The sequence below is a fragment of the Vanessa atalanta genome, chromosome 8 (assembly GCF_905147765.1).
Source record: "Vanessa atalanta chromosome 8, ilVanAtal1.2, whole genome shotgun sequence".
NCBI lineage: Eukaryota > Metazoa > Arthropoda > Insecta > Lepidoptera > Nymphalidae > Vanessa > Vanessa atalanta.
In genome coordinates, this window is record NC_061878.1 from 4,851,781 (window position 1) to 4,961,819 (window position 110,039).

Genomic DNA, 110,039 nt, shown 5'->3' on the forward strand with positions numbered 1-110,039 from the left:
TTTAATTTAATTAACAAAACTCATAATTATCATCAATTAATAAATATCATCTTAGGTCATAATATTCATGTTTACGTATATCCAATCCAAGATATCTACAGATTTATGCATTTACGTACCAACTACATTGCATTTGATAGGTAGATTCATTTCGCTTGCACTGAATACGTTACGAGAAGTTAAAAAGCTCTGAATAAGATTTTAAAATCTGATTTATAATATTATGAATATGACTGATAAATATTAATAATAGATAAGTTTATGTTAGCTAGTAACCGATCAAGATGATTGTTTAGTTACTAGTCATTACCTTAAAAATACTTTTCGTCTCAGGCTGGCTGAATTACTATTCATAGATTCATTATTATTTTCCATCACAGTGAGTTTCATGTTTCTCTGAGCAATAGATAAATTGGATTTAAGAACATACATTCTTAATTCCAGGCTGGCAAACACAATTGAATATCGCCAAGTTCAGTGGACGCGAGACCTCCTTTGTCATGTTGCTAAACAACTAACCGCCAACTTCTTGTTTATTCTTGTTATTAATGTTCTAGAAACGTCTCCTAGCGCCATTATCAACCTTCAGAAAGTGATATTTCACGACATCGTTTATAATAAGTACAGATAGATTGCTAACAACTTTATTGCACTCATTTACTAAAATAGACAAGTTTTACTATATAATAATGGTTTACCGGTTGTTGTAGTTTACTATCCGCTCAGTTTGTCAGCAAATTTTAGAATGAAAATGATAATTACTGCTAAGGAAAGAAAAACCTTCTTTGAGATATTTCAGAAAAGATTAGTGTAAAAGAGAAAGAGAGAGTGACTGACGCTAGTGCTTACAGGATGTCCTAGTGTGCGTGAGACGACTAATGTAAAGACAGCAAAAATCGATTATATTTGAAAGGTGATTTTATACAAAAATAATTAATTTAACATGGAGGGTGTGCTTTCGTTTGTAAATAGATCTCGACTCATCTGAACCACTCCAATCAATCAACATCACTAGGTATGGATTTGAAGGGTGTGTTAGCGAGTTTTTCATATATAACTCAATACAATACCACATCATATATTGTTACCGGCGCATTACTTCTATTAAATTTGATTTTTATAGTAGAAAATTCATATTTCATGAATATATCAAGTTTTAATATGAAAGTCTATACCAAGAATTTCTACAGTAATCTCAACTGGAAATGATGCCATTTGAAGAGCTCTTATTCACTTCACTAAGAGTCTACCATTTTAACGTTAATATCTCGATGACCCTGTTGGCACAGTTTGCAGAAGTTGTTTCGTTAATCTCAGCTCGATTTAAATGGACACATTGAGATAGATGCTTACTGTAGTCATTTGTATACATTAAATTAGGGAAATCTTTCATATGTCATAGATAATAAACATTTCAAACTTCCTTTCGAGATAATAGATAGAGATTTAAGTTTACTTCGCAAAATAACAAGAAAATATTATTTTAAACGCCTTCATGATTTTTCTTGAGCCGAATGGTCAACTGATAGAGAATGCCTTCATTATGTTCGCTTTTTGTTCCAACTGTCGGTCAATAAAGAACCTACGTTAAATAAGCAAATAAATGAATTGGGGCCATCGTTGAAAAAGGACAAGAAATAAAGGTAAAGTAATTATATAAATAAAATATCCCAACCGAAAAATATTAAAGTTAGAACCCTGAAATTTGGTGAGTAGGATCGTTTTATTGAATAGACACCAATTAAGGAAGGGATTTTGGAAATTGTAATCCTAAAGAGGTGAAATAGGGGTTGAAAGTTTGTATGGAAGTTCATCATTTTTTAAGTTAGAAACATGAATCTTTATTTTTGGGATATTGATTAAAAACGAGTAGATACGTATCTAACCGTTACTGGATAATGGATCGATTTTCTACCCTAAGGGGTGAAATACACACCAATGTGGCATTCAAAGAAGTCCAAAATTAACGTAATTTTTTAAGTTAATCTGTAAATTAATTCAACTTCCACGCCTAGCAAAGCCGCGGGCAACTGCTACTATTATTATAAAAGATTATTATAAAATGAGTATGAATCAAAATGAGTGTATTTATATATTATTAGATTTTATTACGCTGAATATATAAACATTATTAATGAAAAATAAATGTACCCACAAGTGTGAAATAATCACTGCTTTTTATAATAACATTAGATTATTTATGATATTTCCACAGTAGGAGCTTCACATTTGATTACCATGAAATATTTATAAAATTATAATTCAAAGTTCTTGTAACTTGCTGTGCTGCTGTTGTTATTGTGTTCAACTAATAGGTTATAATTTAGCTCGAATTTGATTTTTAAACGTTTGAAACGTGTGCCGGTATGACCCATTGGATATAAAAGGTGGTGAAAGAAAACCTTGAAACACAAGCATATCAAATGAATCCGGCTAAATTGGTGTCCTCAAGCCCAGAGCAGTGACGTGAAACTTGAATAATGCTTTACTGAGCAATCGAATACCAGCTGTTGATTTATTTTATGAAATATTAGGTCGAACTAGTTAAATTAGAACATTCCAATATATATTTCCCTTTCCTTATTTTATTTATACATTAAATCACATGTAGACATGGCACGTGCCCGGCTTATAAGCAAGCTTCACTACTGAGATAATACAACTAAGCTGAGTAATTGTCCTACCATTCGCTCTGTTTCACGGAGACATCGTGGGATGTCGGGCATCTCTTTCCATATTGTAGCTATCTCTAAGCGACGTGAGGCGTATAATAACTTCGCAATAAGGGAAAATGGTTAGTTGTCCTTCTCTAACCCTGCACTGAATATGAACTATATAATTAAATTATTTATGATATAAAATAAAAAAAAACCTTACGATTAAGTCTTTATCGATAGACAGATAATATATTTGAAGTTTTTCGTAAACTTTACAATTATTACATTAACTTATTATTATATTTGCCGTAAGAAATTGTTACACTAATATTATTTTTAAATAAATTATACGGTAAACAAACAGATTGTGATATTATAAATGTAAACAATTGCTGGTGAGTCAATGAAAAAGAAGTTCTTGAACTTCATTTGGAAGTTTGTTACTACTTCACGTAAAGACATTCTCTAAAGTACAATTTTGTGTCAACGACTTCAACTTCACTTTTAACTGTTAAAGTAATGCTATTTATAACATACGTCAATTGTTACCAAATTATAAATGTATGTGATATGTTATTTATTAAATTAAATAATAAATGTCTCATTGTTGAACTTAGGTATTTTTTCACAGTTTCTTAACGGTATGAAGTGGTAGCTAACACATCGTAGAATAAAGGTGTGAATTTTTAAATGCAAAACCCGCTAATTTTTATAATTATCGATAGTTTCATCCCATATTACAGGCCTTTATTAATTAATCAAATTTATTAAATAATTGCGTACAGGGATAGCGCCGTATCGTTTTCCCGTCGTTTTAGTCGACAAACTTCCATAGTGATTCATAAAGCTCTAACGACCATGCCTACACACGGAAAATCAGTCGTAGTTTTTCACGGCAACATACACTCATTTTTTATCATTTTTCGATAGGAGAAGGCTTTAGACCGCTTGTACACGTACTCGTATACGTACAAACATTTGAGGAAAGTGTTTGCAGATTCAGCGCACAGAATAGTTTATTAAAAATAAATGTATTTAATAAAAAATGGCAATTTATTTATTCATAATTATTTTTCCTTTGTAATGATAGTTACTAACTAAAAGCGTTCATGGTCTGTGGTGATAAAACGTATATGTGACGGGTATAAAGGTAAATTTATTTTTTCACAATAATTTATTATAATGGCAAAAGTTAATGTGACGTTAATTAAGAAAATGTGTGAGGAAATAGAAACAATAATAGTCATATTTCATAAGTAAGTCATAATATTGGATATCAGGAATAAAATTGAAAGTGATTACGACTCATAGTTGAGTTGATTCATTTTCTAGAGATTAATTTGTTCGAGATTTAAATAGCATTACAATATACACTATCATAACACAAGAATAGCTTAATTTATGTCCCTTGAGTTAACTATTAAGTAAAGTAACTATTATAATTATGGTGTCATTTTCCTTGCTACATACGTCTATTTATGTACAGGAGATACAAGGCATTACATAAATACATTTTATTTAAATTATATAACGTTCCAAGGACGTATAGAGTCCAGACTTACGTCCAAATGTTAAGCTAAAATTTTTTATACATGAGCGATAACTTGTGTAAAAGCGTAATTACACTTTAATCTGAATAAACACTAAGAACAAATTTTACTTATATGTATTTTGATTATTTTTCTAAATAGTATTAAAAACAAAGTAATTTATTGCTCTTCGCTTGTATCGTAGACTCTGTAAAAGGTAATAATAAATATTTTCAATGCCAACAGATACATCTTTCGTTGATAAATTATTTTGTTAAGTGCCGTTTGCGGTCAAAAGCCAATGTTTTTTATTGTTGTGTTCCGGTTATGTCACAAAGCTGGCATCGTATTTTCTTCGAACAAGGATATAAAAATGGCGTTAAGTGCTGAGTAGTCAATAAAAGTTTATACTCAAATACCACGTTGATCCAGTGGCGCGCTATAGAAATCTAAGTCTTCCGTTGAAATTTTTTTTTGATCAAAGAATTTTCTAGTAGAGCATCGGAGTTAGAAATAGGCATTGTTACTTGTGTCTCTGAAAAAAATTGAAGCTGTTGGTACTGCACTCGATTTTTTTCCATTTTGGTCGGATTGATGTTCCATTGGAGACTAAATTAATAGATAATGCACCTGCGATTGCAACACATCTTCAATGTTATCGTCATGGCTGCCCTCTGCCATATTCCCTGTATAAATTATATTTAAAAAGGAATAAAAGTTCGAAATAATAATATAAAAATAATGCTTTTCAAAAAAAGTATTATATTTATATTCGCGAAATAAAAGCGACTTTTTTTAGCTAATATAGATCAGAATTAGATTTCGATAGATTCCACACCTTATAATGTATAATATATTATTTATCATTATAGAAGCATTCCTTTGACAGCCTGTTACCTTTGATGTTGAAGATAGGAAATATCTCGCTATAACCTTACCTTATTAATTATAATTACACCAGTCAGACGTATTCATATTTATTAGAAGCTTCTGACGTGTATGATAATTTATTGCTCTTATATGGCCATGAACTGTAAAGTACAATTTGATAATTAATCAATTTATTAATGCAGTCAATTAAAAAATATCTTTGGTCAACTTATAGTTAAATTTGGCTTAATTTATCTGTATTTCAGAATATCAAAATAGCTAACATATTCATTTAGATAACTTTCTGAATTTTTATATATAAGCTTTAATTTCAACATATTTATTAAATTCAAACATGTTTTATAAAATAAAAATAATTTAGATAGGCATTACTGATTCCACATTACATAGATATTATTAAGATGACACCCCCAAGCTTTTTTTTTAATTAAGTTCTGTAATCAGAATCAAGGCCAAGTGATCTCTTCAGTCGGTTCAAGTCAACCTTGGGTAAGTGTTTGGGTAAGAGGATAAAGCTTATCGTACGCTCTACGCCCTTTTCCTTATGCGTTATTTAGTACCTCCGAATGTAATCCGTCAATTTCGTCGTGTCGTATAGACGATGGAATTTACGTATCATCATCCTCCTGCCCTTATCCCAATTTTACTTGGGGTCGGCGCAGCATGTCTTCTTCTTCCATACTTCTCTGTCAGACGTCATCTCACAAGTAACATTCTTTCTAACCATATCGTCTTTCACACAATCCATCCATCGTTTCTTGGGTCGTCCCCTACCTCTATATCCATCCACAGCCATACTCAAAACCTTTCTCACAACATGGTCCTCATTCCTCCGCATAACATGCCCATACCAAGACAGCCGGTTTCCAGATAGCTTCTCGGTTACCGGTGCCACTTTCAAACTTCCTCTTACGTACTCATTCCTTACTCTATCCATTCGCGTAACACCACACATTGCTCTCAGCATTCTCATCTCCGCCACATGCAATTGTCTTTCAGTCATCCCTTTTATAGCCCAACACTCTGATCCATATAGAATAGCAGGTCTGATCATGGTCTTGTAGATCTTCCCCTTAAGTCTAAGGGGAATACGGGGGTCACAAATTGTTCCCGTAACCTGCCGCCATTTCATCCACCCTGTGTTAATCCTGTGCTTTACCGTTCGATCTATTTCGCCATCGCCTTGAATGAGTGAACCGAGATACCGGAAGTCGGAACAGACTGGAAGGGCTACGCCATCAAGCGCTATGGCTTCAGGACCGGAGAGACCGCCGAAATCGCAGAACATGTATTCAGTCTTCGTTCTACTGATTTTCAAGCCAACATTCTCCAGTTTCTGTTGCCAATCTTCCAATCTATTCTGGATCTCAGGTCCATCTTCACCAACCAGTACAATGTCGTCGGCAAAAAGCATGCACCAGGGTGCCTCCTCCTGTATGTTCGCCGTTAGAGCGTCCATAATCAGAAGGAAGAGGTAAGGACTTAGAGCCGACCCTTGGTGCAACCCTACAGCCACACTGAACTGGTCAGTGTTGCCGGCAGACGATCGGACGTAGGTACAGGATCCCCTGTACATAGCACGGACTAACTCCACATACTTCCCAGGCAAACCTTTCTCTTTCAATGCCCACCATAACACTTCACGAGGCACCCTATCATAGGCTTTCTCGAGATCAATGAATACCATGTGCAGGTTCTTGTGAGCACGTCTGTACTTCTCGCACAATTGGCGGAGTGCAAAAATAGCGTCCATTGTCCCTCGACCTGACATAAACCCAAACTGATTTTGGGCAATTTCACTCTCTTCTCGCAATCTTCTCTCTATTACCTTCTCCCATATTTTCATAGTATGTGACATGAGCTTTATCCCTCTATAGTTGTTGCAATCCTGTATATCCCCTTTATTTTTGAAGATGGGCACTAGCGAACTACTGCACCATTCTTGAGGGATGGTTTCTTCATGCAACAACTTATTGAAGAATAAAGTCAACCACATACATCCGTCAGTCTTTAACACCTTCCATACTTCAACTGGTATGTCATCTGGACCCAAAGCCTTCCCATTTTTCATACTTTTGACTGCTGTCATTATCTCATCCATGCTTATTTCTCTTACTAATCCCTTATTTACTTGTGCCTCTTGGAGAATACCATTCCAGTCATTCTCTTCATTCATAAGCTTTTCAAAATAAATCTTCCATCGCTCTTTTATTTCCTCATCTCTACATAACACCTTACCAGCCTCATCTTTCATGCATTTGATATGTGTTATATCTCTCGATCGTCTTTCTCTCTCTTTCGTAATTCGGTAGAGTTCCGAGAGGCGATGGAATTTACGTACTGTACTATTTTTATATGTACAAAAACCTCTTTTGGTATTATTATTTTTGCACATTTAGACGAAGAAAATTTTCACATATCACTGACTTTGGATCACCGTATTATGAATAGAGCAAATATCGTAGATTCTTTTGAAATAAAATAAACGCCTTTTTTTGTCCTCTGGAATTATTCGTAACGATGGCAAGTAATAGACTGAAATGAAAAAGCGGCGACTATATTAATTATACTTTGAAAATTAACCTTTTCACCGTAAGCAGAAGAAAACGACCTTCTAGTAATAGTAACAGTGCAAACAAAATTGTAACTGATATCATCAATATCGGTTTGTCTTACCTCTATTGAACAGCAGGTTCATTATGCGCCCAGATAATTGGAATTGCGATTCAACGTGGAAATGCTGTTAATCTACGCGATCTTGATTTGTATAGCACCTATTTCTAATCTGTATAGACATCACTCAAGGTGTAAATGTAAACTTTAATTACGTTTAATACAGTGTTGCCACATCAAAGTATTAAATACTAAGAAGTTTGGTTCGTCTTGAATCTATAAAATAAATTACTATGGATAATGGATATGTGAATTCTGGTTGTTGGGTATTTTTATCAAGTGTTCAAAGAAGGAGTAGAATAATAGATTGTTTTTAAATTATTTCTTTTATTTTTATATACCTTACATCACTTTAAGATTAAGGCAAGATACGGATTTTATGTACAAATGTTAATGATGGAAATATTTTACATAAAATATATTCATTTTCGTCGATCTAATAATATTATGAGTGAGTGAGACAAAATTATTTATTTCGAAAATAAAATAAAATTTAATATCATTTGGCAGTTAATAACTACATTACTATCGTGGTCACAAACTTCCCTAGAATACTAAAGACATATATTTTATTTAGCTTATCAAATAACTTAGAAAATAATTCTTTTCAAAGGTAAATCCACATGTACGATCGTGCACGAATAGCATCGGATCGCATAACTTTGACACGACGCCAGAATTTTCAGGAACTGTTTGCATGTATGCTATTCCTACTTAGTCCATTTTTCACTAAATTGATATTTTCCATTCATTATAGGAAAATTATTTTCAAATTAGTTGATTTAAAATTTCGTGATTGAACTACAGTGTGACACGTATGAAGCATATACGCCAAGTGTCTGCACAATGAGTCTATTATAATATTCATGCAAATAAGCAAATAACTGCTATTAGATTACGTACGTACGCATGTGTGGAAATTCCTTAACATAGTTTTTCAGTATTCATAAATTTATTAAATTATAACAGGTTGATACGCATAGCTGAGCGATTTTACTTTAAAATACATCGTATCCCAAAACTACGCTGACAAAATAAAAAGGTAGTTTTAAATTTTGGTACTCGTCAGTAATTTTGAATTCTCACATGTTTTTGCTTAGATATATTTTAATATTTTTAGTTTTAATTTACTAAAGTTTATTAGAAAAAAGCTGTATGAGATTAGAAGTCTCGCCGGAAGTCGTCAATTAGTCTCAAAGGCTTAATAAGCTCAGTCACAATAGGATACTGTTTGACTGTAATTTTAGGGTTTTAACACAAGAGTTAGATGCACGAGGCTATTTTAAAGATTAGTTATTTATATATGTGTTAATGTTTAATTTTAATTTTATTTGCCATTATTAAGAGTAAAAATATAAGTAGTGAAATTAATTCCGTTATACTTTATCAGTGTATTTTTGGGTCACCTGTAATATAAGTATAATTTTTTGAAAGCTTAAGCTTTATTTGAATACTTTCATGGGCTATCATTTGATCCTCTCTGAGGATGTCTACATCCTTTAGTCCAAAAATTCTATCACAGTAAGAATCCTATTTGTATTTAAAAAATGAACAAACCGTTGAACATTCATTCATTGTTTGTAAATATTAAAATTTTGTCATTCATTTCACATATACATTTTTTTCTACAATTATTCACTAATATTCAAACACAATTTTAAATATATGCTATATCTACACATTGATTCCATCCTTTAAATAAATTCAAGTTACGTTTGGCATTGAATACACATTTTTTTATTAATCAAGACAATTTCTTTTGAGTTACAACTGACTCATATAATATCAAAATCACGCGTTTATGTATATTTCTTCTTTACCGTATGACGGGTAATCCTTAGGTGGTAATTTAAAACTGTCTCTCAAATATGAGAATCGGTGGAAATTATAGAAATATTCCGTTCCATCCGGTGAGTACTGCGGGTAGAGAGTATAGGCTGGAAACTCGACGTCGGCGAGGGAGTCTGCAAGCGCGTGCTTTGCAAACTCCTCCTTGTATCGTCATGATTGTTCTCTGTACGCCTGCCTTTTGCTGCATTTCTCTTTCAGAATATAGCAGAGTGCGATCGCTATTAAAACAGCGATGGCGATCGCCATGCTTATACTTATCCATATGATCTCCTCATTGATACCGCTCGTTGATTTACCTAATAAAAAAATATGTTGTTATTTATTTACTTCCTGTCATTGAATTTTATATCATTAGTCGTTTTTATGTATACGAATTTTCCTCAATACGTATAACATAAGATAGCGCATTTAATCTTGTCATACGACCTTTATAAATACAAGACTCGCGCGGCACATAATAGTTATATTAGGGTCGGCGGAGTTGACTTGAGGGAAAAGTAAATGTTCATCCTAACATTTTCTGAAAACGATTTTTTAAAGCAAATTTGTTCTTACTTCAAAATTAATGTGAACGTTTTCGAGATATATCTTTATAATTTGAATACATTTTAAGTTGTGTTAGAAAACCACTTCATTTATTTAATAATAATGGAAATTATATTTTGTTAACAAGATGTGAGATTCTGTCTTAATCAATAATCAATGATATATAAAAAGTTAAATAATATATATTTTTAATTTTATAAAATGTTGAAATAATTTATGTAAAAATCTAACCTCCCATTTTATTTGAGTATCCGCCCATCTTGCCAGCGACTCTTGCAGATGCGCCGCTGACCGCAACCAGCACCACGACTCCCGTTCGCACGCATCTTTGACCTTAAATATAGAAACTATGAGTATAAGAATTTAATATGCAACAATTTATAACACTTTTATTCTAATGGTTATCGCTAATTTTGTATATCCGTAATGATTTTAAAAATTATTCGTTACATTTAACTAAACAATGAAACCGTTTTATAATTCACAAAATTGACAAGATTGTATGCCAGCTGGTCGTTTAGCGTTTTAATAAAGAAAACAGTCCCGTCTCTAGTTAAAATGACTCTCTCAAGATCTTCCTCGTTATTTTTAATTGAAAAAAGTACAAAGACTGCCGCAACAGAGGCTCACCGACTACCATAATTAAGGTGTAAAATTTATCTCACCAGCTGAAGTGATGGAATTTAATGAAGAAATATTTTCCTCAGATGTAAGGTGCACTTTTCTTCATTAATAATTATCATATTAGGTCCTGGCTTTAAATAAGATTGTATTGATTGTATTGGTTTTGTTGTTTTGAGTTTGAAACTAAAATAATACTCTACTAATATTATATACTTAGGTATAGCATAATTAAATCTACGCAGTCGGAAATAATCCATCAGTAATGATTTTTTCAAGCTAGTTTGATGAAATATGTTTCAAAGAATAACTTAATCATATTTATAGAAATAATATTCTTTCTTAGAATAGTAGTAAGCAATTTTATAATACTATTTAAAAAGATATTTTATTACATGATTAATAAAAACATTACAATAAGATCGATCTTTAATTATATGAAAAATGTTATATTTGAAAATTATTTGTATGTATGTAATATTATTTTCAGGTCTTAAAAATTAGTAAATTTTAGTACTTTGGTCTTATAATCTTATCTTTAAATGTTTGCATTTTACTTACCGCTTATAATCGCCATCTTGATGATAGTTCAAATATACGGATCTTACTTTCCACTTAGAACTAAAATGTTCTTCTTATAAATCACGTGGAGTCCAGCATTCTCCTACTAGTTCTCTGCAATAAAGTATTTCAAGATATTAAGCGTAATATATGCGTTTATAAAATGAAATGAAATCAAATGTATAAGTTTCATAGTCTTATTTAAATGAAATAGTTTTATCTTCGTAATAAGTTTTAAAAATAGAATGGAACTTTGAGTGCAATTTATGTTGGCCAATATTTTTATTATTTATTTAAATAGTGTTTACCGACGAAGCTAAAAGGCGGGTTCTGACCTTAGCAGTTTATTTGTATCTCGTGTAGCTGAACTATTTATAATATTTTGACAACTGGGCAATGTGATGTCAAATTAAATTTGCTATGGTATGAATTGCATAACGTACGCAATAAACTAAGTAACAATTTTAACGTTTTGTAACAAATGAATCCACATATTCTAACATATATAATAAAAAAAAACGTGCTTCTTGGCCGGCAGATTTTCTTTTCTTATCTAATGCCGTTAAATTATAAATAAAAAAGGTCCATTATAAAAATGTATGGAAAAACTTTTATAATGTTCTGTAATTTTTTTTTATGTTTCAATGTTATCTCGACGTAAGATTGAAGACATTAATCAAACGAATAGCGCTCGTAGCGAACGCTATTTCATTTTAGAATGGAAGGAATTTACAGCAGATAGTTTCTGGTGTATTGCAGGATTTTAATTTAGTTACGGATGTTATTGATACCGAGGAAAAGAAAACATTATTAAATATATATGATTTAAAAGGCATAAAAAATGTAAAATAACGTACATGTCTTTTTTGCAATGTTAATAATTATAGTTATAAATAAATTAAGTATTCAATATGAGGAATAATATTTTGATCTTTACATTTTAAAAAGAATTTCATACCCCTCTAGTTCTGTGGCTAGTATTCCTGAATCTGTACCGAAAATTCATATGAATTGAATTTATCTCGTCGGTAAACAATGCCAGGAAATGGATATGTCGAATTTTATTAAAATTCTGCCGCATATGTATCCACCAACTAACTTTGCATCGTGTTGGAATAGGATGGAAGAAAAGATACTTTTACCCAGCAGTGGCTGCTGTGTAAGACGATTTACTAGTCCTGTTATCATATCATGTTAACGAAAAAAAATGATTGAAAATCATTTTTTTTTATTGTCGATTTTTATATATGTAATAAATAATAGATCACCGTTAGATAAAGATAGATAAAGAGTTCAATAAGGCAATGGGTATATTTAGATTATGTGGTGAACGGTAAAGTACTATCGTAACCTGGAAAATTTCATTTCCGCTACGGGAACTAAATTCATTAAACAGGTTCCGGTTTTTAATTCGATTTTAATTATTCAATTTAGTTAACGATTTTAGTCGTTGTATCCAAATATACATTTAGCACATAATCCTATTTACAGTACATTGATAAAGTATATACTAAAGTATGCTGCTAATTTAATGAATCAATATCGAGGAGTTTAGATATTTTGAGTCTTAACCGACGATTGCGGGTTCAAGCCTTAAGGGGTTAATTTGTATTTACAATTCGGGCTCTTCGGTAAAGAAAAAAGTCAAGAAACTTTTGCCCTTTACTGGAGGCCTTTGCCCAGCAGCGTGACATTCACGGTTTACGTTTATTCATACAATTCATCAGACTGAGATGAATAAGATGAATGATAGTTTTCGATAGTTGTTAAACCGCAACAATGTGTATATCCAAATAGATCATTGTTCATAAATCAAGATTCGCAGTGTAGGTAACCGGGGTGTTACAGAGTAGGCAATCAATACTCGATTGCCAATATAAATTATTGCGCAAGAAGGATTGTTACGTAATTGTTGATATTTGATTCATAATTTATATTCGTTATTTGTATAATTCAAAGTTTTCTTTAACTAATTATGTCTTTGTTTTGCCTCGTTATCAAATTGTTATAAAATACAATATATATATATATACATATGTATAATACAAATATATATATGTATAATATTTAGATTGTAAATAAAATGACGCTATAATGGATATTTTATTTCGTAACCTTTTTCCAAAAAAAAAATACGTTTGTAACAAAAGAAACTGTTTTATTAGTGCGTGGGCAAGCCTTTGTCCGTGCAATGTGGCGAGAAATGACTGGCACGTTCAAACGAGTTTACTCGCCGGTGACCTGCCCTCTAGATGGTTTAAGCCCGTTTTAGTGGAATGAGATTTACATTACGATTCGATCGGGTGAAACTGTTGTGGTACGTGAATTAGTGTAGTTGAAATTCTTAAAATATACCGTTAAATTCCAATAAATTTATTTACGTTAATAGTTGTTATTTTTATTTTAAGCAGGCACCACGTCTGACAAATGAGTCACCTGATAGGAAGTGATTACCACTTATTAATGATTTCATTATATTAACAATATCTTTCATGGCCGATACGCCAAAAACTTTTCGGAAGTAAGATGTAATGTTCCTTGTTCCTGTAGTTACACTCTTTCAATAATTCTTCAAACCGGAACACCAGATTACTGAGTGTTGCTGTCTGGCTCAGACTCAGACGAGCACAGAGCCGTACCAACAATTAAATATAAAGCAAGTCAAAGTTTAACGTACAGTGGTCGTAGGTTTTAACATTAATTAATATAAATTCATCGTAAAATTCCTTCTGAAAACCTTTCATATCTCCTGCATTCACGCACCGAGAGTTTCGCAACACATTACGAATTAATGGTTGGGAACGGCTGTGGTATTTTTATGGACTCTCTGGTTTAATGTTAAAACAAAACCAAGCACGCTCGTACTGTTTTCACGATAAAACACAATATATACAAATATTTTATATTCAAGTTTATACGGAATATTACAATATTGTTAGATAATAATTAGATATAGCCCTATAAAGAGAGACCACTCGTATTTTGTATAAACGGATAATGTACGTATATTATGATAATAGAATCATAAATTGTTGACAGTTTGTATGACTATAAAATTTCTATTTATTTTAAATGCGGTTTTTATAACATCGTTAATAAGTGCAATTTTCGAATAGTATTATTATAACCTAAAAACTACAAAAACAAACAATTAATAAATAATTTTAGTTTTTTTATTCCATGTAACTCAACCAAATTATTATACTTTTAAATATACATCCTTATTTATAATATTTGAAATGTATATTTGCATTAATATATGTAAGCAAATTTACTGCAACAACAACAACTATGACAATATTAAATTAAATCAGCATTAATAACTATAATACTTATATTGTCAAACATTTTTCAAACCTAACTAAATAAATATGTACCGTGTGAAAGTTCATGGATTTTGTACATACTGAATCTCATTACACATTGATGATTATTATCATTTATTTTAATATCAACAAAGAGATTTTAGTACTTACAATGTACCGAATATATTAAATATATACACAACTACAAGAGTTATATGATTTTTTTGATTTATTAAATAACTACATAAACATAACTCCAAACGCATAATCATTAAAAAATATATTTAAACCAACTGAATCCAACTGAATAATATTTACAGTTATAATTATTTTTCGTAATTGGGTATCTGTTGCTTCTCATATCATAATTCATCGACACGTGTGTAAATGTACTCTTGTCCTAGTAATGAATATTAGTGACATCCGAACTGGTACTGGCATTGGACTGCCTATACATTATAGTTAAAATTTAGTCAACATAGTTATTATTTATATACCTAATACCTTTCGTTTCAAAAGCGTCAATAGCGCAATGGTTTACGGGCCGCCTAGCGATGTAAGTCGCAGGATCGATCCTGACCCCTTGGGCTATTAAAAGGAGGGGTAAATAGGAATATTACGAATTCCTTAATTTGGGGCATTGCTACTACTCTTTTTTTAAGTATGTGTATAGAATTTGAGCATAGCTAATATAATAATTAATTAACTAAAAGTAAATAAACTTTGAATATCGCCATTCCCTGGTGATAAATTATTTATTAATTAATTTTCAAAGTAACAAAGTTTACTACTTACTATAAAATGCAATGTGAGATGTTAAAACCCAACTGAGTAGTCATATATTTTGTTAAAAATTAACTTGGAAAAGAACACTTAACAAACGTGTAGTCTATTTATAAGTCAAAAATAATATATACTAAGGCATTTTCGGGTTTGTTATACTTGTATGTATGAACTGTTTTATAGCTACTCATTTTAAGATCATTCTGGATTTGTATCTGGAATAATGCCAATGAAATTTGTTACACCATGCCTCAAAAATAATATATAATAGCAATCAATTCAAGGCTATTAATATATGCTTGTTGCTTTTGTTTTCTCTATTTTCGAATCGGATTGCCTGTGATCCGCATTGTACAATAGCAGTGGGAGTAAAAAAGGTAGGTGTACGTGTTTACGCATACACTCGCACTTTCAGGGGGATTATATTTTATAACAATGACATATATTTTATTTTTAAAAAACAAATCCATACAATTTACTGTTCTGGTGTATCTATCGTAACCGTGCAAAGTCATTTACTATTTTTTTTTAAACATATTTTATAAAGACCAAACGTATTTTTTTTTAACTGTATAATTTTTATGAATTTATGTGTTTCTTTAAGAATTATTTTTTGAATTGGATATCATAAATAACATTTGCAATAGCTATTTTAAATCATAAATATGCAGAAAACTAAACTAAATATAGGTTGCGAATTGAAGAAAAATGAAATAAATAAAACATAAAAAATACATTACAGATACATCGATCAGTTATAACATATAACATATTGTGACAGAAAACAAATTTTTTGGTGAATTAATTGAATATTCATTCAACATCGTTTTTGCTGTCAGACCGTCCAATGTTATTAATTTGATCTGCCTACAGACAATATATTGGCTTGCTATTATGGTCCATACTACACGTATTAAGGTATTACGCTTCAAATATTACATTGTTTCAAACAAATAACGTCTGTTAGTGATATATTGGTTTTTGGTATATTGAACATTTTATAGTGCTGAAAATTGCATTACAGCGATCAGCATAAACTTTTTGTGCCTAGCATAGTGATACGTGCAATAAATGTTTAACACTGTTTTTTATTGAAGACTAGCTACACACCCCGATTTAACAAACGTAAAATTCATACAATATAGCCCCTTACATTAAAAGTTTAGAATATTTTTAAATCGCTAAAGTAGTTTGGAGATCTCATGATATATATTGAAATTAGTATTAATTTATTAATATATATATATATATATATATATATATATATATATATATATGTATGTATATAGATTTTATTTTTTCAGAAAACAAATAAATGTAGTATAAACTCGTATCAATTTGAAATGAAATTTAATATTATTTGCTAATTGTTAAACACTGCTCAAAGAGTCAGTCACTGCTGTTGCTTTTCATAATTGTAGTTATATAAAAGATAAAATTAAATTTATTGTTTGCCTTGATGGTTTTCATTTTGGCTTAAAACAAGTATTATTTCTTGTTATTTTGACAAAGATGTAATTTATCCAGAACATAGAAGATCATATTAAAGCTTAATATAACTGAAACTTTATCATTATTAATATTAAAAACTTCATAAAATGTTATTAAATAAAATACAAAATTGAAAAATTACATTCATTGAGAGAGACCGTATAAGCTTAATATTTAAGCTTTTTTTAGTTATGTATTGAAAATCATTAAAATCGTTGTAATTATTATATATTAGAAACTATTATAATAAATTTCAAAAGATACTTTAGGAAACAAAAGTAATTGCCAAAGCTTATGACCAGCTGTCTTAACTGATAATAATGGGATCGATATCAGTCAATCTAAGAGCAAACCATTGTTGGAGAAGGAAAACCTTGACCGATTCCCGCGTCCTCATTTATCATAAAAATTATTTATGAAGCAAATCTTTAAAAATGCAAATGTATAATTTTATTTTAATAAAAATATTTTATATATTTATATTTTTAGAGAAATTAGGTAGCAAACGACTAATGAATAGACATAATATTTAATTACCATTGCTAAATAATAAACAGCGTGGTCGGATCCCTTAGCGTAAATATTTAATTTAATGTAAACACTGAAAATAACTTATATTTAAAATTCAGGGGCGAAGACCTTATTTCTATTAATCTTCAGCCCGGAACGTAGGCGTAGGCGTAGACAATCTAATAAAGACAAGCTAACGCTTTCGAACGGTTCTAGAAAAACCTACAACACATCGAATAGTTTCCTTTCAAAGCGTGTTGAATTTTGTTTTACGAGGATCTAGTTTAGTTTAGGGATTGGTATTTTCTGTATACACTACATACGTTTAATATTAAAATTTTAATATTGAACTTAAATAACATATACAATGATAGAACACTGTTGCAACATATATCTATACGATGTAACATCTTGATATTGTGTAGATTTCGATCTAATTGCTCACGAAGGCGAACCTTTCAAGCTATTATTTATTTATAGGCGTTTTAATAAAAAAAAACGTATTAAAAGTAATCTTATTTGATTTTTTTAGCTGTGTTTACTATTAGTCGTCTCACGTAGAAACTAAGACATTTAAGCAGAAGCGTCACTTTTACAATTATCACACTTATACGATAATTAATTTAACGTTTAGATAATCTACAGCGTAATATACATACATAATACCGTATAATACATGAATAAAAAAATAATATAATACATACGATATGTAAATTATCAATTATATGTAAAAAATAGTTTAACCGTTTTTCTACTTCTAATATTTTATGAATTATAGGGACGAGCTGTCCATCCAGACAGGTCCATTTTTTAATGAATAGTCTGGCTAAATTAAAAGAAAATGAAACTACATGTTGGCATATATATATGTTAACGTTAGAATACGTTAATGTGCACATTAACTAGTTAACCTACTAGATTCAATTTAGTTACCATCTTATTTCTCATTTTATTTATCTCCTACTTTAATAAATTGTTGTTGTAATTTTATCTTTCATTTGTAACAATAAACTTCGTCTTGTCTTTTTTCACTTCTGTCAGTGTGTCCGGATTGTCGGGATATTATTACAAGTTCAACTTGTAAACCTAATTACTGCTGTGTTCTGGTACGAACAGTTACTGACGTAATAATATGACTGACCGCTTACTTAAACGGTTAAATTACCATGTAAATTAAGATAAAAACAACATCTTTAATGTTTAAAGAAAGTAGCGAAACAATTTGTTCACTCATCAATTTTATTTATAAAATGATATTTACATAAACTTGTACTAATCAAAACAACCCTATAAGAGACCAGCACAAGTAATTTAAAGTTAACATCTAATTAAATAAATGAGCGCTGGTATTTGTTCGCTTCTGAAAGTTTTCTTAATGTAGGTCATACTGCTTTGGACTTATATACATATATTTTTGTTTTTCGGAATAAAGTAAAGTCGGAATTTGTATAATTATAATACCTTGATAACCTACTACTAAAAAGGAATTTTATGATTGTTTAGGAATAGTGAAATGTAGTAATATTTTCCAATTTCAAAATAGTGGTATCCTACGGAGTGGTTTTGCGTAAGCTTGCTGGGTAGCTGTTACCCATTCAAATATATTACAGACAAACATGAATACTTCGTATTACTGGGTGGAAGGTTATGTGAGCCAGTGTAATTACAAACACAAAGGGCATAACAGCTTATTTCTCAAGGTTTTTGGCGTATTAGCGATGTGAGGAATGGTTAATATTTTTTACAGCGCCATTTTCTATGGGCGGTGGTGACCACTTACCATCAGGTCCATTTGCTTGTCTGCCTACCGACATCATAAAAAAAAAAATGTTTAATGAAAAAAAAAATTCGTGTCACCGGTGGAGAGTGCTGAGGACTCTAAGTATTTCTAAGATACAGGCCCCTTAAAGATTTCCAAGCAAGTACCAAAATCTATTCATAGTTATGCTACTCTTATATTTTTCGTACATATACTACATATATTACGATTCATTTGAAGATTATAATTGAACAAAATTATTCTCATCATGATAGATATATTTAGATGTATATCAGTATTTAGTAGGGTACTCGGCTATGTCTGTAATATATTTTACACTTATATAGCATTTCCATATTTTAAAAATACATTCTAAAACAAGGTCTTGGTCAATGTCTTCTATTTTTAATGTTTTGAATTTGGTTAATAATATAGGTTTCAAAATAATATTTATTAGAGTATCTATATGTAATTATAATTTAATTTATGCAGAGGACTCAGTACATCGTTACTAATCAAAATGACTTAGTAAAACGTGAACGCGCGGAATAGTGATAAAAGTGCTAATAGCATTTACTCGTTAAATCGTAATTCCAATTCTCTGTGCAAAAAATGAAAAAGGGAGAATTCTTTTATTTTTCGCACGTATAAAGGAGTATTATCATTTCTGGGGTTACGAAGTGATGTTATATTTTTTACAATGTTTTTGTACCTTACAATAACCTAACGTTACAAATGTGACCGCTCTACGTGATGTAAATATCTATTATGGAATTAGAAATAATTATAATTTACGTAGTCTTTATACCATTTAAGAAAATATTCGAATATACTTAATTCCGTACGAATTTTAAGAAGGTACAAAGGATGAAAATTTCGCATGAAACACGAACAAAGTCGGAACATGTCGGAACTTGTAAGTTTATTCAAAGTTTTTGCACCCAACACTTATAAAACTTGTTGATAACCTATTCACTATTTGCTGTTTATATTTTATATGATAATAATTCTTTTAAAATAAAGTTTGCCTGGAAGTGATCGCTGTCTTAGAGATAAGGCAGTCTCTTGCACAGAATATGTAGTTCTTTGTTTGTATTCTATTGTTAGTTTTATTGGTGTACTATAAAGAGCATTTGTATTGTATTGTTTTGTAAAGTAAGGAAGGCCTCCTCTCCTCTTGAGGAGAAGGTTTAAAGTTTATTTCATAAAGCAGTGCGAATTGGGGTGTGTGAGTTTTCCTACACCGTCAAGTACAAAATGATTTATAAACGAATTATAAATACAAATTAAGTCTGTGTGAATCATTATTTATTTGTTAATGTTATCGGCTATCTCGATTCTTCCTCGATTAAAATTTATGAACAATAAATCTATGTATATTTAAACACGACTTTCACTATAAGAAAGAACGATAAAAAAGGAATGTTTGTATATAATTTTTTATAAATAGTTTGTATACAATTACTCAACAATGACGACTTTATATATTAAAAACTGTTGTCGTACATGGCTAACACTAGCTAAACTTTAAAAAATACATCAAAACAATGTTCTAATATATTGTTTTTTTTTTTTATAGCCCGGGAGGGCAAATGACTCTGCTCCACCTGATGGTAAGTGGTAGTAGAGTCCAAACGCGACGTCGGCTAGTGCAGTTGGGAAAGGTGATCTGCTCTAGCCACCCCCGCCTTGCCGGCCCGCAAGATGCCTCTTCACGCCTCGTTTGAAGGAACCCAGGTCATAAGAGGAGGGGAATACGTGCGCTGGTAAAGAATTCCATGTTTTGGAAGTGCGACAAAGAAAAGAGTTGCCAAATTTCTTTGTACGCGATGGAATTGATGTCACAGTTAGGCGGTGACATCGAGAACCAGCACGCGTGGACTTGTGAAGGAAAGGGGAAGCAGGAATAAGGGAGAATAGTTCCTCTGAGCACTCGCCGTGACACATTCGATAGAAAGCGCTGAGTGCCGCTATCTCTCGACGCAATTGTAAAGGCTCGAGGGTGTTGGTGACCTTTACATCGCCAATAATGCGAACCGCACGTCGCTGCAACCGATCCAAGGCCTCCAGTAGGTACTTAGCGGAGCCATCCCAGAGGTGCGAGCAATATTCAACGCAGGACCGTACCTGTGTTTTATACAGCAGGAGCAGTTGAGCAGGCGTGAAAAAACGCCGCACCTTGTTCAGGACTCCGAGTTTACGTGAGGCTGTTTTTATAACAGCCTCGATGTGATCCCTTGGATTGAGGTCGCACCGAACGTCGATTCCCAGTATGGCGACTTTGCTATGTATCTCCAGCGTAGTGCCACAGAGGGAAGGAGGAGGGGAAAATGGTGACTTTTTCGCTGTGAGAGCGCACACCTGTGTTTTCTTGGCGTCAAACTCAACAAGATTGTCAGAGCCCCATTTGGCGATGAGTCCTAACGTCCTATCGAGTTCAACAACAAGATCCCTCCGTCTCTCCTCAGTTTCCGCCCGTCCAGCCGCTGCGCGTCCGTGGTATCCCCCGTGCACTGTACTGTCATCTGCATAGCAATGTATGTTCCCGAGAGAGAGCATATCATTGATATGCAGAAGAAAGAGCGTGGGGGATATCACAGACCCCTGGGGGACTCCAGCATTCACTACATGGGATTTTGAAGCGCAACCATCAACTAGAACGCGAAGGCTGCGCTTGTGTAGGAAGCTAGCAATCCAGGTGCAGAGCTGAACCGGCAGACCGTATGCCGGCAGCTTGGAGAGAAGACTTCTGTGCCAGACTCTGTCGAAAGCCTTGGAGATATCGAGGCTGACGGCCAACGACTCTCCACGCTTATCGATAGCTTCACCCCAGAGGTGTGTTACGTACGCTAGAAGATCACCTGTGGACCGTTTTGGTCGAAACCCGTACTGACGATCATTAATTAGACAGTGATCTTCTAGGTAATGGATCAGTTGGTTGTTTAAGATCCGTTCCATCACCTTACAAAGAACTGAGGTGATAGCTATTGGCCGATAATTTGCCGGGTCAGATCGATCCCCTTTTTTGGGAACCGCTTGCACATTAGCTTCTCTCCAAGAATCCGGCACACATCCTGTAGAAAGAGACAGCTGGAACAGGCGCGTTAACACAGGAGACAGCTCCGCTGCACACTTCATCAGCACTATGGCTGGTATTCCATCGGGACCGCTAGCTTTCCGCACATCAAGTGATTGTAGCTCTGCACGTACATCACGTTGCCTGATTTTGATGTCAGGCATCGTGTAGCCACATGAAGGAATTGTTGGTGGCAGCGCACTACAATCATTGATTACGGAATTATCCGCAAAGAGTTTTGCCAGAAGATCAGCTTTCTCCTGCGGACTGTGAGCTAGCGATCCGTCCGGATACCTGAGCGGTGGCAGCGAAGGTTGGCAGAAATTGCTTTGCACAGATTTGGTCAGACGCCAGAAGCTACGGGAGCCTCTAGGATGTGAAATAAGGTCATGGCCAAACCGCGCAATGCGCTGTGCATCCGCTCTTGTGTATGCCTTCCTACAAGACTTGGAAGTTTTATTGTAGGTTGCTTTCATTGAGTCAATGTTAGATGCCCCACTAACGCAGCCATTGATCCACGCGCGATATGCCGCCTGCTTAGAAGACACAGCATCGGCACATTCGCGAGTGAACCAACGGTTACGCGTACCCTTACTGGCGAGGTCTGAGTTAGGAATGTAGTATTCCATCCCCAACAGGATCTCACCAGCAATAGCAGCGGCGCTAGCTGTCGGGTCATTCTCACTGAAGCAACGCTCCTTCCAAGGGACTGACGCATAGTAATCGCGCAAACCGTCCCAATCTGCCGACTTATAGTGCCAAATGCGACGTTTGCTTACCGTTGGTGGCGGCAGCTTGGCCTGTGGCACTTTGGTAGATATCAGGCAGTGATCCGAAGAACCAAGTGGAGCCCGAACCTCAACCTGATATTCCACCGGGTGGCTAGTCAGCAGAAGGTCCAGTAGGGAAGGCGCTTGCCCGTCAATGTCTGGGATCCAGGTGGGCTGATCAACCAACTGGGTCAAGTCATGCGTGAGAGCGAAAGCATGGGCAGTCCTTCCCGCATGGTCAGTTTTGGAGACTTCAACCATGATTCATGGTGAGCGTTAAAGTCCCCCAAAAACACCAGTTCCGCGTTAGGAAACTGCTCTTGCGCAGCATCTGCCACCCGACTAAGATGGTCAAATAGTCGGCTTGTCTCCAAGTCACCATTGTGGGATCTGTAGAGGCACACGTAGACCCGACTCTGACGAACCAAGTCCACACGTACCACTAACAGGGAGAAGGAAGGGTCCTCCAAGCAGCGCAGACGGTGACAACAAACATCCGTCCTGACGAACAAGCATACTCCGGCTTTCGCTTTGAAGGATTCTTCAAGCATGTAGCCGGGATAATTAAGGTAGCTGGTATCGACAGGACGGAGTATTTGAGTCTCCGTCAGAAACAACATTGCTGGCCGTGCTGTCTCGAGATGGTGGTGGACAGCATTGAGGTTAGCGTGGAGTCCACGGATGTTAACGAACTCAACCTCAAACAGCGTGGGAATGGTGGGGGTGTGCACCGCTGTACGACCGTCATTTCTTTTATGCACTGTCATGAATAGGGGGAAAAAAGAGGAAGAGACGTGAAGCGAGCGATGCATTGCCACGATAAGGACGGTCAAAGTGTGGAGCTGTGTTTCCCCAATAAGTTGCCAGAAGAGAAAATAAACCGACCCGCCGGGCGGAAGGGCCCCCGAACCCTCCCGGTAGTGGCCGCCGGGACCCCACCGTCCGGTCACCAACCGGCACGACGGTCCACACCGGGATTATGCGTGGCCTGGTGGGGCAGCCTCGCGAGCTGGTTAGGAACGCTTGGGCCCCTGTACTCTGCCACGGGCGGCCAGCGGAACAACCGTTTCTACGGGTCTCCCTGACCGGCGGGTCAATATACTTTCCTCCAGCATTGGTTCCACAGCAACATCCACCGGACCAACACTTATCGCGACAATGCGCGCTCGGGCACTGGCTGTACGCCGGCTGATCTCGAAACGCGGCTGCAAGCAGCCACTTCACGAGTGTTTCACCATGCGTACGGTGGTAACAAGCCAGGCGGATGATTGACATCCTACCACCAGATGAGCAGATGGTCGCTCAGATGTCCCTTAGTCGCCTCTTACGACACCCATGGGAGAGAGAGGGGCAGTGAATTGTATTCTTGCTCCGTCATTGTAGAATTTATAAAGGCCTACAGAAGAGTGTGAAGAAGTCTATCTTCTACGGTACTTATTAAATCTATTTTTATCTATTACAGATTAATATTAAACTAAAGGTTAAAGCCAAACCATTTTAATTAATTATTTCCAATTGATTATTATACATTCATAGCATTAGAAGCGAAAATCGTTCGCGGCGAATCGGGTGGTCTGATAAATGTCTGTATCAATAGAATTTTGACCTTGGCAGTTAAAATTATCCAAATTTTAATTTATAAGCTGTGAACACATTTTGATCTATGTTTCACAATAAATTATTATTTGTGGTTTTATAATTGAGTAATCTCAATTATATATACAGTAAGTTTAATCAAACTTATAGATAAATAAGTTGTAAAATAAATATACCTACATACTATTTTCTCGCTAAGCGCACTTCATACTTGTGCGAAGCTGGTGCGAGTCGATATTAAATTATATGCAATAAATCCATATATGGACATTGTTATAATGCAGACAATATTTGGTTATTTTGTAGTGAAACTCGATGTTGTTTAAAAGCGGTCTATAAACATTTTTTTTTCATTTAATAAAATTTTACAATTACTGACAGACATTATAACACACAGTTTTATCATATTTATTTATAGGGTATAATAGATTTAAGTTATTCAAAGGACTTCCTTATGGACCGCAGATGAGCACTAAGAAAATATTATTTTAAATTCAACATCTACGAGAATTAAATGGAGGGTGTAAGCTTGTATAAAATTTTCAATTCGTAATTTCATTAAGCCTAAATAGCATCTACGAGTATATTTCCAACAATATAGATGCTATTTAGGCTTATGTTTATGAGGAGAGAACTATAATTTATAATGTACCCGAAGGGATAGAGAGAGATAAGGATTGGGCGCCATGGCAGAAATCGGTCAGGGCGATAGCATCAGTTCTTTATTCAATTTTGTTTTATGAATTGGCAACTCAAAAGCCCTTATAAAAATGTCCACGAATAAAGCTCAATTTAAAATTGATATGTATATTTACGTAATACTCAATTTGTTACAACTATACCCATATACAATACTAAACTAATTAAAAAATATTTCTTTAATCTTTACTACATTTATTTAAATTTAGAACGAATTCCAGGCGGATTTTAAATATAGTATAAATTAATTATTAAAGTAAACATGCAGAGATATTTGTTCACATTTGGTAAGGAGGAAATACAGCTACGATTTTTAGTTACATAACGTATGCCTATAACGAGACTAGGATATGAACAATGCTGACGTCACAATCCGGATGGTAGTAACTGCATTCCTCATAGGGGATCCAAAAGACGTGGTTGCCAAAAGGAAATAGCTTTGGCGTCGTTTCCCTATAGAATTACAAGAGTTATGGATATGTCATGTATCGGTTTGTATATTATAAGTAATTTTATTTATTAAAATTATTTTATTCGCTGTTAGCTTGCTTGTCTTTACGCAGAATATGTGAAATGATAAAATCGATTCGAAATTAAAAAAATTTTTGAGAGATACAATTTGAAAATTGAGTTTTAGCGTGAAATTAATTAAATATCGTTAACGACTCAAAACACTTTTCTGACTCAATGCTCGAATCTCACTTAATATTTCACACTGTTTTATTTCAAAAATGATTTGATAACTTCGCTTTAAACTCGAAAAAGATTAATCGCAGATCATCCAACGGCTTACGACTTCTAATACTCGGACAAACTGAACAGTATGCGTACTACAGAGAAGATGGCTTTTGTCTGGGTGTCTTAATGTACTCGTAACTCTCGATGGAAGCTCGAAGGGGAACATTTACTGGCGCTTATCTTTTGTTTGTGTTTGTCAGTAGAATAAAGTATGCTTCCTTATTTTACTTTATGTATAGATTTTTTTTCAGATACAATTATTTTACTTTAGTTCGATGTAAACGCAAAAAAAAAAATACCATCAAATGCGCGCTCTTTATATAATGGAATTCCAATTGTAACGCTATACATTCCTTGAGCGAAATTGAGTGTGGTATCAGTTTTACAGCAATTCGTAATTAACCTTGGGGCTTGGATGGGTGGCAATAAATATAGCCTTTGTGTAGAATTAGCGAGAGTATTACTAAGGGACATTTATAATATCACGACAACAGCTTATTTATTTTGGGGCAAATATTTGTATTATTTATAAATACTTTTGTTTATTTTTTCGAATCACCGTTTTATAGACCTTTAAAGTAAAAACAATGTTTTTTTCAGATCTTTTCTTTATATTATATTTCGTACGCTACATATTAATAATTTTCAAATACATATATTTTGATTCAATCAAGCTATGTCAGCCACTGCGTAAGTTTTGTAAGGTTGCGTAGACATTGTACAGCAGATGTAGCAACTTAGCCGCTACGGTGCTGAATAATAAGTGGCCTCAATAATTTAAACTTATAAAAACAGTTAACTATGAATCAGTTATTAATAAATAAAGCTTTTATTTTATATATTTTATTCTGATTTGAACGACAAAAAATATTTTTGGCCAAAACCTAGATTTTGTATTTATATGTATAATGTATAACGTATATTGTGTAAGCTAAAGTATAGAGCAAGTTGTTAATTGCTAAGTGAAACATATATTTCTTGGACTTGGCAGCGATTTCAGTTTCAGTTTGACTTTAACAATTTATTTAATAATTTTGGCCTTGATTTTCGTCTATCAATGTTATGTATTCAATGGTTACGATACCACCTGGTAGCGTAACCTGCGTTCATTTCTATTATTATTTGACAACAGCATTCTTGTAATGTATTTAGTTGCCCTATTTATTTTTAGTTGAAGCTTTTGTGCGTTTTATCACTTTTGTTAATTTCTGTTTTTATTACCTCTTATTTGTCTGTTTACTGTAACTATTGTCATTATGCAGGCGGTTTATATACTTAAATACTTATTTATTTTGGGCCATATCCATGTAACGTTAGTAAGAATTATCCCTACTAATATTAGAAAGGAGAGAGGTTGTATGATATTGTGTGAATAATAGCTGATGACCCCTTAAGGAAGTCGCGGGTACAACTATTCATGACGTCAATTAATAACACCGTGAATTATATCAAAATATGAACTTGTAAATTTATTAAAATTGGACTTTAGTACCTATTGACTTTAATACCTTTTGAGTTATAATAAACCCGAATGAATAGCAGACTGCTGTTATTGGCATCATTATTATCTGTTCAAATATCCAATGGTCCAAAATAATTAACTTATGGTATTCTTAGTGAAGGTAAGTTTCACTTTAGGATGTCTCATGTTGGAGAGGTGACTCGATAATTTGAGAAAAACTTCTTTCCATTTGAAATCAAAGTCCAGACTAATCTATATAAGGAACTGCTGATCAAACTGGAACGCATTTAGAGTCCATATTCTCGCATAATATTTGCACTACGTAAATTCCTTACTATATTCCATACTCTATCGTTCTAATGTTTCTTAGCTCTGATATTTCGATCTGATCCTATTTTGCGCTCTCGGGGAGATAATAAACTGCTGATGCCTCAGACTCGTACTCAATTATACTATAATTCCTTTAGCGTCACAGGTATTTAATTATGGAAACCGTCAGCCTTGTGAAAATTGTCAAGCTGAATGCCATACATACTTTTAAAAGTTGTTTATTTTAATATTTTTATGAACTTATTTATTGTATATGTATAAGAGTATAAATGTAGCAAATGTATGGTTAAATAATCTTATATTTAATAGCACAGTAAAGTAAAGCTAGCAGTGGGAGCTGGTCGAAGGCCTCCTTAAGAAGATGGTGTGGAGGTAATTCCACCACGGTGTGCCAATGCGAGTTGGAATTTCATTAAAAATAGACACATTAAGTTTTCCTCAGTCTTCTTTCCTACCGCGATATAAATTATAAACACGAATTAAGCACATGGAAATTAAGCGGTGCTTTCCTGGCCTTCAACCCGCAATCATCGGTTAAGATGCCCGCGTTCTAACCACTCGACCATCTCGGTTATTGCTATATGTTATTTGCTGTGTATTATTGTTAGTGCACACCATGCGAGTTTTTATAGAAGTTGCCTTTGTTTATTTGTACTGTATTTTAACATTTAAATAACAAATTATTGTTTTTTTAGGCTTCAAATAGGAAGTGAAAAATCTCGATTTTCTATCGACTTTCTGTCATAACTAATATGACTACACATGCGCGAAAGTCTAAAAGAGCCAATATAATACGATCGCGTACATGTCACACAACGACTAGTGATTCCAATAAACGTTCGTGTTTATTTATTTTCATGATATAATTAAAAGAACGCCGTTGCAACGGTGCTGCTCCTTTTCCATTGAAATTCCAATGGCGGATGAAGTTTACGCTTAAAGCTTTTATTTAGTTTGCAAGCTATGAACATTTAAATTTGCATGATTTTTTTCTTAGTGGGTACTTACGGCTTCATTTTCCGATACACGCATAAAAAAATACACACTAGGTTTAATATTTATATCCATATTTCATTCTTTAATGAAGTCCGGAAACAATTGCTGGTTTAAATAATGGCTAGATTAATTGTTATTATAAATTAAGCAATTTGAGATATAGCAGTGCTTATCGGGATTTTAATTCACTTTCTTTGATCAAGATTTATATATTTAACCACTGGATTATCTAATGTTTGGTCCGAAATAATGTAATATATACAATATGTCGAAAACCTGAATTTCACGAGTCTGAAACCGCGTCCCCAGGCTTTTAAACTTGTTACAAGTAGTTTAAATTTGATTTAAGTTAGGGTTTCGGGCAAGTTATATAGATTGAGATTGAGCTCTTTATTAGTATAAAGATGTAATTATCAGTTTTGTATTGAAATTTTCCCTATAATGAAATATCAATCAATATATAATTTTCTTAATATATTGAAAGAAAGGAATGTTAAATAATAACGTTGCATTTATAGTAAATTTATTGTGCGCTGATAAATAAATGATATTTTGAAAGAATCGTTGGACGTTACTATAGATTTTATTTATATTTTTTAATATCTGCCTCTTTGTTGGTCTAGAGGCAAGCTATAAATCACATAAAAGAGGTAATAAGAGTACACCTCTGTTTACGTCCACACTTATTCTTTGAAAATATGCTATGCAGTAAAGGTTGGCTAGTTTTTGAGACTGGTTGCTAAATCCGAAATTCAGTCAAGATCAGGTCAGGTAAAATCTTGCAAAGTTTTCATTTGCAAGATTTGACCTGACCGTTAAATTAAACCAAAATACTCTCTAAGATCCTAAACAGCCTTATTTGGGGCAGATAATATATGTCTTATATGTCATCAATCGAATTAAAACTATTCTCTATGATATTTTTTAAAGTAAATCATTAGTATTTGTGACGTAAAATTTTCATTATCTCTTGCAGCCACTACTTGTCGTTGTGGATGTTAGTTTAATTGGTCGTAGCACAAGTTTTAAGATAGCTGGATACGGGTATCGTTACGTTACGTTTTATAGAGTCGTAACCATTAATTTTAAATTTTAATAAAAATGCATTAATATATATATCACGTTAACAAAAGCTTTCCAGGTATTTTTATGTTATAAACACAAACAAATATTCAAGTATAAACATTTGCTTTGTAATACGTTATGTTAACTTATTTATACAAGTGTCGCAGGAAATAAAATATGTTGCACTGCGTTGCAAAATTCCGACCTCATTTGTGAGTAAACTACACGTAACAAGTTTTACTTGCAAGCAGAATGTTTCTCTTTTCTGTTAAATCATATTTTTCAAAGTAGCATATATTCAATCCATGGTCAAGTGGCTGAACGTCGAAACTGTTTTTTTTTCAATCTAGCAATCCAATTACTGGATGTTGTCTCTCAACCTGTTGTTTCCTATACTGTTGTTCGCTTGTTGACGTTTGTTTGGATGCTCGTCAGAAGCCAAGGTATAAAAGAGTAATTCCGTTGTTTCGTGCAAAAAGTAATATGTAAACAAACTTTTTTTTTGTACAATACGCACAAACGTTATCACTTTTTCGAGCTTGTGAATTATTAACTTTTCTAAATATTACGTCTAAAATAATTCACCTCTGTGAATTCTTTTACTTATTAGGGAATGCAACATTTGTGGACCTATCGATTTGATCATAAAATGAACAAGTATTAAATTAAGAAAGCTATTTTAAATGTGATTCTTTAGAATAATGATTAAACCTTAATTGTGATACAACTGCGAACAATTTAATTTATAAATGATTGTTTATAGCCTGTACCAAACTAAATTGTTTCTGTTTCCTATTACGGTTCTGCCTTTAGATCAAAACGTGTTTCTATTGGTTAGAAAGCCACCACAAGAGCATGTACGTATACCTATCGTTGTCACAATTGTTTCCGATATTCGCATTGTTGATAGTGCTGCATCCATAAATCATTTCATCACATTCAAGTTCCTTTGATATCGAAAGCTTACTATGTACATATATATTAATAGGTATTTCTGATAGTAAAATGCTTTGACTTTTCTAAGTTTAAAAGATTACTATAAAAAAATTACTGTTTAGAATATATATGTTTTTTCTTAGTAACTCTTGCTATATCAGTTATACAAATAAATACTGATTATTCGGCTTCAGTGTTACGTTGGTTGTGAAAAAATACAATTAAGTCATCTGTTGGGAATATAAAAAATAAACAATCTAACATCTTTTTTATATCGATAGGAAAACGTAAAAGATCCAAGTTACTAAATACAAAACTATATCTGACAAAAGACGATGAAAAAATTTGCTCTTTAAAAACTGAGTTATATTGTTCTCAAAGATCCTTAGACGTTAACTAGTATGACGGATATTGCTGGGTAAATAATAAAGAACTTTATGGTGGTATTGTTATATTAATAAATGTTTATTGTGAGTAGTATATTTGAAGCATTTTGAACATTTTTAATTTAGAACAAAAATAAATACAAAAATTAGTTAACTAAATTATCGTCAAAAAAACTAAAGAAAGATAGATCTTTAGAAGTTAACGAGAATGTGCAATTAACAAACTATCCCGAGTTACATTCCCTTCGTAACGAAAAACAAAGCAATTATACAGGAATAAAATTCGTAAAAGTTAAAGATAATTAATCCTAGAATATGACGAGAGCAAAAAAGGTATATCGAAAAATTTTATATGTTTTATTTAAGATGTTTTTTGTATTTGTCAATTTTTTTTTATTTATAAGCCGTGAACTACTAATACAACCTTCATCTTGAAAAAAGTATCTCTATGAGAAGCTCAGTCATCATAAAAAATCCATAAGATTCACTCTTTAAAAAAATTAAACTTATAATTTTACATAAATCATATTACTTTGAATGGGAAAAAATGTATTTCTAAAAAAAATATAGGATTATAGAGAAAATATATTCCGAAAGAAACTTCCAGAAATACTTGCCAAATAAAATATTCTTGCAAGAAAGCTAGCACCTCAGGGGATTTTAATGTCACGTATAAGAATACCAAGTATATTCTGTGTTTAAGAAGATGTACATGAAAAATGCCCCAGGCAACTGGGACAATTTCTTATGAGTACATTTACAATCTGTGATAAAATCTGAAAGATCTAGCAATGATTGATTGCTAAACAAAGGTTTCTAAAGAAATATGTAAATACATTCTCGAAGCACACTCAAGGATAAGAATATTTTTGTTTTATAACGAATAAAGCAGTCACAACTAGCTTTTTTTGGCACCACTGCAAAAAATTAAAGTGAACTGTGTGCCTTTGCATTGGACGAGTAGTCAGCTTGCCGGACTTAGCTTAGAGGACCACTGAACGTTTCTTAGAACGTTGTTCATCATTAATTTGTTTAAATAGCGTGTTCACACTAGAAACGACTAATATCCAAGGGAACACTCGTTAGTTACATTACAATCTTTTAATTTATTATCACAGTTATGAAACTTCTATTGCATCTTTTTTTTAAATGTAAAAAAACTTTCAGTTACTATGAGCATCCTAAAAGGAAATAAATACAAATGGTCCTATAATATTTTTTTTTATGGATAACTGTTTAGTAAAAGGACATTCGCACATTGACACTGGCTAGAAATATAAACCACTCCGAATACCATAGCTCTTCTGCTAGTTAATTTCACGCGCCTGCTTATCTTTCGAATCGAAACACAGCAAAACAGAGCATTGATGTTAGCCGGTGGAATAATTGATGAGTGGGTGGTTTCCACTCAGACGGAATCGCACAATCAACGACAACAGTAAAACTGCCTCATATAATAAAGTTACTTAAAATCTAAAGATATACAAAATAAAACAATGTATTCTTTATTTAAACAAAAAACGAATTTTACTTGGTGTAGGTATCACCCACTTATCCGATATTCTAACGCCAAACAGCAATACCCAGTGTTGTTATGTTTCGGTTTAAAGGGTGAGTGAGCCAGTGTAACTATAGGTACAAGGAACATAACATCTTAGTACCCAAGGTTGGTGGCTCATTGGCTATGTAAGGAATGCCTAATATTTCTTACAGCGCCATTGTCTATGGGCCGTGGTGACCAATTACCATCAGGTGGCCCATTTGTTCGTCCGCCTAGCTATATAATAAAATAAATCCTAACGATAATTACGAGTCTAAGACGATACATGTGTTTTCTCTGAAATATTCAAAGTTCGTGTAGGCAACTCTAAGTAAATACACCCATGAACGCAACTTTACCAAAGCTGCTGACTTTGTTGAAAAGCTTACATGACTTTACTACTTTGACTAGATACATACTAAGCTTACTTTGAGGACATTAAAAATAAGTAACGCATAATGACTAAATAATAAATATATATATTATTATTAAGTTAGCTATTTATAGATTTATAATTATATAGAGCTTTACACAGTTTTAAATTATTTTCCTAGAAATATAAAACTTGATTTAGTGAATTTAGGATTATTGTAATAATATGAGCAATTCTTTCAATCCGTCCCTTCGATCCTTCATTACTTTGATTATGAGATTTACCTTTTACTTGCTATTTTATATGTATTAATAAGAGCTCTCTGTACCGACTTCGTCCAGATGAAATAAGAATTTTATTTATTCCTCCTCCTTATTAACCACCTAAGGACTCACTTAAATTCATCCAAGTGTTTATATGAGGATTTATATTGAGGATCAGTTATATACACACGTATAGATGATTCATACATATATATACAAGGGTATCACTCACTGTTTGGGAAAAAGGTCAATTTCTCATTTCTAAGCCTTTACATGATTAAGATCTTATTTTCAACAAAAACAATTATCTTTATACATATGATCTTATATTAAAATCCAAATGTTATATTCACCCAAATCTCACATACTACGCTTCTTATCCACTAATAGGTAGACTGTTTCACAAGAAAGTTTAGAGTATACAATTTATGAATATCTCGTGTTTTATAGCAAATGCTGTTTGTAATATTCGTCTTTTTAGATGAAAAACGCGCGCCTTCTTAGAATTTCAATCGTTCATCGTGATTTTATATGTATGTACATATATCCAAATTGCTGGATTAGGTTTATCAAAAGTCTGCCATACTTTTTAATGTCATATTGATTTCAATACATTTTTGTAAAATGTATTCATTCCATTGCTAATACTGGAACACAAGCGTCAACACGATAAAATTAATTCGAGAGAATTACTAGACAAGGTACGAAACGAATATCTAAATGTATACTCTTAAAATGTAATATTTATATTATATACAAATTTTGATTGCGATTCTACCTTATATATATAATTTTCAGGTTACGGCTGGTGTCCGAATATGGGGTACATGTCAGTCACCTCCTCGTGGTGTACCCTGGGCAACGGGGCCGGCTTGAGCTTGCTCGTCGGCCACGTCTAAGACTGGCGTGAGGAATGCCGCGGGGCTGCTCCTGGTACGTCTCTGATCGGCGTCAGGGCGGACCATGTGAGTGGCCTCGTTGGCTAGGAGGGAGTGGAAGGGCTCGCTACTCGAGCCTCCCAGGTGTTTTACACCGGCGGTCAGCAGCGGAGCCTACCATCTTATCCGCCGCAGGACGTCAGCTTCGTTGACGCCCAGCCTCCAGTGGCGGACTCGGGGGAGTTCGCCACATTCCCGCGTGGAGGATGAGGGGGAAGGCGCGCACTAGGCGCGCTTTCCATGAATATTCAGCCGCCTTACGGCGGCTGCCTCTGGTGGGGTCGCGGTTGCATGCCCTTGGCGATGCCGTGGCCTCACCACTCGGCGGCATGGTGGAAACCCGAGGATGGTTTTAGTGGGTAGGACAGGGCATTATCACTAGCGTGCCCTGGCACGGGGCATTAGTTTCCGGTTGAGTCCCACATACCCGTCCCGGTCCCCCGACCGGGCGGCATACGTAAATGCATTTCCTCCTCGTTAAACAAAAAAAAAAAAAATGGTGTCCGAATATAATATATACAATATACAGGGTTATTGGTAATTCGACGTATTCCCGTTAGGAGGTGATAGGGGTGATTATTTGCGATAATTTTAACCTGTATATGACATTCAAAGTGTTCCAACTCCTAATACACGTAACTTGGAAGCCGCGACACCGTTTTACCGACTACCATGAAACATATACAAGTGTTGGCACATATATGTATTTTTTCAAACAGAAAAATAGATGTGAACAATCGTAAAGCTGACATGCGAACTTTTAAGAGGCACAAAATCCGTTAAGCCGTAATTAGTGCTACCTGTACCGGGTAATGGTTATCTATTATACATGTTATTACTTGTAAGTATATACGAAAGTTAATAACGCTGGAATGCCTCGACCTAGACATTATGTTCTAGATCATAGAGTGCATTTAAATAAATAATGTGTGGAATCAATCATGGGTGAAATATCAGGCCATGGTTACAATAAAAATACACTATAATCAAACATGTAAAATTTCAACTCCATAGAATAAGAACAAGTGATACTAATTCAGTTTTCAAGAATTGACTTAAGCAGACAAATATTGCGAGTTAAATAAAAGCGTGTAAAAAAACATTTCTAAAATTTAATGAACGCTGAACCAAGCAGTCGTTTAGTAGCTGGAATTAGGATATATTAAAAACAGTCGTCTTTTTCACCATTCATTTATTTTAATACTGTTTCGTTATTATGAATTACTTTTTTAAACGATAATTAGGATATTCATTTAAAGCAATATATTATGGTCAAATTAATAGTAGAATATGAATTAAATTTCCATTTGCATTTTGCATTAAAATTGATGCGACAAATTGAAACCGTATTAGTGATATTGCATAATGAACGTCGGGTTTTAAGTGTCTATTGAAACGGATTAACGTATAAATTATAACAATATAAAGTTTTATTCTTGAGTATATATAAATTTTATCTCATTATCTTAAAATAATATTATAGCACACGTTTTTTATAGCTGTGTATGTATATATAATGTTTTTTTACCCTTACATTTATTTAGTTCTGGACTGTATACATATTTACTTCTTATAATATTATTATCACTGTATTCTTATTTTATTAAGTAAAAAATATTTAAAAACTAAAATCTAACAACGGAAAAGTCATAGTCAAAGTATGAGACATTCTCTTCTACCATCGATTAAATTAATATTCTTCATCTAAAAGTAGACAATTTATAAATTTCAATTATAGTAATGTTCAAAGATAGGCGCATGGAATCACGCTTTCTAGGTGATGCTTTATAGATTAATACCTCATCTGGCAAATTATAATAGGTAGCTTAGAAAATATATAAGAACAGATGAAAATACATAGAAACATAATTTACTGAAATCATATACCGTCCGTAGTCTATAGACAGTGATAGACGTGTCTCAAAGAGCGGATCGTAATTTACTTTAGGATCTTGTCACATAATTATGTTTAAACGTTATATAATTATATTTACTAAATTTTGTGAAAACGTGACGATACATAGATTTATGAACTTGTATAGATTACTTTACTTCGTAACGAAATCGTGTCTGTACATGAAATGTCTTTAAAAATGAAGTATTCGATGTAGGCATCGCTATTATAATGAGCCCAATATTCCTTTAAAGTTATATTTTCTTATAATATTATTAGGGTTATAATAGCTCTCTACGTAGGTGTGCTTGGGTTTTGTTCGGCTGAGAACGCTTTGATCTCCCGGTTACCTAATGATCTCGACACATGAAAACCGATGAAACTTCGAATAAAATAGAAAACATTAAAAAAGCATAAAATGTATAATATAAATCGCGAACATTAAAAGTTAGATATAACTCCAAAGGGTCCCTATAGGAGTTAATATTGGAAAATCCGAACATTATCAGTTATCTATATAAGTAGTAAAGAATATAATATTTGAAAAATTTTAAGTCACGTGAAAAGTCAAAAAATATGATTGTTTTGTGAATTGACACAAATTTCTCATTTCATTCTCATGGGCATACATATTCTGTGTTTTTGTAATAAAATAAAGATCCATGTCAATTTGAAAGTATAACCTATAAATATATAAGGTATAGGAAAATGTCACCACATTTGATACGCCTTCAACTCTCCCTTGGGATTGGGATTGAATATTATAAAAGCACGTTTCTCGATCTTATATTTTTAGAGTAATTGTCATGAGCGTGAATTAATATAGTATAAAATGTAACTTTATGTAAAACTATCAATTCAGACTTAAATTATTACTTAAACCCATATTAAAGTATATTTGTTTGTTAAGTATATTTGTTAACATTATTAGAATTTATGATGTTAAAGTAAAGAACCTATTTAATTATCATACAGTTATTAAAAGGAATGTTAATAAACAATACCTAATTTTCAAGCAGGCTAATATATCTAGAAGTTAGTCATCGAGCGAATTGCTAACAGTGTCAGTTGATTCGTATATGATATAATACTGAAATGTAAATACAGTAGTACATGTATTGTATATGTACATTTATGATTGTATTGTGTATTTATGATTATCGAATTCATTGTATACTTCAGTGCGGTAGATAATGTCCAATATTATATATAAACTTTACCTTAGTCATTATGGTATATTTTTTATTAATTTTTGACCAACTATAATTTACTTGATAGGGCAAGTCTGGGTAGGTACCACCCACTCATCATATATTCTACCGCTAAGCAGCAATTTGGTACCATGGTAACTTGGTATTTTTGTGTTCCGGTTTGAAGGTGAGTCAGTTTAATTACAGGCACAGAGGACATAATATCTTATTTCCCAAGGTCGGTGGCGCTTTGGAGACGTAAGGAATGATTAAAATTTCTTACGGCGCAAATGTCTATGGGTAGCTCATTTGTCAGTCCGCCTACCTATTTCATAAAAAAAAAAACGGTAGAATTAATTAGCAGCTGCTTTTTGTTTTGTTTGTATATTATCATCATAAATACTTACTAAATTTATGCGAAAGTCATTGTATTATATATGTTAATTTGTTACTCTTTCACATCTTAATTACTGATATCTTTAAATGTTGCAAACACGTTGTCAGGGAAACACAAAAGAAGGCGACCAAGTGTTTATTATTTTAAAGTAACATTAAATTTAACTATTAAATGAAACCATATTTAAGTACACTAAATGAACTTTAAGTTTGCTCTCCTATAAATTAGTATTCAAATAGGTAGTTCGTTTCCAGCTATTTGTAAATGCCATTCGTATTTTAAGATAAATGACGTCCTAACAACGTTCCTAATTGAACAGACATCATTAGCGTCGTTCTTAATTCTCATCTATTTGTCTTTCGGCAAAACTCTAACACTTAACTCAAATTATACGCGTATCTTATCTTCCAGACGCGCTTACAAATGAACTCAAACTAATTTTATAAGCTATGATTTACCGGCCGCCTAGCGATGTAAAAGTCACAGGATCGATCCTGACCCCTTGGGCCATTGTCGTACCCACTCTTAACTCAAGTGATAAGCTTAAAAGGAGGGGTAGGAATATTAGTAATTTCTTAATTAATTTGAGGCATTGCAAATATTCTTTACAAAATAAAAAGAAAACTAACAATTTATTTTTGGCATGAATAGTTTTAATTTGCATTTAGACTATACTAGCTGTCTAGAAGGATGGATTCGACTTAATTATACGCTTAAATGAAATAATTTAATATTAGTATAGTAATTTAAAAAAAAAATCTCGGCCCTGTCAAATATTATAACACTGTAGAGAGATTAAATAGGAGAAAATAGATACATCGATAAAATATTGTTATAACATCGTCGTAATATTGTAAAAAGGAAATTTCTGTATATCACTTTATCTAATTAATAATACGAATATTAAGAGACTTAGAGGATTGATTATATCATGAGGCCGAAAAGGAAATTGTCAATCCAGAATTCATAGTCGATATAATATGGCCAACTCTGGCTTTTGAACTGGCTATACAAAAGTATAAGAGCAGGTTCATATTGGGTCTAAAGAAGATTTCTATCACCCCGAAAAATGTTTATATGTTGGCATATGGAGTTCAGTACTACATACTATTCATATTAGGTGGATCTGATAATACTATCGACGTATTTACCGGACGTTCTGTTGCGACTTAAAGGTGGGGTCGGATATTATTAGTATAAAGTTTCGTATTTCTGATCTTACCTGTCGAGCCGACAACCCGCCCTTTATTCATCTTGCATTACGCTGTAATATGAACCCTACTAACATATACTATTAGCTACGAAATGAGATTGTGCTTAAAAAAATAGATGATATTCCGCGATAGTTCATAGCGAAAGATTATTGCTTGAACTTATTTAGAATTTTATAAAACTGCAAGAAATACGGTTTAATAGGTTTTTAATACCCTACTTCTGTTTTCATTTTACTGGTGCGTTCTGTTTTTGTCATCGTATTGGGTATTATAGAGCTAAGTGCTGACAACATTGATGGATGCGTTCAACACAACAAAATGCCTTAGACAGCTTTTACGAAACCCATAGGAGGTCGATTGTAGTTATTGACAGATAGATATTTATTTAAAAGATTTGTCATAATTATATGATTTTTTGTTTATGAGAAAAGAGTGACCACAAAAGAAATATTTGTTAAAAAAACCACAATCAATGTAACACGCATGTCACGTATCTATTAGCAATATTTGGTAGATAGTCTGGATATGGGCGTAGTGATTAAGACGATCAATATAAGATATATAATAATTATAGATAAGTATATTATAAAAAAATATGTTTGATCATAAAACCTTTATTAAACCCGTCCAACGTCAAAGCGGGTCGTTAGTACGTTATAAAATGTCAACAAAACTTATTCATAATGCAAATACCAGTCGACCGCTGCTCTCAGATTAAGAGCTTGGTATGTCCGTGACTGTAGAAGGCTTTGAATTATCCTCTCTATCTTTTTCAATTTTGTTAACATTTTATACGCTACTCAGACTTAATTAATTATTTTATCAATTCTTCTAAATTCTTATAGAGTTTTATTTTTTTGTTTGGTAGGTATTGGTATAGGCTAGCTATGTTAGTGTATTCAATATAAATATATATATATATATATATATATATATATATATATATATATATAAAATAAAACTAAAAAGCGGGCCAGTGAAATCAGGAATAGGGCTTTAATGGTTCCGTACCACCAGACAGATAGACAAGCAGACTAATGTAACAACAAATTTACTGTTTTCAGATGTTTTTCTTGCACTTGGGTGTCTGTATAATATTGCTTCTTGCTAATTTTTATGATTTTAGGTCAACAGGAACTACCCTAGCAATGAAATAGGTTTATATAGTAAATAGGTTTATATTCCCTTTGCGAATGTATGGGAAATGCGACAAATACGGCCGTATCTTGTGATTACGTAGATCTATTTATTTGGTAATTTCAACTGTACAACTTTACGCGCTCTTGAAAAAAAAGACGAACTGGACGGATGGACATACAGACACACCGACAGACAGACAACAAAGTAATTTTATACAGGTTCCTTTTTCCTTTAGGGGTAGAAGACCCTTAAAAATGGAAATAAGAGTAGGAAACAAATAATTAGAAACATGATATTTCATAATTATCAAATCCTATATTTTTCCCTCAATTTTAATGATTATGGTTGAGTTTATGGCTGATCATTTGTAATTATAGAACGTATAATTAGGTTTAACCCCTTTTTTACTTTGAATATTCTAGTATTATTTTATTATCATAATATATTAGGTATATACGTTTTTAGCGTTTAATCTATATACTTGCTGCTAGATATCTACAAGAACGGTAAATTTTTTATAGCAAAGAAAGGAAGCACTTCACTAATACTAACACTAATTGCAGGAACGTTTTCAGTTCTTTTTCTTTAACAGTTCGACTTTATTGCGTCACTAGTTCTAATATGGGCAATACGACCGCGTTTCGTAACGTGGATTCGCCACATCCAGTTTAATGAACTGAAACACATACATATGTACATATAATATATATGTCTTGATCCAATTTAAAAGTTGAGTTTGGATTTTATTAAAAGTTGGAAATAATATAAAAAAATCTTATAACAGATTTTATAGCTTAGGAAAAAAACTATTGATAACAAATTCAAAGGGAACTTTGAATATATTTCTTTATTACAATTGTTATTACTTTTTTGGAAAAGAAGAGGAAATGCTGTGTAAGATGTACATAAGTTAACAGATATTAGTTTTTAAGTTTTCCGGTACCAATTAACGAGAAAAAGAAATAATTGGAACTTAAAAAATCCCTTTGCTCGCATATCCACGTCTAAAAAACAAAACTATAAATTAACGTAATTGCAAATATAAAGTATTATAACTTGAGCAAATATGATTGAAACTTGAATTGCCATCTTCTTAAAGGCTGTCAGTTATTATGTTTTTTATTTCATATATATTTAGAATATAAATATTATTTCATTATCTACAAAAAAATGTTTTATAATGCGTTAAAGTACGTATCATTTAAATTTAGAATAGTGTAATATTCATAAAGAGGTTCTATGTTTATTTAAAATTGTACTTTATTGTTGTAAGTAAAATGAGGTGCTCATGCGTGCGACGAAATAGATAAAAGTAACAATTGAAGAATACACATTTAAAGTCATTTGTAAGTGCTATTTGATCCATGAATTATTTATTTGTTTTGTACTCCGTTGAAAACATTAATAATGAAGATTTATCGTAACTTGCAGCTATGGAAAATTCTCAAAAATCAGTTGCTGCTATTATTTACTGCGGTATTTTGCTAGAGCTACATAGTCATCTGTTTATGTGGCTCTAGCTATCTAGATTAAAATCATGACAAAAGATTTGTTTTATATTCAATATTATTTTAACTATGTCATGTCTCGTCATTATTTAGCATGAACATGTTCTGTTAAGGATAATATTGTAACTGTTCTAGATGACCTCGAAATATAGTTGCGTAAAAGAGTTCTTTTTGAAAATTGTTATTATATACTTTTCCGCATTAAATACTTATTTTGTATTTATTTTGGAAAAGTCATCTAGGAAATTGTACATACACTTTCAAAACCAACATAATCTAAAATGTTACATTTCCGGTGCCTGTAATTAATTTAACTAACTTAACCTTTAAACAGGGTTGTTTTGGAATTGGAGCATTGGTGAGTGGGTGGTACCTATATAAATCCCAATGGGACCACTCAAAGCCCTAGTACCGGTTAAATTCTGATGATTGATGGTCATATTTTTTTATGAAACATTTGTCTCTTGTGTCTTCAAATTAGTAAGTATATATTGCTATTTAGCGATATAACTGATAAATGAGAGATATTAACAAAGGCTGGTTTCTACTAACGCCTTACCACTAGTTAAATTATTAAAGTTGATTAAGCATTTATTCGTTTAATGAAAAAGAGTAATTTTGCGTAAATACACTTTTATCAAGCATAAAAACGCAAATTATTTGTATTATGAACTAGAAGTCGCTCGCGTGATACGACTGCGTTTTTGGGGTGGTTTTGGGGTTTAGTATTCAGTGTGTTTCGTATAGAAAAAGCTTATGTCGTTCTTTGGGGTTAGATGTCCGTACCAAATTTCATCATATTTGGTTCTGTGGTTTAGCCGTGAACAGAATTACTTTTACATTTATAATATTAGTATCGATTCATAACAGGTGACATAATATATATTAATAATAAGTTGTTTAATTAGTTTAATTTATTACTTTTTGATTAATATATATAAAAGAACACCTGACTGTATTAATATAATTGTTTTCAGCAAGCCGTGTAAACACGCTTAGGAATGTAATCTAGCTCAACATTGTGTAAGTCGTAATTTTTAATGTATTCTGTTTTTGTACCAATTAATGAATAAATAAATTAATAAAATTATTTATTTACTAATAAATGTTATAAGGAAGGATTACCATGGTAACATATACAAATGACATACACATTACAAGAAAAATATCAGAAAAAATAAAATGGAAAATTTAGGAAAGTAGAAAAGAATTACAAGCGTAGACTGAAATCGGTAATTCGTTTTTGTCGACCCAAAACGATGGCTTTATAAAGTGAAGTGACAATGATTCAATGCTATGCTATGAAAAGTACGATAAAACGAAGCACTATTTAAAATGAAAGAAAAATCCTACTTGGAAACTGGCAGTAGAGATTTGAATACTTAATATAATTTGCTTTTTAAATATAAATATATAATTAAAATTTGCCAGTTTCATTTCTCTCTTGTATTTTTGTTAATGTTGATATATAGATTTTATCGAAATAATGGAACGTAGGTATTTATTAGACATTATCAAGCTTAAAACACAACTACATAATTTTTTTAATACTATTTTAAAATATTCGATTTTTTATACTCGATACTTATAATACCATTTACCATTGCTTATAAATTATTATAATTAATTGCACTTACTTTTACTGTTTAATATTGAGATAAGATACTGTATGGTTATATATATCATCTAGATTTATTTTATTAACGTAATTGTAATTACCAATTCCAATTCAACTAAAGTGCGTATAAATCAGCGTTAAATCCTTTAATCCACAGCATAATCCAGGGCACTAATATAATAGTTGCTCTATCGGGTCGCCTCACGATGGAGCACTTCACATTTTCGAATCGGAAATATTTGAAGCTGCTTTCCGGTCGGTACTCATTTATGTTCCGAAGAAGTTCGATCGTGATAAATTGAAAGGTTCACAAAGCGAGCGTCCGGAACGCTGTCCGGGAGAGCACTGGCAATCGCTGCGAGTCTCGTGTCCCGGGTGTGTCGCCGCGCCCAACCCGTCAGCTGGATTTGTTGAGGTATTCTCTGGTTTTCACCCCTGTAACTTTTACGTTTGAAGCATTGCATTTCGAATCGCATTGTTTTTTGAAAGGATTAAAACGTAGCCTTAACGATTCGTTTGCAGTTTTAATCCTTTTTTTAATAGTTCATTATTATTTTTGCAAGTTAATATAGGTAACAGTAATATAATAGAAGATCATCTATTTTTTTGCAAAATGACTGAACATACAATAAATTATTCATACGTTTCTGTATTTAACATATGAAAATATAAATTAGTTAAGTATTTAATATGGGTAAAAGAATGGCCAGTTAACCCAGAAATTAGTTACAAGTGGAACAGATAAAAATAAAAGGCACGTTCTAGAAACGCCAGCCCCTAACAAGCTATGTGTTGAAAAGGCAAACAATCGCTGAAGCGATGGCGAATAAATGTTATCGCTTTGAATCGAAATCAAAACAACTGCTAAATAATGCCTTTGCGTGATATGAAAATATTTTGAATAAAAATGGCACTCGTTAGCACAATACGAATTCTGTATTTCTTTGAAGGCTTTAAAAATTGTTATGCAACAATTTCAATACTTTATTTAAGGGTCTGTATCCTAGAATTTGTTTGCGGTGCTGATAGTTATGGAAAAAAGGTTATGTAAGATTATCACACATAATACTTTTCCGTAATATAAAAATCTAATTTGTCCTCTTATAGAGTTTTAGGATACATGTGGACGAATCTCATCCACTAATTGCGAGGTTTCCACAAGATTGTTTCCTTCACCTCCAAACTCTACATAAAGTGTTCGGTGGTAATAATTATAAATTAAATCAAATACATTAAAATTCAGTGGTGCTTACCCGGGTTTGATCTCAGTATCATCGGTTAAGACTCACAAATATCACAAAAACGGTACATTATGTCTATTAATAATAATATTTATTAAGGATTCAGAGAGCAATTGTCTTTGCACATATTATATTGCAAGGATCTTTTAGGAAATCGACGTTTTGAATAGTAAAACACATTTTATATTAAAGTTTATACTATACATGAAAAGATTTTATTATTTGTCGGTAGTTATCACCACAAATATCTGATGTTAATTTATTGGCTTTTACAGTTAATGTAACATAAAGTACATATTTATTTGGTTAAAAGAGATATCATAATATTAATATAATAATCAACATACTTCTCGTTACAGATATATTTAAAACATATATTTAAAAAGTTTTTAATAATTCGTTATGAATTTAGGGTAATAATTTTTCAAATTATTTTAATCGATTACATTCGATATTTGACATGTAATGTTCATGTATTTTAATAATTTTTTTATACGCATACAGCATTTACAGTACGAGATAAAATAAAATAAATGTATAAGGGGTAATGGATCCAAATAACGTTTTGATTTATAAGTTGAAAGCGAATGGAATGGTCAATAAGTACGAGTATTTGATTTGCTTTTAGCCGTGAGTGAGGTTGCTAGTATCGATCGTAATTTCATATTTATAAATCAGACAGATCGAACAGCTTCGTGCATAATAAGTTTTTTATTTTGCTCTCTCTATTCTGATAACTTAGATAATATATATATAGATAATTACTGAACGTATCGGTCTGAAACTATGACCAGTCGACGCGGAATTGTCCCTCGGTTGTTATACTATAACAATTAATTTTTAGAATTTCGTTGATTCTTCCCTTTTTTATGGTTTATTTAATGCTAGGTGAAGCGGACGGGACATGCCTAGTAATTTTGCAGCCTTCTAGTCCCTTTTGCAGATGTCCATCGGCGGTGGTAGTCAGTTTTCATCAAATGAGCCTAAAAAAAACGCGCTTCGTCTTTTGGTACGAGTTTTTAATTTTATGTACATTAGTTTAGTAGTCTTTTTAGTAACGCATTTTTAAAAATAAGTCGTCTCATTTATAGTAGACACATACATTGATAAGTACATACACGTGTACGTACATAACAATTATACTAATGTGTAATATGTTCGCTGAATCTAAAAGGATTCATTTTTAATAGTGCATTGTAACATGTAATTAAACACATTTTTATCATATTACATTTGCATTTGCTTCTATATATAAACGGCTTTATAACGCTCTATCAACACTTTTTCCATTTTGTTCGCTCAACACGATATTGAGGTTAAAAAATATTTTTAGCCGTGGATGCGCTGTGACGGTTTTTTAATTTTTTAGAATACATTCAACGTCACTCGTCCTAATGTACATAATATATATATTGTACTTCATTGATTTAACAATAAAATACATGTTATATTTTCATTAAAGTCTAGTTACTTTAAACTATTTTATTATTGTAAACTATATCAGTGGAAGTCTTTTAATAAACCAGGGCTACTCTAAATAAGGTTTGGAATTTATTCTACATATTGTTTCACGGTAGATGGATACAAAAGTTTCCTCGCTATGGTTTCCTTGTAGATTTTTTTGTATTTTTTATTTTTTAAAGGCTTAGGAAGGCGGTGGCAACTTCTTAAAGAAATGTAATAGATCTATAAGGGATCTTTTATGTACACGTCCTCTTTCCTTCTTAATACAATATTGTTCTAAAATTCAATTTGATACGATTTTCAATACTGTTGAAGGTTATAAATTAAGATTGTTATGATTTGAGGTCCAAACCAATACTAAATAATCAAGGAATACTATGTCATAAAAATGATTGTAATATTGGAAATGAGTGGACTATTACAACAATTGTAAATGTTTTCTCATATCTACAATAACATATTTTAAAATAATTCGTATATCAATTAAGATTAATAATTCAAATATATTCACTGTGTTTTCAGCAGACCTGAGTATGATTGAATTGTCTTCATGTTTATAAACAATTCTACTCATATTACAAAATAGTAAAATGTATTTATTAATGTAGAATATTCGTTCTGATAAATATATATGGAATCATATGAAAATTTATTTAAAAATAGGTTAGTAGTAAGTCTAGGCTTTTTTCAATTATTGGAGTAATGTTTAAAATCTATCTTAGTTGGATTTATTTTTGCGTAGGTATGTATGCGTAAAAAGTATATGGTTAAGTGTCAGGAGCTCCTCTCATAGTCGTTGTAATTCTCATTCACTTAACTCCGATGTGTCACGTTTTACTCGCTTTCAAAGAGAATATCCAAAATTCGTGCCTTAGTACTACCGACATTAGGAAGTGTATTTGCTATTCGAATTTCAAGTTTCTAGTTCCGATAATTTGGCTTGTTTGTTGATAAATTAAGCAAGCAGATAAATTTAATAGATAGAGGGAAGAAACGTAAATAAAATATTTAAACAAAAATAAAATAATAAACTATTACGTGTGTACCAAATGCTGACGTAATGAAATAACGCTTTTGATCACATGTCACATGTCTTACACATTTGACTGCATGACAACTGATGAGGGTACTCTTTATATATCTAGGTGTTTGTGACGTAGGCCGCGAAAAAGAGAAGATTAAAATAGTTTGCTGTAATTATCAACAAATAAATCGATATATAATGACAGTATTATGTTTGCCATAATTTGAGAATTTATAGTGTAAGTTTTAAATAATATAATTTCGTTGCGTTGGCTAATCACAATTTTTTTTTTGCGTAGCAATTTCCTACAGACTTTTTGTGACTTACTCGTACACTTACAATATCGCAGCAAAAGAGGTCGTTGAATCTAGTATAGCTTTTTTTGTTCGCAATTCTTACAAAAGCGGACATCCGTGCAATTTTCGCTCCGAATACGTTGACGAATTTAACTAAGTTCCAATAAGATGAAACAATGTATCAAATATTATTTAACAACATAAGAATTAATAACATTAGGTGCTTAAATAAATACATATACGAATTAATTAATTGTATTCCAACATATAGACATTGTATATTTATTATTATTATTAATGTCTCCTTATAGCAGTATACTAACAATAAAATTAATTGTTATTAATTTTTGCTTTTAAATCAGTGTACCAAATTAACGCTGTGAACTTCTAAAAGTACCAAATCTTTAAATACTAAAAGGGATCGTCGACTTGAGTAGGTTTGAAGTTTATTTTTCCACGTTGCACGCTTTGCTAACCACCAAGAACGAGATGAATTATTAACAAAAAATAACCGCATGGACACAAAGTGGTTTTTGCCCGGGTTTATACATTAATGTGTTTTATATACTTGCTAATTTCGGATCCACAATTTTCTTGCCTCTTAACCACATAATACTCTGAAATCCATCGAGATTTGTGGAACAAACGCTTTGTGAAAAACACTTGCACGTCTGCATCAAAAGTAAAACGTTCTTAATATCCGGTCCACGTCCACAGATAACTTCAATTCGCGTACCATCTCGTATCTGCTTAAACTTTTTGCGTACGAGTTTTTCCAAATATTGAATCTTGAGACTGCTCGCATAAGTGCTGTATGTGTAACAATATTGTATTTGCTTAAATTATTATAACAATAATGAGCCCTCTGCTTTTTATTGCCTTGGTTTCTAAAATTATATTGAGAACACAAAAAAAACTCGGTTCTTTATATTCATCAAGTACACATACGAGTGTATGTGTACTTGATGAATATATAGAGTAAGAAAAAAAATAATACATAAAATGAATTCATTTGATTGATAATTTGTTTAATTACATAAAAATAATCAATTATTTTATTTAAATTTGATAAATTGAAAGTGAAAGATATCATCACATTTGAGTAGTGCGTTAAAATGTTACCAACCAGTTAAACCAGGTAAATCCGGTTTACGTTATGGATTTTCAAAGCTTATGCTTGAACTGGTACCGCTGGTACTACTGGTTTCAAATAGAAAAAACTTTAATCCCTACGAATAGGAAAAATATCACAATTTAGTGCATAAAAATTTCATATTATTTTCATACATTTTATTCTATTATTAAAAATCTTATCTGATTAAACCTACTTATCAGAAGCTATTTTGTATTTATATTTATGTTAACACAAAAACTTACCTACTAATATTCTAACTGCTAAAATAACTCCAAACGCCTGACGAACAACTTTAAACGCAAGTGAAGCCGCGGGTTATCATTAGTATTCTATAAAAGACGCAACAAACAATCTGTAAAATCATACCGCAAAACCAATGCAGCAAAAGTTCTTCATAGAAATTACGCAGAGCTTCAGTGGAAGGTTTATATTTTCTTAAATATAATATGTTTCACTTTAGCTAAAACCTCTCATCAACCCTGTACTTCAGCGCTCGTTTAATCTATCTAAAAGAAAGGAAATCCCAAGAATCTAAAAATTCTAAATTTAGACTTTTATTAATGTAGTGTTCTTGTCCCAACATCCGGGTTAATGAGGTATCGTCATTAAAATTTTCGGTAGAATCTACTTTCTGAACCGGTGGTAGCTTTTAATTTAAGTCAACAGTGTAACACGACAATTGAAAGGTGCTTTTAAGAGCCTACTTGAATAAAAAATATTTTGATTTTTATTGACCACGGAACTGAACGAGGCGCCAAACATCAACGCCAAGTATTCGTTATACTAGTTGTGGTAGCAATGGGAATGTTCTGAATTTTAGCGGCTAACGCGCAAAATTGGGTCTTTTTGGGGTTGAATTGGACTAGGTTTAGACGGCCCCAGTCTGAAACTTTGTTTAACAAAGATTTGTCTTCGTCGGACTTGCATGAAAAATACAGACGGATAAACATATGTTCTACAGTATGTATTAGTTATTCATCCATAATATTATAACTAGCTGTGCCCGCGACTTCGTGCGCGTTTGAATTACTCCTTATTAAATCTGCTATTTGCCAATGAAAGTCCCATCAAAATCGGTTCATGCGTTTCAGAGACAGGCAAACAAAAATTGAAAAAAATGTTATTTTGGTATATGTATCATGTAAACATACAACTGCATTTAGTCAAAAGCGGTTATTTTAATATTACAAACAGACACTCCAATTTTATTATATTATATGTATAGATTGGAATTAAGAAATTTAATTGAGATATTAAAACTTACTTACGAAGGCACCTACTCTCAAATTCAACATTTCAATTATTAGTTTTTTAATTAACATTCAGTAATTTCACACACGTTTATTTAACCTTCATAAGAATAAATTATTCAAACCCATCAAAGATTCCAATTCGGTATAAAAAGCATTTTCACATGCCGGCTAACGATTTCAATTTGCACATACGGTCAGTGATCTGATTTAATTTCTCGCGTTGTTAACACGCGTGTTCAATTTAGACTGCTGTTATTAGTAAGTGCTTTAATTATTCATTTTCAACATACAAATATTGTTTAAAGATATATTTTTTAGTTTTGCCTTTATAATTAGTATACTAGCGAGTAGATATGACTTTATTTATTGAGGTTTATTTATAATATGTCATAAATGAGAAATAAGAATGCTATAAAAATTTGTTTGGGTCATAATTTGCTTATAAATTCTAATTTGGGTAATTTTAAGGACCAATCACTAAATGTTATTGTTATAGGTAGTTGTCCAACCACTCGTTTCGAAGCAAATTTATTTGTTTGCACGTAATCGGCGATACCTTCTAAAGTATTCACTTAAATAATAGCGTATAAAAGACAATTTTAATCTATATTAAATTTTCAAGGTAACTGACATATTTATCTCCGATAAACTATCGTGTTGACAAAACATCCGATTGATCTGAATTCTGTTGAACTTATGGATTTCGAGGCGCTTATATAATAAGTATAATGAGACAAAATATTTAATTTTCAATGTCAAATCTAGAAAAAAAACATTTATATTTTCAGGTATATTGTAATATATACTAGTTTTTGATGAAAATATATCACGTGGGTAAAAAAAATAGATATTTATTTAAAATAAAATTTTCACGTCTAGCCAAATGAGTTGAAGAAAACAGCCTTGCAAAATAACTTAAATTTTCTTATCATTTTTCTTCACAAGACAGACACAAGCTATCGTGAACTTTTTTGTAACCACTTTAATACCTCACATTTTCTAGTACATTGTTTCGATATATCTCCTAAAATTAATCTCACATTAGCCATGTATAGTAAGAACAGTTTTTGAATAAAAAACCGTCATACTTTTTTTAACAAAATATTTACAAATTTTGTTAATGAAAATCGCATTAGAATTAGTTGAGTGATTTAGAAAAAAAAAAAGCATTATGCCCCCTCCACGCAATCGTTCCATCTCATTCCTTTCTCTCTTTCGCTTTTATATAAAATCATTAAAATATAAACTAATTTTTTACTGTATTATTTCACATGGAATTTTTAATAACAATTTTATATCTTGTCATCTTCATTAGTATTGTCAATTTCATTTATATTTTATTTATTTACAGCAACTTCGTGCCGAATGTCCCACGGCACTGCTCTTTTTTTAATATTTAAGTTAAGAAAACAGAAAATACAATTATAAAATGAAACTATACAATGTTTTGAAGTATCTTACTAACTTTACTGCGTCTTACGAACTTTACCTGACAGTATTTTGTAATGAAAACTAACAATGTTAGACGAGCAATAGGTACCCGGATTATATATAAAAAAAAGTGTACATTTTAAATATTTTATAGATAATATGGGCATAACTATATATCATATAGTCGATAATAATGCCCATAAACATTAAACGTATGTACCTAAATCGATCGCAATCGAGTTTGATATCGCATGCTTTGAAGTTTTTATAGATATTTCACGAGATCTCTCGTAATAATAAAATCACTTCGGCAACAAATACAAAAGAAAATCAAACTTTTTGCCAACAATATTTGTTTACGATTGTATTTTTATTGGAAATTGCCTCTTTTTATTCCCAATGTACGATAGATATAACTATGATATTATATGTTACTATCAATATAATTATTACTTTTATTGAAACCTTTATACAGGGAATAAAATTTATTAAAATTAATTTAGAACAGAAATATTTCTTATTTTTTAATTCAATTTGAATTTAATTATTTATCACTCTTTGGCATGCTACTTCAAAAATACCTTACTAATTTGTATTGGATTGAATTAATACCTAATTAAGTTAACAAGTATATGCTAATTTTTTGTATTAACAGTATGTATATATGGGCGCAAGTCGCCATTTATCGGCAATGGTTTAAAATATTAATAATATAAAATAATAATTATAAGTATATTGTCAATTATCATTTTAATGTTTATATTTTATTATGTAAATTTGTAAAACACTATTATTCAATAAGTAAAACTTAATTTGGATCCGTCTTGTAGCGCCACCTATAATGTGTCATAACGGACTATGTAATAAAAATATTATATTATTTTTTAAGTAATTCAATTGTAATTAATTAAGAGCTATATTTAATAATAAGAACCAAATAGATATTCATATTTAATATTAAACTATATTTTAAGAATGAATTTACAGTAATTGCATTAATTTATAATAAAAAGTTGTAGTTGTGAATATCCGTTTGATTCATTCGAAAAGGACGCGTTAGAAACGGGTATTGATTTAGCAACGCCATATTGCATTGACACATTTTTTAAAAAAAAGACAATAAATTGTTAACAGAACTAATAAAGATTATTTATATTGATTGCGTTTCACTGCGATGGAAGCTGTAAACCCGACTACTTCTCCGACATATACAAGCATGATCTAAGTAAGCACATTAAACTATCGTCAAACATGAATTTTTAGAAATATGTTAAACAATATTTTGTTTTGTACGATTTTACTTCTGTGTAAAACAAATGGTGCCATATGTTAATAAGTAATTTTAAACAAGAGTTTGAACATGGCTTGTAGCGTATTTAGGTGTATGCGTACGTTGAAACGTCTATGTTTTGTCTATGGAATGATTTTGACGTATGACGTACTTTTTTTCTTTTCTTCCCTTCTGGTGTGAGCCGCGGTAACGTGTGTTATGTGAGTGCGCCGCGCTTTTGAAATTAGCTTGTGTAACGGACTTATCCTTCTCCTATAATATCACCCATCCCTTTGGCTGTGTTCTTCGAGTGTATGAAGACCAAGGGAGCGCTCCCAAGAAGAACGTGTCTTCACCGAGCCCAGAGTTTTGAGGTAACACCCTTTTATACCAAAAATACAGTCCACTTTTCTCTCGCGCGTACATTTTGGTCCTTCGTAGCCAAATTTGAGATTTAAAATTTAGTGTAAATCGGCGATTTTGTGTGTTTTAAATCGCGTGTTAATACTTCAAAATCATTCCATGGAGAAACGGATAATACTTTCGTTAGGAGCTAATGTGTAATTTAAAATAGTGTTAATTTTTTATTTCGCTTTACAACATTACGTAATTTATATTAATTGCGTATTATTTGCATTGTAGAAAAGTGTAATTTTACATAAAAATAATTTAGTCGATTATTTTTCGAAGTACCTTCATATTTTGTGATATTGTCGGTCGATGCGCAACCGCACAATATAGACCGGACGCGTCGTGTTATAACGCTGTCGAGTTAAAAAGTTTAGTATTATATTATTTAGTGTCATAATAATTGTGTTTCTTTACTTAGGACAACTTGTTTTTTAGTTTGAATTGAATATAAATCTTATTCCTTAGCTAGTCTCGTGTTTTGTAAAATAATAATTGTATTGTGTTAAATATGGATTTAAATCAATTATTATTTCATAGAAAATTTCTTGTTAAGCAATTAGACCGTATGTTGCATTACGAAAGTTCGGATTTAGTTGATGAGTTCGACGCGAGTTATGGTGATTTAGACTTAATTCGTTCTCAGTTTGAAGAAACACAGACTAAAATCGAATCAACTTTAATATCTCAAAAATTATTTGTAGAATCCGAACAGGAGGAAATCCGTGATAATTTTATGGACAAAGTGATCGATATTCGTGCGAAATATAATAAATTCTTAAAGCGTAAATCAATTATTGAGCGTAGTGATAGTGATAATAATTCTGAGCGTAAATCTGATTGTGGAAAGTGTAGTGCTCCGAATACAAGTGTTAGGTTACCTAAGCTGCCGTTGTTAACGTTTTCCGGTGAGTATTCAGAATGGTGTAGTTATTTTGATTTCTTTAATTCAACCATAATCGGTAATAATAGTTTATCGGACATACAAAAGTTTCAATATTTACGTGGAAGTTTAAAAGGTGAAGCATACAATTTAATTAAATGTTTATCATTAACATCCGATAATTTTTCTGTAGCCTGGAATTCCCTTGTAGAAAGATACTCCGATAAACGTCGTATCGCAAATAAATATATGGATGAATTGTTGAATTTAACTTCGTTGCGTAGTGACATAGACGTCGAAGGTATGAAACGTTTAAGAAATCATTTGGTAGAAAATTTAAGTGCATTGAAGGCTTTAGGTTTTCCTACCGGTGAATGGAGTTTTTTATTGCTTCACTTAGTGTTAAAAAAATTAGATAGTGAGTCGAGACGTCGCTTTGAATTGTCCTTAGAAAATGATCGCGAATATCCGACATATGTTCAACTTCTAGATTTTTTAGATAAGCAAATACGTGCTTGTGAAGCGTCGAGTCAAGGTTCGATGCGTAGGGTGTTGAGTGTTAAGAGTGCTAGCGGGAATAAGTATGTTTCTTCTTTTACAACCGGATTTAAAAATAATAATGAGTGTGTAATGTGTTATTCTAATCATGAGTTGTATAAATGTCCTAAGTTTTTGCATCTGTCTCCGTATAATAGATCGAAAGTGGTAAAGCGAAATAAATTGTGTTTTTTGTGTTTATCAGGTAATCATGTTGCCTATGAGTGTAAATCAAACTTTAAATGTGACAAGTGTGTAATGTCACATAATAAACTCTTGCACTTTAAGCAAGATAGTGTGAATGAGAAAGAGTGTTCTCGTGTTCGTGAAAACGAAAGTGGTGTACGGCGAGTGTCTGGCGAGTGTGTGAATGCCAGCGGAGAACAGGCTGTGGTGTCCCTTAAAGGCTCTGTGTGTGCGAGCTCGGGAACAGTTTTGTTGTCCACTGCCGTGGTTCGAGTGAGGCGACGTGACGGCTCCTGCGAGATGGCTCGCGTGTTGTTGGATCCCGGTTCACAGTCGTCGTTTGTAACCTCTAGTTTCATTCGTCGATTAGGCTTACCGATTCGGCAGGTGTGTGTGCCAGTGTGTGGTCTCAGTATGTCTAATGTGTGTAAGGCGAATGGTGTCGTGTCGTGTGAGATACTACCTGAGAATAGTGATGATAATTCTCAGATTGTGTCATGTTTAGTGTTAAATAAAATTACGAACTTTATACCTAATGTTTATGTTCCTATTGAACAGTGGGATCATTTAAAACCATTAAAGCTTGCCGATTCAAAATTTAATATTCCATCTAAGGTTGATATTTTGTTGGGCGCTGAGGTGTTTCCCTCTATCATAAGAGACGGTCGTGTCGTAGGTGCGTGTGGGGGTCCCTATGCTATCAACAGTGTGTTTGGTTGGTTGGTTATGGGAGAGGTGAGAAATAAAAATCTAAAGAACCTGCAGAAGGTATCTATGTCTAATTTTATATCTGATGAAAACCTCGATTCAATTTTGAAAAGGTTCTGGGAGATTGAATCAGAACCAGTTGTTGGTTCTTTTTTAAGTCTGGAGGAGAGGCGCTGTGAAGATCATTTTGTTTCAACTCATTCTCGTGAAAAGAATGGGAGATATAGAATTAGACTGCCTTTTAAAACTGATCGACCGGACTTAGGTAATTCGCGGGATATCGCTTTGCGGCGTTTATTAGCTTTGGAGGGAAGGTTAAACAAAAATGAATTATTGAAAAAGGCATATAGTGATTTTATGAAGGATTATTTGGATTCGGGTCACATGGAATTGGTTAAAATTAATTTGGATGTTCGTTATAGGCCTAACTACATTCCACATCATTGTGTTATAAAAGAGTCTAGTTCAACGACTAAACTACGTGTTGTCTTCGATGGTTCTGCGAAGTCGGGTAATGGCGTGTCGCTTAATGAATGTTTGTTGGTGGGGCCTAAGCTTCAGAAGGATATTGAAACTATTCTTTTGAGGTTTAGGTTACATGAGATAGTTTTTGTAGCGGACATAAAACAAATGTTTCGAGGAATATTGGTAAGCGAAGATGATAGGGACTATCAGCGAATTTTGTGGCGAGATTCATCATTTGATTCGGTTCGTGAATATAGACTTCGAACGGTCACGTATGGCCTCTCTTCTTCTCCGTATCTCGCAATACGGACCTTGCAACAGCTGGCCTCTGATGAAGGGCACAATTATCCAAATGCTGCTAAGGTTCTTGTTAACGATATCTTTGTCGATGACATCGTGAGCGGAGCAGCAGATTTGAAGTCTGCACTAAAATTAAAGGATGAACTCATAGCTTTATGTTCTCGAGGGTGTTTCGAACTTCGCAAGTGGGCAAGTAACAATCCTTCTGTGTTGATTAATATTCCTGAATGTGATAAGGAACTTAGTGTGAATTTTATTGCAGCAGAAGATGAAAGTGTCATCAAGGTGTTGGGTGTGCAATGGAATCCACAAAATGATGTGTTCCACTATAATGTTAGACTCGATTCGTGTGAGTGTACCAAACGAGCAGTGTTATCTCAAATTGCTAAGTGTTACGATCCCTTAGGGTGGTTAAGCCCAGTCACATTGTTTGCTAAGTGTGTGATGCAACAATTGTGGGTGCGTGGTTTATCGTGGGATGAACCTTTACCAGTTGATCTTAAAAAAGTGTGGTTACAATATACTAAGGAGTTTTCAGTCTTGTCGAGTGTGAGAATTAATCGATTTGTATCGACGACTGCAGCTTCGATTGAGCTTCATGGGTTCTCAGATAGTTCTGAGCGTGGTTACGCTGCTGCTGTCTACTTTCGGGTTACTGCTGCTAATGGACGCAGTGAGACGTATTTACTTATGTCGAAATCTCGTGTTGCACCTCTTAAAAGGATTAGTATACCACGGTTGGAGTTGTGTGCTGCAGTAATTCTATCTCGTTTGATAAAATATGTTATGAACGTGTTCGAAGATAGAATAAAAATCGATAGAGTTTTTGCGTGGACTGATTCTACTATCGCTTTGTCCTGGATAAAGAGTTCATCTCATCAATATAAAACTTTTGGGGCTAATCGAGCCAGTGAGTGTCAGTGTAATGTTAGTCCTGAAAATTGGTTTCATATTGCTTCGGTTCATAACCCCGTGGACGGTGCTTCGCGAGGAATGTTACCCTCAGAGTTACTTTCATACAACCTATGGTGGCAAGGGCCTCCTTGGTTACGTTTGTCACGGGATCAGTGGCCTGTGTCTATGACTAATGACATAGGGGATAGTGAAGTTAATATTATAAATAGTGAAAGGCGTGTTATTAAAGCTTTTGTTTGTGTGAATGACATTGATTTTGATTTGCTACATAAGTACTCAGATCTTTCTAAGCTAGTGTGTGTTACGGCGTGGTGTTATCGGTTTAAAGTTAATTGTTTAAATGTTGAAAAAACTAAGTGTAATTATATTACAGGGTCGGAGTACAATTTAGCGTTATTGAATTTGATTAAGTTAGTTCAAAGAAATGAGTTTAGCGATGTGTTTAATTGTTTATCAAAAAATAGATCGTGTGCAACTGGTATACAAAGGCTAAAACCCTTTATAGATAGGTCTGGCATACTGCGTGTTGGCGGGCGGTTGTCTAATTCTTCGTTGAATAATGATATAAAAAATCAAATTATCTTACCTAAAAGAAATCATCTTACAAAATTAATTATTGATTATTATCATAAAATCTATTTACATGTTGGTGTACAAACATTACAATATTTATTGCAACAGAAGTATTGGATACTGTCAGCTCGTAGTATTGTTCGACAAAGAGTATTTCAGTGTATTACTTGTTTTAGGAATAAGCCGAAAGCTGTGCAACCGCTTATGGGCGATTTGCCTTCTTTTCGAGTGGATAGGTGTCGTGCTTTTTTACGTGTTGGTATTGATTATTGTGGGCCTTTTATGATAAAACTAGGAACTCATAGAAATGCCAAACTTTATAAGGCCTATGTGTGTTTGTTTGTGTGTATGGTGACTCGTGCAATCCACTTAGAGTTAGTGTCAGAATTAACAGCTGAAGCCTTTATTGCTGCTTTAAAACGATTTTGTAGCCGTCGAGGTGTGTGTACGGATGTGTACTGTGATTGTGGTCGAAACTTTGTGAAAGCGAGTAAAATGTTGTGTGAATATTGTGTCTTACATAATTCTAGTGATTTTAAAGACAAAGTTTCGAAGGAATGCCTAAAACAAAATATTAATTTTCATTTTAATCCACCATATTCACCACATATGGGTGGTATGTGGGAGATACAAGTACGTAGTTTCAAACATCACCTGAAGCGCGTGATAGGTCAGCGGACGCTTACATATGAGGAATTCTATACTATCGTATGTCAAATAGAGGCCGTGTTGAACTCTCGTCCAATTTGTCCGTTAAGTTCTGACCCTAGTGACCCACAGGCGTTAACACCTGGTCATTTTTTAATAGGTCAACCGCTTGTAGCTATACCTGAACCAAACGTAACAAATGAAAAATTAAATCGTTTGACTCGATGGCAACTTCTAAGTAATATCGTGCAGCATTATTGGCAACGATGGAGTCAAGAGTATCTCCATACGTTACAACAAAGGTCCAAGTGGACAGAGTCACGGAACAATGTTAAGATAGGCTCATTAGTGGTCCTCAAAGAGGACAATTTACCACCCTTGCAATGGCGTCTCGGTGTTATTGAGAATACGCATCCCGGCAAGGATGGTGTGGTTCGAGTGGTTTCTGTGCGCACTGCACAAGGTGTTTGCAAGCGTGCAGTTGTTAAAGTGTGTCCGCTCCCGGACAGTGAATAATATATTTTTGTATTTTAGTCAATAATAGTATAGTTTAGTTATAGTATAGTGTAGAAGCCGTCCGAGTGTTTATATTAGAGTGAGTGACTCTAAGGCGGGCGGTATGTAGCGTATTTAGGTGTATGCGTACGTTGAAACGTCTATGTTTTGTCTATGGAATGATTTTGACGTATGACGTACTTTTTTTCTTTTCTTCCCTTCTGGTGTGAGCCGCGGTAACGTGTGTTATGTGAGTGCGCCGCGCTTTTGAAATTAGCTTGTGTAACGGACTTATCCTTCTCCTATAATATCACCCATCCCTTTGGCTGTGTTCTTCGAGTGTATGAAGACCAAGGGAGCGCTCCCAAGAAGAACGTGTCTTCACCGAGCCCAGAGTTTTGAGGTAACACCCTTTTATACCAAAAATACAGTCCACTTTTCTCTCGCGCGTACATGGCTTTTTATCCCAACTTGTTAAAATGAAAACAGAAGTAATCCTAGTATTTACAGGCCTATTTCTAACCTTTAATCTTAAAGTAAAATATTTGAAAAACATATCGTAAATCAACTTCTCGTCCATTTCGGTACAAATGCTATTTTTCATAGCGATCAATTCGGTTTTACGAGAGTTTGCTGGAAAACTGATGCGGGAATAGCACTTCATAAATATATTTACGATACATGGGAAAAATCACAGAACGCTATTAAAGTATTCTGAGATTTGTCTAAAACATTTAATTGTGTAGAAATGAAACGCTCTTATATAAGCTAGAATATTACGACGTTAAAGGAATAGAGCTTGATCTCATTGCAGTTTTCTTAAGTCAACAAGTATTCATTAATGGAATCACAAGAATCAATTTTAGATCCTTTTCTATTTGTAGCATATATAACCTCTAATACATATGAAATTCCTTGTTTTGTTTAAGGTATTTGTGATATTGTTTTGGTTGCTGACGATACATCGATTTTTAGAGTTGATAGGAAATAAATTAAAATTTACGATGTAAGCAATGCTGTATCACGAATACACTACAAATAATTTTGTTTTTACTGCTAAAAATCAAAACGTGTATTTTTTACCAAATTATAATATATAATTCAACAGTAACGATATTGATGTAACCGATACGATAGTGTTTTTAGGAATGATATGTAACAAATGTTTTGTATATTTACAGCAACATGGGTCACGTTGATTGACTTTATGTCAGTGATAATCATCAGTGTATAAGCCCGAGAAATAACGATAAGCTTGTAACGCCAAGTTCCTGTCCTCAAAATCAATCAATACTCACTGAAGCAAGGAATTCATTTCTATAATAAAATTCTGCCATTTTTTTTTAATATTCATATTCAGATTTATGAATTCAAATGGTTTGTTTAAACATTAATAAATAAGGCATATTATTCGACACAAGATTATATAGATGATAAGTAGCCGACATAACACAATAATAGTCGACAAGTATTAGAATTCACAACGAGTGAGGAAATCACTATTGTTTCCTCACTACGGAGGACAAGATAAATTACTTATAAACAAAAATTAACCAAAGTAATCATCATTTAAGATACACATGTACCACTTTGCCATCCCCTCTCTTACTCTGGAACTAAATTTGTAGTTTTTGAAATTAACCAACCACCCATCCATCAGAAGACACATGTACGCGTAAGATTCGATGTCGTATGTTAGACAATATATCCGCCCAGACCTATTCATAGCATTTACCTGTAAATTGTAATGGATTAAAATTAAGATGGAACAGCGACCCAGATAAACACCATTTGATGGACATGACATTACTGCCGGAGCTTTGAAATAAAGGTATTAATCTCATATGAATTTCATTATAATACAACGAGTGTAAGATTAACTCTCTTGTTGGATGTACTCAGTCAAATTGCAAAAGCGAGGTTTGCCGCACACAGTTTGGTTAGTTGGTAAAATCAGGCTAGATGAAATCGATTCCATTATTTCAGCTGAAATCCCCGATGAAACTGTTGATCCGAATTTGCAGTGGTAAATAAGAACATGCTCCATGGACCTTATGGAGTTTTCAACAACGAATCACCCTAAATGATCGACAGTAAGTGTTACAAGCGATTCCCAAGAGACCTGATTGCTGACAATGAGGGATACCCATAATATCATATTTCATATTCATATTCATATCGTTGGCGATCAGTTGCAAATAATAGGCGATCTGTGATTTTGAAAGTCAAAGAGTTGTGCTATGTTTGCCAATATTTAGTTTATTTTTGAGGCTGACATTAATGTAGGATTCTACTCAGTCAATTAAGTACCTATAAATACGTAAACAGCGACAGAGCTATGGCCTTTTTCGCTTTAAAAATTACGAAGTATCTCAGATAGTTGCAACGAGGTTATTTGGCTCAATCAGTTACGACACATTATTTGACAGTACATCTGGAAAATTTTCAATTAAGCGGTTTAAAGAATGCAGCGGACTGATCGGCACAGTCAATGTTTACCACTTTAGCGAGTTTTTTAGGTTTGTCGATAGGATACTTTCGCTAACACTTTGCTGTGAGCTGAAATGCCATTTCAATACACATGGATTGCATCATCGAAATCAGCGTCGCAAACAAGGAACACCGGTTTTCATTGGAAATCTTAATTAATATTCGTTTCTAACGTACAAAAGTCACATCTATACTGCATAAATATAAATGGTTTTCATGGGTACGCCACTCCGAGGTCCCGGGTTCGATTCCCGGCCGAGTCGATGTAGAAAAAGTTCAATAGTTTTCTATATTGTCTTGGGTCTGGGTGTTTGTGGTACCGTCGTTACTTCTGATTTTCCATAACACAAGTGCTTTAGCTACTTACATTGCGATCAGAGTAATGTATGTGATGTTGTCCAATATTTATTTATAAAAGTAATTTGAAGCTCTACGCGTAACTCGTTTCGTGATAAATAATTACCTTGTTATTATATGAGTGCTGAAATAGAGGAAATTTGTTAGTCATTACGTGACCTGCATAGTGAGAATAGGTAATCTCCGAATCGTTCACCGCTGAACTACACTTTATTGACATACGCGTCACGTTTGCTCGACTTCAGTATCTATAAACACGAGTACACACCAAAATTGTAGTCATAATTTAAGTTACTAGGTTTAATGTTAAAATAAAGGTGTTTCAACGTTTATAAGTTTTACTATTATTATTTTATCTAAAACAATTCCCCTCATTTCCAAGCATTCGAGAAAATATGTCGAAGTACTAAATAAAACTTGTGTTAGTGTTTAATCCAATAAAGTAGAAATAGAGATTAGAAAAATATATTTGGCTTGTTTTGTCACTCTCCTTGTGGCTGTAATCGTCACCACCAGGTAATAATTATTGTCCTCGGCTTGTCATTATATAATATCGTCATATCAAAACATACATTATAAAGTCAATTCCAATGTATTAGTTTGCTTATAAAATTATTTCAGAGTTCACGTGAAAATGACTATTTGTAAAAACTAGTAACATTGAAGATAACGATAATAAGCTTTCTGGCATAATGCCGACAAAAGGCACAAAGGAGATAATGTGAAATAAAATTTCATTCTAAAATTCATACTTGTTTTCAAAAACGATGTATTCGTGCTTTCTTCATTCTCTTCTAAATCGGATTAGTTATATTTACATGTTAATGTGTGGGTGCGGTTGCGGTTGTAGTGGTTTGGTACCTCAGTGTGTTTTCCGTAGTGTGCTCTACTGACACACTACGCAAAACCCAAGACTGACCAAAGCTCTGTCATATTAATTAGGCTTATTTCAATTCGAAACAATGCTCTTTTAATATAATTTGGATTTTTAGAAAATAGTTTTCTATATTAGTGTGTAATATTCTTTGTTAATAAAAGTACTCGTCCGTCGTAGTAAACTACTAAGGATGTTGGTACCAAATGGGTAATTTTCCAAATCCAACAGACAAGAGCATACCCAGTTCAGCCGATTTTACCCATATTTAATATCCTTTTATTTAAATTTTATTATTTTAATCAAAAAAAATATTATGTTTTACTTAAGCAGTAAAACTCAAAAACCGGAAACGAAGGGAATTTTCTAAAATTAATCTAAATAGTTAGAACTAACCTCCAGATGTTACACTTAGTAATAAGTTAATGTTAATCGAAATAAGTTTAATACTTCTCTGTTTTGTGTGGAATTCGAAACTACTGAAAATTCTCCTCGCCGTCGTCCTCATCTTTTACCATAGTTTATTTTAAGAGAACGTATTAGATGAAAAGAGATGGTAGAAAAAAAAGGTCTCTCCGGAGGGCATTTTTTTCTGGATCTGGATCAAAAATTATTAATAAAATCATTTTAAGGTACAATGTTTAAAACTATTAAAAACTGTTAAACTGTTTAAAACAATTAATATTTAAATGCAATTATTATAAAATATGTATAACATTATAATGTATTAACTGTAAATAAAAACCTTTTATTTCTTATTACATTCTAACATTGTCTCATTGCCGCCAGTATTATTTTACTTATTAAAATATTTCCATGTAATTAGAGTTTCAATTATGTGTATGCCGTACTCATGTCGTTGCGTCCATAAAAATGAAATATTAAAACAAAAAATTGAATTCTCTCAATTTCTCATTATCTCTGCGGCTTTTGGAGAACCCAAATAAGCTTTTAATCCACTTACCACCAGTAAACCAACACAGTGTTTAAATAATAATGTACATTTTAACTATTGTAAATGAAGATATTATGTGTTAATTTTCAACTTTATGGTTTTCCTTTACCTCCTTGAAAGGTTATGTGCTGTCATTAAATTTTGCAAGAAAAAACCGAAAACTTTTTCACTGGTTTTAAAAAGAAGATCCAATAAAAACGCTTAGATCTAAATTTGTTAAAATATTTAAAAAAATGAAATATAACTAATGAAATATTTAATAAATACGCAAATGTAAACAAGGCTTAGAAGAATAAAGCCCCATAGAGAAAACGTCACGAAATGGTAACCTTTTTTACAAACTTGCAAAGTCAGTGCATTTTCTGCTTTGGCTTTCAAACCTAGAATAGGCCTCTAGGGCCAAACTTGTATTCGACACTCAAGGGCTCCAACTGGGACCATGGTTCGTGCAACTAATTTGCCAGTAACGAGGAAAGTTATATAAAGGGCTCCAGTAAAACCGAAGTCTCAATAAACAGAGAAGTAATTTATATTACGCCATTAATCCGATTTCAATAGAATGTAATATATAAGATTACGTAGTGAGTTCATGACTGATACATTATATGATACATTTTAAAATAATGTAGCGCTTAAAATATATTTACAATTATTTACTTGTTACATTTACATTCAGTGTCTATTCTCGTATTTTATAGTCGTCTTTTGTTTTTGTGATGTATCTTTGATTCATCCTATTTTTCAATGTTCTTTGTACAAATACAGCATTGTTACTCTCGAAGCATATTAATGAACAACATATAAATACCAATGGATTTATCCTTTATCTGCACCAGAGGAACGTTTGTATGACGTTGAAAAACGATCAAATAATATTGTATTGAAACTTTAAAATTTTGCTTATTTTATTATGATAACATCTTTGGTTTGTAACGAAATAAAGACAATTAAAATATTGTAAGCAAAATGTTTGTTAAGAGGAAACATTCTATAATTTATAAATATATATTAAGAAAGTTTATAATATAGAATTGCGAACGCGTACGTGTGCGTTTTATATTAAAAAAAAAAAACAGTTTTATTCTCCTCAACTCAGAATCAATTATACATTGCGATATTAATATTTTTATTAAAGGCACCAAAGGCATCATTTGGAATAAGGGACGAATATTTTGAAATTTTGTTCGCTTTAGCTTTTTCCGCAGCGGAGCATCCTTTAACAGTTTTCCTGATATGAGAAAACCTTTATTGAAAATGTAGCACCTCGTCTTATTGCCTTTACTGGTGACATAAGGGCTTGTCCATTTTACGCCCAGAAGATTGGTATTGTGATTCAAGGAGGAAATACATTTACTACACCATGACCGTGTAGTAAATGTATTTCCTCCTGCTGCTGTTGCCCAGTACCTATTTTAAATTTTAATTTGTATATATTTAATAATCTAAGTTTCTTTCAGAATATAAGTTAATAGGTGATACAAATATTTTTATTATAATGTATTGTTGAAACCTGTTTATATGTTCATCGAGCTGATAGCAATGATTCACTTTATGATTTTAACATAGAATCGAGTTATAAAAAAAAATGTTACTTCTGATTAATAAATTAAGTACTTTATTGCTTTTTATAAACATAAATAAACGATATACGTCAAATAGCATATATGCAGGTCCAATTTTTATTCCATCGCCAAAGTTACACGCTAAGTATTGCAGTCTCGCATTAAAGGGTGACTGGCACAAGGCAAGGTTGCAAGCTGAATAACGTTTTAGGTGTTGATTACCATTGCTACGTTGTAAGAAGTGGTTTGAGTACTTTCTGTAGCACCAGTGTTTCGGATAAGTGACTTCCTACGTGGGCCGAAAAGCATTTACATACGTACGTCTACCATCATTTTGTGAATCTAAGATTATCTAATGTAACCTAATTTTTAATAATATTTAATATACATTTTTACAGAATTATCAACGAAATCATGATTATATTTACATTTTGTATTTATTTTAACTATTAGACATTTTAGAAAGAGTCATTTTGACTAAATTATATATTACTCTTGATGTGTTGTCTACAAAGCATTGAAAATGAATCAATCCGCAGAACGTAGTAGTAGCGAACGCGTAGAAGAAAATTATATTACGGAACGTTTCGTTTGTCGATTCGTTTATTTGAATATAAGCAGTAGTCTACGTCATTTCCCGTTTGTTAATCGACCATCGATTGATTTCATTCGTCATACATTTTGATCAATTCTAATAAGTAATTCTTCAATTGGTACCTTTGTCTTGGCCCACTCAGACATTTCTATTCTATTTTATTTGTCTAAGTGTCATAAATATTGGCTGTAGTATTAAATTATGTCACAACTAATTAGCATTTCACAAAGGAAAATACATATTTGAATCCATCTGTACATTTGACTTCGAAACGTTTATAATAATAATTAAGATATTCACTTGGGTTCTCGTGAATATTTTTGATGTACTTTTTTATTATGTTCCACCATTTAAAAAAAATACAAGCACATTGCTTTATTAAAATAATTTTAACAAGTATTTTTAAAATAAAAATACATACATACATACAATAATACATACATAATACAATACATACATAATTTATTAACAAGTAAACAATGTTATTTTAACATTTGATTCAATAACAAATTTATTTTAAACGGCAGCTATGGATTATCTTTTATATATTGGATCTATTCTCAATATATTCAGATTGTTAGACATTAATAAGGTTTTATGACTTTGTTATTATTTCGCAAGTGAAATAAAATAATTTATTTTGATGGTAAAGTAAAATGAAAAGTAATATTATTACTGTTGTCTCTAAGGCTATTAAACAATTTAATGAATTCGGTGACATTGGCAACTATCCAGGCACACGAAAAAAAAGTACTTTAAGGAGATCTAGACCTCAACACATTATCAAACGAAGCTTAGAATGCAATTCACAGACTCTTTTATGTTAGAAAAATGTCTCGAGAGGTAGGTTACTTACCCCAGATATAAATAGTTTGAACGTGGAGCGTTTTGTTAAAAATGATCTCAATTTGACAATAAAACAGCCATTTAAACGCTGCAGAAAAGAGTCGAACATTTCTACAAACGTTTGCTCCGAAGCAAACAGTAGTCATTATTACTAAAGAGCTATTATAGTAGGTATTGCATATTAATAAAGATTAATATAAAATGTATGTTATCGAAATCATATTTTAACAACATATTTTATTTTTTATTTGATATTGGGAAGCGGACTGGCAAATGGACCTTCTGATGGTCAGTTATCACCAATGCACCACCAACCTCGACAACTCTTACACATTCACCCTTCAAAGCGCAGCACAACAATACTTAGTACTGCAGCTTAGCTGTAGAATATTTGATGAGTAAATGGTACCTACCCATGGACTTGCACAAATCAAGCAAAGTATTGTTGTACTTATAAATAAAATAGCTAATTCCTTGCGATTAAATGACTTACGAAGGAATAATTATTAATATAAAATTTTAAATTAGGTTGCTCGAAGATGTAATTAAATAAACGTCACCTAAGCAAAGAAACTGATTATTGAATTTTGGTAAACATTTATTCTTCTACAACAGGAGCTTATGATATAAGTAAAAGTTGTTATTAGACTTGGCAATGCCAATTAACTTAGGATTTTCTTATTGTAGATATAATGAAGTTATGTAGGTACGAATTGTTTGTCTTTGGTCTATTATGCCTCTGAAACATGCCTTTCATTTTATGTTTAAATTGGAATTCCATTTCCGACTAGTAATAACTAGTTCTATAGAATTATTATTCTCCCGCATCGAACGAATGTTGAAATATAAAATATTTGAAAAATAAAAATAAAAACGTCCTATGTGCAACTCCACATCGTATGTTTTTTATTATCCGTACATTTTTTATCCTCGTCCTTTGACTTTAATTAAGCCATAAACATTCCAGCACACAACTAAAATATTATTATTTCATACTTTTATATTTATACTAAGTTGTAAAGTTATAGTAGCGACAGTTGAAAATATTAAGTAGGTACAAGAATGTCGATAGTGGTATTTTTGCAAGTGACCGATCATTAATATTTGGGCTGTGTATATATATATATTTAATAATGGCGAATCAAACGACACGAAAGAAAAATAATAAAGAAGGTTAATTATGTCGTTTTTATCATATTTCGGTTGTAGTATTAGTAGGACAGATAACAAATAATGTGAGTAGATATATAGTAATACATTTTTATGTGTTACGTTTCTGATATATAATCTATATCTTAAGTCCCTTTTAGGCGAACTTTGTCAAAACAACGTTCGCTATTTGAAAGAACTCATGAGGAAAGAGAGAAATGAGGCATGCGATAACATGTATTAGCAACACGCTACGCTTATTACATTATAATATTTACTTATATCTGTAGATTTAAGAAAATATCTCGGTATCTTAATTTTACTCGCGCAAAGTCTGTTTCGGTGCCAGTGAAACATAAAATCGTTCAAAGCATCTCTTCGTTTGCATTTGCATTTGTTTAGCCTTCGATTTAAATGCTAATGTCCATATTCAGACGATTTTTATACCAATCTTAGCACTTGGCATATTTTTAGATATATATATATATATATGTATATGTAAAATCACTCTAAAAAGGCCTTTGTTGTGAATTGAATATGAAATCACTACATACATAAAATATCAGGTAGGAAATGTATTATATAATATATAATATTTAGGTAACGTTGATTTTTAATTAAATGTCAAGTTGAGCTTAGATAACATACACATTAAAAAAATATCTATTTTCAAAGTTTTTATTTAATTATATAATTATTTTTTTTTAATAACAAATTGTAAGAATCCCAAACAAAACAGATACTGGTATTTTTATCTCCCTCTTAACGTTAATCCCCAAAGGCTAAATCTCAGTAAAGAGTACTTGTAGGTACAACAATATCCCGAAAAACCAAGATCGACCCGGCGACTATCGCTAGACGGCGTATAAGATTAATCTATTGAAACTATGATATTGTTTTAACGGAGTTCCTATTTCCTACTTTCTACGTCAAAACAGTTATTCAACTATTGCAGTAACAAACCTACTCGAGTCACGAATACATCTAGCTCTCTAATAGATGTTATCTGCTGTAATGATAGCTTAAATATAAGTGAAATTAATGTTCAATATAATGATGATTTGAGTGATCATGCTTTTATTACGGCAATTATACCTCTGGAAGTAAATAAACCAATTCCAAGAGTTATTCAGTACAGACCATTTAATAATTTTGATCTTGATACATACCAATTCGCATCATCTATTACACCTTGGGACATGATATTACAGTTTGACCATGTCGATACTATGGTAGATTGTTTTAATTTTTTAATTCTGGGCCTTTTCAATCATTTTGTTCCTTTGAAAACTAAGCGTTTCAAATATCCCCCTTCCCCATGGATTACAGATACAATTAAAGCAATGATGATAGACAGAGATAAGGCTTGTAATATTGCTAAAAAAACGAACTCTGATCGTGATATAAATTCATACAAACAATTGAGAAACACTGTATTTGAGGTAACTCAAAAAGAAAAATCTTTTTATTTCACAAATAAAATTAATAAATTTATTAATAATCCGAAAAAAATGCACGGTGAACTTAAAAAGTTTTTAGGCACTCACACTAACACAATTCCAGCTCATCTATGTGATCCAAATATAATAAATAAAGCATTCCTTGACTCTGTACCTAGTGTTTCAAATAATAGTAGCATTATAAATAAGTATAACCAACCGATTTATTCTGGATGTGTTTTTACAGAACTTTCCACCGAGAGCATTTTAAAAATAATTAATTCTATAGTCTCTAATGCCGTAGGTATTGATGACATATCTATTAAAATGGTAAAACTTACCCTCCCATACTCGTTAGTTGCTATTACACATATAATAAATACTTCTTTACGCACGGGATACTTTCCAACATCGTGGAAAACTACAATTATTAAACCTCTTCCGAAAAAGACAAATGTAGACTCAGTGAAAGACTTACGACCGATTGGAATTTTGCCTGTTTTATCAAAGGTTTTGGAAAAGGCAGTAAATGAACAAATTGTTTCCTATTTTGAAAAACATTGCATTATTCCGAAATGTCAATCCGGTTTTAGAAAGTCACACAGTTCCACTACAGCGTTATTACACATTGTTGATGAAATTCTTTCTGCATCTAATAATAATATGGCTTCAATTTTGATACTATTAGACTACAGTAGAGCATTTGACTGTCTTAATATAGATTTACTTCTGGCCAAATTGAAATTTTATGGTTGTTCTGATCTAGTATGCAAGTGGTTTTCTAGTTATTTTAAAGATAGATTTCAAATAGTAGAAGTCTCTGGCATTAGTGGAAGGCCTACAAGGTCTAGCGCTATAAAAGTTAATAGAGGTGTTATCCAAGGTTCTATACTTGGACCAATTTTGTACTCAATTTATACGGCAGATCTTCACGAATGTGTCAAAACTAGTTTAGTCCACATGTACGCAGATGATACACAGTTATTATTGAACATCAATCCATATATAAATAATGATAAAACTATCCAAAATGTTAATGATGATCTTTCTCAAATTTTTAGTTGGTCGAAGAACCATGACCTGTCATTAAATCCACAAAAATGTACTTACATAATTTTTGGTACTAGGCAACAAATGGTATCGATTGGTCAAATATGTCATAAGATTTATATAGATGGTCATTCATTAGTTGAGTCTAAGCTAGTGAGGAATCTTGGGGTGAAGTTGGATGGGTCATTACGCTTTGAAGAACACATATCATCTGTTACTTCGAAGTGTTACGCTTTACTCAAAATGATTTATAAGTTTAGACCATTTTTGAGTGAATCAGCGCGATCTAAACTAGTGGAGTCCTTGGTTCTGTCTCAGTTGGATTACTGTGATATTCTTTATGGCCCCCGCCTTTATAAAAAGACTGAAAGGAAAATACAGAGGATACAAAATTCTTGTTTAAGATTTTGTTACAATATACCTCGATATTCACATATTACACCTTATTTAAATTCCAAGAATATATTAAATATGAAAAATCGCCGTACACTTAAATTAAATAATATCACTTTCAACTTAAGATATCGTAAAATTCCCAATTATTTGGCGGATAAACTTAAATGGTCCGAAACAAATGAATCCAATTGTAGATTGAGTCGAGTTCCGCGACTAATACTGCCTAGACCACATTTGCAATCATTTAGAGGTAGCTTTCGCTTCGCAGCTTCAAAGTGTTGGAACGATATCCCACCTCCGATTAAGAACAGTACGTCTCAAAATAAATTTAAGGCACAATGCAAGCAATGGCTTCTATCAATGCAAAAGACGCAATGTGTCTGGACAAATGTGTGTAAATAAACCTAATATATTTAATTATTATTTTGATTGTAATTTATTAAAATATATATCGCTATTTAATTATACATTTTAAATATTATTATTTTTATTCAATATGAAATATTTTCCTTTTACTAGAATAAAAAAAAAAAAAAAACAAACCTCTCTGTTTTAATAATGCTTGCATGTTTTTTATTTTAGCCTATTGGGCGTGTAAATTGTATTCACTTTTATTATTTGGTAATTATGTTTTCGTTTACCTTTTACTGCAATTACTGTAACGTTTGTGTTGGCAGCATATGTACAAGGCGTAGACTGAAAAGCAGCCTAGCTGAGACTACGACCTTTTCACCAAATCATCAAATCTCATATTGTTAACTTTTTTTATGGTTTTGTACCTTAATTTTGTTTTTGTTTCTTCTTGGTGAATAAAGTTACTTATTATTATTATTATTATTATTAATCTCGACTAAGCTACACATACGACTTTATTTCTTGAAAATATAATATTTTCAAATGGTCAATGAAATCCTAGTCCATAAGCGAGGAATAAACGATAAAGTTTCTTAAGTATCCTATTAAAACTTCTTGTTAAAGACGATGCCACTGCTACAATCGTAACTGCTTTTGAACATTTCTATTGTAAATCGTAAAAGATAAAAATCGCCATTATTTTTTCTAAATATATAATTCAAAATTAAAAGAATCATGGTTTGGTTTCATGGTTTTTAACAATCATAATGATGTCATAATTATTATAACTTTTTTTTTTATAAATATTGGACAACATCACATACGTTACTCTGATCCCAATGTTAGTAGCACTTGTGTTTTGGAAAATTAGAAGTAACGACGGTACCATAAACACTCAGACCTAAGGCAACATAATGGCAAACTAATGAACATTTTTTCTACGTCGACTCGGCCGGGAATCGAAGCCGGGACCTCGGAGTAGCGTATCCATGAAAACCGGTGTACACACTACTCCACCCCGGAGGTCAAAAATATTTTATTTAAGAAATTAAAAACGAGATTATTGGTCGGAGGAATTTGTGCTCATAATTCCGGGTAGGTTAACAGAGTTGTACCGCCAATATTCTGTATAAATGTCTTGCGGTTTGAAGGCTAGTCTTGTCTAGTTGATAGCCCGTTATAGATGTATGAAATAAATATATATTTCTTATTGTACCAATATCTATAGCTAAAGGTAACCTTTCCATTAAGTGGCCCTTTTGCTCGCTGCCTTCGTGCTCTAAATGTATAATAAAATATAAATTCAATTTTGGTTCAGTAGCAAACTAATATTATAAGGTTTTATATCACATAGTTGCGTGATGTAATTTTCGACCTCGAATACCTTTAAAAAATATTTAGTACATTTAAGATTACGAGTATTATGGATCTTGTATTTAAAAAACATTGAGATAAGAATAATGTGCACTTAATTGACCTAAGTATTTCAACTTTTTAAAAATATCCCTAAAAATTACCGTGACAGACCTCTCCCTAAAAATATTTTAATTATATTATAATACAATTATTAATTATAGTAACATAATAAGGTCCAATTACATCATTTATTTTATTAAACAACCTTGATAGAGATCCCCCAAAGATTGGCCTTTTTGTAATACCCAATGATTTAAATTAACTTATTATATCTTTAACACTACAGTATTGAATTTAAAATGAATATTAAGTTGTTTTAATGGTCGAATTGAATTCGATTCTAACTTTAGTTATTTAAATGTCATAACAAAATGATTTAACATCATTTTTTCCTGATCCAATTAATAAATATACTTTAATATGTTATATATGTATGTACTAAGATGCTAGCGCAGCGTTTACTTAGGCGCTCTTTACTTAATCAAATGTTTGCTCTTACACTCGTGTCCTCAAACAGCTACTTGTATAAGCAGAATTCAAGGTGAATTTATTTAAAAAAAGTCTTCATTAAATAGGTATTTTTTCTTTATTCAAAAGTTTAGACCGCTTACACCTTACTGTAATAGGAATAATACTATCAAGGAAATTATATCAGATAAATATTTTCAATTTATATGTTTAATTTTTATTTTTATGTATTATGAATTAATTTACGTAACTCACGCAACATACGTAAATAAACATCGGAATTACATTTTATTTAAATAGACACTTACGAAAATATTTCCTACACAGAAGAAAAGGCAAGAAACTCAATACAGCTGTAAAAGCTCCTTCAGTTATATAATTATATTATATATGAAATCAAGTAAATATTCGTAACATTATATTATATACTAGATGAAAACCAAGCTTTACTCAGGTAAAATAAATAAAACTAAATAAATATAAATATATTAACTATCGTACCGAAAATTATTATTTGGAACACACTTTCTGAACGCACACGAAAACGTCAAACATGGCCGCCTGATGAATTGTCATGCCATTGAATTTCATGGATTAAATATCGAAATATCTCGATTATACGAATTTTCGGATATAAGTTGTCGACTAAAAATCATTATTTTTATCGATCTATCATAGTAAATAGGTATCCATCGGGTCTATCGTAGTCCTGCACGAAATTATTAATATAGATATAACAGTGTAAGAAATATCACAATCAATATTAACAATACTTATCGCTGATCCCCGATAGACGACTAATATCCCTCACTGATTACCCCGATAGACTAATGACAACTAATATCCCGTAATTCCTACTAAGTAACTTTTCTATGGTCACAGTAAGACATTCCATTACATTTATTTTAGTTTTACCTTCCTCTCAAAACTTCACGATTTGAAACTGTACTTATTATTATCTGGATAATAAGAGGTTTGCAAAAAAGGACCATAGACAAAAACGTATTTGTCACATAGTATTTATTAATATTTGTAAATAACAAATATTCTTTACACTTTATACAAGTGTGACAACTAGTATGTCAATAGGCAACATAATATATTTTTTTACTATCATCAAGTTTTATTAGTATTAGTATTAGTATTAGTGCACAAAATGTTTATTGGGCTTTTTATTACACAAAAAAAAACTATTAATTTTATAATTAATAAATTATAAAATTAATATTTAATTAAAATAAAATAATTTAATAACAGCAATAATGTCCTGTATAAATATATTTAAAGTAAAATTTAACCTTATATAAAGCTACACCATTTCTCCTGGCCAAATATTAGGTATGTTGCTAATAAATGTTACGAAGGATTGTTCAATGGTTTTAAAAACTAGTAAAGCTGGCTTAACTTTTTGGTTCCGTTGTAAAGTTTCAGCCTGTAACTAACGGGCTTTCAAGTAAACGTTGGATAAAAGCCAATTTTAGTACAAAAATCCTGTTGCCTTTCACATTAAATCAAAGTTAAGAAAATGCATTATCTTGTTTCGTTTTTCTTATTTCTTTTTCCTGGTTTATGTAATAGGAAAATTGGTCGTTAGTGGAAAATATGAAAAAAAACTGAATGGAATGTTGTTTTTGAGAGAGATATGCGTTAATATTAAACTATTAGCTTAATAAAAATACTATGAACTGCATATTACGATGTTTATATTATAAAAGCTTTGAAAGTTACTGTGTCTGTCTGTCTGTCTGTCTGTTGCTCTTTCACGGTCAAACCAGTGATCCGAATTTAATATGAAGTAAGCTTGAACACTATAGGCTACTTGTTTATTCCTAACACGTGACGACCTACCCCTAAAACGCGAACGAAGCCGTGGGCGCCGACTAGTTTAAGTATAAACAAGTTATACTTCATAAAGTTACAAATTTTACGTGGATGGGAGAGTTACTAGTTTGGAAAACAGTAAAAAGGTTGTTCGCCTTTTATTAGGGAAACAAACTTTGCGAACTTAATGTTCGTAACAGATGGGTATATAAGGTGAAATTAGTTATTGATTGACACTGGCTTATTTATTGCTGAAAAACTACCATCTTTCTGAATATGCATTAAATATTTAAGCGTCAATAGTGCAATAGTTTACGGGCCAAAACCGGTTTAAAAAGTAGCAGGATCGATCCTGATTACTTGTACTTTTGTCGTCCCCACTCCTAACATAAGTGATAAGCTTAAAAGGAGGGGTGAATAGAAATATGTGTGGTGTTTATTAGTAACTCCTTAATACATTTCGGGCTTGCTACTTTTCTTCTTTTTTTTTAATAAAACAAGATTACAGCTGATTCTGAACATACAGAATAAGTAAGTAAAATTATATTAATAATCAATAATACCAGACATTATATTTAAATATATGAAAATAAATATACTGAATGTGCACATTAATTTTTATGTGTTACGAACAATTTTTATAAAATATTTTATTTAAGGAAATAAAGTATCTCGAGTGAATGAAATCTTATTAGTTTACCCGGAAACCAGCAACTGACTATTTTGGTCACGTTTGCTTGATTTAAACTAATTTACTAAAACTCTCAAGTCCGTTTCCTTAAGTCTACTTATATTTAAAAAAAAAAACAGGTTCCATAATACCAAATTATACATGAAAACGTTTGATTTGAATTATTTACACTGAAACATTTAAAAAGATGCATAAACATTTTAAAAAATCTCTGTGAAATTATCCATAAAAATATGAGTACCAAATTTTAACCGAAGTACCGAGATAAATCTCTAAATTTCAGTATAAGCAACTGCTACCTGAGCACGTTTATAGTAGCAACTCATGACCTCACAAATCTCGACGGTAGATTTATTATTAAGACTATTCTGGTCTGAATTCGTATGTCTATTACAACGCCCCGTGTATGCGTTTTATTCATGTACATATGCAGAAAATTCACTGAATTATTGATGTGGTTTAAACAGTACTTACAAAGTCATGAATTGAAAAGAATATCCTTGTATATTTCTTTATTCAATTGATTATTGTTTTCGAATTTTCCTTTGAAAATACTACATAAATAAAATTATAGTAGAACAAAATCCACTTAAAAGATTAAAAACAGTAAGATAGTCTAACTAAACTAAACTAAACGTTGTTGGTGGTGCATTGGCGATGCAAGAATGGTATTTTCCAATGTCGCCAAAGTTTGTGGCGACCACTTATTATTGCCCATTTGCTCATTCACCTATATCATTAAAAATCAATAAATGTGCAAAATATAATATTAAACAAGAATACCACAATTGTAAATTATATAATAATAATTATTTTTTATGATGTAGGTTGGCGAGCACATGGACCACATGGTGGTAAGTGGCTACCACCGCCCATAGGCAATGACGCTGTAAGAAATATTAACCATTCTTTACCTCGCCTATGCGCTACCGACCTTGGGAACTAAGATGTTACGTCCCGTATGCCTGTAGTTACACTTGCTCACTCACCCTTCAAACCGAAATACAACAATAATGAGTACTGTTGTGTGGCGGTAGAATATCTGATTAGTGGGTGGTACCTACCCAGACGGGCTTGCACAAAGCCCTACTACCAATAAAAAATGATTGTATTACTACACGAAAAAGCGAGAAGCTCGAAAATATAAAAATTGCTTTTAATTTAGTATCGTAGTATCTACTGACTGTAAATATAGTAAATAGGGAAATATAAAAGAAGAAAATTCTTGTAAAATTATTCACTCAACGTTATGCATCGGTGGAAGTTTCCCCGTAGCGAGAATATTTTCTCTGTAGAATTCAATTTGTAAATGCTATTTGAACTTGTTGGATTTTGACTATCCTTGCTCTACCAATTGGAAGTGTGTATGCAAATTTCATAGTAAAGTACGAACTGTATTTTATTAAATACCAACTGCTACGCCTACGACTTCATTCAGATTTTAAATTTATTGATTATCCTATGGAAATGTGTCACAAGGTTTTAAAGAACGATGTGTGACCACGTAGCAAATTTCCAATCTCCTTTAAAACATTTTACTTGCACTCTCTCAAAACAAACATAAATTACGATACATCTTATTTTTGTACATATTAAAAAGACACGTAAATATTTCTTATTATTTTCCAAATCTACGTTAATATTACCATTCGAATTAACAAGGGACTTGCCCAGAGCGAAGGTTTTTAGTTTAAAACTAACTTCATAGTTAATTTATATATATTTCATTTCGAGAGAAAAATCGATACGATAACAGTTGCGTAGTGACGCTGGGAAAATCATTATAGGTGTATAAAATATATTTAAATAGACAATTCGAAAATATCTACAGAGAATACTGCGATAAAGGTTTTCAAAGGCAAATTATCGTTACCTCTCGTCCTTCAAAGGTTTTGCCAGCTCAATTTATCGTATTTTTATACGTCATTGTTTGACGTTTTAAAATACGAAATTTAACATTTAACCTTTTTTTATTCTAATAGTTCCTTAACTATCTATAAATATGAATTTATTGTAAAGAAATATAAGAAAGTAATATATATATATATATTACTCGCACTCGCAACTACAAGTAACGCCAAGGTCAAAATCGATAGGCTCATATCATTGGCACTGGGCTAATTTTATTACAATAATAATTACATATTACATCACTTTAATTATTTATTATAATATATGGAGAAGGCCTGCTTTACACAATTAATGCTTTTCACTTAATCCGCAAGAATTTCGATTTATATAACCTATTGAAGGGAACCGCTTGAACATCTAAATATACAATAATAAAAAATTTTTGAAAGCATTCATTATGTAATAATTACTATTAAAATTAAAATGGAACAAATATTGATATGTTTTTATCTTCCCTATAATATAATATAATAAAGACTTTTTTTTTTTAATTATTGTACATAAGATTGTTATTCTTATGTATTATAGTATTTTGTATTACTAAAGCTGCCAAATTTAAGCTGAAACACAATAAAGGATAAAGGACCTATATTTGAGTGCCACTGAACATTAAACTCCCGAGGCAGCTATTACAATTAATCATGCCTTCACAAAGCAACGAACTGTATTCAAATACAACTTGAAATATATATTTCAATAGGAATACGAGCAAGGTCACGTAGTCCGATATAAATAATGAACCTATAACGGGGCCATACTTGATACATGCCACGAACTACGACTTTGCACGCGTATATAACATTTTTAAAACAATTAATCTATCTTAAACTTAGACTTTTTAAGTTTATGTTACATTTATTTATGTATTTATATATAAAAATATTACATTGCAAACCTTAATAAAACGATTTCACCCTCTGTCGTACGAGTCAACCTAAAACGAATTACCCTACTATGTCAAAAGAAAAATTATAATTTTAAATAATACTTATATTCTTCTTACAGATAAGATAATTTTTATATTGATTCTTTGTTACTTTACTGAAAACTTGTTCATAATAGTTGAGTGCTGTCAGCGCCTTTTTTAGGGCACTTTCGGCCAAATTCTTCTTATAAAGATGGATGAAGACTGTTTTAATAAAACTGTCTATCTTCTTATAGAGAATCATGGAATAGTTTTAAGTTAAACACTTTATCATGGGAAATATAACACTGTGGAAATATTATACAAAACCGTATTCTGTATTTAACGGTTGGTTGAAAATAATTACTGGCATAGTAGCCTGTAATGGTATGTAAGGAAGGACGATTATAATACCATGATATTTGATTTAAGTTAGCAATAGATGACGACAATCTTTTTCTAATGGGAAAGACTACGACAGTTAAACGGTCAGCCTTAAAAAATAAAAATTCAAAATAATATAGATTATATAAAGATAATATGAAAAAAAATAATCACGAATAGTATAAAACAAACTGTCAATGTTTTACAGATAAATTTATAACGACATAAAAAGTCTAAAATTCGCTATAAAATAAATGGATCATGTTATTTTAGTGGAACTTCGGAGAAACGAGAAGAAATATGAATAGATTTTTGGTTGAATTTGGATTCATTTCAACAGAAAAGACATTAGACTAGTTTTTGTATAATACCTATCATTTACATCGTAGAATATCAACAATTTAAAACATTACAAATAGCCTAGCAGCAATAAAAAATGTAAAAAAATCCTACGTATTTTACATTACGGAAGTTAAGTGGTTGGCTAAACCACATTCAGAATTAATTAGGGAGTTTTTTAATTTAAAATAAGGAAAATGGAAGTACCATTGTGAGCTTAATGTTCAACGAAGACGTTAAGTTTGGATATTCTATTTGTTCAGAGTTTTAAGCTATTAACACGTTTTATTTTTTATGTAGTTGGTTGTTTAATTGTTATGCTAATTATATTAATGTTTATTGTCATGAAAAAACGCAACGCCTTGTGAAAAATATCGTAAAAGAAAATAACTGCAATTGTTAGCTACATTTTTCTAAAAAAAGGGCAATATTTTTATGAGACTAAATGGTTAATTTTCATCTTATAGTCTTGCTTCAATCAAAATAAATATTCTGCGAAGATTATTTGCTGTGTCAATATACATATGAGCTTGATTTTGTGCCAAATGTTGTTATGTATTTTTATAAACACCTAGTTCATTGAGCCATTTCAGACTAAACATAAAAATAAAAAATAAAATTAAAGTACAATGTTTTGAAAATAATACATTATATATTTTAATTGCGTCAAATTTAAACGATCCGTTTAAATCACATTTTCATGCTAACATTTTTAATAGATATCACTAAAAGACTGCTCCAATGGCTTTGAGAAGTATTGATTTATGTTGATGTTCTTCATGATAATGTTCGTCACGTATACAAACGGTTTTCCTTAACTTCGTACAACTGGTAATTTGCAAGAGTTTTAGAGAAAATGAAGTAAAACATACAATACCTAATAAATATAAGTAATACGTTGATCGAAGATATCAAAACACTTTTCTTCCGCAAAGTATACAAATTAAAGAGAGCAGTGAATTTAATTTTCTTTTTTTATATATTGGTCAAAATGTATTTCCTAACATTAACCGTAAACATTAGATCAAACAGCGCTTCAATTTGTTAATGGGATAACTGGTACAGATCTATACACTTAAGAAGACAAGCGCCTCTATGTTAAATTATCAGTGTATATTAGTCAAGACAAGTACAAGATGTGTTAGAGCTCTTTAGATGACTAATGTAAGAAAAAAGAAAGAAAAAACAAATACAAATGATATTATATTTGGTAATGCACGCCGATTATGTAACGAGGAGGCGCGCGCGTTCGTTAACAGGATCTCTAAGTGTCGTATATTGCCGTTATTAATAAACGTTGTTTTTTTATATATAATAAAAATAACAATAAAATTTACTAGTAACTTTTGTTTTTAAAAAAGCTTTTAATTTTGAATATATAAGTATGTAAATATGTAATTAAGTACTGAGAGGAAAATATAGAAAGTTGAAAGTGAGTAATACCTGTGACATCTATGGAAAAGACATTTTGTTGCAATTTGTTAAGCGTTATATCAACTATGTGAATTTCCATGATTACTATCATATTATTTAAATTTTATTACATTTTAAACTATAATTATTAATACTTACTAAATATAAATTCCCTATAATCATCTGATAGTGATTAAACTTTGGCGATGGTTATGTTCTTCGTACGCTCGGAAAGGTTCCTGACCCATAAAAAACATAAGTCTTTAATTGTATATTTGTGCTTCAATATGAACCTTTTATGTAGACCCTTATTCCACCCATGCGAAGTCAGTATAAAAGCCGGCTGGTATATATATATTCTTTTTTCCTTTTCAAACATTGACAAAAGCCTAAACACCCATAAATAAACCACAAATTGGGAGTACATATTGGCTATATTTATCAATATCGGCATATTAGACAAATAATATGTTTGTATGTATTATGTAATAATGGTCTAGTATTAACATAAAAATCAATTTCGAATAATCTAATATTAAGCATCATTTTGCATATACTATAAGGCATTTAGAACTCTATATTATTTGACTTATATGTATTCCTCAAATAAATTGGTCCACCCGAGTACTTCTACAAGACAAATATTTGATGTACTATCGTAACGGAAACAAGGCATCAGCACAAGTATTCCATTTGTTCGGTCCAAACACTCGAGTTAAGTACAGTGTAGATACGGCTTTTGTCCGCATTTTACTTTAATCATCCAAATAAAAATATCATCTAATTTGTAATATTCTGAAATCATTTATTTACGTAAGAATAATTAAACATTAAGGCCTTACTATAAATTAGGTATTTTTGCTCAAACGATCGGAATTGCGATTCAAAGGGGAAATGCTGCTAGCATTCTTGCCATCATTCCACGCGGTCATAATTTGTACAGTACCTTTCATTAATATTTTAATTTTCTATCATTGCAGTACGTTTCCGATCCACAAATTTTGTATTGTTATAATATTGTATAGAAAATAAAATAAAATGGAGCAAGCGCTCTGAGTACATCCTTTGTCTAAAGGTCGTAGGTTATTGAATCTACGTGTGCAATCTTTTGAACAATATAGTATTTATACTTATATATGTTTATAGGTATTGCTTGTTCTTAACAGTTATGAGCAATCAAAAGAGAAAAATGATTTTAGCACTTAAGCTAAACACGGACTTGTATGTTTGCCCTGTTGAGATTAAATAAGAAAAAAATAAATATGGTCGTATGTCGCTTGGTGCATCTATCTGATTACACGGTCAGTTTCAGGTCAGGTCGGAATCAGTTTATTAAAACTAGCACTAACACAGTTTTTTTTTTCCGATTCTAATAAACTATTTATAAATAAAACTGCTTGATTGAAGAGAGAGAAATGCTTGATAAATTGCCTAACTCCGAAATTATACGAAGACAAAACTACAAACATACAGAGTACACTTGCATACATTTATTCTTCTTAAATTCAATTACATTCTATTTAAAATTATATTTATTGATTTTTAACCTTCGTTACAAACATTTCAGTTTACAATTGTTGCTTGGTTTTTATTTTTATTAACTCTTTCGCTTAGTAGACTTTAAAATAAAATTTTCATTGTATTTACAAAAGACGAATTCAATTTCATTGGCCATAATAAAACGTTTTATGTGAATTACTTTATCATTTTATGAAGGTTCTTTCGTTTTTGAGAATTTTGCAATCAAAATCCGTTGATGATTAACGTGAAAGAACTTAGAATCCTCGAAAATGGATCAAATGGTTATGAATACAAAACCATAGTATTCTGATGAAGTAAATAAAAATTATATTATACCCATGTTTCATTGACCTTATACATTGCTCGGATAGCTTTCTAAAAATATAGGCGAATATAACGAACTTGAAGCCAACGGCACGCATTCAATTACCGACCCGCTTTTAGCGAGCTGTGATAGTTAGTTAGTTACCTGCCTTAATTACGCATGTAGCCGAGTGTAGCGCTTAATATTTATTATGTCCGTATATGTTACATGTAGTATACAAAACTAAGTTTAAATCACTAAATCTATCCTATATATCTCATTAGATATCTCATATCTTTCTCATTACTTTAATGTTATTTCTTCGTCCGTCGTGGAATATTGTACTGTAAAAACATTTAAAAAAAATATATATAACAGTAACTAATTTTATTAACCGACATTAAAATAAGGTAAAGCTTGGACTTGCCTGGACTTAGTTTTTGAACTTACATACTCCATCACGCTGCTCCAGTAGGAGTTGATGAATACACGTAGAAGAATATCATCCGCAGCATGCAGCGCCTCGGGATTTTCCTCCACCGCCGAGTCCAAGCTTGACACAAATCAAGCACATGAATGTCCAGTGGTGCTTGCCTGGGTTTGAACTCAGAATCATCGGCAAAGATTCACTTCTAACCCAGTGGTAATTACGGCACTTTTATCATTTATTTAATGATTGTTAATACTTTATACTTTTATTAAATCGTTAGTATCCCTTATGAACATATTTTTATACATATGTTATATACATACATAAATAGTTTAATTTCTTACTTATAATAAAATTATTCTGTAATATAATAATGAATTTTAATAATTACTTTAAAAATATTTTTATTACAAAACATGAAAGTAATTTAATATTTTAGAGCGAAAAACAGCAAACTCTGAAATAAGCAAGTGAATTTGACGCGAGCGTAAGTAATAAATGGATGCCACATGAAATTAGTTTAAAGGCCGAAAATAAATATTGTGTTTGGTTCACATTTATGCAAGAATATTTAAAAAATTATATTGTGTTTTTATTTTACCTTCACTTCGTTCAATTTAATTTTTTTGGAAGAGACTCTTTTTACTCCTCTTACAGTAAAGTGTATTGTCAGAGGTCGTCATATAAGGAAAAAGCGTTATTCCCTCCAGGCGATCCTTATTTCTCTTTTTTTTAATTTATTTTTTGTTATTTAACACGGTTTTTTTATTATAAATTATTTTTGTAATTTAATTAGTCTCAAACATTGATAATTTATATCATTGTGTCTGTTATTTAATGGATACATAATATATATAGCGAAAGCAACTTCATTCCAACCGAGTGTCCTACTGTCTTGTTTTTTTTATTACAAAAGAAGCGACATCCTTTCTCTTTTTTATTAGTTTTCCTACAATCTAAGGGAGTGATTTCGTGAAAATCCATCCAACCCGGAATTGTGTAACAGGAAACCGAGAAACGCGCACTTTTTGATTTAACCAATGAGATCGCGTGGTGCGAAATTTGGCCAGTTGGATACTAACTTATTTTCTGAGACAATATAATGTTAATGGTGCTTATTACAAAAGTAAGATGTCAGATGTTAAATATCATATGAGTAAGACATTTACGTTATTTTTTTATATATTATATAGTTAGGCGGACGGTCAAACTGGCCACCTGTTAAATTAAATTATCTTCTTTGCGGCGCATTGTCGCTGTAAAGAATGGTTATTGGTTATATTTTCCTCAGGTCACCATTTAAACCGATACACAAAAAAACTAAGTACTGCTATTTGGTGGTAGAATATGATGAGCGGGCAGACAAACAGAACCTTACCTTCATAGCTTCTTCTAAATCTTAATTCACACCTCTCACGTGAATAGTCTAATAGCCAACATTTAAAACGAAGCTGTTATAGCTTATTTAATAATATTGTATTTTCCGATGCATGCTGCATCGTATAATATAAGATTTGTGTATAGTGGCTTAGACTTTACAATTCCAATTTTGTTTTACATAAGTCGAATAATATTCTGTAAATATATGTTACTACAGATTAAACGGTTATAACTCAATTTATTAATATATATTTAAATAACGATCTGTATTCGACATTTCCTTTAACTTATATTATAGAGGAACAGGTAAGTTAATATTTCTGTCATGCAATAGCTACGTGCCTGGCTCTGATGTGGCGCTATGTTGAGTTATTAAAACATGACTGAAATCTATAATTTAATTTTAAAAAATATTTTATAAAACGTAAATATAGGTGTCATTTGTAACTTTTAAAAATAAAATAAATCTATACAAACGCGAAATTCGAATGCAATAACATATGGGAAATTTAAACTGAAACCATTTTCATTGAAGCGAAATTAAATTGTTCATAAATTAAATTAAATTATAATAAATATTACTTTCTGTTGCATAAACTTTTAAAGCAACTTAAATGTACATTTAAAGGAATACTTACTGAGCGCAAAACGGACTCGACGGAAAATCGCGAAGGATTGGAAAATATTCAGAATCGTAGCAGTTTCGCAGTACGAGCTAACGACGTAAAAGTTTCAAATAAAGGAAACTATGTAATAGTTCGCCTGTGCCTGTAAATTTGAAAACGAGAGTTTTACAACTTGTTTAAAAAGATATTTAACGAAATTCCATAATATGTAGACTCATGTATGTAAAGCGTAGAATTTACAAATTTTGTTTATATTTATGTTTCTTATATTTGTAATTTATAGTTAAATTAATTTCGTTTTTTAACCTACGATATCGCCCATTAAATAACTCTAGCCTATTTAGGTAAACTTATATTTTTTTCATATTTCTTCTTATTCCGTTTTGACCAATTTATCAACAAAATTGATGTTTTAAAAAAACTTAGTCTACAATTGAAAATGGAGTTTAATATATAAGCATATAAAATAAGTATAAGTATCAACATAAATTAAATCATCATAAATTAAAGAGCAGAAATTGTTTTCACCTGAACAGTTGGAAACCATTTGAAATATTTCAGAGCATTGGGTATTCCGCTACGAAAACACTTTATGAATTTTTAATAGTGTTTGCACTGCATGTACATTTGTTTTACTAAAGTTGAGTTTTTTATTCGTTAATTTTTTTTTCAGCCTTTTACCATCCAATGCTGAACGAAAGGCACCCCGCCCCCGCCAAAGACCTGCCACCTTTTTAAAACCGTCCATCCGCGTCGCCACAGGGCGTCCTACAGTACATTTTCCTAAGCGTAGTTTTCACTATAGAATTTTATATGGTTAGTCCTAACAATATTTTTATAGATTCCTAGTCATAAGTAGGGGCATCGCCAATGCGCCACCAGCAAGAGGAACTAAGGCGCCTGTTGTTACACTGGCTCACTCACTCTTCAAACCGGAACGCAAAGATAACCAAGTATTGCTGTAAATATTGGAACCTAACAAGTACCTACTCATCATTATAATACCTAAAAATGACAATAACATTAAATCTGTGTTTTATTAGCAAAAAGTAAATAAATTCATATGTTATCTTCACAAACGTATAGTTTAATGTTACATTTTAAAAACTTTACTTCTCGTTAAAGAATTATTTACAGTTCTATTTAAATTGCAACATCTTATATGATTGTATACATATGTACGAGTATAGTAATTAATCTGACTTTAATTAACCGTCTAAAACTAAAGCAATTAGTCAAAGTTGTCGATTGCCTCAAAGTCTTTCAAAACAAAGGTCAAAGACAAACCTAAACGGTATTTTACACTCTATAAAAAGAGATTTAAAGATTTAAATTTACGGTTTACTTAGTACATCGTTTTATATACTTTAAATAAAAATGTTAAGCTTTTGTTTAAGCCTACATTCATTTAATCCCAGAATTTTCTATTATAAATACAATGAAGGATATGTGCTGCAAAGTGATTTTTATACTTTTTTTAAATATATATTTAAAATTTATTTGTAATTAAAAGCGTTGAATAAATTGAATGTACAATATAATTTAACTTATGTTATAAAGCCACATGGGATTATAGTTTATTATTAATAATAATTTCAACGTATGTTGAAACAGCAATATCTAATGGAATGAAACAATTTCAGAGATTACGTTGTTTAAATAGATGTTACAATAGCTGATACAATATTAGTCTCACTCGTGATGTATTGTTGCAGCTGTTGTTGTTGTTGGAATAGTCTAGCAAGTAGTTTAGTAGCGATTGTTAGAAATAATTTAACGATCAATAATCTTGTTACCACTTAATCACTTAACATTGTAGATGTTATCGTAAATTACTGTATGGTTAAATATTTTATTTAGAAGTTATATTTTACTTGGTGGTAGGGCTTTGTGCAAGCCCGTCTGGGTAGGTACCACCCACTCATCAGATATTCTACTGCCAAATAACAGTACACTGTATTTTTGTGTTCCGGTTAGAAGGGTGAGTGAGCCAGTGTAATCACAGGCACAAGGGACATAACATCTTAGTTCCCAAGGTTGGTGGCGCATAGGTGATGTAAGGAATGGTTAATATTTCTTACAGCGCCTTTGTCTATGGGCGGTGGTGACTACTTACCATCAGGTGGCCCATATGCTCGTCCGCCAACCAATGCCATAAAAAAAAAAACAAAGAAGTATTATTTGCTGTTACTTTACTTTTTTTAATATTACTGGCAACATTTTCCTTAACATAATATAAAATATCATAACATCATAACTAACTTGACTCTACAAAACATTGGTTGAATATAGGTTTACTAACTTGTTTAAGGACACAACAAATAGGCAATATTTGGTTCTAAATAAAATAAAAATAGTCCATAATATTTGGATTATTCACGAAAAATTTTTTAACTAATTACCTTAATATACCTAATTCCATACTATATGAAAAATGAGAATTGTTTATAAGTTTAGGATAAGTTGATACTTAGGAGGGTATTAGGAGGGTAGGTACGATTTTGTTGACCCACAAATAAAAAAAATTATGTTTTTTGTCAAGAAATTGTCAGTAGCAGCCGATAATTTTGGTAGTTGGCAGATTACTGTCCCGTGCCTCGAAAAGCACGGATTATAAGAGTGAGGGAATAGGGACTACTCCTGTTGTACGTACGTACGAGTTTGAATACTTCAATATCTGCATCACAGTTTTTTAATTGCCTTTCAGTTAACTAGTTTAACTGCCTTGGACTTAATAGCGCAGGAAACGTTAATCATCATCATGTAAAATCAAAATATACTTTAAGCGAAAAGGCTCTTTTGAATTGAGTGATCTTACTTGGTGGTAGGTCTTTGTGCAAGCCCGTCTGGGTAGGTACTACTAACTAATCATATATTGTACCGCTAAACAATAATATTTGAAAGGTTGGGTTAGCCAGTGTTACTACCTAAGTTGTTGGTGGCGCATTTGTTATGAGGAATGATTAATATTTATTGTAAATAATATAAATATCCATTAGTAATTATGCCATCAGGTGATCTATTAGACTAACAATGACATTAAAAGATCATTTCGAAATGTGGATTCTACAAAGAATAAACGGCAAGAAACGAATTAGTTAATCTTATTATCAAATATTTAATATATTGAATAATGATAAATAATTAATTTATGTATATCGTATGAAAAACTGCAAGCTCTTTTATCATTTCATATCCTCATTATATATTTATTATTATGTTTTAACATATACTACCATATATTTACTTATTGCTAAATGTCCTGCGGGTTTTTATTGTGTAGTCGAATACAAAGTCCTAGAAAAGATTTATTGACTTTGCAAAGTAGGGAACTTGGTCTCACGAGTTTGTGTTTCGTTCTTATACGATGTTTGTCACTGTTTCTCAAAATCGTTAATGTTGATGTGGATATACGACATTATATTATTGTAAATATGTTTTTCATATATCGAAAGTATTCCTATTTTAATAAAACATCTCGATCATCTCTAGCTCAATAATGACATATAGACTGCACAGTTCAATTTTAGGTTTTACCCTCAAGTAATATCATCTTTACTATACTAATATTATAAATGTGAAAGTAAGTCTATCGTAAAAAATAAACAGTATGTTTCTCTTTTCAAAAGTTATGAAATAGGCAATTTTTTTTACAATTATATAAGCAGATGAAAATAAAGACACATATAATTATGTCTTTATCTTCATGTTCACAGTTGTATACAGTTAAAAAGATAAAATTTTAGCGAAACTCATTCAACACAGTTTTGCGAAGCGTTTGGAAATATTTCAAAGGAATTGACAATTCAGTAATTTCAAGCGACTTCAGTTAACTTCATTGAGTTGGTGGTGAGGAGTTGTGAACTCGAAAACGAGTGTCTACGATAGTTTTAATTGCATTTGTTTCTATTCATTTCTTCAATATTTTTTACATACTTTATTGTATTATATTTAGCAAATCCAGACTGTTATTTAAGTTACGAACTTTTTTAAATAATAAATTCAATTACAGTTTATATACACTTTAAAATTTAACTTTTCTAAAATATAATATAAATCTGACATATCAATATCATATAATATGACACGAATATAATGAATATAATACGAATCTTATATAGGTACTCGTACTTATAATAACGGTCATAAGCGGTTAGTCGAAGTTATTAAAGTGTAAAATACCTCTTTACACTTATACCATAAAATCATAGTTTAATAGCTAAAAAAGACGTGCTGTTTCATGACCCAATTACAAGAAATCATAAAAGCTTATGTACCTTTATTAATATTTTATATTAACCGTATTTATTACTGTTTGGATCTATAATAATTATTTCATCCTAACTAATGTTTAATATTTATTGTTTTATTTCTTAGCAGATTTTAATAAGGTGAAGATATAGATGTATTAAAGTAAGGAGTAGTACAGGAGGATCAGATCGCTAGACTAGACATTGTACATACCATAAAGTATTACACGCACACACACATCAGCCCGCATTCGTCCACTGCTGGACATAGGCCTCTCCAAATGCACGCCACTGTGGTCTTTCTTCGGCAACTCACATCCAGCTCCTGCCAGCCGTCTTCCACAAATCGTCACTCCACCGTGCCTGAGGTCGTCCTACACTACGTAAAGTATTAAAGAATATTATTTGAAAAAAAAATGGAATGTATGAGTATATTTGAGTAAACCCTTAAAAATTTCGTGCGAAGTTAGGGTAAACTCCCACGCCATGCCTGCTTTCGATTATGGTATGAAAATAAACTAATATAACGTTATGATATACCAGCTCGTACAGAGAACATTTCCATAAATTATTTTTAATGGTAACAACTTATCTGCTTAAATAATAAATTGTTCTAGAAAATTAGAAAATAATAATAACTATTTTCGTTCTTTTAAAGTATAATGAGAAGGAAATGCTTTGTCTTGAGGTTTATGCACACTTTAATCGCTAAATATAATAACCTAGACCTACTTGCGGTAAATGAAAACTATAAAAGAAAAATAAATAAAAAACATAAAATATGAGGCCGAACTGAAATAAGCCTCGTGTTTAACAAGTTATATTGTTATCCTCTATTCTACGTTTTATTTAAGCATATTCTTCTTATATACTATTTTCGTTATGCACAACGAGTTCATGAAAGCAAATTGTACTGCCATATTTAGTAGCATTTATTTTGCTCTCATATTATATACGTTTTACTAGAAAACCTTAAGTATGTACAAATTAAATAATCATAAACATTAGAACGGCAATCAAGCAATATCAATTATTTTGATTGACCTAATTTCTTCCGAATAAAATAGATACTATTTAATTTAGTTAATAATATTAGCAGTTACGAAGATTAAGCACGTCACCAAAGAAGGAAAATTGAAAAGGAAATACGTTATGTGAAAGTAATAGCCGAGTGTATGTACTCGAAACACGCTCCGAGCTCGGTAGAATTACTTGGGCAAGCTACGTGATATTTGTTCCGCATTTTTAGTTGAAATGGGAACAAATTTATCATTAAATAAACTATGAACATACTTCATCTATATCTATAGTTTAAAATGTCTTAACGCGTTGATATATGTATATATTTTTTCATAAAATAAGATCCGGTAAATGTCACCCTAATTGGTCACCACCGAACAGTGGTGATGTAAGGAACAGTTAATATTTCTTGACGCCGCCAACCTCAGAAACTATGATAAAACTCAAATAAAACTCTGCCGAGCTAACCCGCAAGGGACAACGTGATGGAGGAAGCTCCGACCCTTCTCCTCTAAAGTAGAGAATTATACAGGCTGTTATAAATTAAAATATATAGTTGTTACAATTGTATACGAATGCGTGCACTCTGATTAATCGTCAGTCCTCAGCAATATTCTTCAAAGAATACACGTTTTTAATCCAGATAATATTAATATTCATAAAGGAAAACTTGTGTTGGGATATAGGTTGTGATGTTGAGCAAAAAAACGCATAAAGCGTTAGTTAGCAATATAAATTTGCATAGTCATTATCTTCATTAGTTCCATATTTCAGGTATTTAATTTATGTAGGTAATAATCTAATTTTAATAATCAACATTTTACTTCATAAATCAAACTGACTAATGGCTCGTAATAATATTTGCGTCTAAAAACCGATATAGATTATTTATTAAAATACGATTTTTTTACAAATCAATGGACAGTATTGCTTCTCAAAACAAAACACTTTAAGAAAAATATAATAAAACGTTGAAATTGCAATTACAGCGAAGTTGTTTGCCAAAATTGATAAGAAAAATTTTGCAATATTGCGACAGCGGAATAACAGTATTGCGCCATCATCAAAATTACTTTGAATGAATACGATAGAATTAATATGGACAAAGGGACAAATTTAAAAATACAAATAAACATACCTTTTTAAAATAGCCTATTATACCTAAAAATAAACGCAAAAAATAGTATGTAAACCACGTCGCCCATTTTTGGAATATATTAATATAATTACAGAGCTAGTGATAGGTTCCGATGGTGATAATATACGAAGATTTCAATAAAACACATTTAAAATGTATCTATTGCAAATATTTTTTTCTTTAATCTTCTTTTTGAGTATCTCATCTTGTACCATCTGGAGGATATGGACACAAGGGTCTATAAACAGACGCGCGGTTCGCAGATTTAGAGGACGTATCATCAGTGGAAATAACAAGCAATAAAAATCTGAGAGTTAATTTAAAAAGTTGCAAGAAAAAAAAAACCAAAGTTTTAAAATTGGACTTGAATTAAAATGTTCTAGAAGATACACATAGAACTGCATATACTCGTACCAATTACCGTTATAGAGATGAATTTATCAAACAAAAGTGTAACATTTACTAAACTACCGGCTTGGTCGGCTTAAACGAAACGCTCGTATAATAAATACTTGGGCCCTTTGAAATATTTATTTAAAAATTGCTTTGAAAATGACATTAATTCATTGATGTATTTTAAGAGAGAATATTTTTTCAATATAAAAGTTGTATATATTTATTGTACCCGCGTATAGCCAGGACGGGTAACGTGTTGTATATACATATGTTTACTTAAATATATATTTAAATAAACTATGTTTTTCTTTGCACACATTTTTATTTATTGACGGACAAACAATTATTATATAGGAAATTAAAAAATATATAAATTTTGATTAAGATAATTGTAATAATGAATATTAGTGCTGTTTGGCTTTCTGCCAGTTTATTCAAAACATTCTACAGGTAAGTGAAGTAAACTACTCATGTCTTAATGCAATAGTATTAGGAAAGTTAAAATACAGTATTAAAATATATGCTCTATCAATTACTTGTCTGTTACTTATGAATTTTACATTATATTCAATATCTTTATTTTTGCATATTTTCTGGTTTCAATTTACAAAATAATGGGTTTAATTTTATAATACGAAGTAATTTTACGTTAACTAGGTTAATTTATATGCTGTGATTATCTGTAAATGGTTACTTAGTTAATATGTAAACTAAGTAGCTTTGTAACTTGTCATGTAAAATTGTTGTTAGTTCTATTAAAATAAAATACAATATCGTCGATCATTGATCTCTTACTTTCTCGGTTCCTCTTACCTCGGTTTTATTGACTAATTAACCAGGCTAAAAAGGCTAAGGTGCTTGCCTTGATTTTAACTTTACCATTATCACAAGACCACTGTAAGGATCCAATTGTTCTATACACTGGACCATCTGCGCTCTTTATTTAGGATACTACTATTTCATAATTTTGATAAATTGCCGTTCAAATACGTGAACTAATATAAAAAAATATAACTATAATACTATATCATTTTTATTTCAGATTGAAATTTCCTGAAAATATATTGGAATTCTACAATTACTTGATTTAACATAGATTTATTTACAAGTACACGTACACTTAAATAAATAATTGCTCAAACAATTTCGCTAAAAGTTGGCTTACAGAGAATTTGTGGGGGCTGACAAATCTATTGAGATTAATGTCAACTCGGGTCCAATTTGTTGTGCGTTAAAACCAATACATCTGAACGTAACTTATTGTTAGATAACTGGGCAGTTACATTTTTAGTTAGGCCGAACATAAAGTTCAAATGAAAAAAAAAATAATATTATTGCTTAATTTTTTACACCAAACAATCCAATTATTTTAATCAAAAAGCATATTGTCATGTTATTTACTTTTCCGACTCATAAAACAATACATTCGGTAAAGTGATATGGTTTATTAAGTGATCATTACGTGTGACGGTAACCAATGAAAATAAATTCAAAACGAATAAGCGAACGCGACAGTAAAACGACCCCGAGTCCAGTGTCGAAAGCTTAAACTGTCAATTGCGGTGCAACGCAATTACCAGATGCAATCTACGTTACAGTTATTAGATTCTCTCGGTTATTGGCTTTTCGGATCAAGTGTAAAATTAGACTTAATTTTTCATGCATAATTTGCAAGTCAATTTGATGATTACATTAAATAATAGTCACTGAATAGTTTACTGGTTTTAAACTGTTGATATCTGTAGAACTAAAAAGAGGGTCAAATACTTTTGTAAAGTGAAAGATTAGACATTTATATGTCTAAAGATCTTAGTATATTGTTATTTTTTTATTGTAATCCTATTCGAACCAGTCGTACATAGTCAACATGGCAAACATTTCGTAACACAATCTGGAGAAAAGATAAGATATACATATATTAAGTTAATATCAAGTAAACAATAATAACCAGTAAAATACCCTTAATCTAATGAAATCTTATATAGCTGTTTTTGTTTTACCAATCATTCAAAGGTTATTTACTCTTCAGATTGATTTCTTTGCATGTTGGCAGTGTTTCAAATTGTCTGTCTTGTGTTTGGACAGCTAACTATATAAATGTTTGCTCTCCTCTTAAATGCCCTTGTCCTTTGGTACAGCTCACTAGAGACTAAGAGAATTCCATAGAAATCTAATTTGAAATATGAGATGATGCTCTCCCAACCGAATTCCAATTGCGCATGTTTTATTATAGTACATAAGTATGGGGACACAGAGATGACCTCGGAATAAGCGGCCTCATGCCTCGGCCTGTTTTACTAGTATATAGACAGCCCGCTTTCTAATTAGATGAGAGTGATTAACTCAGATTACAATAGTGTATGTAATAATGCTCTAATGTGATCATCTTAATATATGGTTAATACTAAGCGTATATAGTAAATATGTATCAGTATGTGTATTTTATATATTATCAAATTTGATATCATATCATACGACGAAAAAAAAATGTAAAAGTGACATAATAAATAGTCATAAATCTTGTCTCGTTTTACTATTGAAGAAACCGTAACGTCGTGAGGTAGTCTGATAAAACTTCCATAATTAATGTGACCCCTGTCAATATGAACTGATACGAAATCCAATCATTTTTGACCTATCTATTCGAATCGTAATAAAAAGCCGTGAAGAGGATTCGATAACGATAAGTATTAAACTTTATAACTCATATTGAAGTGTCATACACCGACAAGGAATTCTATAAATTGGTTACGAATGTTATTTGTGATTGATTTGATTTAACTCCAAAGTAAATTTACGCGATGTATAACTGCATAATATCTCCACTTTACATCTTTGATACATTTATTATTGAGTTCTAAAAAGGCATAAAAATACATCTTTAATTTTATCTCGTATAATGCGAAGGATTCGGAATATCATCACATTCTGGTTTCCTTATTTCATACATTTAGATTCAGTGCAATATGTTACATAAATTTATGGAAAGATTTGGTCGGCTTTTAGGCCTGACACCTCATTATGCAAATGCTATTGCTGATGAATTGGTTCCCGGACTAAGGATAAGGCGATTATATGCCCGATTGATGGATGCTTTTACCAGAAATTCTCTCAACCAGCTCTCTTGACACCCTGGGATTGAGATAAGTCGGATATTTTAATTTATTCTACTCTGTCAGAACCACATTGGCTTTAAGTATGATAACTTTCAAATTATATTATCCTATTTGCATAATTATGTGATTAATAACACTTCAAACATTATTACAAATTTCTAAGAATTGTTTTATATATAAATAAAATGTGGAATTTGTAAGAACCCTTGAGACCGCTTTCATAAAACGTCTGAATAAACAGAAATTGAATACACAAGCTTTCCACATCGACGTACAACTTCTTAAGTATTCTCTCGAAACTTTATTGTTTGGAAATAAAAATGCCCGTGAATTTCATTCACACACCACAACGTACAAATTGTCAAACTATGGAAATGAAGAAAATTTGAATTTAAAAAGAGTAACATGACTTTACAACAAAGGTATAGTTGATATAGTTAATGTATTTTTTATTCTTTTAAACATTATTACTTTTTTAAAGTTATTTTATAGGTTTTTATTAACATCCCTGAGCCGTTATTGCAAAATGGTTGGAACGCATAAATCTTCACTTTTGATTGCGGATTCAAGTTCAAGCGCAAAGTTTTCTTGTGCTTAATTTGTATTTATAATACATCTCGTAGTTTGCGGTAAAAGAAAAAATCGTGAGGAGAACTGCATGTGACTAATTTAAATGAAATTATTCCTTATGTATATCCACCAACATGAATTGCAGAACTGTGGAAGAATAAGCTATAAAAGCTTCTCTTCAACAGGGAGTGGAAGCCTTAGCCGAACAGTGGGATATTTACTATCTATTACTTGTTACTTTACTGTAATTACTCATGTTTTTCTACTATATCGGTAACTTGGTATCGTTTTGGGTACATTATTATATTAGCAATTTTTAGATTACAAATTACTTTGACATAATAAATGTGTGCCATATTAGATAAACGAAATGGTACCTTAAAACAATCTAAACAACAGTTTCCTAGATATAATAATGTTTTCAAACCATGTCTACGTGACCCAAGTCATGTATAGACATAAAATCTTTTCGCAGACAATTTTCTCTCTTTGACATATATTTAGTAAACAATGGCTACTCAAGTTAAGAGGAGGCGCCAAGCTGTATAGGATTCGGGACGTTTAAGCTCAAGTTATAAATATAAGTTGCATTAAATACAAAAACGTTATTCAGACTCAAACCTTTTCTTTTGTTTTAAAACATCGAGTGCTGCTTAATACTATGTGACATCTTATACTAAATGATATGTATATATATTCGTACAATTAAACATAAGGCATAACATGCAAATATGAAAAAGAAATATGTTCCACACCCAATACATTTGAAATCCGATCTTCTTTTTCCGAATAGAAGATATAAATTGAGTATTTGTCTAAGTAATGTCTTTATTTAAAAATATAGGTATTATTCAAATGATATAGTCGATTTATAAACCAATATCTTATGAAGCTGTCAAATTTCGTAAATACCTGTTCGCCGTAAACGTGAATATGAGATTTTGAAGACATACTAAAAAATTTGATGTCTTTATATCATAGATGATAATATATATTACTTTTATATTTATTCTATAAAGACATCACATATATTGTGAACGTAAACAGTGAATGAAAACAAAAAGTTTGTGTGTGCGTTCGTTACGTTAATAATGAATTCGTCAGAAATCCAAATAATCTAGTACATTTTTCTAACAATCCTTAAGTACGGCTTAAAAGTAAGGGCTATTGGGCCGTAGCCATTGGATCATGACCTTTACCTCGTGTGTCCTGTTTTAGACGGCTGCCAGACTTGCACTGCTACACGCACTTGCGAGGAGTGCGAGAGGAATACATACTTTATATAGATATGATCCCGCAGCCTCTTCAATCTATGTATGTCGGAGACTGCCAACACAATGACTATAGTGTCTGGGAATCCCACATAATACATGGAGCCTTTCAGAAAATTTTCTCTGTGTGAAAAAAAAAGGGAAAGGTTATTTTATAGTAAAAATGATGGACCCGCACAGCCAGAGATAGAAAGAAGTTTGTCGTTGCGATGGTTAAAAACCATTTATTTTACGAACGATTACCGTAAAATTAGGGTACACTAAAGCTGAAAATGGTAATGACTTAATAAATAGTTTTTTTAATTTTAAACTTTTGTGTTTCCTCCAGCTAATGACTCTTATAAATCCCAAACTTTAAAACTTTGCTGTCCAATCGAAAGTTTGCCTCTTTATCTTATCCCTAAACTTATTACTCACTTGCTCGCTTTGAGTGAAACTTATTAAAGCCTATAGAAGGAACAAACTTCTTATATATTTATTTGTTCTCTATTCAAATTCTTAAATATTTTTTTTAATATATAAAATAAAAACACAATAATTATAAAACCTCTTCAGTTATTTTCTTACAATAACTACGAACTGAACAAATTGGGTAACAACAACTGGATATGTACCACCCACACATCGTTTTATATTCTACAGCTACATAACAATACTCAGTAATGTTGTGTTCCGGTTTCAAGGGTGACTAAGTAACGAGGGGTATTACATTTTAGTTTCCTAGGTTGGTGTCGCATGACGCGGTAAGGAATGGTTAATATTTACAACAGCGCCTGTCTGCCCATCTATTAAAAAAAAATTACAATAGCAAAACAAATTATAAATTTACAAGCACAGCTGATATTATATATCAAATAACTGTTATATAATATATATCTATTTAATAGAGCTGGTACTTAATGGTTTCAATAGGTTATTTACAACATAAATTTTATTATTGTTTTTTTAGTAAATTTATCCGCAGTCAAACTTCACCCACTGGTACGTATTTTTGGGCTTCTTTAAAATTAACTCAATATAAAATCTTCATTGTTATTTGATAAATAATATTTAAATTTCAAGTTCTATGATATGAATATTTAAATTATGCAGCATCATAAAATAATATGGTCTGACTCGTCTTGTTTAAACGCTTAACGCAAATACAATAACTCGTAACTCATGAGATAAACGTAGGTTCGTATTCCTCATGGACCACTAGCCGATGTGCTGATATTCACAACCGGGATATTGTTACGTCGTAACTTTATGTAGAACATAAGAATAAAATGCATATTTCATTAAAGGAAAATGACAAATAAAATGACCTTTATAAAACCTTTTACCTTGCTTAAAAGAGATTTTAACACACAATATATAATAATACATAGTAATATGAGCTATATTGTGTTCAATTTTTAAACGCGACGAATATCATATAGGACTGTAAATTTATTAAAAAAATAAATGACAATTTAATTCGAAATGCTGATCCCGCTAAATAAATGAAATGATAATAGTAAATATAATAAATAAATAAAGTTTATTTTCATAATTTAACTTATTCAAGTAACATGAAAAGCAATTCTTATAACCAAACACAGTTGAATAAGAAAACAATAAAACAACAAACTTTGTAGGAATCAAATTTCAATTTCTTGTTTCAATATACATACATATACCTACGTTGCTTATCAATCCGCACAATGGTTTTATTTGTATTAGGTGCTTTATAACTGTTTTAAACTGACTGTATAATTGAATGAATCCTTTTTCAAACTTAGCGAGACAGCTGTTATTAAGTGAATACTTTATTAAAATCCAACCCGAGTAGGAACTTCAATTTCCTGTGCAACTTTCTTAGAAAATATAATAACATAATCATTTTATCTGTCAAACGGCCTAGAAAAGATAATGTTAAATAGAAACGTTTATAATTCGCATTGTATTTATTATAAAAATAAATTACATTCATTTATTCATTTTGAATCAATTTCATCAGAAATTTTAGACTATTAAGTGCAATGCAATTTAAAAATATATGTGATTAATTTTACTTAATCATTAATCTGAAATAAGTTCCATTTAGTATTTCGCTAAGATTATTCGATCGTCTATTGAATAATATGTTAAAGCACCAAAGAAAAATTTGGCACAAACTTGCTTTGGTAAATAAATGTTTTGGTTAAAGAGGGTTATCTCTAAACAAGGGCAGACTATTCTAAGCGATCGTGACGCGTGACGTTGTTTTGTTATAAAATTATTCTTGGAATATATTTTGAGTTATCAGCGACGTAATATACTTGTACAGTCAAATTACGTGCAAAGAAGGGGTAAACTTCTGAATGAAAGACATTAAGCTTTTATAAATCTTTATTATGTCTTTAAAGTTCAACCTCAGTTACCTCAGAAGTCTCAATTTTTCAGTAAATATGTTGTTTTTTTTTCTTCTAAAACTATATACAATTCTATACAAACATAAACATTACGCAATAGTTTATACATTTAACCGTTCTCAAGATAAAGGGTGGGATGCCTTGCCGTAGTTATGTAATAAGTACCTAATACATTGTATTAGGTAACTATACGTCGCTTTAGATTTTAATAAAAAAAATAACACAACCAGTATAACCGTACGCTATTTAGTAACCTACACATAGACATGATTCTCAAATTATTTATAATTCTTTATGATTATATAACTTTGTACTATATAAATAATAATACAAATAACGAAATATTTGCATCAACCACAAAGGTTAATGCGACTTGTCGATGAATAAATAAGAAAATAAATGCTTTTATCGAGAAATTTGTATTAAAAGTAAGGCGAGCGAAAGGCTACGCCTATAAATATTTTTTTTGAAAACATAGAGCAAAGGAATCATTATCTATATCTAATAAAACATATATAAACTTTATATATTTCTCATTAATCTGAGTTAAAACATAAAAACTATCAATCATAAAAAATTGGTTTAAATGAATAGAAGTCGAAGAAACACCGGTTTAATAATTTTACCTGAATATTTTTCCAGGCTTTTATTTAACTTTGCATATAGTGTTTATAACTTTAGAGTACTGGTGAGTAAAATGTTGCGGTTGACATTTTAATCACCGCCTAACCAATGAGCTAAAATTATACGCGTACTACTACTTGTTACAAAATCTAGAAATGTAAATATTGTAATTTAATTAAAAAGGACGGCGTATATTACTTGGTTTAATTTTTTTTATATCGAAGGACATTCATAGTCAAATTTTTGATTAACAATTACATAAAAAAATACATAGTCCCGCTCATTTCATATTGTTACTCGATTGACATTGTCTAAAATTTTTAATGGTATAAAGAAACTCACATAGACATTAAACATCAACCCTAAAAACATTACACCCATTTTTTGGGCAGTTGTTTACAAAAAGTAGGAAATTAAATATAAATAGATTAAAAGTTTCGATACTAAAATGTCAATATTTAATTCATATTTATCTAAAATGTTAGACAATAACTTACAACCCCCAGGTTAATATTTTAGAGTGGCAATTTGCGAAAAGATTTATTATTTTCGTACCATTGTTTTTATTTCTTCACCTTTTAGATAATAAAGGGAGTCTTCCTGCATTTCATAAATATTTTTAATATAAAGAGTAAAAGTAATATCATAGCAGTAAGTTACGTAGTCGTAGTAATAAAAAAAGTTTACAAAGAAATAGTCAACAAAATAAATCGACTTATACAAAGACGAACATATCTTCATGAACAAAAACCCATTGCGCAAGAAAAATATTTATTTTTTATATGCTTTCAAATAGTATCAAATAAGAATTTGTTAAGAATACTACAAATTCTGTATTGTTATAAAGGCATTTTCATGAATATTCTAACTAGTACCTCTATACCTGCTACGATGGACCGCAGACGGTATAAAATAAATGTATGGGGAATAACGACGATATGAAATCATTTTAGTCGAGAACCTTCTCAAGGGAAACTGGTTAAATGCCCCCAAGACTTTTTACAATGCACAAAAATTAAGGGCGTTGGGAAGGCAAATATGACACTACCGAAAAGAGTTCAAGCGCATTACCAACAACTTTACATGATTTCTGAGGCAAGGGAATGACGACCAACTTTCAAACTTCGTACTGCTATTGAGAATTCTTGACACAAAAATCCAATAACAGTATATCGGATTAATACCGGATATTAATCCTAGACCTCGGAATCTACAGTCTTATACGCTAGATACAGAACAGGGAAATATTTATGTGAAGTTGATAAATCGTGAAACTTAAAATAAACTTTGATGTTTTTAAGTGCCACGTTGCGGGGTAAATACCACCTCTTCTTTTAAGAATAAAGTTTGGAACTTATTCCAAAAGGCTGATTCAATGAGTGCAGGAGCGTTGAATGTGGTAGAATTTCACAGAGCCGTGCATATTTTCTCACAATATTTCCAATATCGAGATGAAATTGCTTGTTCGAGTAAGTACATATTAATATGATACTTTAAATGTTTATTTCGACTAGAACTTCATGATATGGTTTATTATATCAGGCAGTATCTACATAAAATGTATGTTAAATTAAAATATATGCATACAATGTGTATTAACACAAAATAACACATATATCTCATAATAACAATCAATTACTAAATTTGATGTAATTTTCATGTATGATTATTGTAGATACGAAGATCATTTTTAACTCAATTCCTCAGAAAATTTTAAATAAAGTGACTTCTTGTTCCTTTTAATTTAAGAGCTTGATTATGATAAAAATATCGCAAAAATATGTAACGCTTAACTTGAAGATCCGTATTCAAAATTGGAGCACAAAATGTTCCGCCATTTTTCTATATCGACATCATTTGTTATTTGTCGAGTCGAAGAGGAAATAACTTTTTAACGACGCTATGAAAAAGAGCTTTTTAATGTTCTTCATTTTAATAGATGTTCCTTGAATGAACGATATTATATTAAGAAGTTGTAAGTCATATTTGTGAAATGTATGATATAATTGAATCTTTGCAATCTATAATAATATAAATTCTTGATGGCTTTGTGCAAGCTCGTTTGGGTAGGTACCACCCACTTATCAGATATTCTTCCGCCAAAAAGCAGTACTCAGTGTTTTTGTGTTCCGGTTTGAAGGGTGAGTGAGCCAGTGTAACTACAGGCACAAGGGACATAACATCTTACTTTCCAAGATTGGATTCTAATTTTGTTTTCATAAAGTAATTTATGAGAGATTTTAAGGTCTAATAGATAAAGGGTTTTTTGATTTTTTTCTTACGTTAATAGAATATTGTTGAAATTAATAAATTACCAGAGATGTGAGACATTGTATGCGAATATAAATTTAACAACATTTCTTCTACTGTCTTGCTTCTCTGGTTCATTTACTACATATTGCGACTACAATTTGAATGAAATTGGAATATTCCAATTTTATTACCTCCTAATGGATACAATAATGAATGGAAATATTTTATACTAACGCATTATTTCATTTGGTTCTGCGAAGATTATCTTCGGATAATTGTTTTATAATGACTAAGCGAATGGATTCAAATGGATATTTTTATTGCGTGAGTTCATCGAATTGTTTAAATTGAAACTTAATTGTGGCCTTTTTGACGCAAAACACGTTACACTGCTGTCACGCGTAGTAAGTAATACGCGTATTATTGATTTTTACAAGTTTTTATTGAACTTGCTATGTTTTTTTGTTCTTTTTTTTTTTAGCAGCCCGTAAATGTCCCACTGCTGGGATAAAGGCCTCCTCTCCCTTTGAGGTGAAGGCTTGGAGCATATTCCACCACGCTGCTCCAATGCGGGTTGGCGGAATACACATGTGGCAGAATTTCGTTGAAATTAGACACATGCAGGTTTCCTCACGATGTTTTCCTTCACCGCCGAGCACGAGATGAATTAAAAACACAAATTAAGCACATGAAAATTCAGTGGTGCCTGCCTGGGTTTGAACCCGAAATCATCGGTTAAGATGCACGCGTTCTAGCCACTGGGCCATCTCGGCTCGGTTTTTTTGTTAGTTTATTTAAATCAAATCTTGCATGCTGGGTAAGAACCACCTTTTCATATCCAGCGGAGTTGAAATTTTACATGCTACTTGAGTTATTAGGACACACACTTACAATGGTATGCTACACCTAATTCTACCAAGGATTGGCTCCAGACTAACAAACTCATCAGCGGTCAACACGAAATTTTCCATATGAATGCTTAGTTAAAAATGATTTTTCTATGTATTTATATGTCATACAGTTATTTCATATAAACTAAAAAATCGATAATTAAGTTAAGATTCACGCATTCAAACACTTGTTGTCGTGACCAAATCTAAGAAGCCCTCTACTAAATTATATATTTATGGATCGTTAATACTGCTCCACATAAAATGAAACCAAGTTTCATTAACCAAACCATATTTATTTACATATACATACTTACCTTAGTAAGTAAGTACATATTTGAACTTTTGCAGATGCTTCAGTTTTAAACAGGGATGTTACTAATTGACTTCACTTACCCACCCTCTTCAGTTTGATGGTTCGTTTTTAGTAGATGCTGCCAAATTTGAAGTTGATAGATTTTCTCGTCGTGCCGGATATTTAGAGCTAAGGAAAAAGTATGCCGTTTTTATATAGGTAAGTTTATATTAAGGTAAGTTTTTTTAATCTAAATAATCCGACATAGTGTTATTTAAAATATAATTGTAGGTTTACATTATGATTTTTTTTTATAATATCTTAATTTAATTCAAACTTTTTGGATAAAATAACTTTGTTTTATCGAGTGTTAAAAATATTTATTCTAATTTACTTCCTTTAAACGAATGGTAAATAAAATGGTCCAGTTCAATAAAGAATAAAAAAATAAAATAATATAATTTATCTCTCTCAGATATTTTTTTCCGTTTGTTGCTTTATATTGATTTCCGTTTTTAATTTCCTTTGGAGTATAAATATGAAATAATATTAAATAATAGCTACAGCTTATTTATAAAAATGTTAAACTTTATTGCTCAGAAACGAGTAGTAAGGTTACGAATATAACTGGTTTTGACAATCAAGAGAAGGTAAAACCGACCCGACGACCACCGAGACGACCGAAAATTGGATTGAAGGACCCTAGTGATGTAGTTAATGACCCAAATAACATCCCCTTTGTGCACTTAGCAAATATCTTGAAACTCATAAATAACCGTTCTTACAATTAGAAGATTTAAATTAATCAAGATTAAATAGCCTTCCTTTTTTTAATACCTTATGTGTATTATAACCTACCCCAGGTTTTTGTGCCCTACGGCCTACACTATGTGGTGAACATATCCTACCATCATACACGTCAATACAGTGTTGATATTACAATGTGGTGAACATATCCTACCATCATACACGTCAATACAGTGTAGATATTACTAAGTACCACTTCAACTGGTGAGTAGTGAGTAAAATTTGTAAATACACCATTAACATAAAGATGAACGATAAAGTGAAAAAAACTTTAGGTGCAAAAAAACTGTATATTTTGTATTTTGTGTCGTTGAAATTATGCTCAATATGTAATCATTTAAACCGCATAATTATGAATCTATCAGGTTTACTTGTCAATTCCACAACACAATTAACAGATTTGATCAACAAAGCTTGCATAATGTTTACACTATTCAACAAATAGTACGTTAAATATTAGTCTTGAACGAATTGCGCAATATTATAGGAAAATATTATTTTACAAAGAAATCGGAATCCCATTTGGTACAATACAAGAGATGTGTGTAGCATTTGAGATTTGACAAATCGCAGCATAAATTACATCGACTTGAGAACCCTTCGCTATATTTTACTCGTCGCAAGAATATTGTAAAAGTTGTCATCTTGTATTTTTGTCGATTTTTTTTCACTGGCTTCCAATCATATTATTATATATAAGAGCTTTTTATCAGAGACATTCTGTCTAGTCTAATTTGAAATTTAATTCGGTTTACGACATATAGAATCTGTTTTATTACAAATTTTATTACAATAATGTTGTGTCGACTAATTTTAATGAGTGCAATTGTGTATTGTTAAACAACAGTTTTAAGCCCTGATGTTTGGGAATGGAGGATTATATACATGTATACGACGCAAATTGTAATGAAACTTGTTTCAGGTATATTTATCAGGTGTGCGAGGATGTCCAACTACTGACTATGATTTTTGGAACATAAATTTTCACCAAATTCTAACATAACCGATTTTGAAAAACAAACGAATCTTGAGGAACTTATATACTTACCATTACTTTATTTCTCTGTATTTATTATATATATATATATATATTAATTTTAATCGTTTGCTCAATGTCTATCGTTTTTAACCGACTTAAATACATGGAGGTTTTATATGTTCGACTTGTAGGTTTATAACTTTTAATAGGAAATAGCTAGACATTTCCGAAGCATCATTGATATCTTTGAACGCACAATATTTAGTAAACTTAATATAATAATATCTTGACCATCGATGTAGATCATGTATACCCGTTTTACTCATAGAAATTTCATTAACCACCGAATGACATTCGCCTACTTAATTATGTGACACACAGTTTTAATCCTAATCATAATTAAGAAATGATTCATTTTAAACATTTCTGCGTAATAACGTTACCGCTATATATATAGGTTAGAATATTAAACGATGCTTTCGAAAAAGCTTTACATTATTTAAAGTACTCAATTGAAAAAGATCTTTTATTTTTTGAAAATATACTAATCATATTATACATATAATATGAATAAATAAATGATTACATTAATTATTATAGATAAATCAATCATCGTTTGTCATAAAAGTTATGATATATCAGTGCTAAGTTAGGCTTAGGATCGGACCGAATTATTCCTATGACTACAAAATATAATTAACCATATGACATGGGTTGCCACATGATATATATACTTTATGATCGATGCTGTAACAAATTATGGTAATTTTTTCATCAATCTAATTTATTTTACCGGTTTTGGAAGTGGAAGAACAGTCTACATCTTTACTAGTTGTAAACAATATTTTCTTTATTATTAGTAATAACAGAAAGAGAAAGAAATATTTTTGAATACTTATTAAATTATCAAAATGACCGCCAATATTTGAATATAGGATCAAACCAGTAATGTATCTAAAGGCGGAAATACACATGCCTGTAGTAAAATTTAAGTGAAATTCAAGAATAAGATGCATTAATTAAACTAATTTATTGATTGTCAAGAATATAAAATCTACGACCAGTTCTGAAAGAAACACTTCAGGTCTAAGAAGAACTGGCGAAAGAAACTCAGCAAGACTTATCTTTTTTTGTATGGTATTTTTCATTATTCTGTTTGTAACGCAGGCGATTGTTTCATTTTTAAAAGGTGTTTTATCGTCTAAGAAGTTTTCACATTCTATCATTAGTTTTCACAAATGTTCCTTAATGATTTTAAGCTTTACAATTGAATAAATTTAAAGGTTTTAAAAATAAATCCCAACAAAGTATTATTAATCCTGTAAAGTCCGGTAACATACGTATCAAGCCTAAGTATATTATTGATACTAAAACACTACTATTACTATTTTTAAAAATACATTATATCATCTAAAAGTCATCAGCAAACTATATTATAGTGTAACCAAAAATATAAGGTAGGTCATTTATATAAATGAAAAAGAGAAATGGACCAAGAATAGATCCTTGAAAGAACCCATACTTAACGGAACCCCAGGGTATCTCTATGTAACCAGTATTTAATGTTGCACACAGTCAAAGGCTTTAGATGTTACAAAATATTCCTTAGCTATCCCTAGCTATATATGTGTCCTCCCAAGCCTTAAAAATATTTTTAATGCGCTCGACACCAAAAATTACGGATAGAATCTTTATGCAGATTCACCTTATTCGACATTACAAATAAAATTAGTCTTTTAATATTTGTTATTATTATAAGAGATTAATATTTATTTCCACTTTGTCGCTGGAAATATCACTAATTAGTTTTGAATTAGTAATCGTTGTGGTGCCATACACTACATAAACCACATTAATAACTTATATTATATAATACACTCAATGACTTGTTCAAATTACTAATGATTTATTGAAAATATCACCTTATACTCATATCATCATAATTAAGTTTAATTATCAGATGAAATTATTAATTGAATCACATATATAAGTATGTTTATAGCACCATGTAAACTAAGTTATATTGTAATTTAACTATTTCATTAGTAGCTAGACAAGTACAATGTTAATTAGTTATGACATTAATTATTATTTATGACAAGACTATAAGCAGTGGGAAGATGGATTGCGTCATCTCGGTCTGATTTTTTCATCGTAAGCAACGAAATTATCTTACTCTCGCTTTCACTTCGAGACCTCTAACAAGACAAATTTTGGTAAAATAAAACGTTACCAAAATGATAGGTGCTAAGTTCCACTTAAATTCATACTGGACTCAACAGTATTATAACTGTTAACGTCAAAGTAAAATAAAAATTACCCTTAACTTTCAGTCAATGGTAATAATTTTTATTGATTATCTTTTTACCTGCCTATTGGTGTCAATTTTAACACACTTCTAATTATTATATTTGTTTTTAACTTTACAAGTACTTATTATTTATATTTTATTCTGATAACAATACACTACTTTGGTACTATGGAACAAGCCTGATGTCGTGCCAAAGACATATCCAGTAGACTTCTTAAAACGACACAAGTTAACCACGTTTAATTTAGGTCTGACGAGTTCCATCCCTTACCTTCGGTGACAAGGATCTGATTCTGGCAGTGGCGACTGTGATGACTATACGAATAGTTTGCAATAAAGACTTAAGAAAACTGATATCCAGCATCCGACGGTAATGCAGTTCATATTATTTGCTACTATTTCATTATAGCGTATTTTTCGTAGATTTGTGCAACAGTATAAATAACTGTCTATATCTGACTTTTAGATTACAGATGAATGGTAATTAGATACTTGTTGTCAATACCACTAATATATTGACAAATCGTACGGTTATTATTCGAAAATGTACGACATTGAAGAATGAGATATGCAGTCGCGTTTTTAATGGATTGTGTATTTTATTTAGCCAATAAATAATTTTATAGAGACAGATAAGTTCGTAGAAAATCCCATTAATTTCCAAATCATTTAACTTTTTTTAGTATTATTTCATTCAGAATGAGTCTGCGAAGCTTCGAGTCTTTAGCAAATATTTATCTATTTGCCTGATGGTAGACCATTGTTATACTATAATAGCTTAGCTATGATAAACAATAATTTCCTTGAAAGTTGAAATATACTTGTCTGACCTCATTATTTACATTTTTTCTTTTACTTATTTGTAGGGTTTTGAGCAAGCCCGCCTGGTTAGATACCATACTTAATAGTATTGAGTTTTCAGGCTGAGGGATAAACTGGTACACTAGACATACAATGCACCGTCTAGAAGATAGGTATACAAGATTTTTTTACATAATAGTTATTATATTATATGTTCATGGTGGTCCTGTATCACGAAGATTTTACAATTTTTTAGTAAATTCCTCATTCTCCGGGACTGAAGTCAGACTTACTTTTTTAATCTTATCTTTAAAACGAGTAAACTTTCTAGATAATTTAACACGTAGAAATACTTTTTCCTCCGTTTGACCCACGTAGAATTAATGAATTCTCTTCGTTTCTTAGTGAAGACGGTTGTAATAATTCATTCATAGACCGCTTGACCTATCCAAGTGTGGAAGTGAAAAGGGTTTCTCTGAAGCTTGCTGAAAACTTATAAAATCTTTGCCGAGAAAAGTAAATGGTATCGTCAGGAAAATTTAATTTATTTCTTCACGTATTTTTATCTTAACAAGAAACTTAGCAATTTCATCAAGACAGACGAAAACCGTAAACCTCTGTAGTTATGCAGTAATTTTGTTTCTTTATGTTCTATTATTTATTGTTTACCTTTTTTCCGTTCGAAATGATGGATACAATATATATCCATACATACATACTTTTATGGATACATAAAAGATGCATATACACAATATACATTTTTATAACATATTTTTTTAGTTAGGCATAGGGAATTGTAAGTGGTAGTGGAGACCAAACGCGAAGTCGGCCAATACAGTCAGGAAAAATGAACTCCACTAGAAGCGCACGCCATGCCCGTAAGATGCATAGTCAAGCCTCGTTTGAAGGAACCCAGGCTATAAGAGGAACACATGTGCTGGTAGAGAATTGGATGTGCTGGAGAAAAGCAGGAATTAGAGAGAATATGGAACAATACAATATTAATCACATCCTGCTAGATGTAAATACAATATGCAAAATATTAAAGTAATTTTAGTACAATACCAACTTAAAACCAAGAAAATAATATGAAATTAAAAGAATATATATAATTTTTTAAATTATGAATTACAATAAATATCAAAGTTGGTCTAAAAAAATTGTTTACGATAAATATGAGATTAAGATATCATCATCATCCTCCTGCCCTTATCCCAATTTTACTTGGGGTCGGCGCAGCATGTCTTCTTCTTCCATACTTTTCTGTCAGACGTCATCTCACAAGTAACATTCTTTCTAACCATATCGTCTTTCACACAATCCATCCATCGTTTCTTGGGTCGTCCCCTACCTCTATATCCATCCACATCCATACTCAAAACCTTTCTCACAACATGGTCCTCATTCCTCCGCATAACATGCCCATACCAAGACAGCCGGTTTCCAGATAGCTTCTCGGTTACCGGTGCCACTTTCAAACTTCCTCTTATGTACTCATTCCTTACTCTATCCATTCGCGTAACACCACACATTGCTCTCAGCATTCTCATCTCTGCCACATGCAATTGTCTTTCAGTCATCCCTTTTATAGCCCAACACTCTGATCCATATAGAATAGCAGGTCTGATCATGGTCTTATAGATCTTCCCCTTAAGTCTAAGGGGAATACGGGGGTCACAAATTGTTCCCGTAACCTGCCGCCATTTCATCCACCCTGTGTTAATCCTGTGCTTTACCGTTCGATCTATTTCGCCATCGCCTTGAATGAGTGAACCGAGATACCGGAAGTCGGAGCAGACTGGAAGGGCTACGCCATCAAGCGCTATGGCTTCAGGACCGGAGAGACCGCCGAAATCGCAGAACATGTATTCAGTCTTCGTTCTACTGATTTTCAAGCCAACATTCTCCAGTTTCTGTTGCCAATCTTCTAATCTGTTCTGGATCTCAGGTCCATCTTCACCAACCAATACAATGTCGTCGGCAAAAAGCATGCACCAGGGTGCCTCCTCCTGTATGTTCGCCGTTAGAGTGTCCATAATCAGCAGGAAGAGGTAAGGACTTAGAGCCGACCCTTGGTGCAACCCTACAGCCACACTGAACTGGTCGGTGTTGCCGGCAGACGATTAAGATATGAAGAATAAAATATTTACCTAAATTATATATATCTATTAGAAGTCGTCACTTTTTGTTTAGCTTTGATTTGGTATTAACACTTTTGAAACATTACTGAGTTAGAAATGCTATAAAACTCACAAAGTAACCAAATATTAACTTTTGTTTTTACCGTGAGGCGCCGGAACGTGGACACTAACTGCTGTAATCCCGCTTTAATTTCACACAACGTTTTATGAAGCCAGTTACGCTTGGTCTTCCAAGTATCTTTGAAGGATAAACTGGATAAATGTAATTATAAGGAAAAGTATTAAAATTACGAATAATATAACTTAAAAATTTAACAGAGAAATAAAATCTGAGCTAGTAACGAATGTCTTAAGACTGATGGCGGCTAACGTAGCTGACCGATGAACTAACGAAGATGGCGGAAACCCGACTGATTCGAAAAGGTCGAAAAGGTCGAGTTCGATGATAATAGTATTTTATTGTAAAAATATAGATAAGTGCGGTTAGATAGCCGGATCCCACACCAAACGCATACACCCCCACCACTCGAAACAAATAACCACGTATCTTCACAATCACATCACATCACCTCTTTCAAAATCTACTAAG

At 31.7% G+C, this 110,039-nt stretch overlaps 1 protein-coding gene across 1 annotated transcript; it reads right to left on the bottom strand.

Moving 5' to 3' along the window:
• Nucleotides 1–9,455: 9,455 nt before the first annotated feature.
• Nucleotides 9,456–43,641, bottom strand: LOC125065902. The gene is made up of 4 exons (XM_047673760.1): nucleotides 43,408–43,641; nucleotides 11,330–11,443; nucleotides 10,379–10,480; nucleotides 9,456–9,897 (listed from the first exon to the last, which is right to left on the bottom strand). The coding sequence occupies exons 2-4, from the start codon at nucleotides 11,343–11,345 to the stop codon at nucleotides 9,752–9,754; spliced, it is 264 nt and encodes an 87-aa protein (XP_047529716.1). The 5' UTR covers nucleotides 11,346–11,443; nucleotides 43,408–43,641; the 3' UTR covers nucleotides 9,456–9,751.
• Between the last annotated feature and the right edge of the window lie 66,398 nt (nucleotides 43,642–110,039).

Bases quoted from the DNA above. Each gene is read 5' to 3' on its own strand.
- LOC125065902 (XM_047673760.1), bottom strand. The intron at 9,898-10,378 runs GTTAGATTTTTA...TTTTTTTATTAG, and splicing joins ATACTCAAATAAAATGGGAG to GTAAATCAACGAGCGGTATC.